This window comes from Cupressus sempervirens, chromosome 7 (assembly GCF_028749045.1).
Source record: "Cupressus sempervirens isolate cs-2001-9-10 chromosome 7, ASM2874904v1, whole genome shotgun sequence".
In the NCBI taxonomy this organism is placed as follows: domain Eukaryota; kingdom Viridiplantae; phylum Streptophyta; class Pinopsida; order Cupressales; family Cupressaceae; genus Cupressus; species Cupressus sempervirens.
The window spans coordinates 851222052-851366230 of record NC_143124.1 but is presented as its reverse complement, the minus strand read 5'-3'; the positions used below and the strand labels follow the sequence as shown (position 1 = coordinate 851366230).

The following is a 144179-nucleotide window of genomic DNA, read 5'->3' as shown; positions in this document are numbered from 1 at the left end:
TCGAGATAGAAGAATTGAACAAGTTCATCAAGTAACTAGTCACTCCACTAGCAATTATCTCTAGTGTGTCTGTAACCCAAACTCCTACTACAACTGAAGTGAAAGCCCTCATTTCCTAGCTCTACAAAGATAGGCATTATGGCTAGATCGATAAAGAGTGGATCGAGAAACTCAAGTCGGAAGGAGTCATAATCGTGGAACAGATTGGTAATGTTATCTTAAGATTGGAAACAAAAAAAGATAACATTATATCAAATAGCAATACTCTGGCTGGAGAAAGGATGAAATGCAAAGATTTCATCTCACTCTTGAAGATGATCATCCAAATGAAGGCCAAAGAAGTAGTGGAAGCTAAAATCTTACCAAAGGGAGATGAGCCTCTGTTCAAGTGGCTTCAAAGCATGCAGTTTAAAACTGAGATGATCCAGTCTATAGAAAAATGGCTCAGAGAAAAAGAGGAAAAGGTGAAGAAGACACAAGACAAAGGATTTGAACTTATGAGGGGATTACATACAGACTCTCAAACTAGTGGCCAAGGAAAATCACTAATTGGAGTCAATGTCATGAAGGAGAACTTTTCCAGATTCTTGGATAGTTTGTCAGATATAAACTTCCATAGTCAAGCCAGGATCATTGAACTATAGGCACTTAGTGGATGTATACATATAGCCAAAGAGGAACTACCAAACCAGTCCAACACTATGAAGGAATTGGCTAGATAGCATTCTAAATGGCTCTTAAGGTATACCAATATCCATGTACCTAGGCATAAAGAGCTAATACCAATAATAGTTGTTGCTAAGGCCTATAGGGTGAAAATCGAAAAGGGGAAGAAGTCTAAATGATTCATATTATGCCCCCTTTTAATTTTCTTTTGTAATTTTGTAATATGACAAACTAGCAATTTCCATTTGTCATTTTCAGAAGATGAATCGATTAAGCTTCCATTGTGACGGTCATCTCAAAAATCTATATGTATGAAATTGAAAGATTAATGAAAGGTCAAAAAATTTGTAGTGTGAAGTACTTTTTGTTGCAGAGACAACTGAATGGTATTTTATGTCAATGATTTTATGTTCCAGTTGGGTTTAGTTTAGGTCTTATGTTTTTCTCTTTTGTTTGAATCAAAACAAGGAAAGAACAGAGTTTCACTTCCCCTATTTTGAAACAATGGATGAATGTGATAGGCATTGTTATTGTTCATTCAAAGAGGAAATCCTTCCACCATTTCTAGTTTATTAGTCACCGTTCAACTTAGTTCAGTATTAGTTATTATTTGGATAAACTTTATGAATTCATAAGATGTGTGAATGCATAAACCTGTTTTGGTACTCAAAAATGTCTATTGGCTTGAGTTAGATTCTATTTAGGTCTAGCTTGTTTATACCTCTTTTGTTCTCAGGTTAAGAACATACCCCTGAATTAGTTTAGGAAGAAAACATAATTCACTGAAGATCTTGCATAGGGAGTTGTACCTATCAATTCAGAGAAAAACTTGTTTATCCATAAGTGGCTTTTCATTTATTTGTAACCAGATATTATTCCAAACTTTGGTATTAAAGGGTCATAATCAAAAGAAAAAAAAATTTTACCAACAAAAAGTTAATGAGAAAATATCCAGTGAAATAGCACTTTCACAGGTTGAATTGGCAAAAAAAATTGAAAAAGTAAAGAAAGTACTTGAGAATGTATTCTCATTGTACAAAAAGTTGTGTGATTTATCATATTTCACATAGGAGACAAGCCAAAGAATAATGAGCTTGAAGAGAAATCTAAATATTTCCAGCACTCAACCGCCAAAAGATCCAGCTCAGAGTGAGAAGCATTTTGCCCAAACACTTCACACATAGAAGAAACTAGCTGTGTTGACAGTAGAGGAGGCCAACATTAAGGCCAAGTTGATGCAAATTCAGTCTTCCATAACCCCACATCTGGAAGTACTCCATAAAGAACAAACCTATGTAGAGAATGTTCTCAAGAAAGATCCTAATCTTTCTACTTTGGAAGGACTTGTTCATCTTGTAGTAGAGATAGCTATATAGCATAAATCATTAGAAATTGTTTTGGATAATTGGGATGCATCTCTCAAGATGATTATGGAGGTCAATAAAACATTTTTGGCAAAATATGGTTTTAATCCTTAGAACCATTTGACATAAGTATCAAAAAGAGAGAGATACAGATAAGGGGGAGAAATAATTAAGAGGGAGACATAATGTTTTGGGGGAGTTGTAAATAAGAATGGAAGGTAACACAGATACAGAGTATAGGGTACACAGATACATCAGCTCAGGGGGAGTTACAAAACTTTTGAGGTATACACACGCACACACTCACTCACTCACTCACTCATGTCAAAGGGAGAGATTGTTGAATCTAAGACTAGGTTTTGACTATTTCATGTCAACACACTTAAGATGTGTACTAAGTTCATGTCGAGCTAGTAACACATGCCGAGTAAAATATGTATAGATGTTGAGTAAACATTTGATGCCAAGTAAGTTCAAGTGCCAAGCCAGACAAAACTACAAGAGGTTTCAAGTGAACTTTAGGTGCCAAGTGAAGATCAAGTGCCGAGAAAAGTATAGGTGTCGAGTCACTATAGAAGCCGATAGGTGTTGAGTGAGCTAGATTTTCTATATGAGGCGAGCAACAGAGGTAACAAGTGTCAAGTAACACAGATTGGACATAGTTTCTTGTAATTACACAAACACTTATGTAAACCATTTTTTGAGCCGACATAAAAGAATCTCGAAGGGTATTAAAGATAAGAACGAATCTTTTATATTACCTATGCAATCTACATGCATCCAATAATAAAAATGGAGAAGGCATGCAACCAATAAGAAAAGTGCAAGGAATGAGTAGGAAATAAAGATTTAATATGGATCATAGATTCATACCTAACCCCAAGTCTTTGAAATCTTTAAAAGGAGGATGAAACCTCATTTTATGCGTGAATGAGAGTAGTGGATGGGTGAACTATATCAAAATTCAGAGGGAAGTGCTAAAATATTTAGAAGAATAGAGTAGCATTGCAACATCCATTTGAAGAAGAACAGAGTATCAGAACTTTGAAGAGTGACATATCAGATCAAGCAAGGATCGGGTCAATCAAAGAAAAACAAGGATCTAGAATCAGCAATTGAAGATTGCAAAGCTATCAAGTCAAAGACTTTCTAATACTCTCTAGCAATTGTATTAGATAATGGAAATCCTATGGACTTAGGTTGGCCTAGCAACCATTTGTAAATCCTTTAATGGGGTGGCATTCCAAGTGAATGTACTGAAGTCCTTTGACAAGGCCTACTTTTAGCAGGGTGGTGAAATCCTTTAACCAAGTCACTTTTGAAAAAGTTTAAAGTCTTTAACAGGACAAGCCTTTCACAACGCAGACCATTGGAAGTGGTCAAACATTGTAACCTTGAATAGTTACACATTGTTGCAGTGATATTTTGTGGGTGTCATCCCCACCCCAGTTTTACTTTCTCATTTTGGAGGGTTTCTGGGTCACCAAATTTATGTGTTGTCTATTTTCATGCATGTCTTTACTTTCAAGTTCAATAGATAGATTGAATGCATGTGAATGGTTTTATTTAAAAGAATTTAAAAGGGTTAAAGTTACTTTTGATTCACCCCCCCCCCCCCCCCCCCCCCAGAAGTAAATCTTCCCACTTGTTAATTCCAACAAAAAGAAGGCTTGCATGAGTGGTTGGTCATGCCTTTGGGGCTAACCAATCCACCAAGAACACTCATGTAGCTCATGAACAAGGTACTAAAGGAATTCCTAGGAAAAATTTTATTGTTTATTTAGATGATATTTTGATTTATAGTAAGAGACAAAATGAGAACTTAATGCATATTTGTAGAGTCTTTGAAAAGCTAAGAAAGGAGAAACTTATGATAAACTTGAAGAAATATAATTTTGTTAAAAAGGAATTAACATACTTGGCATTTTAAAATAATGTGAAGGTCACTCTAGAACATTCTAGAATGGCATACCCCAAATAGTACCACTATGGTGAAGTATTTCCATTGTCTAGCCAAATTTTAAAGGAAATTCTTTAGAAATGTTAAAAGTATTTATACACCACTGACAAAGACAATGAGAGGAGATAGAAAGGATTTCAAATGGATTGTAGGAGTAGCAAAAAAAATTGATACGATGAAGAAAAAGGTGATAGAGAAACTTGTTTTATTCCTCTCTAATTTCAACAAGTTATTTCAAGTGGACTCTAATATCAATGATCATGTCATTAGATTTTTTTTGAGCAAAGAAGGAAATCACATTGCATATGTTAGTGAGAAGTTGAATAATGTGAAGAAAAGATAATTTTTATAAGATCAAGATTTTTATGCAATAGTTTAGGCATTAAAGAAATGGACACATTTTTTTTTTACCAAAACAATTTGATTTGTATACTCATCATCAAGCCTTATAGTACTTGAGTAGTAAATATAAATTAAATCAGAGGCATTTGAAATGGGTAGAATATTTACAAACATGTACTTATTTTTGAAGCATAGAAGTGGTAGGTATAATTTAGTTGTTGATGCTTTAAGTAGGAGATACATTTTTCTAACAGAAATACAAAAAAGTTGGTTGGGTTTAACAAACTCAAGACCTTGTGTCCTAATTTTGTAGAGGCTTGGAAGGCTTTCAAGGACCATGTTATTCTAGATGGAAAAAGGTGGTTAGATTTCATGATCTAGCATGGTATGTTGTTTAAGGGATTCCAAATATGTATTCAAAGGAGTTCCGTGAGAGATAATTTGATCAAAGAGAAGCACAATGGAGGAATGGTTGGATGCTTTTTTCAAGATAAGACCATTTCCATTATCAATGAGCATTATTATTGGTCATGATAGTTATCACAGTATGTGAAGTAATTTGTGCAAATTTTTTAAGTATGTCAGATGGCTAAAGGATTTAGTCAAAATATAGGACTTTATCAACCATTACTTGTACCATCACGGTTCTAGGAAGACAAAAGTATGGATTTCATTCTTGGTTTGAAATGATTTACTATTATGATGGTTGACATATTTTCAAATATGGCACATCTTATTCATTTCTATAAGACCCGTGATGTAGTTCACATTACTAATTTATTCTTTAGAGAGGTGGTATGGCTACATGGTCTAAATATGAGTATAATTTCAAACCATAACACCAAGTTTGTTTGGTGTTTTTGGAGAGCCTTGTGGAAAAAATTGAAGACATGTTTAAATTTTAATTATGCACACCATCCATACACTAATGGGCAATCTAAAGTAGTGAATAGGAGTTTGGGTAACCTGCTAAGGTTCTTAGTAGGAGATAAACCCAAGGTATGGGACTTGATCCTACCATAGATACACTTTGTTTACAAAAACTATGTCAATAAAAGTACTAGTAGGTCACAATTCCAAATCATATGTGAAGGTAGTCCAAGGAAAGCACTAAAGTTATGGAAGATAAACCAAAGAAGTAGGATTAGTGTTGAAGTGAAAGACTTCATCGAGCACATTAACAATCTACATGAGGAAATGTGAGAACACCTTAACAAGATGAATGTGTAGTATAAGGCTGAGGTAGATCAAAAGATGAGGCATAATGAGTTTCTAATGGGAACTCGCAACAAGCTAAAGATGAGAAAGTTAGGACCATACACAATTCTAAAGAAGCATGATTCAAGTAATGCGTATGAGGTAGAGTTGTCAGATGGAATCAATGTTTCCCTTGTTTTTAATATTAAAGATTTGACATAGGATCTAGAAATGTGGAATAGAGTAGGAACCCATGTTGGAAAAATGTATAAGCAAAAGATTGAAGTAACCTTGGATAGTCGCATAGGAAGGATACTAGAAACAAGCAACATGAGGAATATCTTGTAAAGTGGAAAGGTAGGCCTATGGAAGAATCTTCAAGGATCCCAAATAAGAAGTTGACTATTTTGGTTTTCCTCGACTATTTGAGATGTAAAAGGATTGCTTCTCAAATTACCTTAGGTGTTTGATGTAAGAGCAGATGCAGAAGTGTCAAGGCAATCTTACATAAAATATATTTTTGTTAGTGTCTTTTCAAATTGTTTACATTTATGGATACTTAATCTAGAAAATTAAAGATTCATACTCTCAGACTTCTCTTTTTGCATTTTTGGGTCAAACTATTATTTTTAGTAAGTTTTGGTTTTAAGGTGAATGAAGCCAAAAAAAATAGGGAATCTTGGAAATAGAAAATTAAGCACGTTGGTGAAAGAATCAAGTCAAAATCATTCACCCTTTAAAAGTTTTTAAATTTTCAATTATTTGAAAAATCTTAGGAGTTAGGCTTGCAACACTAAACAACATCACATGGCCTCTAAAATGTGAGAAATAGTAAATTCATCCATAGGATTGTAGACCTCTCAGAGAGCTTTCCAATAGTGTAAATGGTTCATTAATCAGAGTACCAGATCAAAACATGTGCTTCCTATAAGCCATTTTTCACAAACTATCTAGTGTTTGAACTTAGTTCAAATTTGAATTTAAAATTCTTTCTTTTGGGGCCTAACCACCAAATTTCAACATTCAAATTTTGAATTTTGACTCTAAATTGGAATATAGGTTATTTTTGGACTCAACTTCAAAGTTGAGAGGGAGTTTTTGGAAGAGAAGTTTGGATAGTGGAAAAAAAAGGGTTTTTAAAAATTCATATAATTTGTATAATTATGTGGTCTGTGAGGCATGTAGATGAGTCAAACTTTGTAATGTCCATGTAATAGAATCTCTTTAATCAAATACTAGAAGCCTTTTTTTGGTTGTGTTCCTCTGTGTCTCGGTTTGGCCCTCATCAAAAATGTTTTCTTCTCTTTTTTGTTCATGTTATACCTTTCTTGTTTACCTCCTATTCTTTAGTACATTCTTCAATTGTTTTTCAACTTGCTTGACCTTAGTTTTCCTTTGACCACCAATATGAATAATATCCTCCAATGTGACTTTTTCCTTTCTGTGACAATGCTTCATTAACTTTGGGCATTTGTGTTTTTTGTTCATAAATTATCAAACTAAGGACATCATAAAATAATTCCCAACTCATCCATATTTAAAGCATAAAATTTTGAATACAAAAATTTTTAATCTATGGAAAAGCCTTGAATCTTAAAATAGATGAACATTTTTATACTCTATTTCATTCTTTGTAATTTATTTTTCTATACCTATAATTTTCTTTTAAAATAATAATACCTAACATTGTGATTTATAAAAACAATAACCTTGTTTTGTGTTCATCTATAAAATTGAAATATTTAAATATTCATTTTTTAAGCTAAAATATATGCAAGCTTGTCTTATATCTTATTTTCATTAACCTCTTATAATTATCTTTCATTTAATCATTTATTCTATTGTCCATTTATCTTATAATACTTTTTTCATGACTTCATTTCATCATCCTCTTCTCCTTATCTCTCTGCTTTATTCATATATTTTGGTGTCCATCCAAGAATATTGTTTCCACTTCAATCAAAAAAACCGTGTCACAATATGGTGGTGCAAATCATTCACTGGCTTCACCTTTTAAATTTATAGAAAAAGTGTTTTTCTTATTATATTTTTTTATCATAAGCTCATTAATTTTGGCATCACCATTCTAATACATTTCTACTTCCATTTAATATTAAGACACTTCATTAAAACTTAAGCTTTGAAAAAAGAAGAAACAATATAAATGTGTTTGATTGTCTCTATTCATGTGCCCGCCCATTTACAAGATATGAAAACCACACATCAAAAAATTTGAGAAATATAGCTTGCAAGGCCACCTTCATATCATCATGTATCAATGATATTACTCCAATTCTTTAATTCAACCATTTTCCAAAAGGCTCCTAGAGTCATCTTTAAGCCGATAGGCTTCACTCCTTGAGAAACTGTGGTCGGTTTGTTCGGACTTTCTGACTTGTCTTATGCCGTAAAATGTTTTGCGTGCTCAGAAAGGAGAAAATGGATGGAAGTGAATTGTTCGCCATGTTTTGTTGCATGTTATCTAGCTGTCATAGGAGAAATAGATGCGGTCTCGATGATAATCAACATTGACTCATCTACCGCTGCAATGATTTCCATTCTGTTCAAATTGAATGCAGTAATTCCACCGATAAACCAGATATAGGAAAAATAAATACGGTAGATTTTGAAGGTTCTGTGCTGCTAAAAATGGCTTGGAGAATATGTAGCGTAGCCATGTTTTGGCACAATGCTTACTTAAGAACACAAACACAAGATTTATATTACATACTATGAGAGCTTCAGCACACCATTCAACTCAATGTATATAATTCGGCACACTGTAAGACATCTCGAGAGACAATATAAAATTATATTTTATTTTACACAAATCTGTGTCTCCAGATGCTAGGTGGCTAGGCTAGAGGAGATCCAAACAAATTGGTGGTTGTTAGTTCATCTCTTATTAATTTCACAAAAACAAAAAGATGACTTTCTTAAATGGTTCACAAAGAGCTCACCAGGGATCAAGTCTTGGTGAGTGCAAGGTCCAAAGACATCAAAAAGGGATGAGGCCGGGATCGTGCCACGGGCCAATTTGGCAGCGTGGATGCTCTTCAGTCCTTGGCTCTTAGCCGAAGAGGTTTCAGGCATGTATGGGCCCGTATTGGATAACTAAAACGTCTTTGTGGATGACCTCCATCAAAAAAAAAAAAAAAGTTGACAGTACAAGTTGGCATTACAATCTCAACAAGGGTGAGGTTTAAGCCATCCATGTGCTGATTTCAATTCTCTAGAACTCAAAATATTTTCGGGCTCTGTAAAATGTCAATTTGACATTTTTTATGCTAAAGCATTACCTCTGTAGACTTTGTGTAACTGATAGTAGAGAATAATAATGACTGTTTGTCAATACCGATTATTTGGGACGTAGATACAAACTTGGCTTTGGCATGCCCAAAATAGCATTATTTTTGCTGCAAAATTTGTTGTGATGAGAGTGATGTTTATATAATTTAAACAAACGGAGAGAATAGTCTAATACAAATTGTTGAGTAGAAGAATGTAGGGCTTCTTTTATGCGTCGAAGAGGGTTATAAAAGTAGTTGCTGGATTGATATGATTGACCTGAACGAGTGAACACATGGATGTTGTACAGCATGACAATTGCATGCATGAGCAGTAGATTAAAATCTGGGAGTGGTGCCTTGGATGTAGCTTCCCAGCTAGGTAATATAATATTATATACTAAGTTGGTGATACAACTTGAGGATATTTAGGACTGTGTGATGGCATATGGTTTATTAGGGGCGCTGTAAGACTCTACTTTTTAATTAACAATAATAGGAGGTTGGTTTATTATTCACCTGATTGTGCAACATATGGTCTAATTAATAATAATATGAGGAGCCTGGTTTATTATTCACCTATGTCAGATTGCGCAATGTATGGTCTATGTGGATCTTATGGAGTCTATTCCAAGTAAGAAAACATGTAGTCATGCAGTTGTATGGATAGTTTCAAGCCAAGAAATGGAGAATCTTGTTCGTTTTCTTGACAATAACTCAGTGGAAATAGAGAAGCTATTCATTTAAGAATTCATTGATTGTCCAACTTCATTTTTTGACTCTATTTTCTTGGCCTTTGTAGTTCATGTTTAAATAATTACTAAGAATGCTATTTGAACTGGTCTTGAATCGTTTGATTTTCTGAGGATCAACTAAGGTGGTATAAGGATAAATTGTTATTGTATTTTCTGTAGGCAATATACTGTTGTAATCAGTTTTGCTTATATTAATTTTTTCAATTTCAACTAATTAGATATAAGAATTTTTATTTTTAATTTTAAGTTTTGATTTTTTAAGATTTATAATTTCTAAAATCATTTAAATCATTTTATTCTAACTAATTTCAACAATAGGGGCAGGGGCCCTAGCTCGTTTGGCTAAATCTTTTCTGTTGTAGGGGGTTGGTCACGGGTTCTAGTCTCCCCCGTCCTTGTGGTACCAGTGGGCATGTCGCGTTAAAAAGTTTACAAGGCGCACTACAGTTTATAGGGGGGCCATGTTGCACCGATTCCTGCAGTCTAAAAAAAAAGAAACTAATTTCAACAACGACATCCAAGATATAAAATTATAATAAGTTTAAATTTTTAAGAAATAAAAAAATTATTTCTTTCCTTTTACCAAAAATATATTTTCTAACTAGATTAGAGAAAAAATATATGTATATAATCACATAAGATGATAAAGATGATAAAATTTATAGTAAGTTAAAAAATTTAACTAAGAAATTAAAATTTATTAAAATAATAATCAATAAAACCTAATCTTAGGAATATGTTGCATTAATATTAAAATATCATAGCATTAACATAAAAATATCAATAAAATAAACCTAAAATCAAACTAAAAATTGCAAACTAAATAAATATTAACTTCATAACTATAAAATAGTATATTAAAAAAATTGTAATTATAGAACATGTAATCTCCTCAATTGAATATTATAAATTACACAAGTTGTCCACAACAATGTCTAATGTAATTTCTATATTACAAGAAGCACTACTCCATATCTATATATAAGAATATGAAATATGAAAGATGTGATTAATGAAATAAGAAGATATCCAATGAATAAAAATAAAAATAGCTACACATGAATTTGAAAGTGATTTAATATTTTAAGAAAATATAATATTAACATTACATTTATATATCAAAAAAAATACATTTATATATTAAATTAGAAACTATTTTTAATTATAAATATTTTTCTACTAATCATATATGAATAAAATTATGTTAAATATTATCATGATAACTAATTCAATAAGTATTAAATTTTAATCTTCGTCATTATATCTCTATAAATTATCATAACTTAAGGAAAATACAAGCCACTCTATGGCACTTGTTCAATTTAGAATCTATTTGATTAGATGAAATTGATTAGTAGAGTTAAATTTCAACTTTTTATGATATTCGAAAAAAATCAATTAATTAGAGCCTTTGATAAATCTTAAAGTCAATTATTTAATTCTTAAGAATATATGTATAGTGATGGATAGATTATAAACATTTTAATTATTTTACTTAATTATATTAATATTTTTTTTTTTTTATGGTTCAACTAATACATCATAACAAATTAAAATATAAATAATGTCTTATATTTCTTTAACTAACATTTTATATCTTAAGAATTTGTGTTTAGGTTGCTTTTATTAGCAATAGTAATTGGTCGTTAGATTTTATATTTTCATTTAATACATTTAATTTTCCAATTAGATATTTTAAGTTTAATAATTATATTTATAAAAAGTCAAGCTAATCATTTTAGGTTGAAAATGATAGTGATAATGATAAAGGAATAGAAAAAATATAGGATGAGATGGGGGAGCAGTAAAATGAATGTTAGAAATAGATATAGAGGTGCAAGGAAAAATAGAGATAGGGATACACATAGGCAATTAAAAAAAGTAGGATAGTGGAAAGATAAAGATATAGAATGACAAAGATAGATGAGGTGATAAGAAGATAACTAGATAGAGTAGATCAAGGAGAAATAAAGATTTTTAAAATAAAGTTTAAAAAATTTGTTTAAATTGATTAATGATTAATTATTTTTATTGTTGGCCACATATATTAGATTTTTATATTTAAATATATCTATACATTTCATAATTATTCTTGTCAAAATAAATTAATTTAAATTTTACAATTCACATTACTAAGATTATTTAGGAAACAATTAAATATGTGGAAAAAATTAAAGTTTCAAATGATTTAGAAGATTAATAACAATTAGTTGAGTGGAAAATAAATGCACTCATGAAAGTAGGAAATATCTTAGTTTCTTTATATATTATGAAATTTATACTATCAATTATTCTAATTATGAAAAGAAAACAAATGGTGGATATAAGCATGTTGGAATCAAAGAAAATCTACACATATGCAATCAATTTGTTATTTGGTAATATTTTGAAAAATAATGTTTAGGAAAAGCATGATCATATTGAAATTTATGATAAGAAATATATGATAAGATGGAGTAAATCTAATTAATGTTGATAGTGATAGTTAGAGAGATATAAATATATATATATATATATATATATATATATATATATATATATATATATATATATATATATATATATATATATATATATATATATATATATATATATGAAGATATAGGGGAGGAGTACGAGGGTAGTAGGAAGATGAAGATATAGGATGATAAGGTAATAAGGTGATAAATAGAGCTAAAAATAGAAGAAAACAAAAAAGGGTAAGGTCAAATGAAGATATAGAATGATAAGATAAATGAGGTTTTTGAAAAATAGATAAAATGAGAAGATCAAAGAGAAATAGAGAGTACAATAAAGTCAATTGAGATGAACTTTACACATTAATCATGCTTAAAATATTGTTTGTTAAAATAAAAAATGAACATAATTTTCCCACATAGAGATTAATAAACATATAGAATATAATAAAGACGAAATTTTCTAACCAAATATTTTACTGTATACCAAAAAAATATGACGAAGTGACAAAATTTAACATCTACAAAACTATCAACTTAACCCTTGCACCCTTCAAAGATGCAAGTACTAGTTTTAATAAATCTAAAAGCATCTTGTTTATCTTATCACCTAAAAAAAAAAAAAAAATCTACACACACACACACACACATATATATAATCCTTCATCATGCAAATTTTACATCAAACAATGCAAATGCTCTAAATAGTATATATACATATATGTGTGTGTGTATCTATACATATGTATAGAATAGTATATATACATATATATGTATATATATGTATACATATACATGTGTATATATATCTATAAATATGTATATATACATACATATGTGTATATATATACATATATATGTGTATATTTACATATATATGTATGTATACATACATATGTATATATATACATATATACATATATATGTGTCTATATACATACATATGTGTGTGTGTGTGTGTGTGTCTATATATATACATGTGTGTATTTTCTTTCACCTTGCAAATTTTACATAAAACAATGCAAATACTTCGAATAATATAAGATAGATCTTACAAATTAATTATCAAATAGTTCTAATGTATCTAGCATATAGATGAAATTCTTGAGGTAGGACAAAACTTTATAATACTCCTTCCAACTCAATTAAAGATTATGCCTTATAACATCGTTTTGATCCATGGATAACACCATGTTGGTTACCACCAACACTTAAAGAAAATTTCCATAACATGAGATTCTAACCGAGCTAGTTTGTATTCTTATAATAATAGAATAAGAGTGTCCATCTAATATTTTCCATCTTGCTAAAACTATTTCTCTTACTTTTTGTTCAAAAATAACATTAGAGTTTGACTTCCTTTTTAATGCATCAATACTATTTGGTTTTAAAAAGTCTAAAATTTCAGATATTAATTTGTTTATATTCTTAATTTTTTAAAAGTGGAGAAGACAGTCCATTAGGAAATCATTGAAAATAAATGAATTTTTTTTAATAAATGGAATTAGGTGGCTTCAAATTAAGCGTATTGATTATAAATATTAATATAATATATTATACAACTATATGCAAAAAGAGGGGTAAAAATTTATTAAGACAGAAAGGAATACAACAAGGAGAGCTCAACAAGGAGCTCAATCCTGAGCAACAAGATCATCAAATTCTTGCACCATCTCAAAGGACAGTTGCCTCCTATCCCTAATATTCCAACCCGGATCATGACTAGATGCCCATTTGGCTAAACAATCAGCAGTTCTATTCCATTCACGAGGAATATACGTGAACCTAATGAACTGAAAAGAGGAAGAGAAGAAAAGAATCTGCTTAACAACAATAGCCAGTTGCCAACTAACATCCTCAAGCTCTTGTGAAGAAAGCATGTTCACCACTACCTAGGAATCAGACTCACAGATAATCTCACTCCATCCCCACAAGCAACACTGTTCCACAGCATATAAAATAGCCTGAGCTTCCATGAGATTGTTAGTATAATCACCCTTATGAATTGAGAAGAAAAATTTAACATCCCCAGAACTACAACGAGCCACTCCGCCAATACCAGCCGGACCAGGATTCCCACGGGAAGAACCATCAGTGTTAATTTTCAGAACTCCACAGGGAGGAGGAGTCCAGTGCCCATCCCGGTTAACCTGACCCTTCCTCTGATGATGAAGCTGCCTGGACATAGAAGGAAACCTATGAGCTGCAACCCCATCCTGCAGATGAAAATTGAGGCGAATACAGATAGCAAGATCAACTGGATCCATACCCCCATCAAGCTCACACTTCACAAGAATAGTTTCCTGAAGAGAATGTGATATTTTCCACCAAAGATGCAAAACACCAAGCCGAACATCTTGGAATATGCGACGATTCCTCTCCAACCAGATATGCCAAAGCATGAAAGATGGGCTAGCAATCCAAGCAGCATGGAGAAAAGAAGACTTGGAGGGAGCAGTAGCCAAGCGGGCCCAGAACTCAGGCAAAGAGGAAGCATGCCGACAAGAGCAACCCCAAGCGCGCCACCAAAGGTGCCATATCTGAGTAGAATAGGAGCAATGGAAGAACAGATGGGAGACAGACTCCTCTCCATTACCACACAAAACACAATAAGAGGGGCCCTGAAATCCACGTTTACAAAGATTATCCCAAGTAAGACAACAGTTGTGAGCCACTAGCCACATGAAAAAATTGCACTTGGATCAAGAAACTTTATTCCAAACTTGCTTCCACCAAGGGACCTCAGCATCCCCAAATAATTGTCTAGTTATCTCCTGATACCCAGCAGAGACATGATATTTACCAAAGAAGGTACCACCCCAAGCCAAAACATCTGGACCAAGCAAAGAAGAACACTCTCTAGAGGCCAAAATTTTAGAAAGCTCCTGACGATCCATGTTTGTACCTCCAGGAGGCCAATCAGAAGAATGCTTCCATCTGTAACCAACAACAGGTCCCAATTGATAAGGAGTCTTGTAATGAGCCACTTTATCCCATCCAGCGGCAAGAAAAGAGTCACAAAGAGGCTAAAGATGAGGGTATATGGATAAAATGGAAGGGAATCCATCCCAAGCATCAGACCAAAACAAAGCCTGAGAACCTCCTTTACATATCCAAAACAGACCCCTCTTTACCAACATCGCACCTGTCTTCAAAGTATGCCAAACCATTGAGCCACGACCTTCAAGAGGAAGTGTAGAAACAGAGCAAGGATCAGCACCATGAAAATATTTACAAGTGATAATACGAGCCCAAAGTTGATGTTGTCCAGAGCACCATCACCAATTAAGTTTAGCAGCCAAAGCTTGACTACTCAATAGAGTAGATCGAAGACCAAGACCACCCTCCTTTTTAGGCCTACAAACAGTTGCCCAATTAACCAAGCTCCATTTAGTACTACGCAAATTACCACTCCAAAGGAATTGTCGAGAAAGAGCATCAAACTCCTTGAGAAAGTAAATAGGTGCAACGTGAACCATGCTTCGATAAGTAGGAAGACCTTGGATAACAGCTTGAAGAAGAGTAACCTGAGCAGCAGTAGAAAGCCATCTATGAGTCCAATGATTTACCTTATCCTAAAGCTTGGTAATCAAATTTTGCCAGAAGAGACATGGCTGCCTGGAAACAGCAATAGGGATGCCAAGATAAGTCAAAGGAAGTGATCCTATCTGAAACCGTAGGATACCAACAATCCTATGCTGAATAGAATCAAGAGTGTTAAAAAAGTAAATGGAAGATTTGTGCTCATTAACTTTCTGGCTTGAAGCTACCAAATAAACGTCCAAAGCATGTCGAAAGGCTTCAGCTTCCTTGATCCTAGCAAGACCAACAAGAGAAGAATCATCAACAAATTGAAGATGGGAAAGAGAAGGTAAGCCATTACCCCACCGCCAGCCTTGAATAGAATTCTGGGACACCTGACGCTTAATGAATCTGCCCAAGCCTTCAGCCATGATGATGAATAGATATGGGGAGAGAGGGTCACCCTGGCGGAGGCCTCTAGAAGCACCAAATAGTTGAGAAGGTTGACCATTAATAAGAACAGAAAAAGAGGCAGAAGTAACACAACTCATAATCCAACTCACCCAGTCAGAGCTAAATCCAAACGAAAGAAGAATACTCCTTAAGAAGCTCCATTTAACTCTATCATAGGCCTTAGCCATATCCAGCTTAACAAACATGGCTCTCTCCCTTGAAGTAGCCATAGAGTGAATAGCCTTCGTAGCAATAACCACCCCATCCAAAATTTGTGTGCCAGCAACAAAACCACCTTGTTCTTCTGAGATAATAATGGGAAGCCACCTTTTCAATCTCTCAGCAATCAACTTAGTAATAACTTTGTAAACCACATTACATAAGGCAATTGGTCTAAAAAACTCCAATTGATTAGCACCCTCTCTCTTAGGAATAAGAGTCAAGAATGTAGAGTTCAAAGCTCGAAGCATCTGCTTGCTAGCATAGGATTCTTTAACCACCTCCAACAAATCATGATTAATGATGTCCCAAAATTCTTGAAAGAATTCAACTGGAAAGCCATCAGGACCAGGAGCCTTCCCTTTAGGCATGCCAAAGACCACCTCCTCCAACTCTTCCAAAGAAATAGGATGCATGAGATAATCATTCATTTCCTGAGTGATAAGGGAAGGAATACAGGACAAAATAAGATCTTCTTCATTATCAGCAAGAGGAGAGTCCTCAGAGAAGAGGGTAGAGAAGTACCAAATAGCCTCCTGGAACAAAGCTGGCAAGGAATTCAGTTGGATACCTTGAGAATTAACCAAAGAAGAGATAGTGCTCTGATTTCGGCGAGATTGCATTGTTTTATGGAAAAAGGCAGTGTTACGATCACCTTCCAAAAAATTTCCTCTCGAAGTTCCCATTCTTCTAGAGCTCTAGAAGCAAGGGATTTTAGAATTAAAACCTGAATGCCAAGGTTTGACAAATAACCCCACATGGTTCTAGAAATAAGGGCCTCCTTCAAAAACACGATCCCGATCAGACATGCAAGAGAATACAACAAAAAAATAACTATTCCCCGCCAACATGATCTCCATATCGCCTTCCACCTGCCATGAGTGGCGCATCCATGCCTCAAGAGCGGATAGGGAAATCCGGATTCCAAGAAATTTGCATATCAAAGCATGCTTGGTCCAATAATCAATGTCCTCCATTACAGCCATTGGAGGAATAACCAGAACAGGGCGATCATGGCTACGCGGAAAATAACCATTAACTTTTTTCAGCTTGGAGCTCTCCCCTGAATAAAACGATTCAGATCGCATTGCATGCATAGTTGGAGAAGAACCATCTGTTCTCACCAACGGAGAAGAAATCCCAGGCCCTGCCATGCAAACAATAAAACCCCAATCCAAAATTGACTACAAAAGATTTCCAAAAACACCGACACAAATTATGTCCAGTAGCCAGCAATCCAAACAGAACAAAAAAATAGTAAAGATCAAACACCAAGAACAGGCTAGGGGAAAAACCCTAGCCCAGCCGGCAGCGAACGCTTCTCCACATTCTCCCAACCCATGAATATGTAATATAAATATATATTATATGTAAATATTTAGTTTGGTATAAATATTAATATAATATATTATACAATTGTATGGAAATGTAATATAAATATATTATATGTAAATATTTAGTTTGGTATATAATAAGGAGATATATTTTGTTATTATTGTCATCAATGTTTCAATTTTAATTTTTATTATAAGATCTATAAATTTAAATTTTAACATCTAGATAAATAATTCATGTTTTATTTTGATCTCATTTTATATTTACAAATTTAATCTACCTAAATTTAATTTTGACTTTTTTTTTAGTATTCTATTGGCTCTATGTTTGTGGCCTAGAAATTTGCACTTGTAATGTCCCCATTTTTGCCAATATTGGAGTTTTATGGATTAGCCTATTATTGTGATCTTCATAGGCTAATTATTGTGGATAGAGGGCCTTTTGTGGTAGTGGCTTGGATTGGGAGGGTCTTATCTTCTCCACATTTCAGTAAGCTATAGGTAGGTCTTCGTTTGGCTCATATCAAACTTCATTTGGGCTTAGTTTTGTGTACTTACTATTTGTGGTAAATTGGTGTTGATTGAGATGGACCCTTTCTATTTTTGGAAAGTGCATTTGGTCACATGGAGAAATAATAGGTATGACTCCTATTTCAAACAGCATATGTAAATGATGAGTACTTTGGGAGTTATTATATTTTTAGTGGCCAAATTATTACTAATTTTAGATGGTTTGTTATAAAGTTATAATTTAACTTTATAATTTCACTTAAGTTGAGAGTTGAGTTATCATTGGAAAGTGTCATTTATTAATTAGTTAAGCCAAGTCAAATGAGAGAATCTAAAGGAAGCTTCTAATTAATGTTGCTTGGTGAAGCTTCTTGAGTGAAGTTACATTTTGGCAACAAAAGGGAATTTTGAGGTTATAAATACAATCCCATTTGTTGATAAAAGCACGCTTGAAGATATATTTTCTTTTATTGTCTTTGTGTCTTTTTCCTGAGTTATGAATTGTGAGCCCTTGTTGAAGTATAAGGGTTTCTGAGTTTCTAAAAATTCGTTTGAAGTAACTGCTGATGTATAGTGCTTTCATGGGCTAGATCTCTTATCTGTGATTATCTGTGTCTAGAATGGAATTATATTTCTGAGAATTTTGATTTGGTGTGTGCAAATTATGCTAAGGTAAATAATTTACCCTTTCCTCTTCTACTATGATACCTATGTTTACGAAGAGCTACAATATGGAGTTAGCATTTTCAACTTGGAGGAAAAATTGATTGTGAATCTTTTTCATCAATTCTGATCTATTTCTAGGAGCTGTGTTTCACAATAAGGAGTTACTGAGATTGTATTGGAGTTCACGTTGAGCAACTGTAAGGAATTTGGTGTTCTGGTTTGAATTTGTAGAGGTTGGATGACACCTTGCAAGCATTCGTGTGAGGGTGATCGATGAATTTGACCCTTTCCTTGGTCCTACGGTTTCATTGGCAGTCTTACATTAATTCCTTGCAGACCTGCAATTTTTTTATGTGCCCAGCGATTCATGTTAAATCCATTGTCTCATGGTGTGAAGTGTGGTCATTCAATTTCAAGAGGGTTGATGCAAATACAAAGGCATTGTGTTTAGAATATGGGTGGTCTACTGTAAGTGTATTTACAACCATACCAAGGCTTTCATATGAAGTGTATTTACTTGAGCATTTGGATGGTCAACAAATAGTTACAAAGTTAAAATTTATTTGTAACTATATGGTGAAAATAGTGTATTGCCAATGCAAAAATCAAATTCTAAACTTGTTACATTATGATTGTGAAATTGAAATAAAGAAATCAATTTCCATTCAATCTTACTTGGTAAAGTCTGTGGTTTAGCATTTAGTTCCAGAATTTAGATTTGAATGTATTTAGTTTGCAAAATCGTACATATTAAAAAAGAGAACAAAAGTTCTAATAGAATTTGCTAGCCAAGTGTCTAACAAAATGTCAAACTTCTTATTTGTAAGGAAATTGATGTGTTAAGGCTTAATTGTTGAACTATGAGTGGCTAGGGGTTCTTAAATAATGAAGGTACGGCTCTGATACCACTAATGAAGGTACACTCTGATACCACTTGATAAAGGGCCACACCACCCTTACCAAATCACAACCAAGAATGCAACAATATGGAGACCAAAAAAAAATGCTTCACAAGCAATTTTATTATACTTGAAAATCCTTACAACACCCACAAGATGATATCATAGATATGACTTCTTCAAAAAGAAGTTTACAAATTCTTCAACATAAGAGAAATCCAAAAAAAGAGTCTTCACACCAAGAGCTTCACCAAGAATTTCTACTTTAAGAGCTACACCTTTACAGTTTTCACACCTTGAAGCCTTCCAAGCTTTCCAAGCTTCACCTTCCACAACTTCTACTTCCCAAGCTACTCCTTCTCGAGCTTCTCCTTCTCAAGCTTCTCCTTGAGCTTCTACTCTTCGAGCTTGATTAGAAATGCTCATATACCTTGGTTAAATAGGCATTTACCACCCAATGCATGACTTATCCACAAGCTTCTAGAATTCCTCCACAACCTTCTACAACTTCCATAACCTTCTACAATATCCACAACTTTCTACAATATTCATAACTTTCTAAAATTCTACCCACACACCTCGATAAATGGAATGACAACCATTTATTTATTTTTTATTTTTTTTCTATTATGCCACCTATGCACCTCGAAAATAGAAATCCTCTTTTTCTTTCTTTTCTCCTTTTTCCCCTTTTCTATTTTTTTATTATTTCTCCTCTAATTTTCATCACTTTCTCTCTCCTCCACAAATTTTCTTTTCTTTTTTTTCTTTTTTTAATTTTTTTTTTTTTGTTTTCCCAATAATTTTCCCATGCAAGATGCTCCTGCATCATTAAAGCACTATTAATCTTTTGAAATTCATTTGCCTTTTCTATTTTAAAATACTAAATATTGAGAGTGTAACTAGAATTTATTTTGATACAAGAAGAAGACAAGGAACTTCTTACCATTTTCCTAGTAAAGTCTTTTCATTAACTCAATAGCTATAACAATATATAGGCATGTGCAACATGTAGAAATGCAAATAATTTTATTTATGTGTTACCACAAATGTTGCTCCAATTCTAAGTGAAAGGCAAGGTAATCAAATAAGATCAATAATAGGTACAATTTTAACACAGTTTGAAATTTATTTTTTCAAAGCATCCTATAGAGACTTTTTTCACATGGCTTGCAATAAAACCCTAAAGTTATATGACTATGTGTCCCCTAATAAGCTATATATTTTAATTTATTGTTTAAACATCTTTCCAGGCTTCTAATCAAGATTAATATTTTAAGATAATACAAATTCAATAAATAACATTTATTTGCATTCATTTACATATTTTGTGGTGGCATGCTTCTTTGCAATTAAAATTAAGCACTATTTTAGGCTTTCTTTTTAGAATTGATTGTTAGCCATTTGACAGGGTCATCTTAGCAATTTGTGGATGCACTTCTTTGTTGAAGATTCCTCCTTTTGGGAATTCTCATTAGCTAATTTGTATACATTTTTGTTAAATAAGATGTCATGAGAGATGTGTAGGGTACAATGAAATTTGGAAAAAGTTGGGAGTCATTGTGCACTTTTCTTTTCTAGAAAACAAGCATTTCACTAGTGTATCATTTGCAAGAGTTGTTTTCATTCAATTTATATATCTCATTTTTTATTACTTTTCATTTTACATAATAAAAAAGGTAATAGACTTCACAAAATTTTTAAAAAATTGGAGAACTCTGAATATTGACAATTATATCATATTATAAAATTAATTTTTTTAAATATACAAATTAGTAAATATGTTTTAAAAATAATTATCTATACTAAACACGTTAATCATTTGTAAACATAATTTTCATTCACTTTATAATTTTTATTAATTTTTTATTTAAATAAAAAAATTAATAAAGACTATAAGATTAAAACAAAATTTAAATTTAAAAATATAAAAAAGGTAACAAAGAAATTGATGCTTTAGCTAATTTAGGGATAGATGGCTTTAACATCTATGAAGTCTAAATCGCTCTTTATTCTATTTTATGTCTTCAAACCACTTACTATTGTAACCTTTTAGTCTTAAGTTCTTTTCTTATAGATCAATTTGTTTTCTTAGTTTTTCTTTTTACTCCTTTTAATAAATTAGCCTTAGAAAAGAGAACTTGACATTCAAGGACTCTTAATTTTAAATAAACATATAATATAATAAGAATAATTATCAAATTGTTAAATAACAAAGGATCATTAATTACTCTAGATATACCCTTTTTAGGAAGAAATCCTCTTAAGAAATTATTTTACTATTTAGATTTTATCCCTCTACCCTATAATCAATACTCAATAACTTAAAAAGATAATATTTTAAAATTAGAAGTGGGTATAAATTTATCCTAATATCACTAATTAAAGCTAGTAATATTTTTATTTTAAAAATTTTAACACCTTAGCCATATTTTAAAGGAATCACTTAAAATCCTCTCTAAGAAAAATTTAAAAATGTTTAATTCAATGGCATGAGACTAATAGGATTTCTTATTTAGTAACTCAAACTCAATTATCAAAAAACTTTTTTTAAAGTCTATATGTCGTGTCTCCATTCTCACTAATTTAGTAGTATAGTTATACATGTTAGGGTACCATAATTAAATGAGCCCTCAAATCTTACGACATCCCATAAAAGTAATTTATTACAATTAAAAATCAAAGATCACTAACTATAAAAATCATCATGGGATATATTGGTATTCAGAGCACTTAATTTAATAACCTTAAAAGTACAAATGTCGTCATAAGGAAATTGTTTAGACATTGTGTCTGAAATTATGCATTACCTGAATTTTACAAACTTTAATTACTTGTCTCTAGCTTGGTTATTAAGTTTCATGTAGAGTCTTTGGTAAAAAGTTGTTTTTGAATTAAAAAGAAGCCAAAACAAGGGTGTCGGCTCTTACAATAGACAAACTAGCCTACAACCAGCAGATTACCACCAAACAAAATTACCCCCTACTATTGCTAATCCAAGAAAAAACAACACTTGAAGGATCATTAAAAAAAATTTTACCAAGCAACTTACTATTATTGCCTAAAACAATACTACTTAAATTGTAAAAGTTTATGAACAAAGGCAGAACCGTCTTAAACCACACTAAGTTCAGGAACCAACAAACCATAAAATACAAAAAACCAAGGGGAGCAGGCCCTAATTGGGCTCCTTCTTGTCCTTCCCTTTAAGGAGGATGTTGGCCTTGTCCTTTGCTAGGAAATCAAACAGCATTCTGGAGTCTTCATGAGTGAAGTTTCCCTCTTGATTATCCTTCAGCAGGTACAGAGTAGTGGTCACCGCGTGAGTCACCTTAATGGTGAACTTTACCAAAAGTTTTACTCTTTCCTCTAGGTCATGCACTCTCTCCCTCAGCTCTTTGTCAACCAGCTTGAAAATCTCCTTAAGGAACTCCTTCTTTCCACTCGGATTACCATCCACCATGTCCTTGTCAATTTCTTACAAAATCGGGGGGTTAGAGATAATCTTATCTTTAGGTATAACCCTAGTAGGTGAAGACATTGTCGTAGGGGAGTGGGCTCTTTCCAATGTATTAGGGAATTGGTCTTGTGTGAGGTCCACAAACCGCATAGTAATTAAAGCTGAGACATGGGTCATTTCTTTTCTTCCCTTAGTGACACCACTCGAGACAGACCTTGAAGAATTTGAGACTTCCACCTCCTTTTCCTCCTCATTCTTGAAACCATAGTTCAAAGTCTTTTGGTTTATTCTTTGTTTAGGGTGGGCCATTTTCTCATAATCTAAATCCTCCTCCTGCAAGGTTGTGGACCTCAACTTCCTTTTAGTATTAGTTTTCACAATTCTTCCAAATCTTCACCTTCCACCTCTCACCTCATCCTCTGAGTCCTCCATCTCCTTCTTCAAGTCTCTTGGATTCAAGGATTGTTCTTGGAATCTTTAGCCTTAGTATTATTATCCCCAGTCATGGATTTGGGTATTGTATTATTCCACACTCAAGAAAACACAACCATGGTGTTTATAGGAAGTATTAAACCAGAAAGGTGGAAAAACATCTTACTAAGCCAAGATGATATGGTTTGGTGTGCCATAAGTAGAGCATTAGGCTAAAAAAAATTTGACTACAACTACTCTTGGAGAACTAATTGTGACATTATAGGTTGTTTTATTGCAGTTACTCTAAAAGTGGGTATCACTCAATTGAAATCAATGAATCTATGTGAAACCAGTTTCAATCCTATCTAGCTGAAAGGCACGTATAGAGCAATTTTTATCATTAAACATAAAATGGAAAATTCCATTCCTAGAATTATATATGGATTGGACCATAGGTGGTCTTAAGTGGGCTAAGGTTCCAAAACGTCTAGTTTTAACAATCAAAGACCAAATTTTATTTGATAAAATTTGGCTAGAGATGGAATCCAACATTTACTTTCTCATTCGTTGGTGTAACATTATAAAGGAGAAACAATTTCTAGTTGCTTCCTCTCTTTAAGAAAGCAAATTTAGACCCACTGCCAGTATCATTGGAGGAGGATCATAATGCCTTTAACTTCCACTTGCCAAAGCTAAGGAAATCCAGTTGCCCCAAAGAGAACAGTAAGGAAATTTTGGAGGTTCCATGATTGGATTGATTAATGAAGATACGGATGAGGAACTGGTAGTGATATGCCGCCCTTTCTATTAAGGGCTTCTTTTTAGGTCTTCTTTAGACTTTCCTTTTTTTTTTTTTTTGTTCACTAGCTTCTAGTATTTCTTGCATTCAAAAAATGGAATTCCCTTTTCAAGATGGGGATTTAAACTACATAACATTTAATTTTCTTAAGACTTCATGTTTAGGCATACTTGATTAAACTAAATAATTTTGGGAAATTTTAAATCAATTTATCTGCAAATCTTATTTTGATAATGTGTTCTTTAGAAAAATCAGTTGTCATCTTAATAGATTATGAGGTTTCAATCATATAGTAGAATATTCATCTGTATTTTATTTCAAATGATTGCATTTGGTCTTAATTTCTATGATGTTCATTCATCTAAATTGTTGGTCATGATAAAAATTTTAGAGAAACTTTGACTTGTTATCTCTAATAACTAGTAATTAGTTATTATCTTGACCTCTTAACTCTTAAACCATTTCCCAAAAGTCTTTGTAAAGATTATCTCTTTTAAATCTAGCTTATTTGTCATTATAGGTTCTAGGTCTCTTGAGGTTTCTTTTTTTTCTTCTTTCTTTTCTATCTTTCTTTTTCTAGTCATTTGATTGAGTTTTGTTTAGCCTCTTTTTGTCCATGGTTTTATTAGGTCTTGATAGTTGTTTTCTTTCTCTTCCATTTTCCTTTTATCTTGCCAAGACCATTTCCCTAGCTTTGTTTCGGATTTTTAGTCTCTATCTAAATTTTTTTCCTAGATTGTGACTTATTTTTAGGTCTTTCCTTTTCCCTCGGTTAGATTGGGATGTCAGTCTGGCCTGATTATTCTCTAACAGGATTTTCCTTGTTGGACCTATTTCCTTTCCTTTTTTAGTTTTTCTTTTCATCCTTCAATTTATGGCTTACCGCGTTCAAAGAAAGCTTCTCTTCTTGAGGTATATTTTCTTTCTCCTTCTTCCCTTTGTGTCGATTTCAATATTGAATTGGCTCTCAGTCTCTCTCTTTATCCTTCTAGAGTAATTCATATCAGGGGACATAGCATGTTCAAAATTATACGAACATAATAATATCGCCAAATATAGTTTCCTCTTTTTTCCTTCGCGTTGTGTTTCCTTGCTTGTATTACATCTTCAACTCATTATTCCTTTCTATTGGCTTCTCTCGTTGGTAGGTTTGTCTCCTTTGTCTCTTTTATCTTTTATTTCTAGTATCTTCGCATTTTGTATTATAGGTAGCCCTTATGGACATTTTGTTTCTTATTCTCTCATGTCATTAGCTCACACCCCACAATATTGTTTTTGCCAAGTTTGGGGCCCATCCCTTTAGGTTGGCTGCTATTTTTACCTGATTTGGTTTCTTCATCATCTTCGTAGTTTTGTTGACTCTATGAGTGACCAATCTAGATACTCTTACTTGGCTTATTATTCCTCTGTCATTGTGGTTGATTTTGATCTAACCCCCCAAGCCCATTGATGTTAGTGTAGGCTTTTTCTTTGTTGAGCTTGATTAAGATTAATATTGACCACCTCCCTCCCTTCCAGTTCTCTCTCAATGCTCTCACCCACCTCTTCCCCTCATAGAAGTTGAACTAGCATGTCAGACTCAACATTTATAGACTGTATATCACCACGACTTGGTGTAACCCTGTAGGCAGGTTACACCTGAAGATGGCCTTTTACGCCAAGCACTTTCTGGTTATCAAAGATGGTATTATTGTGCCCCCTATATACTTATCTCAGTGTTGGTGTCATGCCTTACATATCTCTCTTGGCTCCTTCAGGATTGGCTCCCACCAGCTTTAGATTCAGAAAAATCACCACGTGGACAGAGAGGAATTGACTTGTCACTTGTGTACCTTGGGCACAACCAATACAGAGATCCATTTCATTTTTTCACTATCCTGCCTACTACAAGATTCATAGGAGATTCTATTACTTTTTTAGGGAGTGCAGCTCCCTCACAGCCTTTTTTAGTTACACGGACCAGAGATGTATTGCATTATAGCTCAGAGAGACTATGCAGCTCTGCAACTACACCTTACAACTCTTATTCCCACAGAGAGTGACCCTGGTTCATCTTATCACCACTTTTTTCTCTCCCTCATCTCTTGTACGAGGGACAAAATGACCTTCTAACCACCATACCAACCACTCTAGATTTGTGAGACCTTGTAGTTGTTATACTTGTTAGCATCAATGACACCCTCCCAGCTCTTCTCAGCGGCGGTTTAGGGCACCTACTTTCCCTAGTTCATACCCTTTGATGATTGGCTTCTTTTTACTAAGGAAGGACCCTTAGTCCTTGCCTCTTCTTGTGCTCCTTGCTTCTTCTTCTATCTCTTTTTTTCATGTTTGCTTTCTTTCCTTGGCACCGTTTGGTGCTCTTGTTGTTGGTGGTCTTGTATCTTGTATGCTTTGCAGTCCCATAGACCCTTGTGGTCTCTTGTTGGACATTAATAAATTTATCTTATCTTACCTCATCTTATCTACTTCCTAACTTCTATTTATAGGTAGCTTTTTGCTGGTTTCCGCAAGCCCATTTAGCCAAATCATGGATACCATCATCAAATTACAAGGACCACCAAATCAAACAGCCTTTGATGGATCAGTAACTAGATCAATTATCAAGGATATATTTTTATCCACACTTGTCTTAGTTACCAGAGTTGTATATTGAATCTTAGGTACAAATTTTATCTTCAATATTGATAGATACAAGGTACCATCTGATATTTCCTCTATATTTATAGCTATGATACATTTTGTAGAGGTTGAAGAATTTGGTATAGATCTCCTATGTAGAAGACGCTTTAAGAGTATATATCTAGGAGATCTTGAAAAAGTCTTGAGCAACATCAACAAAGATTGGATGATTCCTAGACCGTGTAATTATGATACAAATATTTTAGACAGAAATAACGTCCCACTATTTCCTATAGTATTCACAAATGATCAAAGGGGATTTGAATAAATGGAAATCAGTCATCAAAAGGAACATGGACTTTTTCATGTATTTTCTTCATAATAGATGTCCTACTGGCTTCAACTAGATAGACAAATTCATGTAGGAGGATCACATAGGCCTATGGAAAGTTATTGAGAACATCAACTTAGAAAATATCAAACCAACTCATCCCTTTGATGAGCTTTTATATTGATAATCTTAATTCCATTAATCTTTTTACTATTGTTCCTTTGGCCTATGTAAAACTTGTTGCGTTATGTTTCTAGATTTTTTGAAAACTATAATAAGAGATGAAAGATGGATAAATTAGAAAAATATGTTTTATTACATAATCTTTTCCAAATTTAAGATTTTAACAATATTTGAGATTGCTATGATAAAGTCATCGTTAAGCTAACAACTTGATCTTAGTCACAATCAATTGCAAGATCTATAAATGAAGTCTTAAAGGAATGAAGAACTAAGTTCGGAGTATCAAGATTATTTCAAGTTAGCACCTAATAAATTTAAACATCCTATTACTCATTTACAATAGGGCATCAAGGCCTCTTATCTATCAATATATATATATATATATATATATATATATATATATATATATATATATATATATATATATATATATATATATATATATATATATATATATATATATATATATATATATATATAGATATAGATATATACACACACATTTCTAATACGAACAAATTGTTAGTGAATTGCAATAACTTAGGTTTCTTTTTCTTTTTCTATTTCTAACATTGAAATTACTAATAGATATGAAATATTTCCTTACATCTCAATTATTAGATTAACCAGTTGTATTATTTTTTAATTTCATTCCTCAATTTCTTTTTTCTATTTTTAATAATCATGCACCAATACTACTTTCTTGTGGATAATTTTACAATTCTATCAATTGCCATGTTTAGTTTTATTATTTCATCAACTTGTAATTGGTTATCAATTGAATATTTTTTCATCAATTAAGATCCTTAGAGATATGTAGGGTATACCTACTCAATGAAAGTCCATCCTATGTTTTCGAGGCAAAGGAAAATATTTATATAGAGACTAGTCTCAAATTTGTATATTTCTTATAAGTGGATTTAGGTTGAGATTTTATTAAAGGGATTTTAAGAAAGAAAAAAGTAAGTTGTTTGAATTGTTTTAAGAATTAGCAAAACGTGAATTGTTCACTTATAACGTTAATATATATTGGTTTCTACATTATTCATTTCAGGCTTTTCCCAGAGTAACGCATGGACATTGTTTTCACTAATTTGAAAAAAGGTAATGAATAATTCACTATGGACTTCCTTATCAATAGATGATTTTTTTATTTTTTTTCGTAATTCTATCATGAGAAAACTATTGTCAAAGATAACTAAGTTATAATAAGATTACAAAATGAATGATACCTATTATTATTCATTTATATTAAGTTCTAAAATTATAAATAGTATTATTTTAATAATTTAAGCAATCAAACCGAAAGAATATGTTCTATTTATTTAGTTTTTAATAAGATTATTTAACACTTGCAACAAGTTAAACTTGTGGTGCCGTGTGAAAATATCCCGAAAAAAATGAATAAATAAATAAAGTTAAAGTACCTATCATTTCTATTCAAAAACTAATTCAATATTGTACCACAAAAAAAAGAAAAAAAAAATAGATCCATATTGTATTCTTTACAACAAATCAAATTTCTAATTTTCCAAGTATGAAATATGGTTTTGACATGCAGAGCTATATTATTAGAATAAACACATCATTATGTTTTGTGGAATGGTCTATATTCTTATATTATTACAATAATCATCTAATTACGTTGTCACGAATGGTCTTATTCTAATTATTCTAATATTATTTTAATATTAGATTTATGACTTTGTTTCACAACCTCCAATAAACTAATCTCCGTATAAACCTCATTTCTCAATTGAATAAATAAACCTTAATTTTGACCTCTACAAAGTAAATCACGAAATGAGTTGTAATCTTATAGCCCTTTACAGGTTTTGATAGAATATATTATAAAGCTAAGTCACCATTGCTATACCAACCGTACCTTATTATGTTGGATTTATTTTGGGATTGCCAAAGATTCATTTAAATTTAGGAGAAAAATGTATATGAATGAATTATTTTGACTTGAAGTTGTACAAAGGAATTTAGCAAAGATTGGTGTACATAACTAAATCTAAGCATAAAAGTAATTAAATTTCTATTTGATGACATAAGTCTTTCAAACTTTATGAAGTGTGGATACCAAGTTTTAGATCAAAAAATTTGTATTTATTTGTCTATTCAATGGTATGAAGCACTAATAACTTTGATTTCTCCTTCACAAAATGATATTTATTTGGACTAAGCAATAACAACAATTGGAAGACTTCGGAAACTCAAATATTTCATGCCAAGTATTGGCATTGCTTAGTTTATGTAATGACTCGAGGTTGTTTGGATAGAGAGTTAAGTTTAGTTTGGATGTGAAATTTGATATTGAGATCAATGTGTGGAATTGGTTTTGCAATTCCACTAAAGATCAAATTCAAATGATAAATTTAATCTTGCTCTTCTAGCCACATTGTTACCCACAAATTGTCATTTGTTGCACTTATGATGTAAAATTAGAAGGAAAACCCATGACAAGGTTACAAAACATGTAACTGAAGATGCAACAAGTAGTTTTCCTTCCAATAGGTTGTTGGTTACTAGATAAATGAATGATTTCAACGAATAACATCAAGGATAGGGGGAAAACGAGATTATGAGAAGGGGAGTTTGTTTATCTATGAATGAGATGGATGTGGTAAATCAAATGGTAAATCAAGTGGTAAACTATATGGGTTTTTAGCATCTAACTCAGCATTGTAAATATATGGATCATTTTGGAAGAGGAGAAACAAAGACAAAACCTATATTGGTATCAAATATCCACTTGCTTAATTAGTAAGCTCAATTTTGCATCTTGATCACAACTATAACTATTTACAATTGAAACATTTAAATTTATATTAATAAATTAACTATTTCATATATGATCTATCTTCACATTTTTTCTAATTAGAAAAATGTTGAACTTTAACATTATTAGATTTTTCTTAACCGTGATATCTTACATTGGACTGTTTAAAAAGGTGGAATAGGAAAGTAGGCAAAGTGTTCATGAATAACTATCTAAGAACATCATCAAAAGTATGGAAGACTCTTGATTTAACCTTTGCACTTTTCAAATGTGCAAGTGCTAGTTTATACTATAATTTAGATTTATAATATAATGGAGGGGAGCACTATAAACACTCCCAACCATAAATTGTTCATACATAACCACGTTAGATTGAATAACTAGTAAAAGGAAACCCAACATATGCACCCGAATTCATCATTTATTACTACCTGACACGATAATATTATATCCCTACACTACATGCATTTATAGTTACTCCACTTTCTACTAGGTTTCCATTTATCTTCCACTGTATTTGTGTGCTCTAAAAACAATGCTCAGCAGTCGTCATCAAAGGCACTGTCTAAACAGCCACGATATTGCACCCGCCTCTCCACTGTCGTTTCAACGTTGTTCCGTCCACTGCCCGTCACTTCATCCGACGTGACCCCGCGCTCCAGAACCGCATTACAGACGCGTTCAGCAAGGACAGATGCGTTCAGAATATTGGGATTTGGACGCCATCAATTGCCCACCAACTTCGTGAACAGAAAGAAGCGGGAAGAATGGTGTTTTTATGATTTTTTTCGTTCTTTCTACTCATTTTCGGCACTGTCTAAACAGCCACGATATTGCACCCGCCTCTCCACTGCCGTTTCAACGCCGTTCCGTCCACTGCCCGTCACTTCATCCGACGTGACCCCGCGCCCCAGAACCGCATTACAGACGCGTTCAGCAAGGACAAACGCGTTCAGAATATTGGGATTTGGACGCCATCAATTGCCCACCAACTTCGTGAACAGAAAGAAGCAGGAAGAATGGTGTTTTTATGATTTTTTTCGTTCTTTCTACTCATTTTCTGATTGTTGGGCCGCGTTTTTCATCGACACCCAGGGACTGCATTTTCATCGGGAGCCAAAGACAGCATTTTCATCTGCACTGAGGATTCAAGAGATCTTGGGGGAACAACAGAGAATCAGAGCGCAATTTCATCACCCTTAGTCAGGTATTCTTTCCATCTCCGTTTACATTTTAATTGTTTTGGCGGGAAATTTGTTGCACATTTTGTGAAGGTGATAATTTGGGGTGAGGTTCATTTGTTCATTTGTTCATTTGCTCTATTTCTTAGATTTGTTCAATTTTCATTTATGCGTGTAACATAGAAGTTTCTTTGAGTTGCCTGTTTGAAAATTTGATTTATACACCGATCCTATGTTTTCCATACTGTAGATGATGTGTAGTTTCATTTCCTCTTTTCTGATGCCAGAGGAAGGTATATAGTTTTGTAAATATATTTCACATTCTTAAGGTTTTTGCCTTTTTTTTACTTCATTTTAGGGTACTGTACTTAATGAATTTATAAATGGGTAGCGAAAAATTTTAAGATATTTAATACTATGTTAGTATATATAATATTTAAAATATTTTAAAAATTTTATAATAAAAATATTAAACTTAAATGAATCTTAATATGTATTTTTTAATTAAAAATGATTATTAAAATCGATTTTACAATTCAAATATTTCATTACTTTTATAGTAACATATATTTTTTCATTAGTTAACAACTTAAAATCGGATAGATGTGTAATTTGTTTAATGATTTCTAAATAAAAAGAATATGTATAACAATAAGTCAAATTTATAATTTATAATTATAAAATTATCTCTAAAAAAAAATACAATATAAAAAATATAAATCAAATACAAAAAATAATCAAATTATATATAACAATCATCATTTTAAATAAAAAGAATAAATGTAAGAGTCAACCAAAATAACTTATAAAAAGTTAGATAAATAAATAAACTTTATATAAAGATATATAAAAATAAAAATATTTAAATATTTGTTAATTTATGTGCAATTATTTATTTATTTATTTATTTAGTCATTGTGTTATAAGCTCTTTAAATGTTAAATTATTATTGTTGAGATTAAAATCTTATTATTATGTAGATTAAAAAAAATACATAAACATCACATTTAAAAAACCTAAACATCACATAGTATTACTCTATTCACATAATCATAGGATAGAAAGGGCTCCATACCTAACCGATCTTTGTCCCTATTCACACCTCCACAATGCAAATAGCCTTAAGATTAGCATTATATAGATAGATCCTATATTTTTAGAGATATCAATCTTCCTTATGTCAGAATATGTCATTATGTCTATGTGAATGTTTTTCTCACATAATTTATAAAATAGATAGAGCAATAGTGTGAAATCATTTCTATTTGCACATTAGAATTGATACATTAAAATAAATTTAGATTTACATAAATATTATAAATTTAATTTAATATATCATGTTTCCTTCTTATATATTAACAATTCTAACACAACAATTATATATAATACTCATCCAAACTAAATATAAAATAAAAATTCTAAATTTTAAATTCTTTACTAAATAAAAAGTATCAAATAACAAATTTATATTTACATAAAATCATATATATATATATATATATATATATATATATATATATATATATATATATATATATATATATTGTAACACTTATTCTTTATATATTGAAATCTATTTTAAATTATAAATTTGACTTATTGTTATACATATTCTTTTTATTTGGAAATCAATAAACAAATTACACGTCAATCAAATTTTAAGTTGTTAAAAACAATATATGTTAGTATAAAAATAACCAAATATTTAGATTGTAAAATAAAATTTATCATTATTTTTTATTAAAAAATATATACTAAGACTCATTTAAGTTTAATATTTTTAGATAAGATTAAGTTCTTTCATTTTAAAATATATTTCATTTAATTAAATTATTTCAAATTTAAAAAGTAGTTTATATATATATAATTTCAAATATCTTCAAATTTAATTTACAATTTTTTATAATTATAAATTATACTGTACTAATATCAATATTTTATCATTTTAAATTGGACTTTTGTATGTTTTTTAAAGGTTATCACTATTTGAAAATATAGCAAAAATGAATCCCCCACTAACATTATTAGCCCCTACAGAAGTCACATTGGCGGTCATAATGAGATCAACGTAAATTAAAATATATATAAAAAATTTCTTTCCATATGGGACTGTCAGCAATACTTGGGTCTTGTTTCAAATAGACAACTAATGGATGGAGGTAATGGCACTGGCTAACGACTAGTACAAATATTCGGCTATTTAGCCAGTGCCCACAACTTGGCCTATAAGATTATATAAACACTTAGACCAAATCAAGCCACAAGCTAGAAAAGAAAAATAACTCAAGTTAAAACCCTTGATGAGGAAGTCACTAAGAAAAATAAGATAAGTTTTGAGGCCACTCGGTAAAAGGATCATAAAATAGAGATTGAGCTCATTGGTGAAGAGAACTCCAAACTCCACTGAGAACTCCAAAGAAAGCATCAAGCATGTCATGAAGAATCAAGATCACTCCACCAAAGTAGCTACCAATAATGTTAGTGAACAAAAATTGAACACAATGTCAAGCACAACAAACAAACTACTAAGAACCCAAGATGCTCCTATGTATTAGATTCTTGAGGTAAATAGAAAAGTGTGTCCCACTTTTTAATCCAAAAATAAACAGTTACATTGATCTTCATCTTTGCCAAAGGCTTCAAATCCATCAAAGACAATAGAATAGATTTGTAAATCCAACATCTTTTTTTCATTATTTGAAACACTAGAATCTTCCATATCACAACTAACCAATCAACATATTCACTCATAGGAATAAAATGAATTATATAGTAATCTACCAATAATTTATGCAACTTATCATCACAATATTTATATATGAGAACCATATCAGTAGTATCATGTAAATGTAAATAAGAAGAATCATGTAGATCATCAATTATATCAACAACAATTGAATCTAACTCCACATCAGTAGAAACATACATTATTTGACGATATATATATTTTATATTTGACTACGTGCCCCTATTTCATAATTTATTTCAAGCTTGAATCAATATTTACATCACCATTTCCTTTCATGAAATTAAGTTATTTGAATTATTTAATTAATCATTATTATTTTACATCAATTTCCTTGATTAAATTGAAGTTAATGTATTTAATTAATTTTAAATAAATGGTTGGATCATCTTGATTTTTGTATTATTTAATTAAAAGAATTTGCTCCCTTTTGATTACATAAAACCCCTCCTCACTTAATGTTATGTGCAATAATTATTATTTTTTTAAAAAAAATTAAATAAATGTCACACACTTTATTTTATAAGAAAAGAGATTATTTTACATTTAAATTTTTTTAAAAACACCCCTCATCTTATAATTTTTATGGAGTTTTACACTCCACATCTCTTAATTAAATGTTAATTGCACATTCTCTTATGTGGGTCACACCTTTTCATTTAATTTTTATTCTCCTCTAATATAGGAATATCTCTTGGCTTTGGTATATATATTGCATATCTTGTGTTTTCTTATTTTGCTTGTTGCTTTGTTTGTTGCGAGCGAGTGTTCAAGCATAAACAAAAGGTACAATAGAGAAAAATGTGTTGCAAGGATTACTAGGTATTTTGCTAGATCTCTATAACAATTGGATTTGGAACTAAAATGAACATTTTATTTGTTTGGCTTGAGTGCTTTTACATGCTTTCATAGATTCACACTTCATTTAGTGCTCTAAAATTGGATTTAGATTTGCTTTCACGCATATATATTTCACATAGTAATTAGGCCCTATGAACACTATTTGGGAGATCTTGAGAGATTGAGCTTCATTCGCTTGCTTTACATGCGAAGCTCCTCTTGACGATGGATCCCCTTGTAGGTAGGGAAGGATATTTGTCATTGTCTCATTATTCTGCTTGGGTTTGTCCTCAACATCCACTAGTACTTTCTCTTTTGAGACTGGTGGTGTTTGTTGTTGGATTTTCCAAAAAGTTGGTGAGATGATTTCAAATTAGTGTGTCAAAGAATCTTGTTTGCTATGTTTAGGTAAGGTGAAAAGGCTAGAGGAGTATGCTCTGTTCCCTTTTGGGAACATCAGAAACTTGGAACCCTTAAATCCAAACCAAGTCCTCATGTGGTACAATTTTGTGAGTCTTCCTTGATTAGAGAGGGTTAAACCGTAGTGGACATTCCCTTTATTGGGTCAACCACGTGGATGGTACCTCAAGCGGTAATAGCCATTTTTGACGTGGTAGTAGCAACCGCTATATAAATGTCCTTGTGGGAGAAATCCTCACAGGTGTAGTCTTTTGTTGGGTTTTCGGATCTCCTCAGTATCTCCGATTGATTAAATTCTTGGAATATGTAAAAACCCTGGTACGCCAGGATTGGATTTCGCCCACTCTAGATTGCAAAAGCTGCAGAGTTGACCATAACTAAGAACCTTAGTGCTGCCAAATTTTCTTTTCTAGGACTATGTGCGTGATTGAAAAATATTTTGAGAACATACACAGTAGTGGTTCTAGGGATTATATTTATACTACGACACTATTTTTGTTCATGTGCAAGGTTGCTTTGTCCCTTGCCCATTGCTTGTAGACGTTTGCTTGAAATCCCTGATTGTTGTTCTATGTGCCTGATTATTATTTATAAAAGAAGGAAATGATTTTTCAAGTGGAGAAAGTTTTCTTTGGGATTGTTTGATTTCATCCTTGGATTGTGGGTAGTTAGATGGCTTGTTATCTTGGGTTCCCTAGTGCGGCGTTACACTTTTGATGCAAGATTTTTAACTTCTTAAAAAAGTCCAATTCAAAATCTTGTAGTATAACCTTGAATTTAAGTCTTGAAATCATAACTCTCTATTTAGTGATAAATTATGTTCTCCATTATCTTCCCTATCTTTCTATAATCCCTTCTACTACAAGGAAACATGACCTTTTAACTTAGTTTGTGCTAACTTAAACCTTTATAGATCCTTAATGACTTTAAGCTCAACATAAACTTCTAGCTCATTTATCTGATCTATCAAATCCTTAGGATGTAATGAACTAGAAAAGTTAGAAACATCAAGTCTATGACTCTAACCATCTATGCCTTAGAATTCAATACTATTTCTTATTCTACAAGAATCCTACCATCTCTTTATTCTTGATCATCAATAACCTCTTTAAATTTATCTCCAATTTCAATATTTGTCCCAACCGAGCATTTTGGATTTTAGCTCTCAACTTGTATTTAATTACTCCATCATGTGTTATAATCTTCTAGGGTCATCCTCCTATGTAATGTGTTCATAAAGATTCCAATATTTAATTCCCTTAAGTTTGGTAGTATGATTACAACTATCGATTTCTCTAGTCTAATCCAATAATATACCAACACAAATAATCTTCCTAAAGTAACAAGGATTGTTTAATACCTAAAAAATTATCATTTTTGCCAATCAACCAATACTCCAATAATTATAGGTTAGATCCAATCTTCTGCCACCCATAACCAAGTTCATAAGTGTGATATTAAATTCTTCAAAGAAACCAAACCTCCTCTTTCCATCTTGTACTAACCTCTTTTTGATGTAGATCAAATCCTAAACTCATGCTAGGAGGACACACAATAGGGTTGGCAATACATATAAATACATATAGAGAAATGTGTCATTAAGAATCACATGTGAATCTTTATTGTAAATCACAACTTGCCACCCTAACCATTAGAACAAGGTAAGTTAGAATAGGATTAGACCAAACATTAGATAATTTTATCAAGGAACATTAAAGCAAGTTGCAAAGATAGACATAGTGTCTCTATGACGCCTAGATCACACCATAAGGATTGCATTAGATAGCAAGCCAGCTTGATCGATCGCCTACCAAGACAAAAAGAAAAGTATCAAAATGAAAATGAAATAAAAACATAAAGGAAAATATTTTTGGATGATGCAAGATTTCCAATGAGTCAAGGATGCTCTTTCTTCAAACACCCTAAGTAGTTAAAAATATTCCATAATTGAAACATTTGAACATTTAACCAAGTTCAAGACATGAATTTCATGCTTCTTCTTCACCCACTTCTCTTCTTAATCCAAACCACTAAACTGGTTATTGTTTTGTCTCTGCTATTGGTTCTATTATTTTAGTTTTGTTACTTCATTCCACAATAATCCTTACCATTAACCATCAATAGATGCCTAAATTTTTTAACTCCGCCATTGAAATACATATTTAAACAAAAAAAATGATGAAGGATTCAATAATTTAGTTTTTTTTTAGTATACTATACAAAGGTGTTAGTTTTAAAAATTCAAAATTAAATGAACATATACATTTATCGGGTCCATACTAGCAGTCACTCCTACTTAAATAATTATTATAGGTTTTTTTTTGTGTTTATCATGTTAGATTACATCCTCCCTACTTGCAGACAAATGGTGACTTTTTCCTTTTCAGCCATAGGTTTTTAATCATGTCTCTATCATGTGTTCATTTAGACTACTATTTAAATCTTTGATCCCTATCATACAGTATACACAACCTTTACCCTAGATGTGTATCATAAATCACCCATGTGTCATATGTTATAAACTTATACCATCATAACATCTTCATAAACACCTATTGTAAATTAATTCTTTATTAACTCAACTCAAGGTAGGTTTTATATTCTAGGTTTGATCATCATCCTAACATCTTCATGAACATCTATTTTAAATTAAATCTTCATTAGCTCAACTCAAGGTAGGTTTCATATCTAGGTTTGATCATCATCCTAACATCTTCATGAACATCTATTTTAAATTAAAGCTTCATTAACTCAACTCAAAGTAGGTTTTATATTCTAGGTTTGATCATCATCCTAACATCTTCATGAACATCTATTTTAAATTAAATCTTCATTAACTCAACTCAAGGTAGGTTTTATATTCTAGGTTTGATCATCATCCTAACATCTTCATGAGCATCTATTTTAAATTAAATCTTCATTAACTCAACTCAATGTAGGTTCTATCACTATACATTTTGTTGTCATCCTTTGGTTTTGACATTTTTTCATAAGCATTGATTTCTTCAGAAAACCTTTATAGTATTTTTCATTGTATTTTATAGATCATATTAGCTTCATAACTTTATAAATTACATAAAGAATATGACATTTAGTTAGTTTTTTGAAGTATCTTTAATAGATGTATTAACTTCACCTAGTGGGTCCATGCTTAGAATATTTTGTAGGATATTAATATATAGATATAATGACATCACTATAAAAAAAATCTACATGTTTAAACAATATACCTAGGGTCTCTAACAAATTTGATATTATTCAGGATGGGCAGAAAGAATAAATGGGAATCACTTATCAAGCTAGATGTGCAAGACATCCCAAATGAAGAAAATCATTTTTCAAGTTATGAACTTGAATGGACACCTATTGGAGTTGGTAATAACCAACAAATAGACTTGTGCGCCGCTATCCCTCTTCATAGACTCCCTCACTTTGTGAAAGGTGAAGGTTTATTAGATGGTACAGAAACAACTTTTATACGAAAAAGGCACAATGAATATATTTTGATAGAGCCTTCTAACCACGCCACAAAGATATATTCAAGGTTTGTCTCTAGATTTAACAAATTAGTTATGTCACCCTTTTTTAATAATGTGAATTAATAATTTTTTGTTGTACATGTATAAACAATTATCATTGTGCTTTTGGGCCTCAAGATGATAGAAATTCAGATGAAAATAAAAATGTAGAAAAGTATCATTGTGCTTTTGGGCCTCAAGATGATAGAAATCCAGATGAAAATAAGAATGTAGAAAAGTATCATTGTGCTTTTAGGCCTCAAGATGATAGAAATCCAGATGAAAATAAGAATGTAGAAAAGAAAAAGAAGCGAAGGTTTGTTCAAAAAAGGGGTTGTCAAGCCCACTTTCATGTTAAAGTCATGTATGGTAGACAAGATGTTGCTATTATTATATATAACGAGTATATCCATCAATATGCTAGTGGTGAATTTTGTCATGGAAAGGATGACCCTTCTGGTGATCCAAGGAGTAGTTTTGCACCAAGGTTATCAAGTGAGTGCAAATCATATATAGAATCCCTATTACTTATGGGTGTGGGGATTGACATAATATGTGAACAACACTACTTAGATTGTGGTCTCAAGAAGTTGATGAATAAGAGAGACACTTGCTTGTTGAGAAAAGATGTGTTGAATGCATGGAAAAGAGTGCGTTCCCTACGTTCGCAAAAAAATGAAGATGATGCAAAAGTGTATGTTTGTGGCATGTGGAGGAGAAGGATAACTTTTTCTATTATAAAACACCAAATAATGTGGAAAACATTCCATTTATCATAGGCATTCAGACACCATGGATGAGGGAAATGATGGTGAAACATTCACATGAATCTATCATTGCAATGGACTCCACATTTTCAACAAATAAATACAATGTAAGTAAAAGAATGTTAATTTTTATTTGTGGATTTTAATTTAATTGTGTCTAATTTATATATATATATATATATATATATATATATATATATATATATATATGATTTATTTATTTATGTGCAGTATGAATTATATACATTGCTTGTATTTGATGAGCAAGAAGCCGGTGTACCTGTTGCATGGGCAATATCCTCAAGAAATAAAATTGAGGATATAAATGAATGGCTAAGAGAGGTTTACAAAAGAGGGAAAGCACAAAAAGAAGATTGGCATGTGAATGCATTCATGACAGATGATGCCAGCGCTGAGATTGAAGCAATCAGGTTTTATCAACCTTACTTTAGATTTGTAAGAGTGTAATTATTTGCTATTTCATTTGTAAAAATATAGATTTTCTAACAAGAATGATTTTTTCATTTTAAAATTCAGTTTTTTTATAATGTCATTATTATTACTAACTTGTATATTGTAACTTGTAGATCAACCTTTGATTTCCGAGTACTTTTATGCATTTGGCATGTGCGTAGAGCATGGTTAAAGAATGTGTATAGGTAAGTCAAATTTCATTTCAAGCATACAAAAAATTATATGCTTAAACATCATATCCTGACATGATTTTTATAATCTAGGTTTGCGAGTAATAGAGATGTTGGAGCAAAAATGTTTGAAAGATTGGGTGAAATCATGTATGCAATGAGTGACAATGTAGACATGATCAGTCATTTGATTAAAGAATTCATAGAGGAGTTTAAAGAAGAGAAGAAATTTATTGAGTACTTTCAGAAAACTTGGTGTCAAAATGAGAGACGCATTGGTAAGTCAATCAAAATGTAATTATTTAAGATGCATTTATATCTTCTAATTTTTATGTAGTGTAAGCTTAGACATCATGTGTTTTTGTGTAGAGATGTGGGCAAAAAAATTTCGAAGTTTCTGTCATGCAAACCAAGAAACTAATGCAGCTATAGAGTCATACCATTTTCATATTAAGAGTCACTATTTAAGTGATCTTTCTAAGAAATGCACAAGGAGAATGGATTGGCTTATTCATACACTTCTCCATAGAGTAGAGCCATACTATAAAAATAAAAGATATCTACAGTTCTCTGGATTCTTGACTAACTTCAAAAAGGAAAGATATTATCTAACTGCTTTAGAGAGGTCAAAAGCAATAGCTGATACAGATTTCTATCCTCGTGATCTTCTTCCTAATACATATAAGGTAAGAAGTCAAACTGATCCAACAAAATGGTACTTCATTAGGAAATTTGGATCAGATTTACATGTATGTGATTGTCAGTGGGCAAAAAGAGGAAATATGTGCAAACATGTGCTGAAAATTTTAGATTGTCTAAAGAGAAGCAAAATAAACCAACAAGATCAAGTTGGTGGTAAGTTTCATTTGTGATTTAAGCTTAATAGTTATTTCTAATTATTATTATGTAATTTTCAAAACTAACTAAATTAATCATATCAAATTACAGATTATGTTACTACATTGGTTGAAGAAAATGATGGAGTTAGAGGGAGCTCTTGTCATGAAATTAGTACCATTGGTAATGTTAATATTCTTATAATTAAATATTGAATAATTTTAGATTTCTAAAAATTGACTTAGTCATTTTTATTTCTATTATCGATTGTTGAAAATCATCTAATACTTCCAACAATGACTTTCTAGATTCAGTTGACTAAACTATTTTTATTAAATTATAGATGATGTTACTACGGTGGTTGATGATAGTGATGAAGTTAGATGGAGTTCATGTCATGAAAAGGGTGTCATGAAAAGGGTGTCATTGGTAATGTTAATTTATCCTTATAGTAAAGTATTAAACAAATTCATGTTTCTAAAACTAACTAACTATTATCCAATTATAGATGGTTCTATGCATCCAGAAGATCAAGATGTGCTTGGAGTTGTCATTGCCGAAGCTCAAAGTACTGGTAATCTTCAAAACCATCATTTTATAATGAAACATTACCAATTCTAAATTTATTTTTTAACTTAGTCATTGTTATTTCTATAACAGATGGTTGGAAATTCTCTAATACTTCCAATGACGACTTTCTAGATTCAGTTGACTACATAACTTCATTGCTTCAAACTTTACCGACTAGAGAAGATGAGAAAATCATGTTTAGCCAATGTGTTGGGAGATTTTAAAAAGATATGCATGCAACTTTTTCTTCATCTTCCAAACTGAAATCAATCCCTGGCTCAGAGAAATTATCTATGAGACGATTAACACCATGGTTTAGTCCAAGTAAAATGCGTAAACGCCATTTTACTCATGAAAAGCTTAGTGCCAAAACTCAAAACTCAAATGAAAGAGCTAAGGAACATGAAACTTTTAAATTCCCCTCTGTAGGATCTAGAAAGAAAAAGAAAAAGAAGGTCATCAATCGATCAAGCCTAACAATACAAAAAGAAAGAGATGTTATCAAGCAGAAAGGTAAGTATATCTATTCAAAAACATTTTAGTAATTTATATAAGAATGTGTGTGTGTGTGTGTGTGTGTGTGTGTGTGTGATAAACATATGTCATTTTGTAGGCCTAAATGATCAAGAAAGTAGTCGACGACGTCGATTGCCTTTCTCCATTGATTTGAACCAAATGGTTACAGGTGAAATACAAGTTGTTTATGGTAATGATTTTTAGTAATTATTATATTTCCTTGAAGCAAACTAAGAGAATTTTATTATATTATAGATGATGTTGCTCCATTGGTTGATGAAGATGAAATTAGAGTGAGTTTTTGTCATGCAAATGCAATCCAAACTAGAAATGGTAATGAAATTACAAAATAACAATAAATAAATTTTGATTCTTTTGTTTGTATATTTATTTTATATGATTTAATGTATTAAGCATGCAATGTTGTTGCAATGATAGATGGTGGACAAGAAACTCAAGAAGATATCTCACCCAAGACAACAACAATGGACACAATGCAAGTTACAAAAGGTAATAAAATAATGAAATTCATTTTCATAGATTTTGTTGCCTTTAATGCACACGTTAAGTTTTAGTCTTTGAATGTGGATGTTATTGCAGTTTTAAATGATAACAACCCCCAAGAACATGTGTCACCTTTTTCTCTTGATCTCAACCAAACAATAACAATGAGAGACACAATGATAAGTGGAGATGGTAAGGAAATTTTGTATTTAAATATAATCAATTCCATGACTTTGATTTAGAAATTAATTTTATAACTAACACAATTTATCTACAGGTGGTGTTGATGATATTTATATGGAGGATCATGACCAACATATATTTGGATAATCACATGTTGATGATATTTATATAGAAGATCACAATCAACACATTTTTGGACAATATTATAATATATTATATTTTAGATATTGATTATTGAGTACTAAACTATCTTTGCTAGAAGATGTGGAATTCATTTGTTATGGAAATTTTTTTCATCATGTTGTAACTCTTTATTTTTAAAAAGAAATTATGAGTTTAATTGTTCTTTCTTTTCTTGTTTTTTCATGAGTGAATTCTACTTGACATAAATCAAGTGATCAACTATTGAATTTTCTACCATGAAAATCTTACTTGTATCATATAAATAGCATTTGAACCTAAAAAAGTTGCAATGTTAGTGTCGATAGTAATATATAGCTTAACTAAAAATAATCATAGCTTCTAATTAGATGAAATTTGTTTTGCATTGCAAAATTTAATAATTTAGAATTAAAAAATCTATTTCTTTAAATTGATATGAAATGCATATAGAAAAAAGTTTGAAGTAATGCAATTGTCCTTATAATTGAAGGGTGTAGACACCTGCTTGCACAATTAAAAGGCTAGACTATTTATTTTCTTTGTTTTTCACTAAGTCTAGAGTTAATTTTATTTTTACAACTATAATCGATAAATAGACATTAATATAAAAGGTTGGGATAGATAATATTTAATTTTTAAGTTTAAATATTAAATGTACTTTTATATAATCTTTAATTCTCGTCAAAACAGAAACTTTGTGACATAATAGACATCCATGAAAACATTTGTAACTTATTACAATAATTTAAAATTAGATAAGAGCTCTGCATTAAATCATTAATTTTAAGAATTAATTTATTATTACATTTACTCCATTTAATTTTAAAATTAGTAAAAAAAAAAATTTAATATGATGGCAAAGGTTGTTCATTAGACCTTTACACCTACCAATTACATTTGTGTTTTACAATCTCATAAGATCATTTTGCATTTTTTCATTCATCATTCATATGCAAGGAGAATGCTAGTAGAATTTTGTTTTAGAACCTACTTGGCATATCACATTTTCTATGCAATTTATTGGAATTATGGTTGAGCCTATAGTGAGAATTATGGTTGAAAATAACTTTTTCGCCTTTCTCTTTGTCTAGGATTTCTTATTGAAGTGATCTCATGGGGGATTTTTTTTCTTGGAATTTGATCAACTATTTTCTTTTCTCTATAAGACAAAAGGTAGTTGGACCTTGGCCTTCTTATGTTTGATGAAATCAATCATGCATTTTGGGATTGGATAGCCACAACTTTTGGTGATAATACAATTCTTTTGGTCCAATTGGTAGGATTTCATTGATTTAGGAAAATGACTATGCTATGTATTTCTTGGTTTAACATAACAAAAAAATTTGGAACTTTTGGATAAGTGAACAAACAATCTCATAAGGGACAAATAAACCTTGTCAGAATAACACAATTTTGGATATGATCTCTCTTGGCAAAACACTTGTGACTATTTTGAATGTTTGTTCAAAAGATGTTTTCACTTAGCCAATAACAACAATTATAGGTCACCCACACTTTAGCTTAAGGCCAATTTTTTTTCAATATATTGTTCATAGGCTCATAGGGAGGAACCTAGAATCTTGATGTATTTAACCCTGAAGCATTGTGTCCCTCTCAATCTAAGATGTAAGTCAATGTGGAGATGAACAACAACAAAATGCACTTAATAAGGCCTTTAAGGTAGGGATAAATAGGGGATCCCTTGCAAGGGCATGCCCAACTTTTGGTGATGAAAACTAAAAGCATTATATCTCCAAACCAAGGATAGACATATAATGAGTAGTGTCAGAGGATGAAGCAATCCTATTGCACTATAAATAACATACCATGGCTTAAAGGGTGATTAAAACTTAGGCTTTTTAGTAAGTTGTCCAATATGTTTATGTGTGTGACTCACGCAAGAGCCTGGTTGACCATGTTGGATACTTAGAGAAAATTCACCCTCTAGACAAACCTCTCTAAAAGAAATGAACTAATTCAACCTTTCTTGTAAGTCAAGTTCCATGAAGGAAAGGGAGAGGATACAAATAAGGAGTGTTCCCTTGGGTCACTTAGATTAATGGCATTTCTATTGGAAGTGTCTCAAGACCTCTAACAAGGCCACTCCTAATAGGGTGATTAAATCTTCTAATAGGGTCACACCTAATAGTGTGTTTTTTAACCTTCAGTAGGGTTGGCTCCTAATAGAGCCTACTTTTAGAAGAGTGAAAATCAATAACTAGTTGCAAGTGTTTCCACCAAAGGGATGCATGTCCTTTCAACTTTCTAGCTACTATCCTCTCCTTCTTATCCTTGGAAATACTTTCATAGTCAAAATATTTCTCAATCTCAGAGATCCAATCCAAAAAAGCATTAGTATCAAGTCTTCCAATGTAAGTAGAAAGTTCAAAAGACGATATTGAATTCACTCTATTCAATGCTCTTAAAAGTCTCTCTTCATCTATTTCATGTCAAGTGTAGGATTAGGTGTCGATGCTTCTTCTTCATCGCTAACATCTTCAAGATGTACTCCTTTTGTTTGGGTTGTTTCAAAAGCTTCAAGTATACTTGTAATCTATCTCAATATGCCCATAATAACATTTTTTGCATTTCCTCTACCCCAAACCATTTTGACAATAGTTCCTAAAATAATCGTAACCTTTTGCAACTTATAGGTTAAGAAGTAAGTATGCCACCCTACAACCAATCTTCAACAAGATTCTACATGATCCCAAACTTCACAAGAAAGAAACCTTCAGTCTTATACCGCTTGATGCAAGCTAGGAGAGGATATAATTTACCTTCTAGCTACCCTCTCTAAGAGTTACATACAGAAGCCGACAAATTGGTCTGAGATAGGGAGACCCAATTTCTCCCTCTCCATTTTGATGGAAGATGCATTTAGTAGATCAATTACGTGAGCTAAATTGGAAGGAGTCATCAAAGGAATCCCTATAACAAGCAACGAGGAACCATCTACACATCAACACTTTGTAGATGATACAATGTTGTTTGGGGAAAGTTTAGTTAGAGAGGCTTCAACCTTGAAAGTCATCATGTCCAATTATTCTAAGGCGTCAGGTCAAGTGAAACAAAGATATTTTGATACCCTTACTGGTATAAAAGGATGAGGGGAAGATGGATTTGTTTGAAAATTCCTCCCTTTTGGGGGAAGGGGATAGTCCATGTAAACTAAAAAGATTGGAATGTGTGTGGCTAGCTCCAAAGAATGGTCAAGTTAAGCTCAATTTTGACAAGGCACCAAGGGGAAACCACGACCCTGCAAGCATAAGTTGTCGCATTCACAATGATTAGGGGAAAGAAGTGGTAACTTGTCCAAATATATAGGTAAAGCCACAAATAATTGGGCAGAGATATTGACTCTAGTAGAAGGCCTCCAATTATGTAAATCTGTGAATTTAAAAAAAAAGGAAGTAGAGTGTGACTATGTTATTATAATAAATGCAATGAGAAAAGGAACCCTCCCTAATTGGAGAATAGATGCAAAAGTATCAATGGCCATAAAACTTAGAAAATGTTTTAACAGTATCATTTTCAACCACATTTACCAAGAGGGAAATAAACATGCAAACAAGTTAGCCAACTTGGGGATTAACTCCTCTGTCATGCCTAATGTTTAGTCATTGGCTCAAATATTTCTCTATTGATATGAATGTAGTAGCCAAGGAGGTTTAGCAATAATTACCGTGATATTTTTATATAACTGCTCTTGATTTTTTAAGACACTGAGTCTGCTCTTCTCTTTTTATAATTTTAATATGCATTTCAATTTATGATTGATGGCATCCTTGGGAATATGGATTTTTATTTAACTGACCGATTATCTTCTCGGGGTATCTAAAGTTCTTTTAACATCTTCATAGTATTAGGAAGTTGAATGTTTGGTTTGTTTTTCTTGTTTTGTTTCAGGATCCTAGAGACAACAAGGAGTGTCTTATCACTGGGGGAGACCCTCATGCCATGGGTTAAGGAGTTGATAATTATTTTTATGATACAAAATAAGGCTAGATTGAAGAATTATTATCGAACTCTGTCCTCTCAGTACCTCATGAGTTGGGTTGTACACATTTTATTCTTGATATATGGCTTCGACCTCTTGCTTATAATTTTTGAAAAAAAAAATGAAAAAATAAATAAATCTATACTACTAAATATAAAATAGTCAACAAATGTTTAAAAGAATAGAAATTTATAAATAGTAACTAAGTTATACAACTGTAGTAAGTAACTTAGAATATCTAAAAACTAACTCGAATAAGTTTTTTTTTAAAATTGTTTGTTCTTAAATTGATATCCCATGATTAAATTTCTATTTTTAAGTCATATAACTTGAAATATATAAAATTCTTAATAACTTTACCAAGTAATTTTAAAATAATTTATTTATTAATTAATTTTTTATATATAAACTATTTCTCTCTGTCAATTATATAATTTTAAACTTCTGAATTTTTTTCATACAAAATTAATCTTTAACTTTGGAGAACACATACTATTAGATTTATGTACAAACTAGACTTCAAATGGTTCCTATTTGAATATTACTTCCATGAGTATGATTGATGATAAGCACCACCACTACAACAAAGGGCACCTAGCAATCCTTAAAGTACTAGAAGAGTTATTGCCGACAAAACTAATATTGAAAACTTGTTATATGACTAGTCATATGCCTATTGTGACTAAACATGGCACAAATGATTACAATTATGTTCTAGCCACAAATCAATCTTCTTTGTCAACCAAAAGATAGATGTTGCGACTCTTTCAAGCTCTCTTGTTAAAACTCTACCATACTCCTATTAAAATTATGTCTAACCAATGAAAAAAATAATGTACACAAATATATTTTGAAATATTTCAAACTTTTGATTATAAGAGTAGCTTATGAAAGCATTAGTCCACATATAAAAAGACTAAAAAATTTAATCGACCTTTATTTCAACGTTATTGCCCATTCTCTTTAATAAAAATATATAACAAGTGTGAATGCCTATTCCCAAAAGGAGCTCAAATTCCCATGCGTGTAAGCTGCAGATTCACTCCATAAATGTCGGAACGCATTCCAGATATCTTGGAGCGCACGTACACACAGGAAACAATTATTTTTCGAACTTCCCTGGGTGTCGATGAAAAATGCGGCCCAACAATCAGAAAATGAGTAGAAAGAACGAAAAAAATCATAAAAACACCATTCTTCCCGCTTCTTTCTGTTCACGAATTTGGCGAAGTTGGTGGGCAATTGATGGCGTCCAAATCCCAATATTCTGAATGCGTCTGTCCTTGCTGAATGCGTCTGTAATGCGGTTCTGGGGCGCGGGGTCACGTCGGATGAAGTGACGGGCAGCGGACGGAACGGCGTTGAAACGGCAGTGGAGAGGCGGGTGCATGACAGAGATTCTAACAAACAACTCATGAGACTTGTCTTAAGCGTCAATTCAATCCATAATTGCATAATTTGAACATAAATATAATACATATGGGTAGCCAAGTGTTTTTGAAGCTAAAATGACTATAAACGACTACTAAGAAACACAAGGAAGCTAAAAAAATTGCATCATGGAACACCCCCAATGATGTAATTATCATCTAGAACAAAACCACCATTTCTATCAAACCACAGGCTATGAAATTGCCAGAGTTCGTTCACAGTCATCAGCTATGTATACACGTAAACTTGTCACAAAGCCAAACTAACACGCCTTTCTAACTATTTTCCCATTAACCAAGCCCAAACATTGATGACCAATTCCACCCTACACATGCTCATAAAAAATGTCTTGTCTGTAATCATCCCAATGACTAAAAATTCCACTCATTTCAGATAAGTCCGACAATCAGGCATCTTCATTGGTTATTTTATTCATATCACTTTATAGCAAAACAAGGGGAATTGTATAAGATGACAGGAGAATATTCAATGCCAGTTCATTTGGAAAAATACATATAGAATAATTAGATTAATCTATTGCTTGCTTATATATCAAAAAATAGAATTCGTCAGTGGTATAATCAAATTCCTTTAGATGGGTATATGTTTATGGTATCTAATCCTTATAACAAAGGTGATACTATTTAGTTTTTGACGGAGCATCTTTGGATATACAATTTCAAGATTCATTACGGGTTAAAGGATATCTTCCATTTACATTTTTAAATTTTCACAAGAACGTAGCCTTGTAGAATCTACGTTAGCCAAACATCTTTGCACCTAAACCAGGGCCACTAAGACAATTTTAGTGAGTTCAGTTTACATACTTCGCCAGCAGGGGGAATCATGCCGTGCTTGCTGAAATCTCAATGTCCTGTGGTTCAGTATATTGTGCTTCATTGGAAAAAAATGTGTAGTGATACATGAAAAATAATAGGAGATTATTTCAGACTCATTTTGGAGGGCGTGTTATGCTGTGACCTTAAAAAGAAATTTAATATTTACAATTTCTTTAGCTCTTCTGCAAGGGCTCTAAAAGCTGCTTTCCAATTTGGGCTACAAGCTTCGCCACTTAAAACTTTATGTAATGTCCATAGCTCATTAGGTCTTGCTCGTTTGAACAGTTGTTCAAGTACAACATAGACGTTTTCACTTGACGACAGGCTTACAAGTTTGGGCTCGTCTCGTGCTTGTTCGGTCTGAGTTAATTTATCCTTTGTTTCAATTTCAGAAGGTAAGTCCGTATTTGGAGAAATATTTGAATCCTTAAGAGCTCCAAAATTTGTTTCTTTATGATCTTTCACAGGAGTTCCATCTTTGCCAACACACTCCGCATGACTTGTGTTGGACCTTGCTGCCCAGTACTCAGTACATTGATGACCATGGTCAAGTGTCTCTATTGCCTGTAAGAAATCTGATCAGTTCTGGAAAGACTCGGAATGTAACAGATTGTTAAAAACTAATGCCTAGCTTTATTCAACCACCATTAAACTTACATGAACAACTGAAGGTGATGTAAAGCCAAACATTTCAAGTCCATTAAGCCTCTCGAGAGGTGGCAAGTGAAGAGTGCCCTTTTTTCTAATGCTTTGTTGCCGAGTGATTTCTTTGTTCAATCTATCCACTACTAGTTCCCAGCACTTCTGGATGGATATATGCATGAACACTTCTGTTGGGTGTCCTGCAATTGTGACCTGCAAAATTTCCATAATTATAGATTCCTGAATTCCGATAACCAATGATGACACTTGTGCTACTCATTCAAGTCCATTCAATAGGATCAACTACTCAACAAAGATCTTCCACCTATTTCTTCATCCAATAAAGATTAACATAGTAGTTTAACATTCATTCGGCATCATTTCAGTTTTCATGCTAACATTGTCCAAGGAATATAGCAACATTATGACCACCAAAATATAAGTAAACAAAATGATCTAGCAAGCAAAGCTTGCACTAATATGAAAAAAAAAAAATTGAAAGGTGATTGAAGCCAGCTTGAAAACAACCCCAAATCTGTCTTATCTTGAATCTCATTTGACCTCCCAGCTAGCCATAGGTTTACATCGGCCGGTTTCAAATGCATATACATTATCATTTCAATGTTCATGTTAACAGTTTCCAAAAATATAGCAGTAATCATGAAAATCAGAGTAAATAAAATAATTAACTCTCTAAATTTCTAACAGATAAAGCCTACAGTTATTTGAAAGCAGCATTTTTAGAGATGACAGACGCCAAGTTGAACACAATCCCAAATCAGTCTATCTCGATCTCCTAACTAGCCAGAGGTTTACATCAGTTACTTTCAAATATATATATATTCATGTGTGTGCATGCACAAACAAACATGAATGCAAAAAGAGATTGCAGGAGAATGCAATACTCCTATCTTCTGGCAAGTCAAAGAAAATTATTTAACAATGTAAATATTTAAAATATCATAACTAAACTTCCTCTGTTATTTGTTGAGTGAAATATAATTTTTCCCATAAAGCATTTCTTCTTTTTTCCAATTTGTCAAATGGACAAGCTATACAAAATTATAGTTGGTAATGGCCAACAATAACCCCAAAACATATTCTTTTAAAGGAAAATAATTGATGTTAAAATAAAAATTTGTATGAATATTTTTATAATAAAATCCACTGATATGTGCTTAGAGCATTGAAAGTGAGGGCATTGTTAGAATATTAAACTTACCTTCTGAAATAGTGACCCTAGTGACGTGTTAAAATGCTTATTATTAACTCCATGTAAGGAGATGAACCCCTCTTATAATAAACACAAATATATCATAATATTATATTGTGTTTTTGGTTATTAACTTCTACTGTGTTTGCAGCTCTCTTCTTAATATGGAATCAGAGCAACATTCTAATTGAGGATTTTGAACTTTTAGCCCAATCATGTCACAAATACAATTTGAAAGGTCCAACATAAGAACAGTGAAGAAAAAAACAAATCTAGTCACCAGATGCAGACATCTGAGCAAGGTCACGAATTTTTAGTTGCCAATTGCCATGGGAGTTGCCAAATTTCAGGAATTGCATACATAGCCAATCACGAATTTTGCACAAATTATGCAAGCAGGGGAAAAATTATGAAAGTTTGCAGAAACCAACACACAGCTATGGCATGTGAGTAATAACAGAAAATTTCAAGTCGAAGTCTGCATTTGAATTTAGTTTTTTGGAAATTTCTTAAAAATTTAAAACAAGTCAAATTAAAAGTTTATTTATTGAGGAGAATGCAAGTACATCTTTAGTGTCAGAAGAGGCTTATTTTCTATTTATCTTTTTTAAATAAAATGGTATCCCATTAGAAAGATACTCTAGTCTCAATTTCCACACTCGCAATGTAAAAATCCTCATGTAGTCAATGTAAAGAAACTCGTGGGGAATAGTAAATAAGAATGAGGAATCATCTACAAATTCAAATAAATTACTATGGAATGGTAAATTACTAAAAGCCAAAGTCATTATTGGTCTTACTCTCTTACATTTTGAGTTATATCATGTAGATATGGAAAACTCATTCAGGGAATTATGGGAAAATCTGAATTAACTGTTTGGATCAAAAGTGATTAATGCAAAGTTTGCTGTAAAGATTCAATTATTCAAATTCAAGATGGTTGACTGAGTTACGTCTACCCACATAAGTAATATGAGATCTCTTATGAGACACCGGCAGAAGCAAATGCTCTGATATTGGGTGCCAAATTATCTGAAGTAATCTGCCTTCTAAAACTTTCGATATTATTTATACTCCCAATCAAATGCCTTCTTAAACCGTGGAAGATGTGATTTCAGCTCTCTTCACTGAAGAAAAGAAAAATATTACAAGAAACAAAGAAGATGATCTTCAGCCTCAGACAATTCAAGAGACAATCATAGACAATTAGATAAAGATGAAGGGGGGATTGATTGTTATTATAACAAGAAAATAGGCCACACAACCTAGAACTGTAGAATTTGGGCCAATGTTCTGTAGAGAAAGCTTAAAGATAAACCAAATGTACCTTATGCAGTCACTCTTGAAAGTCCACTAGATGGTAATAGAGGTGGAGATTTTATATACAAAGAAATGCACACTTAGGAGAATGCAAGGTATCTATGCCTAAGTAGTTCTTAAGAACTATAGAAGAGTTGTGAGACAACTTAATGGAGCACTGTGGATGTAGCTCAACATAAAATGGTTGTCCAATAATTTGGTATGTTCATAATTCATTAGTTTGAGGAGGTGGAATGCCATGCCCCGGCCAAAGATTGTGGCATTTATATCAGTTAAAAATTGAAGAGATCAGAAATTAAATGCAGCCACTAAATCGGGGGGCAACCAAGGTTTAGATGTAATCAAAGGCCGACCTGTTCATTTTTTTAAAAAAATCATTTAATTCAAAAGGCTAACCCCTTTCAATTAGTCACACAATTTGGGGATGGTATAAAAGGGTGATAGGAAGAGGAAGGTTGAAAGTGGAACACAATGGAATATGCTAGGAAGTAATAGCAGATAGAAGGAGAAATAAACTTCATGGACAGTGATTTTGTAAATAAAACAGCAATTCCTTTTTAGAAAGAATGCAATGATTAAACAGCGATTAGAATGGGAGGCATCAATCATGATAATGAAAGAGGAAGTGATTCGTTAGAAAGTGCAGCAGTGATCTTACATAGAGATTAATTAATTGCAAATTTGGCAATCCTCTTAAACAGCAGGTCAACAAGAGAGGGTGTGATACATTGAGTCAAAAAGACACGACCTTTCATAAGGGCAATTATGCCAAGAGTTGCACATCCTCAGATATGACGATGACATATAAGTAAAGAAGGATATGATGGGAGAATCACAGCAGAAACAATCAATCAGCCGCAGAATAGAACATATGTTCAGCAGAGATAATCAAACAAGACAGCAGTGAACAGTAAAATAAGCAGCAAGAGACAACCATATACAGCAGAAGGATTTACTAGACAGATATGCATCTACGAATGCATACATACATAAACACGCACACATAATACATATGCATTTATACCTGATTATATGCAATTAATTAAAACTTGAATTTAATATCTATGTATTTATCACTATGTAATTTTGCAATAATGGTTCATGTTTGGGGAAGGAAGTACTAAGAGGGGAAACAGTGAAAGATTCCTCAGTAAGTATGGTGCCTCATAGAGATGGTTGAGGACCTCGAGGCGGCCTCGTGATGATGTTTGAGGACCACATGAAGCCAAATAGGATAAGGTCCTGACCTTGGGCCTAGTGTTTAGGGTTAAGTGTGCCCTATTGCAGCCCCCCCACAATGTGCACATTGATCAATTGTTGAAGTGAATCGATCATAAGAGGTGAGAGGTTGACATGATGGAGGGGAGCAGCACAAAGCTCTCGCTAGGTATATCATCTAATGATAATGGTTATGGACCATAGGTTAAGGTCCAAGGACCACATGAGAACATGGTGGATAAGGTCCTACTGTTGCGCCTAGGGTGGAGGATATTTTAGGCACCTCATCATCTCTCGAACACAACCCTTGTTATGGTTGAGCTCCAATGTAATTACTGAGATTATTTGTGTGTCTATACACACAGATATTCTAACCCCTGGGAATGGATGTATTTTATGAGTTATAACTACATTATTATCTAATCCAGTTGCAGGTTTCCAAAACAGGTTTATCACATCTTATTTTTGAGATAAGGATTACATCTCTAACTATATACCAATATTTACTTCATTTGGATTTATGGCAAAGTATAAGGTGGTCCAAGAAAGGGACATTACAAATGGGATCACAGCATTGATCCTACCATCTTATAAGGTAAAAATGAGTCAATCAATGCTTTCTAGACAAAAGGGTCTAACAATGTTTGCACTCACATGTATGCTTTGTGTCTTCATGTATGTAATTTGTGTATGTTGTGTCTTCATGCATTCATGTGTATATTGTGTTTTCATTGTGTGTGCTCCATGCTTGGTTTTATTTTGGTTGACCTAGAATATGAGAATAACTAGAGTGAAGAAAAAAAGATATTGCATTTAAGGTCATACATGAATGTCATGTTTCTCATCCTCATCTTAATATGTGGAAAGACTCGCTTGTGCTGCAACTCACCGAAACATTCAAAGAGAAAGCATATGGCCAACCTAATCAATCTTGCAACCACAATTGCCACGATTACAAGATGGCATTCATCCATCTATCTTGGAGATGAGAGAAAACTTAAACAGTGCCAAGCTTCAAGTACTGATTATGACACATTCAAAATAAAGGAGGAAACATATGTCTTAGACATCTACAACTTTTGATAATATCAGAGCCACACAGAAGACGATGGATTACAAATTAGACTCAATGATTGTTCAATATTTCCTTGGGGCTAAGTTGCCAGTTTGGATTCTAGTTCATATGCGGGTTCAACATTCGGGTTTGAAATTCGCTCAAAAAGTTTTTTGGGCTAGGTTTATGTTCGTTTTCATCTGTACCAATTTATATATATATGTATGTATGCTGCAGCAAATAAATTCATACACCACTATGCTAATATTAAAGCAATTTAGCAAAATACACCACCACATATACTAACAATATAGTTTGAATGGCATGATAAAATGTCAACATTACTAATCACTCATATGTGATCAAATATCATAAAAAACTCTCAAAGAATTCACCATCATTAGACAATTGCTGATTAGAAGCAGAATTATCTACAATATATATTTAAATATATATCAATGACTAATGCACAGGCATATCACATGTTTAAATAATATTGAAAAAAAAAATTATATATATATATATTTCAATATATTTCAATGCCTAATGCACAGGCATATCACATCTTTAAATAATATTGATATATATAGTAACGGTATTATATTATTATTTATTCAACCTCTCATATGCTCTCATTCCTAACGCAAAAGCATTATATTATTTAACCTCTCATATACGCACAGGCATAATATAGTATATTAATAACAAATATATGTAAACATTATATATATATACTAAGGCATTATATTGACATTTAATTTTTAAAACATGTGATTAATATTCAATGTGCATTATATTGCGATTAATTTTTTAAACATGCAATTAATATTCAATGCTTGTGGTTGGCAGAAGCATTTGGTGTAGAGCTTGATTCTTTCATCTTGAGTGTGAAAGATGGATCTCAATATCTGCTTCAGACCTTATTGTTCTAGTTTGCAAGCATGATCACGAAAATATGCCTAGGTTATGGATTTTTTGATTCAGAATCACTAAGAAGTATTTGTGTTGTAGCTGCAAGGACTCAAAATCAATTGACTTCTTACCATGCATCATGTGGTATGGTGTGGAACACATTCATGATGATCTTTCTTGATGTAATTCAGCTTTGTCAGAGTTTTACAGGTGGTGCTTATTCTAGTTTGTTAGCTCTTTTTATGGATGTTGCAGTGAAAAATATAAGTATTTTAGTATAATATAAGTCTTTGAATCCCCTCCATTCTTACATATGTTGTTAATATTTTGGTATGATAGTTTTTTTTAGACTCTTAATGGAAACGAATCTTAACTGCGATTGCATTCCTTGCTGATTGTTAGTTCTTAATCATGATAGCTATAAGGTCAACCAGATAACTCTTTCACTCTGGGAGTGAACATCATGTTGAGAGAGTCCACGATGTCATCACGTTGAGAGATTCTGTGATGGGAGTTGTGTTGATGCAAGTTTTGTATCACTTACATAACATATTAGTAATTGAATATCTAATACGGAGTATCAAACATACAATTCCTCTATTGAAAAGTTATTGCTCATGGGATATGAGAATAACTCCAATGTTCCTTACACTTGTGGATACTCACTCAGTTTTATCGATGTGATTCACTGGTAATCACGTAGGCAGCCTTACGCAAATTGTTGAGGATGACTTGGACTTTGGAGGGATGATGGAGATGGTGGTTTGGTTTATGAAATATGTGGGTGGCAGATAATGTTGATGGTGGTGATGATGGAGGATGTGTCTTCCAATGATGATGTTGACAGGAAAGCGATGGTGGTGGAGGGTGAATGGGTGTGTTCTGATACTTGACTTACTTCTCTAACTTTCTTCTCTAAACTTCGACTACCCAACTACTCACTATTCTACTCCTACTCCTATGAATGGAAGATTGGCAAATGGACGGGGATCGAATCTAATGAAGGCTAACCAATGGCCCCACCTCCACAGATGCAATGATTCAAAGGAAAATGAACTAGTTTACCACACAAGGCTTCCCAACCAGCCGCTAGGATGCTAGTGGTCTAGCATTGATCCCTATCAAAGATCTACTAGTGCTACCATACAGCTATCCATCTACTTTACTCTTGCTTAAACAACTTGAAATGCAACCAATTTTAACAACTTGAAAAGAAATTTAACTCTAACTATTTGGAAGTGGAAAACATGCAATGACGCCAAAGGCTCTTAATCACCATACAAGTCACAACAATGAGAAAGAAATAGCGAATTTTGGCATTATCTTAGCAACAATTTCTCCAACACTTTACAAATGAGAGCAAATGGCCTTATATAGGGGCCAAAAATACAACGGACAGTGGAGATCAAAACAAGATCAATGATTTAGATTGGATCCTAAATACCCTAATTAGGGTTGCCACCCCATCGGCCAATGAGAAGCCGCCACCTCGTCAATGGACCAATAAAAAAAGTTTAAAAGTGGCAACCAATGAGAAGGCACCAAAATGGTGGCCAATCAGAAATAGAAACTTGTCCTATTCTAGAGGAAAGAGAAATTGCCACTTGGGCTTACATCAAATGATCTTCTAATATAAATCTTCCCTTTTCTTTCATTTTCTTAGCTAAGGCAATGAACTTAGCTAGCCTTTCGCTCACTTCTTCCATAGGACGACAAGGTGTGTGCTTCGATCTGAGTTCCACTGACTTCACCACGCCACTTGCTACTTGTAGTATCTTTTCATGATCCTTCTCGTATTCTTTCGCAAATCCAATAAAAGCATTGAGAGAGGAAAGGGTGCCCAAATGCTTTTTCTTGATAGCAACCTTTCCTAACTCATCCAATCTCAATCCAGATCTTATCTCATTGATATCCTCCTCTCTGATATCCTCAAAATCTAGTGCCATCCCAGTGTCGCTCATCATGGTTGAAATATAAGTGTCGACACTTGGGCCATGATGTGCAACCACCTTCTGTATCTTCTTTGCCACGGGGAATTGTCCTTCTTTCAGTCTGTCCTTCACCCGTATCATGTCTATTATACCGATATTGGCGTCGATTATTCGCTTCATTTTTTAGAAGAAAGTTGTTTTGGGCATCATATCCTCTTTGTCTTTCTTAGTGTTTGTCCAGTTGGGATTCTTACTTGCACTAACATCTTCCAACTCGTCGTCGCCCTATTACAGGATGGTAGAGTGGTGGACCAAAAGGCTAGCAGAACCAAAGGAAGCAATCCTTAGACTAGAATGAAAGAAAGATGTCAGCTTAAGGACCCCTTTCAACTCTAAATGATTAAAATTCACCTTAACCAATAGCCGGACAGTGACTTTTTGGATTTAGGATCAGACCTTGAGAATTTCAAATCCACTTGCAAATCAGAAATTTATCATGTAATTCACCTTCAAATAAAATTGCCAAACCTAAGGCAAAAATCACAGCTCCTTGCAAAAAATCAGAATTTGCAAAAATTGCTAGCACCATAAAAAAAATCTGCCTTCCCACCAAAAATCACCAAAGACAAGGGCCAAATCTGCCCTTAAGAAAAATCGCCAATGGAAGGGAAATCTGCCCTCAAGAAGGAAAATCGCCAATAATGGAGAAAAAACTGCCTTGCAAGGAAAATTACCCAACACCAAAGAGCTGCTCCAAGAAGAAAATTTGCCCAACAATGGAGAAATCTGAACTACCCTTGCAAAGTGGCCCAATAAGGAGAAAATCTGCCTTGAAACAAATTCGCCAAACTCCAAATCTTCTCTTCACAAGAAAACTCGCCCAAGCATGAAAAAGAATGAATGAGGAATGAGGGAGAAAGGGGGAAGGATCTCCTCTTATACCCCACTCCACATGTCTTCCCAACTAGCCGACTTGGACCTGGAGGGGATAAAAAAACAAAAATTAATTCAAAATTATGGCCCACAATTAAATACTTAGATAAGACTTAACTTTGCCAAATGAAAATAGCCCTTTAAAATTGCCAATTTGTTCTAAATTGCAAAAAGAAATTCAATGGTGCCTTGGGGTGTTAAAATATTTTCATTTAATGAGGATTTAGTAATTAATACGTCATTAAAATTAGATTTTGGCTAACCAAAAGCCATTTTTCAATATTAAATTACCAATTTCATTAAAGGAAAAAAGTTTTCAATGCAATTTTAATCTATTAAAACAATTTTTTGCAATTTCTATGCAAATCGATTTTGCTATGCCATTTAGATTTTTATGACAAAAATAAAATCGATTTTGCAATTTGGCCTCATTTTTTTTGGGTGGATATTTTGCAACCAATAGTTTTGGGTAAAAATCCAATCGCAAAATAGGATGACCAAACACAGTGTGTGAGACAGAGTCTCTCCTACCTTAAAGGGAAGGCTCCCCCTTCTCACCGTTCCTTGAATCAACTCAAGGTAAGCAAGAAGTCGAGAGATTTTGTAAAAAGAGTGTTACCAATATCCTTTCTTCTTAACTTTCAAGAAAGAATCCACTTACTCGTGAAGCGAGTAATGGGCAGGGTGAATCTCTAACTACACTTCTATCAAGAGCTGGAACTAGCTGAAAATGTACCGGTTTGGCTCTAAGTCCAGTCGTACTTCTATATGGAAAATTTTTACAATTAGGGCACAAAATCTCCTAAAAGTAAGAATTACTTAACTATTTTGCGAATTAAGACGAAAATACAAGCTACAAACAAAGCTTCTAGCTATGGATTTTCACAATTGTTCCTGGTCAAAGCTCGGGCTTCAATTGTTTCTTAACTCTTTTCTATGCTCTTTTATTGAACACACAATAATAACATGAATCAAGAAAATAGGCACAAATTACAGTCAAAGCTTCTAATTTGCTCTATCACAATTGCTTCCAGTCAAAGCTTTGAATCCAATTGCTTATTTTATTCACTTTTCTCCCAAATTCGTACTACACGATCAAAGTTATGCTTGCACAAATGTGGCAAAGCTTTCTCGCATACAACAAAAGATGATTTTTACAATCAGGGGGCACTCCTTTATATAGGCAAAGAAGTTGAGAAAAAGGTGGAGGAAAAAGTGGGAGCAACTCAACCAACTTTGACCTAGTCTAACTACAGGAGAAAAAATAAGGTTATATGCAACTTGCATTACATCTTTTACATACACATGTAACTCGCATTACATGTAATTACACATCTTCATACAATGCATCCTCTCCAACTACAAACATAAAAGAAGAAAGAAAACAGAAGAGAAGGAAACAATCCTAAAAGGCCTTGTACTTAACGATGCAATCCCGGATGATCACAAGATCAAAAGTTCCTGTACTTTGTACTGCTGCATTCACTTTGATAACCATGATGTCGCGTCTTTTGATAGTTTAATGTGATTAAACTTTTCTTGTTCAAGTTGTTGTGAATTCGCCTTTGTAGATCAGCACAAACTGAAGTCTTTGACACTTTGAAAACCTTCTTGACAATGTTGGAATGTACACTCAGAATAACTTTCCATTAGCATCTTTAACCTTCTTCTTTTTTGTTATAAAGTGCTTGACGCATGGGAATGCGTGCAAATGGAGATTGCTGATTTCCAAAATGTGACTTGGGCTTTCAAGATGTCATTGCACGGAAAATGAATTACATGTAAATGCAACATGTAACAAGGATAAAGGATGAGATGGCAAGCATGGAAAGATGTGGAAACATGGAAAAGCATGTATTTTCTCATGGAAGCGCAAATGCATATAGAGAGACAAAAATAAACTTTATAGATGCCTTTGAAGAAAAGTAAGGTCAAAGTACATGGGAAAACATGCACATGACATCTTTTTGACTTCTCAAAAAGTGACTTTTAATCAAAATTGGACCTTTTAGATGCAATTACACGTAAGACATTTCATATAATCATGTCATGCGATGTAATGTCCCTTTTTTAGCATTTATAGCATGATGTTGTTGTTAGCCTATTTCCCCACGATCTCGTAGGCTAACTAAGACATTAAAGGGACTTAGAGGCCATTTGGCCTAGATAGTTTCAGCTGCAAGTCTTTCTATGGGGTTTTGAGGCAACTTTGGGCATACTTACTATTTATAGTAAGTCATCTTGGATATGGTCGGACATCCAGTGGCAACAGTATGTCGATGGTAATTGTTTAAAATCGACAAGAAGACTTGTTTCTCATTGATAAGATTTGTTATGCATTGATAAAGCTATTTTATAAAGTTAAATTTAAATATTTAACTTTATTAATGCATAGACTATAGTTTGTGAGAAATATTTAAATTAAAAGAGTCCCATTTATTTTATAACACATTGGAGACATAAGTTACATAAAGGGAGTGATGTTTTATCCCATATGGAGAAAACGAAGGATTGAGCTCTTGTGAGAACACTATAAAAGAAAAGGAAGAGCTTCTTTTTAGTATGCTTGGAAATATCAAAGAAATTGAAAAATTTTCTGGAGATTGTCTCAATAGTTTGAAGGACAAAATCCCTTCAAGCTGGAAATCTTGACGCCATTGAAAGATATGGTCTGGAGATTTAACAGGGTAGCAGTCCGAAAAAGCAGATACGAAAAAGCAGTCCGAAAAAGTAGGCTAAAAAAGCAGTCCGTAAAAGCAATCTGAAAAAGCGGAACCGAAAAAGCAAGCTGAAAAAGCAGTCCGTAAAAGCAGTTCAAAAAGCACATCCGAAAAAGTAGTTCAAAAAAGCAAATCGGAAAAGCAAAGCAGAAGGGGCAGCATTGAAGGAAATTATTATAGCCATCTACAACTAGGTTCCCTTGTTAGTATTGTTTTTAGGGCATTATAAGTTTCAGCTGTAAGTGTGCATTATACCAACATTATCATTTTGTAATCCATGTAAATGCCAAAAGTTTTGGCCATATTTCATGAGCATTGTATTAGAAAATTTCATTGCAATTAAGAAGATAATAGTTGCTGGTGTCATTTAAGCAATTCAATATCATTATTTATCAGCTAGTTAGTTTGCATACCAACTGTTTGTAAAAATGCCAATTGGCTGTAGGTATTCATTTCTCATGTTTAGATCATATATATGCACTGAATATTGTCAAAATTAGTAGCACACTCATGTTAGGTCATTGTGTAGTCCATTTGGAGTCTTCTAGCACAAGATTCTCATTGATGCAAATTGAAGAGTCATTTAAAGCCAGCTAAAATACTATATCAATTATACGTCCCTTGCATGTGAATTGTTTGATGAAATTCCTTGAGCTTTCATCAGCATTTTTGAGAGCAAATTTGAGGAGGTTCATTACATGCGAATAGAAGCGAAAGGTGAGATGGCTGAAAATGGAAGCAGAAAATGCGATTACATGCATATGCAGATGACGAATGGGATGGAAAACATGTAATCGCATTTCATTGAGTGAGAAATGAAGTGTTGTGACGTGGAAATGGAAAGTGGAGTGAAGTGAAACGTGCTCAAGTTATTGGGAAAGAACTTGCAATTTCTTCCAAATGGGAAAAAAACCGAAATGCAAACAAGCAAAACACAAAAACAAGCACAAAAATAAACACATGCCTTTGGCAAAAGATTCAAACATGTCAACAAGGAAGCCACTTCAACATGCAAATTCGAATTTGGAGTTTGAGGAAATTCCAAAAGTGTGAAAATGAGAGTTTTCATTCTTTTTAAAGGCAAAATGCACTTTTCATGGCATATATATATGGACAAATGGTCAATTTCAAGCTAAAATATGCATGAAAATAGCAAGATAAGCACAAATTAAATAGCAAGAAAGAAAGAGTCCACTTGCATAAAGATTAAGTGCCCAAAAATGAAGGAGAAAGAGCCAAAATAGCAAGTTTTATAGACTTAAGACCAATTCTCCCTTAAATCCGGATTTTCAAACAACCTTTTGACTTTTTCCGCACTTGCATGTAATGGACATTCAATGGTCGAATTTCACATGAGAAAGCCAAAATGTGGTCTCTAAAAACAATATCATGCATTTAAAACTCAAAAACAATCCCTCTTGATCAAAGGTATGGGCTGGAAATGCATTTTTTCGAATTCTTTGAACAAAAATATGACTCTTTTATGCAAAAATCTGAGCCGTTTTTGCAAAAACGTGGCAAAAAAATGCATGTTTTTGAGTCATTTTTGACTTGTGAATGCAAAAACAACTTTCCCAAATGTATATACATGGATCAAAATGCAAAAAAGTGGCTTCAAAATGCATAAAAGTGGATTAAAATCCCAATTTTTCGGGCATTTTAAGCAAAAACGTGATTCATCATAAGAGTTTCAAAAACATTTTTGAAGCAAATGAATCCATTTTAGAAGCAAGGAAACTCATTACCATGCAAAAACATTTCAAATGGAACAAATCCCATACAAATCCATTGAGTAAAACTCAAGTTATGAGCGAAAATGAAAAAATTTGGAGTTTTTCTTCAAAAATGTGCCCTAGATTTGGAGATTTGAACACGTTTTTGGGCTCAATAAACTGATTTTTTATGAAGGCAAAATGATCACCACTCCAAAACGTTTTGAATGCAAGTGATTTCATGCAAATCTATAGAGAAAATCTCTAGTTATGATCAAAATCGGAGGTTTTTGGAGCAAAAACATGTTTGCTTCACAAAATAGGACATTTTTATGTTCATTACATATTTTAAAACATGTTGGGAGGCAAAATCAGACGTTTTAGAGTCCATTGCATGTTTTAAAATATGTCTTTAGACATAATCTCACTTTTTGAAACTCATTGCATATATTAAAATGTGTTAGACTCCAAAATCGGACCTTTTAGAGTCACATGTTTTAAAAACATGTCTCACCTTTTTGATACATAAGCACAAAAATTCAACTTTTCATGTCATAGCATAAAAAAATGTTCTCAAAGTGAGTTTTTATATGCAATAGCATGAAAAGTTTCCACTTTTCATAGTTTTTACATTCATATGCACATAAAAAATCCACTTTAAAGCTTTTAAGTTATGCATTTCACTTATTTGTATAAAAATGTCATCAATATGGGTCAAAAATAATATTTGTGTATCATATTATTCAATACAACACATAAACATTAAGTTAAAGTGACATTTATATAAGTATTTGATTTAAAAATAAAAAATTTAAAAAGTAACTATATAGTTCTATAGTCACTTTAAGTGAAAAATTAAAAAGTAACTCAACTTAAAATTATAACTTAAAGTGCACTATAGTCACTTTAAGTTATAAATTTAAATGAAAAGTAACTTCAAAACATAACAAAAAGTGAGTAAATGTTATATTTTTGAAAAAGTGAATGTCAAAATGAAAATATAACATCATTTTTTTAATTCGTGTTGTTGCACCTAAAATGTCCACTTTTGAGGCACTAAAATGACCATATCTCGTGACTGACAACTCCGATCGACCTCTATATTAGACCGAATCGAAGGGGAAAACAAAAGGCATGACATGAGCAAATCCAAAGGACCAAAAATAAGCAAACGCAAACGCAAACACAAGCAAAAAAAGGACTGTGAAAGCTTCAAAAATCAAGCAAAGGCTTGACAGAAAGAAAAACAAAAACGACTTGACGAAGGCCTTCAATAAAACAATTTGATATTCAAATTAAAATGAATTGATTGATCAACGCTAAACAATTGAATATCAAATTCAAGCTTAGAGAAATGCAAAACTAGCTTGAAAAAGTTTCATGCTGTTACCAACATTTTGTGGTGGCAAAATGCAAGACAACAATTTCTACAAAATTAATCTTTCTTCACCAAAAATTGAAGATTTTCCAAAAGACCAGATTTAACAAAAATTTTATTTTTGAAAATTATTCCAAATTTACACAATTATATCCGAATTTTCAAAAGAAAACGTCTTACTACAAATCTACAATTTTATCCTGCCAAGCGTTGCAATTTTGAAATTTGGTCCGGCCTAAGGATGAAATTGGTTGCTCTGGAAAATCAAGCAAAACCGAGTGAAAATAAGCCAAGTCTCTCCCACTAGCCTGAAGGTGTCCAAGGCTCAAAAATCTCGAAAAATCGAAAAATTGTTGGACAATCCAAAAATTTGCCAAGGCGATCAAAAAAAAGGGGGGTCCCAAAAATTTTGGGGCGATGGTGTGAGAACCTCGCAACAAGTTGCAAGTCATGTTGAGAGAGTCCATGATTGTATCATGTTGAGAGAGTTTGTGTTAAAATAATGGTTGTAAACCTTACTAATGTTAAGAGTCCATCACGTTGAGCGAGTTCGTGATGAAAGCTAATTGTGTTTCTTGCAAGATGGTCATGTTGAGAGATTCCATGACTACATCACGTTGAGTGAGTCTGTGACGAAAAATAAATGTGATTTTTGCAGATTTTCATGTTGACTGATTCCATGATTATTAGTAGTTATTACAAAATTTTCATGTTGAGTGATTCCATGAAGTTTTATAGGATCCATGTGATTAGATTTTATCATTTGACATATTGATTTCAGCCTTGTGTGATTGATCAGCTAAAGATCTCTCTCTGGCTAAGAGGGAGTTTTGAAGATTGTAGCTGCGATAGAGATCTTTTATCTCTGGAAATATGGACGTTATTACTGTTATAGTCGCCTTCAACTGAAAAGGACACTTTGTTTAAATTGTAATATGAAATAAGACGTGTCGTTCAACATGCGTTGTAGCATGGAAATCCAAAGAGTTGTATCTGAAAATAAAGAATTATGTTTTTGGAAATTAAAGAGACATACAGTTAGAATGTGAAGAATCTCACCTTGTGTTGTATATATTGCTTCAAGCAAAAGACATTGTACACTTGAATTCATATTATCAATAAAGTGATCTTTTATTGTGTGGTTGGGTTTTCCCTCAATTTCTAAGGGCTTTCCTGGGTATCTAGTGTCGTTGATTATACCTATTATATAGTTTTCTTTATTGCTATTTATCATCAAATTCCTGGGCTCTATCTTTAACACCTCAGTCATCCCAAAATTGAGGCCCTTTGTTAAGAAGCACACTAAAAATCAAATCATCATTTGTTAAAGAAAAAATCTATTTTTTCCACACCTGAAGAACAATCTATGGCCTCTTCACATAAGAGATCAAAAGGATGATTAGAAATGGCATTTCAAAATGAGTCTAAAGAGATTATCAATCAAAACATAGGGAGATGTGTCTATGTGAATGGATGGACACTCACTATTGTTTTCTCACCATATTGACAACAATTGGTGAAATTGACTCCAAAAGGGTACAAGAGCTTTGTTATGATGTTATCACACATCATCCCATTGCAAATGGGGACCCTAGATTTTTGGTTTTTAAGGTTTTGTTCAAGCGTTTTTATTTCAATATTCGGTCTCTTGCCAATGCAAAATTTAGTAGTTCATTCCAAGCTTTAAAGTGACATCGAAAAGTAAAAAAGAGAAAACATGACCAAAAGAGTCTTTTGATGCTAGTATGGTGTTCAAAAGGGCCAAGGGATGAGGATCAACAATGCTTGAGGTCTATTTTGACCCAAAAAAAGGAGGATAAAAATTGCTTTTTTGCTTCTTCAGAAGTTTCTATATTTGGCATTTTCGGACTGATCTAGGAACTTGCGTTTTCTTTTCTTTTTTTAAATGTAGAAAGTTTGTCTTTGTTTTTTCTATTACAAGAAATTTCTATTTTGTGAAGGCCAAAAGTTGCGAAATCGCCCAAGTGTAAAATTCTTTTTTTTCCAACTTCAAGTTCATCTAGAATTTCATAAAAAAGCATGAAAAGTAGTGAAAATTTCCAGATTTCAAAATGAGGAAAAGCATTCAAAGTTGTGAAATTTCTAGGAAAATCCTTGTTCCAGTATCAAATTTATCTTGGAGAAGTCAAGAAAAGCTATGGAAAAGAACATTGGTGGAAACATGTTGATTACTGAAATTTGGCAAAGTCTTGAGAGTTTTAGATCTTCCAAAACCTAGAATCTCCATTATAACTCTTAGAGATCTGAAACTACTCTCAAACACCCTAACAGTATTTGTTAAAATATATCTTAACGTATGAGAAAGTAGCATACCTGAATGTTATATTTTTTATACAAATTTTGCACAAAGAGATAAATTTCTCAAAGTCCAATCACACATGAAAGCTCTAGAAGAAAGCACAAATGGATCAGTTTAAGGAAGCTTCTAGAAGAAAACATAAAGGATTGACTTGAAGAAAATTCTAGACAAAATCAAGATAAGGGCCACCACAGAAGAGCTTCTAGAAGAAAGCCAGTGAAAAAGGAAATTTTGTAAAAAACAAGTTTTTTTAAAATAAAGCTTCTCTAAGAAAAATCGATCAAGTCCAATAAAGGAAAGAAATCCAAAAACAAAAAACAAAAACAAAGCAAGTCGAACCCTTCTTGATATCACTGTTTCCTATAAATATAAGAGTTTAGCATTGTATTCATTCACAAAAAAGAAATTGCGGCTCTGGATTTGTCAGTGCTCTTCAGATTTCAAAGAAAGGTAGATATGTTGGGCAGTTTTCAGATTGAATTCCATGATTTTTTATAAACATTTTTTAATATTTCCATGTTTGTTGATGAATTTACATTCAAATTTTTTGTTCCTTTCAGGATTGAAGGCAATTTTCAGATCATTTCTTGGAATTTTTATGTTTGCCGAGGATTTTTCATCTAAATTTCTAAATTTTCTCAAGATTAGATAATTTTCAGAATTTCTTGAGAATTTTCGAAGGGTTTCCTATTCTGATTGACAAATTCTAACAAGTTTATGCAGATTTGAAGGGTATTTTCATTCAAATTCAAGATTTCAATCTGAGAATTCTCACAATTGGGGCAGATTCAATGTTTTCATCCTTACTTTTTCATACTTTCGGTCCTAATTGTTGACTAAAAATGCAAAATTTTAAAATAGAAGATGAATTTTGGACATAGGAACGCAAAGTGAAATTAGAATACGATTTAAATAAAATCCCATACTTTGCATTTGTAAATTTCATACCCTCTCCTATCTTAGATTTTTTTATCTTTTCAGGAGGTAGATGTCAATACAGTGAGGAAAATACAGTCGAGAAATTTCTCAAAACAAGATAAAGTCTGCCTTGTTCAGATGAAAAATTTGTCTAATGCATGGGAAAATCCTCATCAAAAATGAACTTCAACCAAGAATTCTTGTGTCAAAATGAAGTCTGCTCATGGAAAGTTATTGTTTCCAAGTCAAGTCCACCCAACCTAAAGGATGATTGCAAATTTGGCTAAGCATCAAGGAAATTCCTCAATCCAAGAAACATCTGATCATGAAGAATGTGAAAAACCCTCAAAGCATAATGAAGTCTGCCCATGGAGCGTGTTGGAACTTCCTCAAGTGTCATCAGAAGTTTTCCATGGAGAGAGAACTTTCAAGAAAGAAAATTTAATTAAGTCAAGTAAATTCCTCAACCAATAGTAAGCTCCACTTAAGCAGAAGAAAAAAATTCCTGATTTAAATCCATGGAAACTCCCTGATTTTATCCATGGAAAGTTGTGAAAAAATCCAGAAAGTTGTGAAAATTCCTGATCTCAAACAAGGAAAGTTGTTGGAAATCCACATACACAAGCAAAGTCTCCCCTCTCATGATGAAAAATTGGCAAATATTGACAACCTAGGGGAAGGATACAATCCAAGTGATGAAATTCACTCTCTAGAACCAAAGAAAAGTTCAAAATGTGTTGAGTCCAAAGCCATTTGAGGTTGAAATCACCGAGTACCCAAAGATAATTCCAAGTTCAAAAGAGGAAAATACCAAGTCGAAAAGGGAAAATGTTAAGTTTATGCATAGATAAGAAGAGGTATAATTAGAGAAGGTATGAATTTTGAAGAGACAAAGGAAGCAACAATGAAATTGCCTAGGTGGGGGAAAATTTCTGAAAAATAGACCTAAAAGTGCATTTCCAAGGATGGGATTTCATCATTTCCAAAGTTCATAAGACCATTTCTAGATTGAAGGTAAGGTTGGTGAAGTCATTTTAATGAGTTCTTGACAATATGCTCAATGTTGTTTTGCAGGTCTGATGAAAAGTGAACAATCAAGAGTAAACAAAGATGAAGGAGATGCTACAACAACCTAGGATTTCCAAAGACCAAGATCAAAGGAAGAAATTTGAATGGTATAGGGAAAGGTGACATTCATAGATGGGGAGAACAAACACAACCAAGGACTTCACCTACGAAGAATTTAAAGAAAATGAGGGTGGATGGACAAAAGAAGATTTCAAAGACATCTTCCAAATTACAAGCTCACACGAGTCCAAAATCTTGTATAAAAGAAGAATATTCAAAAAGGAGAAAATTCCAAGTTCAAGAGGTTTAAAGATGATATACTTTGGGAATATTTTCCCAAAATCTAAAATTCCCAAAATTGAAAAAGAATTGTTCAAAGTCAAAGAGACAAGCATGCTAAGGTGGAAACACCTACCTCCACCAACCAACTAATTTCATGACAAGACGTCCAAGTTCAATGAACCTGATCTTTTCTTCCATCAGTATAAGGGACCCATTCTTCTAGAAGAAAGCAATTGATGAGTAGTTTATTTTTCATTGGTTCTCATTAGATAAGCATTGTAAACCCTAATTAGAATCTACTGATTTAAAACTTGGTTGACAGATTTAGAGGTTGTTGCATAAAAGCTACTTAAGTAAATTCATTGTTCAGTTGCTAGTGAATTAAAAATCTTTTGCAAGTAGCATGGTTTATGTCTCTCTTTAGAGTAGGTTTCATTTTCCAAAGTGCTCTATTAAATGAAGGATTTAACAGGAAAGTTCCATGTGGAACAAATATGTTCATACATTTTATAGTTGGATAATTTTCAATTATTTTGCAAGGTGACAATGAACCCTTCAAATATACTTAACTTCTATTGTTAAAATATTTTGAAATACCTCAGAAGATAGCACTGTCCTTGTGGAGTTGTTGAATTTGGAAAAGCAAGGATAGTTCGAATTCCACCTCTACAATCTTGTCTCTCGAGTTCATAGGATTACTATAAGATTAGTTCCGAGTTAGAATTGTCTTCTCACACCATCCTCTTTTGCATTTTATTTTAGAAATCTTCATTAGTGTTGAGCCCAAAAAATCCAAAAAAAATAGAAAAAGGAAATTCAAAAGTTGAATGATAAAATCTTGAGTAACCAAGTCTGTCCCCTTGGAGGTTATCAACAATTCATCATACCGCGGGATTCTATCCTGAATAGCAAAAGCCACACACATTTGGAACCTTGGAGTCATCTTTGTGATCACACAATTCGTTTGTTTATCACATAGAAGATTTTGTTCAAGACAAGATAGAATGCCATTGTAATTTTACTTTGTGTTGTCTATGTCACAAAACACACACCAACATGCCCAAGGTTTGGAAAATCGTGTAGCACCTTATTAGAAAAAGAGGTGAAATTCGTAGAAGAATATTTAAAGCCCATAAGGGTCTCGGGGGTTGAAACAAGGTTGTCCATCATTTATGATGGATGGAAAGATGCAAAAATTAATCTAATGACCATGCTATTACAGTGTCTACTAAAGGGGCAATCTTTATTAGAGCAATGGATTGGGAAGGGGATGCGAAGGATGGTGCATTTATTGCTGACATTCTTTGTTTTGCTTGTTCCTCCCTCAACATAATGCTACAAAAAATTGGCGAAAGAGATCCAAATGTTCGTCACCACGCACACTTTGAACATTTTTGAAATTGGACCTGTTGAAGGTAAGTTAAATAATAAATATGCTTCACTTTACTAAACTTTTAAGTTTCGATTTAATTTTAATTAGTTGAGACAAGTTGTGAAAGTTTGTGAGGTTACTTTCTAACATGGTGATTAGCCCAAATTGAGCTATATGGAGGGAAATCTGCACAAGAAGGGTAGCAAAAATAAAGCATGTGATACTAAATGGCAATTTGTGGGATTTGAAGGGAAATGAGAGCACCCCAAAAAGTCATCTGAGATCAATATGCACAATATCCAATATTCATCTGAATAGCTTCTAATAAGCAAATAAAAGTACATACTACCATGCCATAAAAGCGGAAACAAAGATAGTTGATTTTTGACAATTAAAACTTTAAAGGAAAATGATTGCAATTTACCGATCTAAATAAATTTCACCCACATTACAACATACGGATTTATTATTATACAATCATGAAACTAGAAGAATGAGACAGAATAGAGAGCACATATATGCGTGGGGAAACTTTTCTAGGCAAAAACCCCACCCTCCAAACCATCAAGCTAATGTATTATTCAGCAACAAGTTATGATACATTTTCAGCATTCACATGGAGATTTACATCTTCCTCCATTCTAGAGAAAATTCGGCAACATAACCCTATGCAAAGAACTTCTCATCTCTCTCTTCATCTCTTCATCAACTCATATTTATAGAGTTTCTATACAAAAGGAAACAGCTTCTAAAGCATCTACATTCAATGTATTTACAACTTATTTAGAAACTTCGTTTATGCACAACTCTTGCATAAAAAAAAATGCAAAGATAATAAAGCCCAAAAAATAGACTTTCTATTTTTTTGCTCCAAGTCTATCCTTGTGGAAGATTTGGTCTCATTTAGCATCTTTCAAAAATGCATAAATAAAAGACCAATAAAGCATGATAAGGTTGAGTCAACACATTCCAACAAGACACCACTATACAAACTCTTCTCGAATCGTGACATAAAGGATGCAATGAGGGTTGAGTTCATGGATCTTGTATGCTCCAACATTCTTGATGCTCCTCGAGACAAGTATATGATTGATGCACATAGTCGATGGTGTTAAGATTAGTCTCTTTCAAATTGAAGGTTCGGAATATTACCTTAATATTAATATATTTATATGTACTTGTGAAATAATATAAATATATATATACATACATATATATACATATATAAATATATATTGATCTCTACAAAATATATATATATATACACATATGAATCGAATTAATATTGGTAAACATGATGGTTATCGAATGTGTCTAATGAAAGTTGCCCTTCGGTGATTATTAGTTATATAGAGTCAAGCCCACGGAGGGCCATGACGCTCCATGGCATATGCCATGAGAGAGTCATGTCCCTCCATGGACATTGACATCCATCATTTATATTTTGTATAACTTCGGTGATTATTGGATAATGAAATCAATTACAAGGCATTTCGATTACCAACAGTCAGTCAATTCAAATCAAATTATATACAGTTCAGTCATTGCATAAGTTCAATCAAATTCAGTCATTGCATATATTCTCAGTCTGAAACAAAGTAACAAGAATCGGAATCGGATCGGAATCGGCAAGGCCGAATCGAATCGTGAATCAGCCATGAAGTAGAATCAAATCAGCCACGAATCGGCAAATTAAAAAAACCCTTGAAATTTAGTAACTTATTTCATAAATCCTTTATTGCTGATTCGATTCACCGATTCACAAAGAATCGTTTGGCTTGAATCAAATTGTTGAATCGCATGAATCGTCGCGATTCTTGGAACTATGGTCTGAAATAATATAGTTATATTTATATATGACAGTCATCCAAAATTGTTATACAAGAATTCTGATTTCCTCTATAAAGATTTGAATATATATTTAGCATGGTATTAGAGCCTCATTAGAGGAAAATCATTGGAAACAAATTGAAATAAGGTATTCTCTCATTCTATGAGTCAAAGTAAATTAAGACAAATGATGAATGGGATCAAAGTAGAAGATAGATTGAAAGGGGCTGGAAACTTCTCTTCATGGAAAATACGGATTATAGCCTTACTTTAAGAACTTGAGCTAGAATCCTTCATAGAAAATGGTCTAAAGATGTATGAAGAAGAACTTGAAAAGACAAATTGGAACAGACGAAACAGAAAAGCCAAGAAGATTATAATCGATGTCGTTAGAGATCATATTCTTCTTTCAATAGCAAGATTGAAAACAGTTTACTTACATTTGAAATAAACAATGCAAGCAGAATACTTACATTAAAACAAAAACTCGTAAACGTGAAAATAAACAAAGGAGAGGCAATAACAACTTACTTCTTAAGAATTTCTGAAATAAAGGATCAACTTGCCACCATTAGAAACAATGTAGACGACTCAAAACTTTCTCTGATTGCTCTAAGAGGACTACCTATATCATGGGAATCATTCATCCAATGTGTAAGTCATCCTTCACTTCCAAAATTTGATCAACTAAAGAATGAATGCACTTGATTGGAAACAATGTAGAGGACTCAAAACTTTCTCTAATTGCTCTAAGAGGACTACCTATATCATGGGAATCATTCATCCAATGTGTAAGTCGCCCTTCACTTCCAAAATTTGATCAACTAAAGAATGAATGCACTCAAGAGGAGTCATGGCTAATATCAAGAGGAATTTGCACAAATAAGGAAGGAGAGATCCAAGCACTACATACAAACTCGATAAACAAAGGAAAGAAGAGAAAGTTCAAACCAAAGAGAGGAAATAGTTCTCAAAATCACAAGGAAAGAGATCTATCCAAAGTACAGTGCTATCGATGTGATAAGTTTGGTCACATTTGAAGATTTTGTCTAGAAAGGAAGGAAAATCAAGCTACCCTAGCTGAATCTCATCAAGTGAAAAATCCTCTATTCTATTTAGCCTTGTCAAGTGAATTCAATACAAGTAATAATACGTGGATAATAGATAGCGTAGCTTCAATGTAAAGAATCTGCAAATTCTGATGGCAATGTTCAACAAAATCTGCAACAAACTCTATCCTAAGATATTTCCTTCTTGAAGATTTAATTCTATTCTAGATTGCTGAGAATGATCTATATATTTATCTGCAATAAATCGATAGGATTATATTGCTTGAAGAAGCGGACTTATTTGTAATTGTGTGCTCTTCAATCTGCATTACTAACCTTCCTATATACCCGACTAAAGGTCATAACATTCCAAAGGACATGTCTTTTACCTAGGTCAATACATATGCCTCTTCCTTAAATCGGCAACTTACAAGTTATGGTTATAATTAAATGCTAACACACACATAGTGATTAGTTTAGTTTTAATGTCTCATAACTGTCTAGGAAGTCACCGAAACTGGTATTTCTATATCACAACAAGATCTTGAGTTTAAGATCTACTAGAATACAAGATAAACCCGGAGAATACTAAAATTCTTCCTTTATCTAAGTTGTGACCCATGAACATAGCAATGCCAACATCACAGTATGATCTTAAACTCATCTAGATCTTACAGTAGAACTCTCCTATTTAGCACATTATCTAAGAGATCGTCACCTCTTATAATATTTTATACAAGTGTTCATTATTTTCAAAGATCGTCACCTCTTAAAAATAATGAAAACAAATGAATACAAATGGTGGAGCCCATAAGAATCGATAGCCTGACAAAATAAAATTATTTTATTAATAATCAAGAGAGCATAAATGGATTACAACTCAACCATACCAAGTCTCCTCCTGAAATGTTCTATCTTCACTCTAGATAGAGGTTTGGTGAGTATTTCTATTGTTTGATCTGCAGTGCAAATGTATTCCAGTTTTACAGAATTCTTGTCTACCATATCTCTATTGTCTGATCTGAAGTGCAAATGTATTCCAATTTTACAAAATTCCTGTCTACCATATCTCTTACATAATGGTAAGGAATTTCGATGTGCTTGGACCTGTCATGGAAAACTGGATTCACTAAGAGCTTGATGGAACTCTGATTATCACAATGAATAATCGTCAGATTCATAGCTTGCCCAAATAATCCCTCAAGTAACTTCCTCAGCCATACTGCTTCTCGGGAGGCCATCATTGCTGCAATGTATTCGGCTTCTGTGGAACTCTATGCTACTGAAGACTATTTTCTACATATCCAAGATATCATTGCTGATCCCAAACTAAAACAACATCCTGAAGTACTTTTCCTGTCTTTAACACTTCCACCCCAATCTGAATCAGTGAATCCATGTAAGTCTAAAGCAACTTTCTCATATTTGAGTCCGAGATTAAGAGTGCCTTGTAAGTATCTCATAATGTGTTTCACTACGACTAGGTGAATCTCCTTCGGTTCCCACATAAACTAACTCAAGGCATTAACTACATAACAAATATCTGGTCTTGTATTTACTAAGTAAATAAGAGACCCAATCATCTGTCTGTAGCATAGTAATGAGAATCGCTCGAAAATCACGTGAATCGGCGATTCAGTGATAAGATTCAACGTGAGCAATTTTTTTGGAGTCCGGAATTGCCACACCCGATTTTTTTGGATGAATTGCATGAATCGCCGGTATCGGCGATTCATCAAAAAAATCGCATGAATCAGATGAAAAAATCGGCAAGAAATCACCTACGGCCAGAAAAGTATAGAGTTGTAAATTTTAAAAAAATAACTTGCTTTTTTTACTTTCTTTTTGACCTATTCTCTTTGTTATAACCCTAAAGGGCCTTCTATTTGTTAAGCATGAGTAGAAGAGAGGAAAAGTGAGAGAGAAGAAGAGGCTTGAGCTAGAGCCTTGTTTTTATATTTTGTTTACACTGTATAGATATTGATAGTGATACTGAATCACTGATAGACATGTTTCAAACTTTCATGGATCTTCATCTTAAATTTATAAATACATTTATGATTTGATGTCTTACAGATCTTCATGATTTCATCTTACATACATTCCATGATTTGAATCATTATGATCATTTGATTTTTATTTACTTCAGCTAGCCTACAATTTACATTTTAGTACATAATGATAACATAGTTGCGTATGTGATGGATTTTATGTTTCATGTTTCTGTTAATTTTTAACTTCTATTTGATGATGTTATAGTGTGTTTAAGTTATATTCAATCAAGGGTGCATGAAATAAGTCTTAAATTGTTAAAATCTCTACATTTAAAAGGTTTTTTCAAATTTGCCGATTCATCGCCGATTCACCAGCGATTCACCCCCGATTCACAATTCGATTCGGCCGTGCCAATTCCGATACGATTCTAATTCTCGTTACTTTGGTCTGTAGAGAGTAGAATCTATGGATGGTGATTCTGCAATTGCTTCCTTAAGTTTATGTAAATTAGTCTCCATAGGAGAAGACATAGGTTTGCAATTTCACATTCCAAATTTCTTTAAAATATCTTATGTATATTTCCCTTGATTTAGTATGATACTATCAGAATTCTGCCATACTTCCAGTCCTAGGAAGTAATGAAGGAGTCCCAATTCTTTTATCTCAAATTCTCTAGTTAGATCTTTCTTGCACTAATCTATGAGATGGTCATCACCTGTTATTAATAGATCATCAACATACAGTATCAGAATTACCATATCATCTTTATCTCTTTTATAATATAAATTTGGATCAACTTCATTCTTGGAGAATCCTAAGCTAGTGAGATACTTATCAACTTTTTCATACCAGGCCCTGGGAGCCTATTTAAGCTCATAGAGAGCTTTCTTGACCATGCAAAAAAAAGCGTTAGGATCATGAGTTTCAAATCCTTCAAGTTGCTCTAGATATACTTCTAAAAATTTTCCATTCAGGAATGTTGTTTTCACATCCACCTAATGTACCTTCCATCCCTTTGATGCGGCAATTGCTAAGGCTACTCTTACAAAGGTATATCTGGCAACAAGAACAAAAGTTTCTTCATAATCAATCCCTTCTTTCTGAGAAAATCCTCTAGCTACAAATCTAGCTTTATACTTCTCAATACTATCATCAATAGCATGCTTTATTTTAAATATCCACTTGGAAGAAACAACAGATTTTCCTTTAGGTCTTGGAACAAATTCCCAAATATCATTTTTCATGATAGATTAGTATTTTTCTGTCATAGCTTCTTTCCAAGCTATATGTTTAATAGCATCAAAGGGATTCGTTGGCTCTGTTTTGGGTAAATCACTTATGTTAGTTGTATAACCAGAGAATCATTTAGGTCTTTTGCTTTCTCTGACTATTTCGGAAGGTGCGGAAAAATCTTGAGCTGCTTCAACTGTTTTAATGGCCCAAAGTGGTCTTTTCTTTGAATTTTCCTCAAGGTTCATATTTTGAATTTCATCTTCAATTTCTTCTAATTTCTCCCTCTAGGACCTAGATTCATTATTTCTTTTAGAACTAGATAAAGGAGAAGGTTCATCAGAACTTATGGCTCTTTCAAATGCAAGATCTTCCTCAAAGATTACATCTCTGCTAAGTTCAATAGTTTTCTGTCCAAGTATGAAAATCCTATATGCTTTAGAAGTTTCACTATACCCTACAAAAATACCTTTCCTCCCAGAGGGTTCTAACTTGGTTCTCTTTTCTTTTGGAACATAGATATATACAGGACATCCAAAAATTCTAAAATGATTTATATTGGGTTTTACTCTAGTAAATACTTCTTCAGGGGTTTTATCTTTAAGATAAGAGTGAGGGCTTTTTTTTTGTATATATACAGCAGTACAAGACGCTTTTGCCCAAAGATAATATTCTAGGTTTTGGTCAAAAATCATAGCCCTAGCAGCTTCTATGATTGTCCTATTTTTTCTTTCTGCTACCCCGTTTTGCTCTAGGTTATAAGGAACAGTGTACTCCCTCTTAATCCTTGATTCTTTACAAAACCTTTTAAACAAGTCTAAGGTATATTCTCCTCTATTATCAGTTCTAAGGTTTTAATTTTATGTCTTGAAAGATTTTCAGTTAATGCTTTGAATTCTTTAAATCTTTGTAGGATTTCTTCTGATTCCTTGCATTTTAAAACGTAAATTCATGTTTTCCTCAAGAAGTCATCTATGAACAAAATATAATACCAAAATCCTCCAAGAGAAGGAACAGACATAGGTCCACATAAATCTAAATGAATTAATTTTAGTACATTATTTGTTTTCCTGAAACTATCATGAAAGGGACTTCTGGTGCTTTTACCTAGAGCATACCCTTTGCAAATGCTAAGGTGATCTTTATTTAATTTGGCTAATCCAGTAACCATCTTTTCCATAAATGATAAAGTTTTAAAATTTAGATGCCCTAATCTTCTATGCCATATTTCATTTGAATCTTCAGCTTCATGAACTAGGGCTTCAATGGATTGACTAGATTCTATATTCAATTCATACAAATATCCCTTTCTTTGACCAATTAATTTTGTTTTATTGATGGAAGAGTTCTTAGCCCAAGTTAATACTTTGTCATCCACAAATGCAACATTGTGTCCATCATCTTCAAGCGTTGTAATTGAGATTAGGTTTCTTTAATCCCTAGTACATAGAGTACACTTTAAGAAGAAGAGTATTTCCTGATTTTAGTTACAAAGTAAAATTTCCAATTCCTTTAACGAAGTGTGCTAAGTTATCACCAATGCTAAGTTATTAACCTTCTCTAATAAAGAATCTAGAGTTTCTTTGTATCTCGTTATATATCTAGAAGATCCACTATCAATTACCTATGCTTTACTTGAAATTTCATTTGATAGTGATGAGTACAATACTCGATTCTCAGGATCATAGGTATCTTCTTCTCTAGTAACATTAGTACAGTTTGCTTGTTGTTTAGAATTCTCAGGACAATTAGATTTGTAGTGTCCAAACTTTTCACATTTGAAACACTTTATCTTAGATAAATCTTTCTTGGGCTTTCCATTCTTTTGATTTTCCTTTTTTTTCTTGAAATGCTTCTTCTTGCCCTTATAGGAGTTTGTATTAAGAACATGAAATTCTTCATCTTCTACTTTTTGTTTCCCTCCTTTCTTTAGTTTTCTGGATTTCTCTTGAAAACAATCATTCTTGAGTCAGTTAAAGTCCGAAAGCTGATCTCTGGCACTTATTCCTAATAAATGTCTCCCATGAATCTGGCAATCCATGTATAGCCATAAGTGTTAATTCTGTGTCACTAATGATGGTTCCTATGCTTGATAGTTCATCTCCAATACTGGCAAATCTTAGGAAATAAGAATTTATCGATTCTCCTTTCTTTCTCTAAATGTGATTTAGTTGCCTTTTTAATGCAAGAACCCTGGTTGCATTGTTTACTTCATATGCATTTCGTAATGCATTCATCATATCAAAGGCAGTTTGATGTTTTGTAAGCATAGGTACAATATCGTTTTTAACTCCATCCAAGATGATTTGAATAGCTTTTCTATTTCTTTTGCTCCATATAGATTTGTGAGGTTCAACTGGGGGTTGTTTGGATGCTTTATCAACGAATTGTTTAACATTGTTCTCTTCAAGAATCATCAAGATTCTGAATTTCCAAGCTTCAGAGTGTTTTTTCCAATTAAACCTGTCCTTGTGTATGATTGTGTATGCCATTGAAGATAGGAGAAAGCTACCAAATATATATGAAGTCTGATAACTGAATTTTGCAGAGCCCTGGATCTAATATCTTGGCTCTGATACCATGTAAAGTTTCTGCAAATTCCAATGGCAATGTTCAGTAAAATCTGCAACAAACTATGTCCTAAGATATTTCCTTCTTGAAGATTTAATTCTATTCTAGATTGCTGAGAATGATCTTCTTGTTGATTTGAATATAGAAGAAGTTGCGGCCTTTATTTCTGATCTGAATATTATATGTATTTATCTGCAATAAATCGATAGGATTATATTGCTTGAAGAAGCAGACTTATTTGTAATTGTGTGTTCTTCAATCTGCAATACTAACCTTCCTATATACCTGACTAAAGGTCATAACATTCCAAAGGACATGTCTTTTACCTAGGTCAATACTTATGCCTCTTCCTTAAATTGGTGACTTACAAGTTATGGTTATAATTAAATGCTAATTAACACATAGTGATTAGTTTAGTTTTAATGTCTCATAACTATCTAGGAAGTCGCTGTTTCATGCTAGGAATAATATTTATAAGGCCATACATAATATATAGGATAAGAAGAATAAGTGTGGACTGCACTTCCAGACCTGTAGGATATCAAGTTATATACTTAACATTCAAGACATATAACTAGATTCAAAAACCAGTTTGAAACATTCAAAGAGTATTGTACAGAAGAAGTCACAATTGGAGATAATCCTACTTATCCAGTGAAAGGAATTGGGACTTGCTCCTTACAAATAAAAATAGGAGAAACTCTTCAATTAAAAGATGTGCTATTTGTATTTCAGGTCTAGCCGATCAAGGATATCGTCTCACTTTCAATGAGAATAAAGTGTTACTATGGCCTAAAAACTCCAACATAAATAACGCCATTAGTGTAGGATCAAGAGATGGAAGCCTATACAAATTATGTATTAAAGCAAAACAAGCTCTAAATCATGAAATCCATAAATCTATTAGACTTTGGCATAGAAGATTAGGGCACCTTTGCTTTAGTTTCCTTCCTACCATAGGGAAAATCACTACAGGTATACCTAATCTCAAATATGATCACACTAGTATTTGTAAAAGGTGTGCCCTAGGAAAAAATAAAAAGGGATATTTTCTTTTAAGTAAACACAAGTCTAAAATTGTACTAGAACTTGTACACGCTGATTTGTGTGGACCCATGTCAACACCTCACTAGGGGGATTGTTGTACTATGTGACCTTCATTGATGATTACTCTAGAAAAACGTGGATATACTTTCTTTAACTTAAAGAATTTAATGAAGTCTTACAAAAGTTCAAAGAATTTAAAGCCCTCATGAAAAATCATACTAGAAAAAAAATAAAAACATTAAGATCAAATAATAGAGAAGAATACAAATCTGACATCTTCAAAGAATTTTGTATTTCTGTTGGGATTAAGAGGGAGACTATAGTACCTTATAATCCTCAAAAAAATGGGGTTGCAAAAAGGAAAAATAGAACTATTATAGAAGCAGCAAAAGCCATGATTCATGACCAAAATCTCCTTATGTCTTTTTGGGCAAAAGCAGCAAGTACAGCAGTATACACTCAAAATAGAAGTCCTCATGCAACATTAGAAAATGTAAATCCCGAAGAAGCCTTCACAAAGAACAAACCAAATCTTAGTCATCTAAGAATTTTCGGTTGTCCAATCTATATTCACATTCCCAAAGAAAAAAGCTCTAAATTAGAAGCTTTCGGAAAGAAAGGCATATTAGTTGGCTACAGTGAAACAACTAAGGGATACAGAGTATATATTCCAAGACAAAAGTCTGTTGAAATTAGTAGGGATGTTCAGTTTGATGAAGATATTGCTTTTAAAACATCCTTGAACAAAGAAGGCGAGGAAATTGAGAATCAGAAGGAGTTCATCATAGAAGATGATTATAATACTGAGAATCAGAGGGAGAACACTATAGAAGATAATTCAACTGGAAATCTGAGGGAAAGTTTTTCAGAAGATTGAGACACACCTGCATCTAATGTTGAGAAAAATGAAGTTTTAAATCACAAGAAAAGACCACTATGGACCAAGAAAATGATTGAAGAGAACAATGTAGAACCAGATGAGATTTTTAGAGAAATTAAGAAAATAAGAAATCAAAAATGTTATGTTGCCTTAATAACAAAACTCACAAAAATAGAACCAACTAATGTTGAGGAGTCTTCAAAATGTTAAGCATAGAAAGATGCAATGGTAGAGGAATATCAATCCATTCTAAAAAATGATGTCTGGGATATTGCGCCTAGACCTAAAGACAAATTAGTTGCATCCTCAAAGTGGTTGTTTAAAATCAAGTATGCACCTGACGGAAGCATTGAAAAACACAAAGCCAAATTTGTTGCAAGAGGTTTTTCTCAATAGGTTGGAATTGACTATGAAAAAACATTTGCTCCAGTTGCATGCTACACCTCAATAAGAACGATAATTACCATTGTTGCATCCAAAGGATGGAAAATACATCAAACGGATGTAAAGACAGCTTTCTTAAATGGCATCATTGAAGAAGCATATATAGAACAACCTAAAGGGTTCACCACACATGACATGAAGCTTTATGTATGCAAACTAAAGATGGCCTTAAGCAAGCTCCCAGGGCTTGGTATGAGAGGATAGACAGCTATCTCTCCAAGTTAGGATACTCTAAAAATGAAGTTAATCCTAACATATACTTCAAAATATCTAATGACAACATATTAATTCTTGTTCTTTATGTTGATGACTTATTGATAACAGGTGCAGACCACCTTATAGCCAAATGCAAACAGGACCTCATAGTTGAATTTGACATGAAGGATCTTGGACTTCTACATTATTTTTTTAGGTCTAGAAGTGTGGCAAAAAGAAAAATATATTTTCCTAAACCAAGGAAAATACACTATTGATATATTGATCAGATTCGGGATGATGGATTGTAAGCCTCTTTCAACTCCAATGGATACCAACCTTCGTAAGCTTAAAAGTGAAGCAGCAAATTCAGAACTTGTAGACCCTATTCACTACCGTCAAATTGTTGGATCTCTTATGTACCTGGTAAATACGCAACTAGATATTTGCTATGCTACAAATGTGTTAAGTCATTTCATGTGTGAACCCAAGAAGATCCATCGAATGGCTGCCAAGAATATTTTAAGATATCTATGAGGAACGATTGGACTCGGACTGAAGTATACAAATACAGAGTTACAACTTCAAAGGTATTCTGATTCAGACTGGGCAGGCAGTTCTATTGATCGTAAGAGTACTACAGGATGTTGTTTTAGTCTTAGATCAGCTATGGTATCCTAGTTTAGTAGGACAGAGTCAACAATTTCTCAAACCTCCACTGAAGCTGAATATATGGCTACCTCTATGGGATCACGTGAAGTAGTATGGCTAAGGAAACTTTTATTTGGACTATTTGGAAAACCACTAAAGCCCACCATAATCTACTGTGACAATCAAAGCTGCATTAAACTATCAGTTAACCCAGTTTTCCATAACAGGTCCAAGCACATAGAAATTCCTTACCATCATATAAGGGATATGGTGGACAGAGATGTTATCAAGTTGATTTACATTAGCACTAAAGAACAAAATGCAGACATGTTACATCCCAATTTTTCACCCAATTTAAAATGTTCATATTGCCATTGAGGTTCACATGAAGTCAATTGACAATTAAACTTGTTATAATCCTACGAAAAGGTAAGATGGTTAGTCATTATTATTTCATATGAAGATAACATGCTAGTTGACTATTTATCATGAATTCATATAATTGAAAAGGCGGTTAACCGTTATGACTAATAACTTGTTATGGTAATATGATTTAACTACGGAGAATTTCCTTGTAGGGAGCACGTCAAAGAGGTGGAAGCATTGTCAAAAAAGAATTGGGCACAGGAGCATCACCATCACTAGGCAAATGGTTATGAATCGTGAATCACCATGGTTGAGGACCTAGTGACTGCATAACAGGGTACACACATTAGACATGCATGAGTTATTAGATAAACATTAAAAACATTAATAATCTTAACTTAATTAAAGTATATATCTTTATTGGATTATGGTTGACATTTTCATCACTTTATTATAAAATATATTTATGTACGTGCACATAGATATTAAAAAAAAAGTGACACCATGGTATTATTTTATACACGAATTTATCTATTTAATACATACATCTAAATACATGTACAAGAAGATAAAATAATCTTCTAGATGAAACGTGTATTTAGATATACATATTTAAAAAGTACAACCTTGGATAAACATTTAACATGATGTCATCTTAATAAATATATTTACGTGCAAGTAAATATATATGCTTATAAATTATCCTTTTGATTTATAACCTTCACGTTCTTTTCCATATTTATTTATTTTCTTTTAGAGGACGAAATGTACAGTTGGCAAATGATATCGGTGATTCAAAAAGACAAATCTTTTAACTCTTTATGACTCCTGGCTTCTTGGAAGCCTCTGATATATCGAATGCCTCTTTATTTATGGAAGTCGGGAAAAGCCGGGACATGATTATCATTTTTCCTTTCACACAATTTACCTCTGCTCCTTTTCTACATTATGTCCATGATCAACCTTTGCTGAAAGTCGCAATTCATCTCTGCTCTAAGAATTGCATTTGGATTGCTCACGTTAAGGAACCAGCTGGTTAGCGTCAAGCAAAAGCTCACATTCTTTTAATTCGAACCAGGTTATGTAGTTTGCCTTTCAATTAGATTGTTATTTGTTTTTCCTTTCTAAATCTGCTTTTGAAATTACAGCAAGTGGGAATGTGTCCATGAAATACCATAATGTATCTTGGTATTGCAATATCAAATCGATACTCAACGAGTCTAACCTTTCCATGCTAAGCCAAGACCGATTGCACATGATAAGTTCTTACATCTCCATTTACTGAAGAATTTCCAGAATCAAACTATTTTATTTTCTTTCCTTAAAAGCCATTAAGATCATTTTTCGAGTCATAGAAACTATGATATGATATACTGGGATATGTGATATTCTTACACCAACTAAGATTCAGCAGAAAGAATTGGATTACTCTAACCCCTGGGACTCACCCGGCTATATGGCCAAGAAAGAGGGTGAAGAGATGAAAGAGATAAATCTGTAATAATATGAAACAAAATCAATTGAGACATAACAATTATTTATTATTTTAAAAAGATTCATTTACTAGCTCATGCATGTCCAATTCTTTCTCTGTTGTCAAGTCGAGTGGTGTGGTTAAGTACCAAGATGCTCAGTGGCTGACAAGGTGTTCCATGTCGGAGGGTCTTTCTAATTAGAGAAAGTGTGGGGATAATGTAATGTCCCCACTTTAGCAGTTGTCCGGTTGTGTGACCGTTAGCCTTTATTTTATTTTATTTATCCCACATTGCTTGTGTAAAGTGGTCGACCCTATGAAGTAGGAATAAAAAGAGAGCTTGTAGCTATTGTTAGGCACGGTGGAATATGAGAAGATCATGGATGTGTGAGTTACAAATCTGTTCTTGGCATTAGAGAACGTCTATCCTCTCTTGTGACATTTTAGACATCATTCCCTTGGAGTTTGGCCTTCGGAATTCATTGCTATCAACTTCATTAACAAGCAACTTGGGCGCATTTCCAGCTACAAGCAGATTGGGTGTAATTAGTGAGTTGATGAGTTTGTTATGTATTTGATTTTATAATGCTGGAGTAGTTAGTGAGTTGGAAAGTTTGCTATGTATTTGATTTTGATAGCTTGAAAACTAATATTATTTCAATAGTAGTTCAATCTTCAGTTTTGCATAAATTCCTTCTTGTTCATGTCATGTGGTTTCAAATCTATGCAAAGACATTAAAATCACTAATGGCAGTTGATTTAGTTTTTGGGCATTTCTAGGGTGCCCATTACAGTGGTATCAGAGCTATAAGTCCTTCCATCCTGCGGAGGTCTTATAGGGAATTTGGAACAACCGGATAGAGGGAAAAGTGTGTGACTAAAAGTAGAAATTAAAAAGGCTAAGCGTTTATGTTTGAGCATGCGACAGGGGCTTTATAATTTCTGCAATACCAGAGCAAGACAAAGGAGGAGTTCAGACTTGCAAAGCGAATAGTCTAGTTCATCCGTGCAGAGGGACATACAATCCAGACATACAGACACAGAGGAGATATTCTTTAAACAAGACAGCAATATGGGTGACCGAGATGACGAGAATACCGGTCCAGAGCAGGAGGTAATGTTCAGACGGTTACTGGGTACATTAGAGGAGGGGTGGCGTATGCAACACGAGCAAAATAGGTGAATGGATATGATGTTGCAGCTTATGGCTAGACAAATGGGCCTCAATATTAATCCAACTGATGCCAACAATGGAAACAATAACAATGGGGGAAATGATAACAATAGGGGCAATGATAATAATGGAAGCCGAGGTGATGCAGAAGCTTTTAGTAGTTTTTTAAAGCTTTTAATGTTTATCTTAGTTTTTAGAAAGTTGGTTTTTATTAATAACCTTGAAATATTACTTCCATTTCGAATGTTAGTTGGCAGTTCATCTTATCTCAGTTTTAGGAAGCTTCACAAAAAAAATCAGCTTTTTTCAAATTGTTTAAAAATTACGAAAAATGACAAAATAGTTTTATTAAAAAACTACCAAAAATGGTAATTTCGGATTTGTATTAAAAATTGTAATTTCTCTCATTGTAAGAGGATTTGGAAGAATAATAAAGAAGAATTCGGAGTTCTAATTTATTTATTTTTGTGTTGTTTCTCTCTTATGTTTCTATTAATTTTTTGAGAAATTTTGGCTACATCATCTGGTATCAGAGCACAAAAGGTCTAAGAAAAGGAGATCCTTGTGGTTGTGCGGTTTTGAGTTTATCTTTGTGCAGGTTGAGAAGAGGAACTAGTTTCCTGAAGACTAGACAGAGAAGATAAAATACCTAAGTTGAGGCAAAGGCAAAGTAGAAGCAAGGTTAATGGACTCATTTGAAGAACTAGATTTGTTGATGAAGTATTTGCATAAGAGAAGAGAAGAAAATAAAATAAAAGAGAAAGAGAGGAAGAGTAAGGAGGAAGAGATGAGGTGATTAGAGAATTACAAGAAAGTTGGCAACAATTAAGAAAGCTAATAGAATTAGAAATGCAAAAATTGTACCTACCAGTCAAGAAGAAGATCACATGGCCTATTAAAAAGATTTTTCAGAAGAGGAAAATACAGGAAAGGAAAAATAAAATATTGCAGGAGGAAGAGATAAAAAATGAAATAGAAAGTATACCTATGATTGTTTCGACATCAAGTACTGAAGAAGACATGGTAAACATAGTCATAGAAGAGTCTTCTTATCATTCTCAAGTATTTGAATCTTATGTTCAGAATGAAAAAGTGGAAGTGCATGTTTATAAGAAGGTTTCTAATGATGATGTTTCAGATTTGTTTTATAATATGGAATATATATATATATATATATATATATATATATATATATATATATATATTTTACAAGGATATAAAAATTTTGGTAATGGAGAATATGTCGATATATTATGTGTTGAAGACATAAATGATTATGGTGCAAAGGTTTATACAAAAGAAATGGAATTTTGGATTTTAAAGGTTGAGAAGATATTGAGTAGAGTATGGATTAAGAAAAATAAGAGGATGAGGGATATAGTGATAGATGCAAAGATAAATGAAAAAATGTCAAAAAATTGGAAGACCAGGAAGAAAGAATAAACTTGCATTCCTCTAAGTCAATAAAATCAATGTTTGATACAATGGACAGAAAAGTTCTAGAAAAGAAGCTATACATGTTCAAAAACAACTTGCAGGAGCTACGTTCTTTCAACCAAAGGAGAATGATGCAGGAGCTTTTAGTAGCTTTCTAAGTAGGAGCTTTTAGTAGTTTTTTAAAGCTTTTAATGTTTTTCTTAGTTTTTCGAAAGTTGGTTTTTACTAATAACCTTGAAATATTACTTCCAATTTCGAATGTTAGTTGGCAGTTCATCTTATCTCAGTTTTAGGAAGCTTTATGAAAAAAATCAGCTTTTTTTGAGTTGTTTTAAAAATTACCAAAAAAGGCAAAAAAAGTTTTATTAAAAAACTGCCAAAAATGGTAATTTCGGATTTGTATTTAAAATTATAATTTCTCTTATTGTAGGAGAAGGATTTGGAAGAATAATAAAGAAGAATTTGGAGTTCTAATTTATTTATTTTTGTGTTCTTTCTCACTTATGTTTCTATTAATTTTTTGACGAATTTTAGCTACATCACAAGGCAACAACAATGGTCCTGAGAATAACATTAATGGTAATAATGGACATGGCAACAATGGGAATGAGGCTGATAACTTTAGACATGTTGCACGCCCAGCTCAAATAGCGAGCTCGAGACCTCTTCTACCCACCTTCCCACCCAAAGATCCCGTTCAAACAGTTAATCAACCGCAGATTACCAAGTTACAGGATCAGTTCAGGAGGGACTAGAAGGCTAGTGGAGCGGTGTTTCAAGTGGATATTTCCCTCAGAGATTACATGGACTTGAGGATGAGACACATGCCCAGATCAGGAGGGAGAAATCAAAACTTTGAGTTGAGAAATAAAATTGAGAAACTTTCTTTACCTTATTATGATGCTTCAGGGAAGATGACTACACGAGTTTGGGTGCAGAAGGTAGATACATACTTCCAGTTGAATCCTATGCCTGAGGAGGCTATCAAGTATGCCGCTATTCATTTGGATGGTCTAGCGCATGAGTGGTGCACAATGGCATGGTAACCCTGGGACATAATCAGATCACATCTTACGAGTTCACTGAGAGACTCATAGAGAGATTTGATACCAAAGATCCCAAGTTACAGTTTAAGGAGTTGGTACAACTCAAGCAGTGGGGATCAGTTGAGACGTATATCAGTGAATTTCAAAGGTTAGTTGTGTTGGTCACAGATATTTCAGAAAGGAGGTTAGTAGTGTTGTTTATGGATGGACTTGCAAATCCCTTGAAGGATTGGGTCAAGGGGCATGACCCAGCTACATTACAGAAGGCTACTAAGAAGGCTGGTGACTTAGCACCTTCTTCTTTTAGGAGCAAATTTCAGCATAGGGATTCATATATGAAAAAGGACAAGGACAAAAAATCTTTTCACAAGGATGCTCAGCCAAAAAGGGATAATAAGTTGGATAATGACACCCTGAATGAGTTGAGGAAGAAGAAACTATGTTTTCATTGCAGAGAGCCTTGGGACTTATAAGTGTTCTCTCAAAGCTAAGGCAAATCTAATGGAGTATTTCTCAGTAGAGGAGTCACAGTCAAAGAGGGAGAATCAGCACTTTGACTCAGACGAGGATAGCATTACAGAGGAGAGCAACATTCCTGAGGATGACAAGTCATTGGCACGATAAACGGGGGCTCAGAAGGCAATCACATTTAAGGTTAAGGGTACTATCCAGGGGCAGAAAGTGATCTCACTCATTGAAATTAGGGCTATACATAATTTCATAGATGCACAATTGGTAGCCAAGAGAGGTTTATTGACTGAGGAGCACGCCGGGTTTAGAGTCATGGTAGCTAATGGTGACAAATTATTATGCACTCGAAAGATATCTAATCTTCACATCAGATTTGGAGATGGCTATGAGTTGGAGGATGAGTTCTATGTAATAGACATGGGAGACTATGATGTCATCCTCAGCATGACATGAATGGCCTCGCTAGTCAAGCTCACACTCAACCTAGCAAAATTGGAGATGAGGTTTCAACATGAGGGCAGAACTATTGTACTTAGAGGACTTCCAGATGGGAGCTACAGAGTAATCTCCTTGAGGAGAATGCAGAGACTGTTTCGGCATGATAATGTAGAGTAGGCGACAAAATGTTTTACTATGCCAACCTCACAGGAACCACAGGTGAAGAATCATCCAGTAGATATCTAGGAGATACTTGATAGGCATGCTAAAGTTTTTGGTGAGATTTTGCATGGGATTAATTAACTCGAGGAGATAGCCAAACCAATTATGATTACTCTCTATCGTCATCCTAAGAAACACAAGGATGAGATAGAAAAGGCAATTAAGGATTTGTTGAAGATGGGGCATATCAGGCCTAGTAAGAGCCCCTTTGCTTCAGCAGTAGTATTGGTAAAGAATAAGGATGAACAGATAAGAACAAATATCCCATCTCATGGATAGATGAGTTGATTGATGAGCTACATGGTGCATGCTTTTTACGAAGATTGATTTACGGTCAGGGTATCATCAGATGAGGATGAGGGTGGAGGACATTGAGAAGACAGTTTTTGGTGTCACTATGGCCACTTCAAGTTTTTGGTTATGCCATTTGGGCTAACCAATGCCCTTGCTACATTCCAGAGTTGCATGAATTAGGCATTCAGGGGGCAGCTTAGGAGATTTGTGCTGATTTTCTTTAATGACATTTTGGTCTTCACTAAGACTTCGGAGGAGCATTTACAACATCTTGAGATGGTGTTGTCCATTTTGGAGAAAGAGTCACTATATGCCAAAGAATCTAAGTGCGAGTTTGGGTTGACTAAGTTACTATACCTGGGGCATATCATTAGCGCAAATGGAGTTCGGGTAGATCTCAAAAAGATTAGAGCTATTGTTGATTGGCCTACTCCTACAAACCTTACACAACTTAAGGGGTTCTTTGGTCTCTGTGGGTTTTATAGGAGATTTATTAAGGGATTTTCACAGACCGTTGCACCCTTAATAGACCTTACCAAGAAAAGGGCCTTTGCATGGACAAGGGCAGCTTAGAGATGCTTTGATCATTTCAAGGTGATGTCATCATGTCCAGTATTAGCTCTACCGGACTTCACGAAGCCATTTGAGCTTCATTGTAATCTGTCAGGTGATGGGATTGGGGCAGTCTTGATGCAGGAGAAGCATCCCATTGCTTTTGAGAGTAGGAAACTCTGTGGAGTGGAGAGGAGCTATTCCATTTATAATCGGGAGATGTTGGCTATTATGCATGCATTGGCCAAGTTTCGATCCTACCTAGTTGGGGGAAGTTTTTTATCAAGACTGATCACAACAGCATCAAATACTTCATGAGTTAGCATGATTTGAATGATAGACAACAGAAGTGGATTACAAAGTTGTAGGCTTATGACTTTGACATTGAGTTTGTCAAAGGTAAAAAGAATGTGGTGGCAAATGCTTTATCCAAGAGACCTCATATCTGTGCTCTAGTTGAGATTACAGAGAATTGGAGAAATAAGATTACGACAGAGTGTGCAAGGGACACTTGGGCTTCTGGAGTGATTGCAGGCACCATATAGGATGATTGTTATGTGGTGATGGACAAATTGATCAAGTTCCAAAGTAGGATATATTTGATTTCTTCATCACAATTTAGGGAGGTAATAATTAAGGCATTTCATGATGCACCTACAGCTGGACATCCAGGGGTCTTTAAGACCTACACGCAGATCCGTGAGCGGTTCACATGGAAAGGGCTCAAGGATGATGTTCAGAAGCATGTCAAGGAGTATGCAATTTGTTAACAAAATAAGGGAAAGCACACATATCTTGCAGGGTTGTTACAGCCTTTGCCCGTTCCGGATAGGAAATGAAAAGTATTTCTATGGACTTCATCACCATGTGGTAGTTGTTCGGCTGATAAAGTTTGCTCACTTCTTTGTTATTCCATTCACTTACACAGCAGCACAGGTGGTCAATCTTTTCTTCAGAGAGATATTCAAGTTATATGGGCTACCTAGTTTCATTGTTAGTGATCGGGAAAGTAAATTTATGAGTGTTTTTTGACAGGAATTGTTTGGGTTGTGTGGTACAGATCTTACACCTAGAACTAGTTATCATCCGCAAACAGACGGTCAGACAGAGATTGTAAACAAATAGATGTAAGGATATCTAAGGAACAATGTGACTGCACAACAGAACGCTTGGATCAAATGGCTACCTCTGGGAGAATAATGTTATAACATCACTTATCATATGTCCATCAAGATGACTCCATTCATGGCACTATACGGTTATGAAGCACTTAGTTTCATGGATCTGGTTTTGGGGGATAGTAGAGTGCCCAAAGCAAAAACTTCTTGCAAGATAGTCAGGATATTTTGAGGGTGCTCAAGGAGAATATACAGCAAGCCCAAAATCAGCGAAAATTGTATGCTGACCAACACCAGATAGAGTGCAACTTTGAGGTTGGGGATATGGTTTATTTGAGGCTACAACCATACAGACAGTCATCACTCAAGAAGAGCGGAGCAGAGAAGTTAAAGCCTAGGTTTTATGAGCCCTACAGAGTGATTCGCAAGGTGGGCAAGGTTGCCTACGAAATTGAGCTTCCAAAGGGCAGTCAGGTGCATAATGTGTTTCATGTGCGAGGCTTAAGAAAGCCATCGGTCAGAGGATTTTCCACCATTAGATGAGGAGGGGAAGCTCGTATTGATTCCTGAGGCTATTCTGGATACCAAGGAGAGGACTCTGTGAAACAAGATGATTAAAGAATATTTAGTCAGATGGAGAGACCTGCCAGACGAAGATGCTACTTGGGAGAGTGAGCAAGTATTATAGCAAATAGGACTGAGATTGCTTGTGGACAAGCAATTTCAAGGGGGGAGCATTGTAATGTCCCCACTTTAGCAGTTGTTCGATTGTGTGACCGTTAGCCTTTTATCTTATTTTATTTTATTTTATTTATCTCACATTGCTTGTGAAAAGTGGTTGACCCTATGAAGTAGGAATAAAAAAGAGCGATTGTAGCTATTGTTAGGCAAGTTGAATATTAGAATAAATTGGATGCGTGAGTTACGAATCTGTTCTTGGCATTAGAGGACGTCTATCCTCTCTTGTGACATTCTAGACATCATTCCCTTGGGGTTTGACCTTTGGAATTCATTGCTATTAGCTTCACTAACAAGCAGCTTCGGTGCATTTCCAAATACAGGCGGATTGGGTGTTTGCTCATACCATTCTCATTCCTTGTCCAATACGTATGCCATTGTGGAGGAATGTTTTTATGAGGGTCTTGGACTGATTGAAGGCATTTTTTACTATACCAACACTGTAGCGCGGCACTATTCATATTACTACTGTAATGGGCACCTTGGAAATGCCCAAGAACTGAACCAACTGCCGATAAAGATTTTAATGTTTTTTGCATAGATTTTGAAACCACATAACATGAACAAGAAGAAAATTTATGCAAACTGAAGATTGAACTACTGCTGAAATAATATTAGTTTTCAAACTAATAAAATTAAATACAAAGCAAACTCACTAATTACTTCAGAATCATAAAATCAAATACATAACAAACTCTTCAACTCACTAATTACAGCCAATCTGCTTGTAGCTGAAAATGCGCCCAAGCTGCCTGTTAATGAAGTTGATAGCAATGAATTCCAAAGGCCAAACCCCAAGGGAATGACATCTAGAATGTCACAAGAGAGGATAGACATCCTCTAATGCCAAGAACAAATTTGTAACTCACACATCCATGTTCTTCTCATATTCCACCATGCCTAACAATAGCTATAACTCCTTTTATTCCTACTTCATAAGGTCGACCACTTTGCACAAGCAATGTGAAATAAATAAAATAAAATAAAAGGCTAACGGTCACACAACCGGACAACTGCTAAAGTGGGGACATTACAGTCCGCCCCCCTTGAAATTGCTTGTCCTCAAGCAATCCAACAACAAAATGACTCCAACCTCCACCAAGATCCCAAATGAAGTAGTATGTGACATCTCTGTGGATATTAAACTAACTGCAAACCAGCATCATCAGGACCAACCACATATCTTACAGCCTAGCACCCAAAACTTGTGATGATGATGTAGAAGTCAGAATGTCACTAGAAAGCAACTCTGTAGAAGATCTATGAAACCTCTTCTTCCCCGTATCCACCCACATAATATATATTGGACTGGAATCCTAATCATCACCAACATGCATTGAAAAAGATGTAGCTATAGGTGAATCATATGCACTCATGCCAACTGTATCAACAATAGGTGTAGCCACATCAAAATATATGGGCATAGGAACAACACTAACTGCCACAACAAAAAACCGAACTGAATCTGTAGTTGATGAAAACTCATAATCATCAACATGTGCACCATCATTAGAACACACATCAACAACTGCATGCATACTGCTAAACTCCTTGTTAGATGGTTCAATTGACACAGAAGTGGCTGCTGATATGGCAGTATCCTTGCATTCTCCTAATCCCACTATTGCTACTTCGCCATCCCCTGACAAAGCCTCATATGTGAACTCCTAACTTTGCACACATGAGTCAACGCCAGATTGTGAATCAATAATACTAGAGCATAAACCCACATCTACTAACTCTGCTAAAACACCCACATCACCAACATCATAACTGGGTAGCTCTATACGTGTCTCGATCCCACCTAAGGAAGCAACTGCCTCCTACACTATAGTAGCACCATAAGATCTCACATACAAATCTCCAATAATAATCTTGTCCTCGAAAGAGCCAAAAGTATTAGTGGTAACAACTGCATCAATTATCTCTGCACTAATTGTAGCAAGAGCTCTGGAAGCCTTAACCTATTGAAGCTTGGTGCCATTATCCTCTATTGCCACTAACACAACCGCATGTCCCTGTGAAATAAGTCCATCATCAACACTGCAGATAGGACTAGCACGTGTCGTACTAAATATAGGTACATTTGCATCAGGGACTCCTGTCGGGAAAACTCAAGCTCCCCTCCCTGCAACCTCAATATCGACCTTCTAAAAGCAGAAACCATATACCTTGCTGCTTTTTCAATTGTCTCTAGATCCGATAAGCTCTCTGTCAATCTTTGTTGATGAAGCCTAAGTTTCTCCATACTTTCCCACAAAGCATTCATCTTCGCACTGACTGACTCCTAGAACTGTCAGTCCTCCTATGTCTGTCCATGGCTAAAAAATGTTAGTGTTGGTCACTCCAAATGTAATAGCAAATCTGACAATAATATAAATTTCCTATCCCACAAGATGGCAGGAAACCACTCTGATACCACTATAATGGGCACCCTAGAAATGCCCAAGAACTAAACCAACTGCTGATAAAAGATTTTAATGTTTTTTGCATAGATTTTGAAACCACATAACATGAACAAGAAGGAATTTATGCAAACTGAAGATTGAACTACTGCTGAAATAATATTAGTTTTCAAACTACTAAAATTAAATACAAAGCAAACTCACTTATTACTCCAGCATCATTAAATCAAGTACATAACAAACTCTTCAACTCACTAATTACACCCAATCTGCTTGTAGCTGGAAATGCATCCAAGCTACCTGTTAATGAAGCTAATAACAATGAATTCCAAAGGCCAAACCCCAAGGGAATGACGTCTAGAATGTCAAAAGAGAGAATAGACGTCCTCTAATGCCAAGAACAGATCCGTAACTCACGCATCCAATTTCTTCTCATATTCATCCTACCTAACAATAGCCACAAGCTCTCCTTTTATTCCTACTTCATAGGGTCAACCACTTTTCACAAGCAATGTGAGATAAATAAAATAAAATAAAAGGCTAATAGTCACACAACCAGACAACTGCTAAAGTGGGGACATTAAAGATAAGTATTAGGTCCGTGGTTGGGAGGTTAATCCCCTGACAATGTTTCCCCTCTTCACAAGACGTCAGGATGTGCATCAGACAAAGACAAGTTAAGCATTCAAACATTTATTAGTAACGGTTAATTTACTTTTACGATGTTTATTCAAGTAAGAAGATATGATGGATTAATTTATATCGTTGAATTCAGTTGTTTCTTTTCATGAAAGCAATCTTTCTCATCAATGTAATTGGTAAATAGTTAGATCGGTCGATCTTCCAACTGAGCATGGAATATATTTATTTGCAAGAGATAAGTTTCTCTGATGAATTGTTGTTTCAGTCTTTCATTTATAAGAATATTAATTATAGCATATCTTCTAATCTTATGTTATTGCCACAGCTAGCAATAGAAAAAAAAGGAAAGATACAGTGGTACCTGATGCACTAAATGATGCAATGGTAATTAATGCCCTAAATGATACAGTGGTATCCGATGCCCTAAATGATGCAGTGGTAATTGATGCCCTGAATGATACAGTGGTATTTGATGCCCTAAATGATAAAGTGGTATCTGATGCCCTAAATGATACAGTGGTATCTAAAGCCCTAAATGATACAGTAGTATCTGATGCCCTAAATGATACAGTGGTATTGACGCCCTAAAAGATACAGTGGTATTTGATGCCCTAGATGATATATTGGTATTTGTCATTACGATAAAGTAGTATAATCATTTGTTCCTTAAGAGGTATTTTATAGGCTAACCTGGGTTTTGCAGAAGCATCCCTAGAGGGGTTTCAGTTTGAATACTACAGTATGTAGATTTTAAATTTTTGGGTAAATTCATTGATGGTATCTTCAATTGGTAGTTATGAGTTTTCCGTTTAAGTAATTGTAACTGTTAATCTCATTCACATGAATATAACTGATATAACTGTCTTCCTATGAACATAAAGTAATAACTGTATATCTTTGATATGTTAGTTGTTAGTTAAGACCCAGGAAAAATGGTTGTTACAACACATTTTCACCAAGCCTCTTGCAAAGTTGAAAATTGAGTACTTCAGGAACAAACTTGGTATGACTAAATTGTAACTCGAGATTAAAATCTTTTATTATGCAACTTAGTCATGAATATTTAATAAAATCAATATTCCAATATTGTGGATGTGTTGTGGCATAAAAGATGACGATTTTTTATGCAGATATGGTCGCTATTATAAGGTGACGATCTTATCAACAGCTTGACCTATTATCATGTGTCAATAAATTGATTGAAACACTTGATGACAGATGTATCAAGGTTGACTACATTAAGATGAAGTCTTGGTGTATCTTGATACAAGTGTTATCGGTCGATCTAGTTCTGAACTAATCAAAGATTGTGATAGATGTATTATATTTGAGATGGATTGAAGACTTTGTTATCCTCAATTGGTTCTAGTGCATTCCCAAGTTTGCACTTTCAATCCTCTGTTCGTCTAAGAGGGGCTGTCAAGATTATAGTCTCTTTCGGATTGAAGGTTCAGAATATTACCTTAATATTAATATATTTATATGTACTTGTGAAATAATATAAATATACAGATATAGAGAGATCTCCACAAAATATATATATATATATATTGGTAAACATGATGGTTATTGAATGTGTCTATTGAAAGTCACCCTTCTGTGATTATTAGTTATATAGAGTCAAGCCCACGGAGGGCCATGACTCTGCATGGCATATGCCACGGAAGAGTCATGTCCCTCCCTGGACATTAACTTCCATCATATATATTCTGTATAACTTCGGTGATTGCTGGATAATGAAATCAATTACAAGGCATTTCGATTACCAGCAGTCATTTAATTCAAATCAAATTATATACAGTTCAGTCATTGCATAAGTTCAATCAAATTCAGTCATTGCATAAGTTCAATCAAATTCAGTCATTGCATATATTCTCAGTTTGAAATAATATAGTTATATTTATATATGACAGTCATCCAAAACTGATATACAAGAATTCTGATTTCCTCTATAAAGATCTGAATATATATTTAACAAATGGTACTTCCATAGCCAGTCATTCACAAAACTACAACCTCTTGCAATCAAAATTTTATCCCAATTTTTATAATAAAAACTTTTATTTTTATTTATATGTTTAATATATTTATTTTATATTTTGTTTCTTTTCAACTCTCTAATATTGTCTTAGACTCTTAATAGATTGTTGGTTCATTTACATATGAGAGGAATTAGAGTACATATTTAACAAATGGTACTTCCATAGCCAATCATTCACAAAACTACAACCTCTTGCAATCAAAATTTTATCCCAATTTTTATAATAAAAACTTTTATTTTTATTTATATGTTTAATATATTTATTTTATATTTTGTTTCTTTTCAATCTCTAATATTGTCTTAGACTCTTAATAGATTGTTGGTTCATTTACATATGAGAGGAATTAGAGTACATAATCCATCCACTCGGTAAACCACAAACAACTACGTACAAGAAAGTTACAGGCATTGGTGTATGTGCATTCAAACTTGCAGCTCCTTACACATAAAAAAGGTAGCTACAAAGACACCACACACAAGTTGGATATTAAGCCACAACATATTGGCTTAGATTCTTCCACCACCCACTTTGCAGCACTATCTATGAGCCAACTAGGAAGCATGAGAGTGTTAGTGACAATGTGGCACTATTTGCAATTCTTCTAATTTACCACTATCTCCATCGTGTATACAGATGGTGATGATATTTTTAACAACCCATATGATATTTGATCACTGATGGATGATCATTGACACAACGTTATTATTTTAACTTCAGTATATATCATGACATTTGAATTTGACTATAAAGATATTGTACATTGCTATGTTATTTGACTATTAATATGGTGGCGTATTTTCAACTTAATTACTGCTGCAAACATGTATATATTTCTGATTTTTAAATGTTTTTTATGAACAAGCCCAAAACTTATCCAACCCCAAAAAGATATCCGATTGAACCCATGAACTAATTGAACCCATATGATACTTGACCGATGATGACTGATTGTTAACAGTAGATATTGCCCAATGTTTCCAACTAGGACTGGACTTGTTTTACCCTAAATTTCAACTACGATTTGGATTTTACTTGCAAATGGCAATTTACATAGCCTTTATAATGGTTGCTACTAGAAGGCTGCCAATTTGCAATGTTAACATATATTACTAGCAAGTAAATCAAATTAATTTAAGAAAACAACAAATAATTCATAATATATTTACCAGTCAACATACTTAGCATCTATTTTTCACTCCTCTCCACACTCAACCCTAAGGAGGACAGGGCGAACTTGTCATAGGCCACAAGAAAACCAATCTACAAGTGGATTCCCTCAAGGTTTCCAAAATACATATATATAGCTATGTTGGGCCTATGCCCTCAGAGTTTCAGAAATACATGCCTTAGCCTATCTCAGGATTCACCTACCTTGTGAGGAATCACTCCAACCAGTCCACACAACCTATCCATCCTCAAAAGGGACTATAGCAAGAGATTAAGGAATAGGCTATGAATATACTAACTTCAATGTATTATGACTGTAATCAACTATATAAACTAGAATTACTATATATGTTTAAATAAAATAGAACATACTGAAATGTGTGTGTGTATTTTTGATTTCATTACTATAACTGATATTATATATATATATATATATATATATATTGACCCCGTATTTCTAATAGTATTCTGATATTATTATCTGTAGATCATTATTGATTTATAAATAAGTTACATCATATCAGTAAGCTGTCAGACGATGCTTGCCAGCCTAGGTTGCTGATTCTGATGCAGATATGGATGCAGATAATGCAGATTTTTTTCTTGGATTTTGGATGTGTTTGGATGCATCTCATATATATACACATACTATCATTTATGTATGCAAAGAAATGCAAGAAATATCAAATATACAGAAAAAACTATTCCATAGCATGATACTTCACCATTGATAGTTCAACTTCAAACTTCACAAACACAAAGTGACAAATATACAAATTGAAACACATGCTAAACTTGTCACTTAAGTGACATTTGGCATCTAAAAGGCCTTTGGGCTGCAGGTTTTCTCCCGATGCGCCCGGATGCTCCCAGGAAGCGCATCCAGGGCCTGTGGTTTCTTGTTGGATACACTGCGGTGCATCCACCAAGAACCCACAGGCCCAGAATGCACTTCCTGGGAGAACACATGCAACATCCTAATGCATCTGGAAGCATCAGAACCAGCATCTGCGATTTTTGCAGAGAATCATTATCTTAGCTGAGTGCCACCAATAGAATATGATTTATTTTTCTTTTCAAATCTCATCCTACTGATGAGTATCAAACTTAGTTTCTAATCTCCAATCATTCAATGCTTGCTAGCAGTATTATATACTTTACTTGCTATGACGAACAGAAGTGATATACATATGTATATATATATATATATATAGATGTGTGTGTATACACACACACACGTGTGTGTGAATATGAAGTGCATCCAGGGCCTGTGGTTTCTTGTTGGATACACTGTGGTGCATCCACCAAGAACCCACAGGCCCAGGATGCACTTCCTGGGAGAACACATGCAACATCCTAATGTATCCGGAAGCATCAGAACCAGCATCTGCGATTTTTGCAGAGAATCATTATCTTAGCTGAGTGCCAACAATAGAATATGATTTATTTTTCTTTTCAAATCTCATCCTACTGATGACTATCAAACTTAGTTTCTAATCTCCAACCATTCAATGCTTGCTAGCAGTATTATATGCTTTACTTGCTATGACGAACAGAAGTGATATACATATGTATGTGTATATATATATATATATATATGAAAATATATATATATATATATAGATGTGTGTGAATATGAAGTGCATCCAGGGCCTGTGGTTTCTTGTTGGATACACTGCAGTGCATCCACCAAGAACCCACAGGCCCAGGATGCACTTCCTGGGAGAACACATGCAACATCCTAATGCATCCGGAAGAATCAGAACCAGCATCTGCAATTTTTGCAGAGAATCATTATCTTAGCTGAGTGCCACCAATAGAATATGATTTATTTTTCTTTTCAAATCTCATCCTACTGATGACTATCAAATTTAGTTTCTAATCTCCAACCATTCAATGCTTGCTAGCAGTATTATATGCTTTAATTGCTATGATGAACAGAAGTGATATATATATATATATATAGATATGTGTGTGTGTGTGTACACACATATATCTATCTATATATACATGTGTGTGTGTGTGTGTGTGTGTGTGTGTGTGAATATATATATACATATATCTACATATACGTGTGTGAATATATCTATATCTATATATACCCTCACTCATCGAAAAGGTTGCATCCTTTCATATATATATATATATATATACACACACACACACACCCTTGCTCATTGAAAAGCTTGCATCCTTTCATTATTGATAGGACACATCATTTTCCAACATTCCTCTTCATAACAGATAGTGATTAGTTCATAACTGTTCTTAATTAGTAATTGATTTATTGGTTTAGTCGGCATCTTAATAGCTAATCAATTTATTGGTCTGATCAATATTCTATTGACTAGTCAATCTATTTAATTTAAATTAATCACACCATAAGTCAACCTTTCTAATCAATTGTGAAGTCAGTAGTATGTTTTGATTGGCTCTTGCATATGGTTTTCACAATATCTCCTCAGGTCGGGTTATCTCTCAATTCAGTTTTGACCATTTTGCTGTTATTAGATTTTGATAACAGATCAGTACCGCCGATTGATTGGAATAGCAACGATATGTAGTGACAGATGACTCTTGTTAGAATGGGGTTGCCGTTGCACCAAAAGATCGATCTATCAATGCCCAATACAACCACTCAACTTATAGTAATCAGGAGGCAGTTAAGCCCTTGTAAAAAATGCTGAGGAGAGCACTGAACAAATTTCCACAATCTCCCGCTCAGTGTCACCCGAGGGTCTAAGGATTCGAACCTGTGACCAAGCTCTGATACCACTTGTTAGAATGGGGTTGTCATTGCACCAAAAGACAGATTTGTCAATGCCTAATACAACCACTCAACTTATAGTACATAGGAGGCAGTTAAGCCTTTGTCACAAATCTCGAGGGGAGCGCTGAACAAATTTCCAGCAAATATGTCATAATAGATCTTACTCTTTACTTGCCCATTGTTATCCTTCAAATCATTCTTTCTGTTGGTACCTTAGTATTTGTAATTGATATATAAATCTTTGTTGGTATAATTATCATGCAAGCAAATCTCTATTCTTAGTTTTATATTAAAGGAGTCACTTCTTTTATCGTAAACATTTATTCCTCCTCAATGTTAGCTATTGACCATGATGATACTGTCAAATTAATGATTATGAATTACCTATGACTTATTCTCTCCAACTCATTGCATGAACACAAAGTTGATTGCATTCCTTGCTTTCATTTAGTGGTTGTTTAGGAATCGATGAAAGCACTGAAAGAAACCCTATCTGAGCATTAGGGAAGTCATATTATAGTGCTTAGCTTATTCCCTTAGTTACCGGATTCGCCTGGAAATGGCCGGATCCGGACTCGGGTCCGATTCGGATCCGGATCCACGTATGGATCCGTGAGGATCCGGGCAGGATTCGTAATCCTGCCTGTGGATCCATAAGGATCCGCGGGCAATCCGGATCCACGTATGGATCCGTGAGGATCCGGGCAGGATTCGTAATCCTGCCTGTGGATCCATAAGGATCCGCGGCCCGCGGATCCTTACGGATCCACAGGCAGGATTGCGAATCCTACGCGGATCCGCGGCAATGACAAGAGGAACTTGCAAAAACGTGGGCCCATTATCATTTTTTAATGTTTTTTTTTTGCCCTAAAGGCCCTAAACCCTAAAAACGACCCTCTAAATCACAATGCAAGTTCATTTGCTCTCTATTTTGCTCTCTCATACTTGCTAGTTTGAAGTGAAGTGCTTGGATTCGAAGGAGATCGGTTGTGGAGCTTCAAATACCTTGCAAGAAGTGTTAAAGGTATGCATTTCAACCATATTCTTGAATTCTTTCATAGATTATTGATTTATTTTTAGTTTTCCAAATTTTCAAGTTTTTGTGCAAGTGTGAAGCATGGTTTTCTTTCACTTTTTTTTTCTAGATTGCAAGAATAGAACAATGAGTAGTCAAGGCTCAGTGGGTGGGGGTGGGGCTGCATCACCAAGCTTCAAAATTGATAAGGGGTCTCCTTTATGGAGACACACAACAAGAGTTGCACAATGTCCTGGGGGTGGGGCATACATATGGAAATGTAATTTTTGCAACATACAACATAGAAGCTCCTATTCCCGAGTGAAACTACATTTTTTGGGCCCTGCGGGTGAAGGAATTCACATGTGTCAAGGTAGTGATAAGAAGGGATTACTAGCTGCACAAATAGCAGCATTAGCAAAAGAGCAAGATGACGCTGATAGAGCAGTTGCAAAAGCAAAACGTGGTGCTTCCAAAAAAACAAATATACCAACACCATCATCTGATCAAACAAACACAAGAACACATCCTTTTTTGCCTATGCCAACTACAAATGATGAAGATGAAGACCCATCTCCACTCACCTGCAAGAGAGGCCCACTAGATAGGGCATTCCAAATTGAAAAGAGAGACATTGCTGATCACAAAATTGGACGTTGTTTAATTGCAAATGGTGTTTCATTTAATTTTGCTAGATCACCTTATTTTAGGGAGATGGTGGAAGCAATAAATGATGCACCCCATGGTTACAAACCGCCTGGTTATGAGAAGTTGCGCACTACCATATTACATGATGAGAGGAAAAATGTAGAGGCTCAACTTCAACCAATAAGAGATTTTTGGCTTCAATCGGGTGTGTCTACTATTTTGGATGGTTGGAAAGATTGTAGAAATCGTCCATTGATCAATGTTATTGCTGTATGCCCTAAGGGGGCAATGTTCTTGAAGGCAGTTGATTGTGAAGGGCAAGTGAAAGATGCAGAATTTATTTCACGCATTCTCATTGATGCCATAGAGTCGGTGGGTCCTGATAATGTTGTCCAAGTGGTCACGGACAATGCAAAAGTTTGCAGGGCTGCAGGGATAATTGTAGAGTCTAGATATGATCATATCTTTTGGACACCATGCACCGTCCACTCTCTCAATTTAGTGATGAAAGCAATTGGCACCGAAATAGATTGGGTGAAAAGGATATATGAGGAAGCTGAAGAGATTCAAATGTTTGTGACAAATCACCACATGTCACAAGCAATTTTTAGGAGTTTCTTGGACTTGGAGTTATTGAAGGTAAATTTTTATATTTAATATATAATTGAATATTATTGGATTCCACAATTATTAATTTTTGTTGTTGTTTACATTAACATGTTTTAATTTTTAAATGTTTTACTAACTTGAGTTTAACATGTTCTTAGGTTGCTGAAACCCGCTTTGCCTCTCACACAATCGTCTTGAGACGACTTGTGAAGGTAAAAGAAGCATTGAAGCGTATGGTCATTAGCCCCCAATGGGGCATTTGGAAGAATTCCAATACAGCAAGGGCTTTAAATGTGAGAAGAATGATACTAGATGAGGATTGGTGGGGTCTTGTGAGTTATGTGTTGAAAATCACCAATCCAATAATGGCAATGCTTCGCTTCGCAGATAGTGATGAGCCATGCCTTGGGGATATTTATGATTCCATGGATAGTATGCTGGAAAAAATTAAAATGGTAAGTTTTACGCTCTTTTACAACAATTTTTTATTTGAGAGATATCTAGATTCTAAAGTTTAAATTGACATATTCACTAATTATAATTATTATTCATATTTCATATCTTAGGTCATACAGAGGAGGGAGAATGATCATGAGGACACCCTTTACAAGAAGGTGGAAAAAATTGTTCATCATCGATGGAACAAGATGACCACACCTTTGCACCTCCTTGCATATGCTCTATCCCCGAGGTACTGTAGTTCTTATCAAATGTTTGTGCTTATTTTATCCAATGTTTGTGCTATTGATATTTGATAGTGTTCAATTGTCTTTTGTTATCCCCAGGTACTATAGTGCAGATGTACTTCGCCTTCCAGGTAGAGTGCCACCATTTAGAGATGCAGAGGTTGCAGATGGGTATAAGAGGGCACTAGCTAGGATATTCCAAGATCCAGAGATTGGGGGGCAATTGTGAGGAGTGAATTTGCTGCTTTCAACTCAGGTGAGGATTTCGACCCTATTGCCATAGCAGACCAAAGCAGGATGGGTGCCATCAAATGGTGGTACCTTCATGGGCAAGCCTTCACGTACCTCCAACCTCTTGCCATAAAGGTCCTATCCCAAGTAAGTTTGTAAAATTAAGCTTAAGGTTAACATTCTCAATTCCTTGAATTTATTATTTAATTTATTTATCTTGATTGTTGTATTGATAATTTTTAATTTCTCTTTAGGTTGCCAGCTCTTCTGCCACTGAGCAGAATTGGAGTACTTACTCCTATATCCACTCAATCAAACGCAATTGGTTGGCTCCAAAAAAATCAGAAGACCTTGTGTTCATTCACAACAATTTGCACTTGTTGTCACAGAAGGATCCTAAGTACAAGAAGGGGCCCGAAAAGCTTTGGGATGTAGCACCCGAGACTCCTGATTTAGATATGACCATCCGAGATCTTGCTAGATCCACTTTGATTGATGTGGATGATGAGGAGGAGGATTATGAGTTAACAATCCCCTCTACTACTAGTGGTTTGGGTTCCTCTACTGATACAGATGCAGCACTTGCAGCTCACCAGTACCCCTCTGATGCGGATTTTCTTGAAAATCCATTTGATGATTAAATAAAAAACTTTAGTGTTGACTCTTGACTCTTTTATGAGTAAATCATGTTATAAACTTTAAGTTTAATGATCTATATTTTGAATGTTACAAACTTTCACTTTCAGTAATTCAATGTGAATGTGTTGATTTTCTTTATAATCGTGAAAATAGATTAATTATCAATGTCATTGATCAAGTATACTAGATTCATACTATGAAATGATTTAGTTTTAGAATTATGTATATTTCTCTTATTTTTTAGTATATATATTGCATATATATATATATATATATATATATATATATATATATATATATATATATATATATATATATATATATATATATATATATATATATATATATATATATATATATGCACGAATCCTCCACGAATCATAATTGGGAAAAAAAAAAATCCCGAATCCACGAATCTGATTCACGTGCCCGAATCGGATTCGTGTCACGAATCGGCAACTAAGGTTATTTTAACTTTAATACTTATCATGATGTTCGATTTTGACTAATATTCGAGTTGACGATTAAGATGATGATGGAGTTTGCTATGTTATTTGACTACTATTAATATGGTGAGGTATTTTTAACTTAATCACAGCTGTAAATATGCATATATTTCTAACTTTTATATGTTTTTGTCTAAATGAACCCAGCCTATAAAAGAGATTTTATTGAACCCGTGGACTGAACCCTTGAACCTGAACCAGTACTAGAACTGATAACTCAGATGCAATCTTGATTAATTTGTAAAATTAATATTAATATTAACTTTTTTTATAATTAATTATTAAACTATATATTTATTTTTATTATTGCATAGGATTTATAAATATATCTATACATTAAAGATATTAGGAAGTATCAAATATGTATATTGCCCCTAATATTTCAGATTTTTAGCTACAAATATGTGTGTGCCTGTCTGTAGACAAACCCAAATCCAAATTTTTTTTTACCAAATCTGCAAACTATACCAGTAATAGAATTAGCATATTAGCTTTTACACCCAAATAAATACTGAAAGGCTTGAGACGGATGTTTTCCTCAGTAACAAGAGGCCTTTTTATAGCAGGCTGTGAAAAAACCTGCATTTTGAGTAAATGGTACTGGCTATGTTAGTGCTGTGCAGGCAAGATACCAAGAAAAGCATTATATCATTTGGGTTCTCATGTTGGAGTGTCGAATTCCTCAGCTTCTCCTTACAAAGTAGAATTACTTCATAATTGTAGACAAGAAAATTTACCTTGTTGACATCTTACTCAGTTACAGGTGAACTAGCATTAGATAAATTACAAGATACAAGATACAAAGGAACAAACAAGTCTGATTACCAGCTGCCAGAGTATCCATGGTCTAGACCATTTTTACAATGAGTACATTAAATATTTATTACCTTAAATACTGGTCCCTTTAGTCCAGCATCCAGAACTTCTGAAATATAAGTGCACATCTCTGCCGGATCTAAAACACTGTAGAATGTTACACAGCTTTTATATCCTATCAAACGCAGCAATCAAAACAAATACATAGTGTGATGACATGATTGCAAAACTCAATATAAGCCTTTCAAACATATACACCTAGAACTGCCAAAACAACAAGAAAATTTGAAATTCACAGTACCTCTGGGAAATATAGTCTCACTGTTGTACCAAGGCTTGCAGGGCTCAATAATCCCAACATCAAGAACATGAACATCATAACTAGCAGACGCATGAAGCACACCAGCAGAAGAATGATCTTTATGCATATCTAATGGATCTATATTGCCTGAAATTATCTTGTTATCATTCTCCACATGATTTGTTCTGGGAACTGCCTTGATATGTTCCATTGTTTTAATGCATTCTGAAGCTATAGTACATGGGGGATTTGGACAGTAAAAATGTCTTCCACCCAGAGCTGCCCTGTCCGACAAGTTACTGTTAAAGGAATCCCTTGACCGAAATTTAGTTTCAGATGGTAATTGTGTTTGCAACTCCACATCTTGCATAAATGGAGGTTCAATATGGGGTTGGGATTTTTTTGGTATGGAGTCTGTATCCACACAGCTACTAGAATTTGGTAAAATATGGGAAACTTTCCCTTGGTGGAGCTCAGTCTGCTTAAGATGGTCTTGATCTGTTGTCAACTCTGCAGGTTCTGCAGAATCCATGTTTAACGAATGTTCTCTGTCACTAAATGAGGTATTCACCATATATTGTTTCTTGTCTTCAATTATCTCTTTCTTAAAAGGCTTCTCAGCAGATGACATATCCACTGCCGTTCTCTCATTGCAGTCATCTATCTTATCAAAATCTCTCATGCTGTCAAGTTCATGTCTGTTTTCTTCAATTTTTCCCTCTCTACAATTAATATCTGCAGCATCTTCGTCATCACTAAGTACTATAGTTTCAACGTAAGTTGCTGATTGTGAATCCTTTGCTCTTGGTAGATCTTTGCCTACTGATCTATCTTGAGAATTTGGAGATTCATGGACCCATGGCGGGCCCCTAAGAGAACTTTCCCTAAGCGGAGGCATAGAATTGGAAGAAGAAAGAGGAGACGTGGAAGAAGAAAGAGGAGAAGTAAGTTCTTGCAAAAGTTGTTCTTGAGTTTTGAACAAGTTAACATAAGAAGCTGATGTTAAGCCTAAATCTTGATTGGCCCATCTATTGATTGAACTTCGTTTTCCTCCTAGAGCTTCAATGAGAATATATAACTCACTCACACCATATCTATAGAGGAAAAACTTAGTACTCCAATCACATGAACAAAGTTGATTTTTGTGTTCTAGGCAAGCAAAAGTTTCTGGACAGCAAACACAACCTACCGCTGAAAGATGCAAATCATAATAGCAGGCAAAGCATTCTCTGTCTTTCTTGTCAAAGTGCCTGTCCATTTTTCTTGCAATCGGGAAATTTGGAAAACATGCTCTTCTTGCAGACTCCCTTTCTACACGAGCCTAACAACGAAAGAAAGCAAAAGAAACAAAATGTTAATTAGTAATGCAAGAGAGGCAATGTTTATAGTACACTATCTCAATACTCTCCTAAAAATGCTATTTTTTGGGCAATTTCTACCTTAAGAGCCTTTGTAAGCAAACCATCTTGCCCACAGAACCCATGCCATCCTGCACAAGCAGAGGTATATTTTCCAAACATCGAAAATTCCCAGAGTATTTTTACTGCTTCCCTTGAGGCACCCAAAAGTAACTTGTCATGTGATACAGAAGTTTTACGGAAGAGCTCTTGGTAGAGCTCTGTCGCAATTTGCCCATGTGGTAACCAATCAACTGGTGCCACATTTACAGCTTCAGCACAGTTAAAACCACAGTTAAAACCTGCATGATATGCTCGAGGAAAAGTAAGTACGAACTCCCCCGCTTGCTGAACACACCTGTAAACTGGAACACCTTCACATTTCAAAATAGAAGGAGAAAGTTGAGTAACCTGTTCCAAGACAAAAGTTAAAATATCAAAACTCATGTCTCTAGAAAAGGACTTAAAAATCCAGACTTTCTCAACGATATCCATAAACATTCCAGCAATCAGTTGCATGGTACCAGTAACCAAGCATAGTGGCATATCATAACAATTTAATAATTTATCCATCCCTGTTATCAAAATTTAAAACCACAGATATGACAATGGAATATAGAGAGTATTTTAATATAATAAACTCTAACCATCATTGTTGTCAGTTTAAACAGTAGCAATGAGGGGTGGACTACATGATCTCTATTCTAGAAGGATTTTTTCTTAGAATATCATTCTCGAATATCACATTTTGAATATGTACATGGCTAAAGAATTCTCTTGTGCAGAAGGCTCTTTTGCATTGCGCAAGATTCATGTTCCTGTGAATCCTCATGGTGACTTAAACATCAAAAAGGTTAGATCCACCTCAAGCAAGTAAGATGACTTCTTACATTAATAGGAAGTTCATGTATCTCTGGTAGTGGGTAGCAGATGATTATGTTCATATGAATGTCTTGATAATTTTGTATCTTTGCACATACAGATATTTGTTAAAATTATAAGAACCTTGAATGAATCTTATCTCTTGAGTGTCATTGTACCTCTATGGCTAGTCAAATTGAGTTTAAAAGAACAGAAATGCTATTAGATCTGGTGATAAAATGTGTCCATAATTTTGTATCCTTGCATGTACAGATGTTTGCTAGATTGATAATGACCTTGTAGGAGTCATGTGTTGAGTGTCACCATGCATCCATGGCTAATAATGAGTATAACAGAATAGAAACACCATCAAGGACTGCCAACTGCAACTGTAGGAAGAGTTAAACAAAACTAACAAATTATCAAAGTTGTTGGCTTCTCAGCCTTCATTTACATCTTTGAATGTGTGCGTTTGCATTGATTAGATGAGAAAATGGCCCAAATAAACAAAGACAGATGCATCATACATTACTAGCAAAATGAAAACAAGGTAAGTATGTACCATTCTTAGAAAGGGCTGTGAGATTCTTAATTGACACCAATGTAAAGTAAATACAATTAGTTATCTCAAAGTAAAATGAGAATGAATCAGTACAACCATGTGACTTAAGTTTCCAACATAGTTTTTTATTTTGTTCTTAATGAGATACATATGTACATTTTATAGCCTTAAGTTGTTCATTTTTCAATATTTTGTATGTTTTATTTTCAAATGAGGTAAACTCATGTTCACCATTTCCCCTGTTCTAACATAACTTTATTGAGAAGTCATAAAGCTTTTGGATATAGCTTAAACTCATTGACACATGTTAGCATCATATGGTAATTGAGCTAGTATTATTTTGAAATAAACTGTGTAAATTTTTTTGGGGGGGGAATAGGCTTACACAATTTATTTCAAAAGCTAGTACCATTTTTAAATAAATTGTGTAAGTTTGTTTTTGGGAATAAAATTACACAATTTATTTTAAAAGCATTCATCTTCATGGACTATATAAGAAATCGTGTCTCCGTCTGGCAATTTTCAGTGATGAACATGATAAAAATTATAAAATATACCACTTATCATTGTGAATCAACAGTTTGTTGAATTTTGTCATTGATGACCAAGGTCGTATAAATTTCGGAGGATTGTACAAAGTAATAAAGCATTGGAATGGGCTATCTCATTGTCCAGCCACTTGATCTGCCTGGTTGTCTATTTGAGCTGCTTGGTTGCATGGTTGATCTACTTAGTGATCTGGATGAGCTACTTGATTACTTGGTTGAGCTACTTGATTTCTAATTGAGTTGCTTGATTGTCTAGTTGAGTTACTTAGCTGTCTGCTTAGGCTGGCTACTTGGCTACTTTACCTTTCCTTGTACCATGTCAGATTGACACGTCAAAGGTTGAGTTAAAAAATATATTAATCTTTTATGGAAAAAAAATCCTTTTAGTGCATATGTTTGACAGGTCAAAGGTTGAATTTTAAAATATATTAAACATTTACGGAATTTGAATCAATTACCACTCATTTATATGGGTGATTAATTTGGTGTGATAATCGTTGACATATGGCCTACTATAATAACTCAGCTTTCATTATATAGATTTAATGTTTGCTGGACGGTTTAGAAATTCAAGCTTGGCGTTTTTGGTTGAAATAATATTCATTAATTCATGCACCTAGTTTAAGTGCAGTGGTTTCAGTTTCTTCCTTTCTAATGTTTGTCATTGCACCTCAGTTAGGAGCTTCTTAACAAGATTCCTGGCTCGATACTATTTGCAGAAAAAGAAAAACATTATTACTGAGAGACTTGGATGATATTGTCTTATGAGGATTATTTCAGATATATTGAGTGCATTTTTCTGATGACTGTGCATGTGTTCAGCAAACTGGGTTGATGTGGACTTGATTTTATGCAGGTTATTTTGGGATGTGTGTTGAATATTCATTCACTGTATGGATGGTTAAAAAGTTCAAAAGGAGAAAAATGTGATCTGAGTAGCCATGATAATTGTATTTCAGTTTTTAATAAAAGGTTTGAATGAAATCGTATGGAATTTGTGACTAAGGGGAGAGGAGGTTGGCGTATACTCAGAAAGTGATTCCTTGAGTAACATGAGATTGAAGAAACCATGTATAAAGCAATAGACATTTGAGCTGAATTTTGTTGAATGATATAGCTGAATTTTGTTCAAGAATATATGCTTTTAGAGACGTGCAGAGGATGTTTTTGGATGTATCAAAAAGTTGAGAAGTTTGAAGATGTGAAGTTGCTGTTATAAAGTCAAGCATGTTCGTCGTGCATGCATAGAGAGGAGAGTGTATGATGATAATGGTGTAAATGCGCTTTAGCTATTATCTGTGAGTAATTTTCCAGAACCATGTACTGGACTCTGGAGCATCTAAATTAAAGGCAGAGCTTCATGTGAATTGTCATTTTACATGGCTGCTGAAGCCTATCTTTGGGATTGAATTTTTTCTGCTATTAAAGAATGATTTGCTGCTGCTATGCCAGATTAATGGGGGCTGTACAATTACTGCATAGTGTTTTGAACGCAGCAATTTGTTTTAAGATTTAAAAAAGGGGATGCGATGTTCACTCTAATAAGTGTTATTGAGTTTTACATTTGAGTTGGGGCCTCAGCTGATCAGAGTTGGTGTTTCAAGGACTTATGTAATCTAGGTTGGTACCCATTGGGTTGGTTTTCATTTTGTTAATAAAAGCTATTGTATGTCGTAGTTTTCTACCAAAAGGGTTTTCCAGAAGAAATTTGGTGTTTGTGTCTTAATGGTTGCTCTCTTTATGTTTTGTGTGGTTCCATGCTTTTAAAAGTTAAAAATTTAGAAATAGTGATTCAGCTCCCCTACTCTCGGTATTTCTAGTGTGCTCTTCACAGTTCTCTCTTTCTAAACACTTAAGGTTGATTCAACTAGAACAATCATGGTAATGACTAAAATCCCAACAAATAGGAATTATAAGTAATAAAGATAAACAAGTGGTAGTTACCAGCTTTTGCAACAAGTCAGGTTGTTCTTCAAATAGATGGGGTAAATGCTTTCTCATTGCATTTTCGAACTTCACAGCTGCACATCCTGGCACACCATACCAAACTTTTGGAGCACCCCAATGCAAATAATTCAGTGAGTAGAAGTGATGATCCTCTACATGCTGCAACCAGAGATATTGGTGTCAGTACACAATTCTATCCACATTTTTTTTCACCATTCAGTATGCAACTCTCTGAAGTTTTCGATTGTTTTTCTATAATATTTAGTTCTCCTTGAACTGCTTTTAATGAGCAGAGTGGACCCCAACTTCTACTCACAATGAAATCCTATGTGATGTTTTGGTAAAATGAAGATATACAAAAAGCATGAATTGCATTTGAAAAATCATGCACTGCAAAATAATGTTACAAATTGAATCTCCTGCCTGTACACAATCAGCATGCAATGCAACCTTAATGAGCACTAGAGGCATTTAGTATGGTGACCATCGAATCTCCCATCAGCTAGTATTCAATTGATCAGCATCTCTTAACATTCACTACCATGCCCACCCCCACTTGGAGTCAGATAATTTATAGATCCATAGACACGTCAAAGCATTCTAATACAAATATGGAGGGTTATAGTCCATTTGAATTATAATATTACTTTCAACTACAGTGTATCAAAATATTTACAAATATGGAAGCACCCGTGATCAAAATAGTATGAGGCTGAAACTAATGGAAATAAATAATGAAATAAGTATGGAAATACACAATACAATTATTATGATAGCTATGAGACTGCATTAGATCAAAGTAAATAAAAAAGGGGAGCATGGGCAACACACAAACATCAGTAAGGCCATTTCAAGTGCTCATGAAACACGAAGAATCTTTAACATTGTGCATTGGTGCAGAAACTATCAGAAAGAAGCATAGAAGATAGCGTATTCAGAGCCATTGGTTAAAATTTTTTAAAATCCTCAAATGCAGATTGGTTCTCTTAGATTCTAACATAAGGTAATTGGCGTCAATTAATTCTGATCTTCTAGGGACATTATGTCCTTCAGAAAGGAAGATGCAATCCACTATTTAGAAAAGTTAAGGCCACACTCATCTACAAGATTTACTTGTTCAATAGGTCAGCATAATTCCTCCAAGAAATAATGGAATATGTGTCAAAGACTCAAAAGTGATATTTCTGATAGAAGTTAAAATGACTACTAACTAATAGTATTAAATTATTAATGATTGCTTAATGCATTTTTTACTGCAGCCAATGTTTACTAGGTCATGCCAAGCTGAAGGTCCCAAGCTGAGTTATTCTTGATTAGTCCTGCATCTCCCAGAATTACTTTTAATTATAAATTTTACACAGTTGAGAATTTCTAACTTCTTCCCAGCTAAGTTAGTATCTTGACAATAAGCTTTCCCAGGAGCAGCTAGGTGATGACATCAAATGAGATGCTTGAGAATGAGTTACATGTGTGGAAGTTGATATCTAATGCAAAATCTTGGCATCAAAGGAGGGGAATTATTTCAAGATTTCAGTTTTGAGTTTTGAGTTTTTCGTGCTCAAGTTTTATTGCTAATCTTGAACCCTGTGTCTATCATTAGCATATTTAAACAAGTTTCAATTACCATAACCGAGGCCATTGTAGAATAAGATTTTACAAAATAAGAAAATTTCAATTAACATAATTTTCAATGAGTTGCATGATCCATAAACTTGAGCCAAATAAAAAAACAATGTTGAAATTAGATATTCAAGAGAAATTGCAATCCTTAAATAAAACAGTGAATTCACATGACATCAATGTCCACAATCTCTCTGCATTGGCTAAAATTTTAAAAACTTCAAAATTTAGTTTTACACTGTTATGACTTATTATGCAATATTACGAACTAAAATTGTTCTTGCATATACTTTGTAATATTAATAGTGGTACTAAAAATTCTTTACAATTTTTAGTTGTTATTAAGAGTTTGTATTTCGATAAAGTTTAGTTGTGATTTAAAGTTTGTATTACACTTCAAATGATGGCCAAATTTCTAATTCTTTCAATCTTAAATATTCATTTTATGAGCCTCCTTGAATCTGTCAAGACTTCAATTTCACTACAACAACATCAAGAGTATTTCAAATGCCAATTATGTGAAAATGAAAACAAATTCAGATTCTATAGAATAAGTAGTATTAAAGTAAAGCAGACATCTAACCTGGAACAAAAAATGCAATAGCTGCATTTTATGCAGAGACTAAAATACAGAAATATACAGAAAGATCTTAAATTTGTTTGCCAGGCGGCAAAATTTCAAATTCAAAAAGAATAGTCTGCTGGCATCAGCCATTCTTACCCAGCAAAATGATGAAAAGCACATTCCTATGTACACCCACGGTACTACCACACCAGAAATATCTCCTTCTTCAAAACAAAGCATTGAACCTGGGAGTCGTGCAATATTGTTTAGATTCCAACCTGATGTCAGGTAAGGATCTGCAAGTTCTTTTGGTGCCCCCACTTGCTCTTTTGGAAATCCACTTCCAAAGCTCCTAGTCTCCACATCTGCTCCATACAACACCTGAGAAACAGTAATGTCTCAATCAATTGTATCACAACCAAATTGCACTTCTATAGGGAAATATTAATCCACTCATTACTATTAAGATATGCAATTACAACATGGAAGGCTGAAAACATTCAATTTTTAAGTGATCACCAATTTGTTTTAGACACAGCTATAAGCAAACCTCTATTTGTTCAGTTGGTTTCTCAACCATGCGCCAATATTCCCCTTCAATATTTTCTACAGAAGGTGCAAACCTTCCTTTTGACCCTTCAAGTACAATACAATCTGAATTGGACTCAACTTCTTGAGACCTAAAATACTGATTTTTGAATTCAGTTGCATACTTCTGAAATGCCTCTAATGTAAATTCTGGTCCAGGATCAAATCCAAAGTCATCTTCCTTAGATGCCAAACATTCTTCTCCAAAATTTGTGACATACAACTCTTCCTGCCTGAAATCTCTTGTCATTCGTGAAAGCCTTCTTCTCTTATGCCTTCCACTATCAGCTTTAGTGAGCATTCCTTTTCTCATTTGAAGCTTGTGAATTTGTTGAACACGTGTATGGAATCGTGTCTTGTGCCACTTAACCTTATCTCGAAGAGGGCAAGGTGGCTTCCAGGAAGGAGGAGGGACAATCCGACAAATGCCATAAGGCTCAGCTATAGGACGTATACTTGCAATGTACTTTAGGGTATCCGTGAACTCCTGAAATCCAAAATATCAAAATTGAATAGTCACCACAAAACCAGATGCGCTGATTAGCCACCAACACTATCTCAAACTTCAATTATAACATGAGTTGCAAACCTCTTCATTGGGATAAAAAGTGGGGGTTGTTTCAAGCGTGGGCCTGTGCCCTCCATCTGGAAGCCATCTTGCCAAGACCTGCATATCAAGGAAGGATCCACCAATTGTTTTTCAAGTAACTGTCTGAATAGGCTGGATATATATTCAAATTATCATTAACAATTACCTTTTGGCATCCATCACACCTAGGGCAACCACGAACAACTCCCTTTGGCAAGGGCAGATTTGTAGTGTACATCTGCAAAGCAAATATTAAAATGAAAACTTCAACCAAATACAAATGAGTTGTTTACCACAGGTGAAATCAAACTCAAAGGTTTTGTAGTAGTTGCTAAATGTTGGCAATAAGTAGCGGTTTCCAGTGACACCACCATGTGTAGCTATTTCTTATACAAATTTCTCAATGCAATCAGATGAATAGAGCCCCCTTAAAAAAAATCCAATCATAGACAGAAGACACCAAATTTTCTGTGAGATACAAACGGGGTGACCATTTATAGACAAAAATGTTCATAGAGATGATTGCCGGCAATTTAAACACGAATTTTGGACCTCAGAAACTATAAATACTGCCTTTCCAATAACACTTTGTAGTGTAAGAATTGGTTGTAACAAACAACTCAAGCTTACCGAACTTGATGTTTCATCCTTAGTCATGCAGGCCTCGGCATGGCCTGACCCCATCAATATGAATCTGCCGCTATGACCATTTACACTTGAGTCATGCCTCTGCAAAGCATTACATTATAAGAAACACTTGCATTTTAACAATTGCAAAATAATTTGCTGCCAATTATGCTCAAACCAATAAAAAAAATATTTACTTTGGAGAATATATAAAGCAAATTTTAGTGAAGTGTAGCTACAAGTAAATTTTAACTCTTGCAAATGAGAACCACCATTGTACATTGTTTCCCCTTGAGATAACTAGCAAACAGCCAGTACAAATAAGAATAAAAAACCCAAAAAAGAGTATGACATATTAAAGCAATTTATTCATCAAGCTACAAAAAGTTTGAAAAAGATGATTGACAACCATTTGATGATGCATGTGCTAGAAATTTTGGAACAAATATAATCAACATATCCCATGTTTATGTTTTCATAATATGTTCTAATTTACGGGATTTCAGAATTGTCTATGTTAAACTATGAGAATTACATGAATGGATTATATAACTGTATCATTATTTCAAACCTAAGGAAGTCCAAAAAATAAAGGAAAGGGTGATGGGGGCGCTGTGCAACACAGAGTAGGCAAAGATAGGCCTTCATTGATGATCGCGCAGGGTTCTAGCCTGTGAGTACCCTCCTTTTCTTTACTAGTTCAAGCCCTCTTTAGTAGGGTGGGGGATTATGGTATTAGCTTGTTTTCTTTCTGTGACGTTTCTTTCATATTATTTGCCCACTCTGAGCTTTGCATAGTCTCCCTTGTTGGGTTGAATTTACAGTTTTTCTATATGTATGAGCCTGGTCATACCCTCACATTAATGGGTGGGAATAACAAGGCATCTAAAGAGCCTCCGATTTCTGTAATAACCCTCCTCAAATCTGCCCTCAAAAATGCTGATGAAAGCTCAAGGAATTTCATCAAACAATTCACATGCAAGGGACGTATGACTGATATAGTATTTCAGCTAGCTTCAAATGACCCTTTTACAATTTGCATCAATGAAAATCTTGTGCTAGAAGACTACAATGGACTACACAAATGACCTAACATGAGTGTGCTACTAATTTTGACAATATTCAGTGCATATATATGATCTAAGCATGAGAAATGAACACCTACAGCCAACTGGCATTTTTACAAACAGTTGGTATGCAAACTAACTAGCTGATAAATAATGATATTAAATTGCTTAAATGACACCAGCAACTATTATCTTCTTAATTGCAATGAAAATTACAATGCTCATGAAATATGGCCAAGACTTTGGCATTTACATGGATTACAAAATGATAATGCTGGTATAATGCACACTTACAGCTGAAAGCTTATAACACCCTAGAAACAATACTAACAAAACACCTGGTTGTAGATGGCTGAAATAATTTTCTTCTATGCTACCCCTTCTACTTTGCTTTTTTCGAACTGCTTTTTCGGCCTGCTTTTTCGTACCCGCTTTTTCAGCCTGCTTTTTCGGTTCCGCTTTTTGAACTGCTTTACGGATTGCTTTTTCCTCCTACTTTTTTGGTTCCGCTTTTTTCGGGCTGCTTTTTCGTATCTGCTTTTTTCAGACTGCTACCATGTTGAATCTCAAGACCATATCTTTCAATGGCGTCAAGATTTCCAGCTTGAAGGGATTTCGTCTTTCAAACTATTGAGATATAATCTCCAGAAAATTCTCCAATTTCTTTGATATTTCCAAGCCTGAATAAATGAAAGCTATCCTCTTCCTTTTAATCCCTTCCTCACTTGCTCCACGCTTTCGTCTTGCCAATGTGGGATAATACATGACTTTTAATATTACTTCTTTTTTTCTTTTTACAAAGTCCATGTATGTACTCAAAAGGGGGACTCTTGATTTTTATAAAGTGACTTTATGAAACATTATAATATTTAATTTAAACAGTCACTTTACCGTTGTAACTTCAAACATTAAAATAATATACCAAATAAACTCGAAATCCCACATATAATAGTTCATTAGAAAGAGCCCAACAAAACGCATCTCATCTTGTCACTGAAAATTGAAGGCACTACATCCCCCTATTGGCTTACTAAAAATAGTAAGTCTTCCTGACAACCCAACAAACGAACTCCGTTTGGCCTGTAATTAAATTTGACGAGGCCAAATAACCTCAGGATCCCTTTTGAAGTCCTGGTTAGCCCTCAAGACCATACAAGAATGGGCTAACGACAACATACCTCCAAACTGGCTAAGTGGGGGACATTAAATCCGCCCCTCTTGAAATTGCTTGTCCCCAAGCAATCTCAACTCAGGATGCTGAATAATCTCCTCTGCCTCCCATGTCGCATCCTCAACTGGTAGGTTCCTCCACTTTACTAGGTACTCCATGATAGTCCGCCTGCAAAGCACCCTCTCCCTGGAGTCAAGTATAGCCTCAAGAATCAAGATAAGTTTTCCCTCATCATCGAGAGGTGGCAATACTACTGAAGGCACCACATTATGCCCCAATGCCTTCTTAAGGCATGACACATGGAACACATTATGTACTTTACTGTCTGCAGACAGCTCCAACTCATAAGCTACCTCACCCACTCTCCTGATTACTTTGAATGGTCCATAGTAGCGTGGTTTCAATTTCTCTGCTCTACTCTTCTTGAGAGAGGACTGTCTATATGGTTGTAACATGAGGTACACCATGTCTCCTACCTCGAAAGATCTCTCAACCCTGTGCTGATCAGCATATTGCTTCTGCTGATTTTGTGCCCTTTGCAAATTTTCCTTCAAGGATCGCATAATGTCCTAACACTCCTGCAATATATCCTTGGCCTTAGGCACCCTACTGTCCCCAAATAACAAATCCAGAAAATTAGGAGCATCATACCCGTACAGTGCCATGAAAGGGGACATTTGAATAGACATATTGAAAGAGGTATTACAGCAGTACTCCCCTAGATGCAGCCACTTCACCCAAGCCTTCTGCTCTCCTGCAATGTAGTTTCGAAGGTACCCCTCAACCCATTTATTCACTATCGCTGTCTGCCCATCAGTTTGGGGGTGGTAACTGGTACTCGGAGTTAGCTCTGTTCCACACAACCTGAACAACTCCTGCCAAAAGTGGCTCATCAACCTACTATCCCTGTCGCTGACTATGTTCCGTGGCATCCCATGTAATCTAAATACCTCTCGAAAGAATAGCTCTGTTGTCTGTACTGTTGAATATGTGGACGAAATCGCAAAGAAATGTGCAAATTTCGTCAATCTGTCTACCACAACAAAAATACAATCCTGACCCTGTACCTTGGGGAGGCCTATAATGAAATCCATGGAAATGCTATCCCACTTCTTCTCTGGTATGGGTAGGGGCTGTAGTAAATCACTTGGAAAGCAATGTTCCTGTTTGTTCTGCTGACATACTGGGCACTCCCTAACAAACTGAAGCACCTCTGTTTTGAGTCCTTTTCAAGTGAAGCGCTCTTTCACCTGCCGATATGTCTTAAAGAATCCGGGATGTCCTGCCAATGGTGAATCATGAAATGCCCTCATAATCTTCTGCTTCATAGCAGACCCGGGTACTAAATAAATCCTTTCTTTGTAGATGATCAAATCATTTACAACAGCGTATCGACTATCCTGAATAGTTCCTTCAATAACACTAGATGCCCAACTATCCTTGGCATACTCTGCCAAGATCAACTCTCTCCAATCGTCCATGACTATCCCAACAGCAAGCAAATGAGGCCTTCTGGATAAAGCATCTACGACGATATTTTTCTTCCCTTTGACATAAACTATGTCAAAATCATAAGCCTGTAACTTACTCACCCATTTCTGTTGCCTGTCATTGAGATCCCTCTGTCCAAGGAAATGTTTCTAGCTGTTATGATCTGTTTTTACTGTGAATCGGCTCCCTGCTAAGTATTGCCTGAACTTAGCTAGCACGTGCATGATTGCTAGCATTTCTTTGTCATAGATGTTGTAAGTTCTCTCAACACCTCGTAATTTCCTGCTCTCATATGCGATGGGATGTTTGTCCTGCATGAGGACAGCTCCTACGCCCTCTCCTGAGGCATCACACTGCAACTCAAAAGGCCTGGTGAAATCTGGAATGGCTAAAACAGGGCATGTACTCATCAGCTCCTTGAACCTGTCAAAACAATCCTGAGCCTTCTCTAACCACTTGAAACTGTCTCTCCGTGTCAAATCTGTAAGTGGTGCTGTTATCTATGAAAATCCCTTCACAAATCTGCAGTAGAACCCGCAAAGCCCAAGAAATCCCTTGAGTTGCGAAATGTTCCTCGGCGGTGGCCAATCCAGAATGGCCCTGATCTTGTCTAGGTCAACCCGAACACTTCCTGCACTAATAATATGCCCTAGATAGAGCAACTCTGTCATCCCGAACTCGCATTTACTCATCTTGGCATATAATGACTCCCTCTCTAGAATGTTGAGCACTGCATCAATATGCTTCAAATGTTCCTCCCAAGTACGGCTGTATATCAGTATATTATCAAAAAAAATCAACACAAACTTCCTCAACTGATCTCTGAATACTCTATTCATAGAGGACTGGAAAGTGGCGAGGGCATTAGTCAACCCAAAGGGCATGACTAAGAACTCAAAATTTCCATAGTGGCATCTAAAAGCTATCTTCTCCACATCCACCTCTCTAACCCGTATTTGGTGGTAGCCGGATCTCAAATCAATTTTAGAGAAGTAGCAGGGACCGTGTAATTCATCAATAAGCTCATCAATGCGCGGAATAGGGTATCGGTTCTTGATTGTCTTCTTGTTTACTTCCCTATAATCAATGCACATCCTCATTGTAACATCCTTCTTCTTCACCAATACTATTGAAGAAGCGAAAGGACTCTTGCTTGGTCGTATGTGCCCCATGTCAATCAACTCCTTGATTGCTTTTTCTATTTCATCTTTATATCTCTTTGGATGGCGGTAGGGTGTGATGATGACTGGCTTAGCCCCTTCCTCTAACTCAATAACATGCTCAATTCCCCTATCCGGGGGTCTCCCTGGAGGTATCTCACCAAACACCTTAGTATGTTTGGTTATTATTTTTTGTACATCAGGGGGATACTCCTGTTTATGTTGCTCTGTCACCTCAGGCATTACTCTGAACTCTACTGTCCACTACACCTGGTCGTGTCTGAAGAAACTCTGCATCCGCTTGAGTGATACCACTCGTAGTCTCCCATCTGACAAACCTCTGAGTACTATCTTCTTACCATTTGCCTCAAACCTCATTTCCATTTTCTGGAGGTTAAATGTAAACTCTTCCAGAGATTTCATCCAATTCATCCCAAGAACAATATCCTGATCACCAATGTTGACAACAAAGAAATCTCCCACCATGTCATAATCTCCCAAACGAAGTTGCAAGTTGGAGATTTTCTTGGTACAGTCGATTTTGAAGCCGTCGGCAATCATCACCTTAAATCCCCTATGCTCTTCTGTATGTAGCCCTCTACGTGTCACAAACTTTTCATCAATGAAGTTATGTGTTGCCCCTGTATCAATGAGTGCCACAAATCTTTGTCCATCCAAAGTTCCCCTAACTCTGAAAGTGACGGCCTCCTGTATACTGGACAACTGAGCTATCGTGCTATCGCTGTGTGCTTCCTCATGTGAAGAATTATCATCTCCATCTGATTCTGATGACTGCTTTGAATCTCCATCCACTGACTCTTCGGCTGAAAAGTACTCCATCTGCTTGGCTTTTGCTTTCAATGGACACTTATGTGACAAATCCCAAGGCTCCCTGCAATGAAAACAAAGCTTCTTCTTCCTGAGATCATTAAGTGTCTCATTGTCCAACCTCTTACTTTCCTCCTTAGGTGGCTGACCCTCTCTACGAAAAGGTTTACTGTCCTTATCTTTCCTCAAAGGGAAACTCTTTGCCTGGAATTTATTTTAAGAAGCTGAAGAGGAATCCATGTCACGAGCTTTCTTAATGGCTTCTTGCAAAATGGGAGGGTTGAGAGCTTTAATCCACCCTCTCAACGGATCAGCTAACCCATCCATAAATAGAACCAGTATCCTCCGTTCAGATACATCTGTTACTAACACTGCAAGTTTCTGAAATTCTGAAATGTATGTTTCCAATGATCCCCATTGTTTAAGCTGAGCTAACTCCTTGAAATGTAGTTCTGGATCTTTCCTATCAAAACGTTCAATCAGTCTCTCCGTAAACTCCACATATGAGGTAATGTGTGCATGACCCATAGTGACCATACCATGATGCCACCACTCGTGTGCTAACCCACCCAGATGAATTGCTGCATACTTAATAGCTTCTTCCTCAGGCATAGGGTTCAATTGAAAGTATGTATCAAGCTTTTGAACCCAAGCTCTTGTTGTAGACTTCCCCGAGCCATCATAATATGGTAACTGAAGTTTCCCTACTTTCTTCCGTAGCTCATAGCTCTGGTTGCTGTCATGTCCACGTGGCATATGTTTCATCCGCACATCCATATACTCCCTAAAGGTAATTGCAGCAGTAAAATCTGGACCTCCGGCTTCCCAATCTCTTCTCAACTGGTCCTGTATATCAGTGATCTGGGGCTCTGGTACGGGCTGCTCTGGAGCTCTAGGAGGAAATGTGGGAATCATGGGCCTTGAACTCACAGTCCTAGCTTGCTGGGGTGCATGACCGAAATTGTTCCCAACTTGTTCACCTCCATTATGTGTCCCATCCTGATTGTTCTCATTCTGATTGTTACCATTTTGATTATTACCATTCTGATTATTTCCTCCACCCATGTTAGCATTCAACCCCATTTGACGAGCCATCATCTGCATCATAAGCTCCATTCTCTGATTTGTTCCTGTGCCCTCTATTCTGCTAATCGCTGTCCCTGTGCCAAGGTCTCTAATAACTGTAAGAATCTTTCCTCTCTAGGATCCCGAGCATTCTTGTCTCTCATATTGCCGCCTTGATCAAAGAATATCTCCTCTATGTCTGTATGACTGGATTCTATGTCTACCTGCACGGATGAACTAGACTGTTTGCTCTACAGGTCTGAAATCCTATTTTGTTTTGCTCTGGTATTGCGGAAATTATAAGGCCCCTGTCGCATGCTCAAACATAAATGCTCTGATTTTAGTGTTTTGACATAACGTCAAACACCTTCCCCTCTATCTGGCTGTTCCAAATTCCCTATAAGACCTCCACAGGATGGCAGGACTTATAGCTCTGATACCATTGTAATAAGCCTCCTCAAATCTGCCCTCAAAAATGCTGATGAAAGCTCAAGGAATTTCATCAAACAATTCACATGCAAGGGACGTATGACTAATATAGTATTTCAGCTAGCTTCAAATGACCTTTTTACAATTTGCATCAATGAAAATCTTGTGCTAGAAGACTAATATGGACTACACAAATGACCTAACATGAGTGTGCTACTAATTTTGACAATATTCAGTGCATATATATGATCTAAGCATGAGAAATGAACACCTACAGCCAACTGGCATTTTTACAAACAGTTGGTATGCAAACTAACTAGCTGATAAATAATGATATTAAATTGCTTAAATGACACCAACAACTATTATCTTCTTAATTGCAATGAAAATTACAATGCTCGTGAAATATGACCAAGACTTTGGCATTTACATGGATTACAAAATGATAATGCTAGTATAATGCACACTTACAGCTGAAAGCTTATAACACCCTAGAAACAATACTAACAAAAAACCTGGTTGTAGATGGCTGAAATAATTTCCTTCTATGCTGCCCCTTCTGCTTTGCTTTTTTCGAACTGCTTTTTCGGCCTGCTTTTTCGCACCCGCTTTTTCAACCTGCTTTTTCGGTTCCACTTTTTGAACTGCTTTACGGATTGGTTTTTCCGCCTGCTTTTTCGGTTCCGCTTTTTTCGGGCTGCTTTTTCATATCTGTTTTTTTCAGACTGCTAACATGTTGAATCTCAAGACCATATCTTTCAATGGCGTCAAGATTTCCAGCCTGAAGGGATTTCGTCCTTCAAACTATTGAGATATAATCTCCAAAAAATTCTCCAATTTCTTTGATATTTCCAAGCTTGAATAAATGAGAGCTATCCTCTTCCTTGTAATCCCTTCCTCACTTGCTCCACGCTTCCGTCTTGCCAATGTGGGATAATACATGACTTTTAATATTACTTCTTTTTTTCTTTTTACAAAATCCATGTATGTACTCAAAAGGGGGACTCTTGATTTTTATAAAGTGACTTTATGAAACATTATAATATTTAATTTAAATAGTCACTTTACCGTTGTAACTTCAAACATTAAAATAATATACCAAATAAACTTGAAATCCCACATATAATAGCTCATTAGAAAGAGCCCAACAAAACGCATCTCATCTTGTCACTGAAAATTGAAGGCACTGCATCCCCCTATTGGCTTATTAAAACTAGTAAGTCTTCCTGACAACCCAACAAACGAACTCCGTTTGGCCTGTAATTAAATTTGACTAGGCCAAATAACCTCAAGATCCCTTTTGAAGTCCTGGTTAGCCCTCGGGACCATACAAGAATGGGCTAACGACAACATACCTCCAAACTGGCTAAGTGGGGGACATTACAATTTCCCAGCCAGGATAGGTGGTGTTAATGAGAAATATAAAGGATGGACAGCAACAAGCCAACAGAAAAGAGAGTGAGTACCCCTCTGTCTGCCAAGAAAAAATAATTATTGTTTAACTCTAATATGATGGATGCAACAGATGAGGAAAACAAATTGAAAAAGTTACTATTTTTCTCATTGATTGAGGAAAACTGCATGCCAGGACATACATGGATGAAAGGCTTAACAAGATGTGAAGAAAAGCTATGGTATCAATCTCATTTTTGTCAAATGATTCAGAAAGGTCCATTCTTAGTTTTCTACAAAAAACCAATCCATTCAGGAGAAGATTGTCTCAAAACAATCCTGATGAAAAAGGAATTGATATCCATAATAAAAGAATAAAATGAAGCATTGCGATTTCGGGAGATTAGATGCTTGTTTCTTATGCAAAAAGGAAGGGCAAATGAGAAGTAAATATTATCATAAGGAATTTAGGGGACCCAAACTTAGGGCTAAAAATAGTCAATCCAAACCTAAAAGAAATTATGAAGGATCGGGGTAATATAAGCAATTCTAATACAGATTTTATTAAATCTTCAAATATCAATTTTAATACAGATTTGATGAATATAATACCTAAAGATGACTTAATGTTTGTAATGAAAAGGAAGATAAGAATGTTAACAAGGTAAGAATGCTACAAGGGCATAAATAATATCCATAACTGCATATCAAAAGATGTGAATTTTAATGCTTTAATTAAGTCCAATGAGAATCAGACCACTATAGCAGAAAGCACAAATATAAGAGTCTTAAATGGCCTCACCAAAAGCAGTAGTATATCTCGAAAGGATAATAAGTCCGTGTCTAGAGCAAACTAGACTTCCTTAACAAACCTTAACATTGGGCACCAAATAACAACCGAGTTTAGTCCTAAATGAAATCAAACAGAGGACTGCTAAAGCCAAGAATGAGAAAAAAAAGAAAGGAACTAGAAATGAGGGAAAAACAAAGTTTTTTGAATCCTTTTCCAACGTGGAATGTAAAACAAATAACCCTATTAGAGTGGATGAAAAATTGAAGCTCATGATAGTAGAATAAATAGTAAATACTGATATATATGAAAACAAAAGCAATACATATGAGAATAAACCCAAGGAAACCAAATACATTGATTCATCAATAACAGAAGTTCAGACTAATGTTAGCATTTCCCAAATAGAACATAATGATGTGACTAGAAAATCTATGCTATTATTGCCTATTGGACAAGGTGACTTTACTCAGGGCTTAATTTTAGACGAGGAGAACAGGGGTGCTGAACATGTTAACAAGAACAAAAGCAATAAAGATGGAATAGCAGTTCAGAATAGTGTTGTCAACCACACCAAGATATACCTGCCTAACTCTAGCCTTGGTTATTAGAAGAAAAGTTGGTTGTTAGAATCCCTTGTTTTCATTCCTGATTCTAACCCTGGAGAAACTAACTATGCTCAAGATTTGGTCTTTGAGAGTATAAACAGAGAAGTGCTAAAGATATAAACAAAAACAAATACAATAGAGAAGCAAAAACAACAGATCAGATTGATGCTTTTAACTACACTAGGACATACTTGGCTGAATCTAACCTTGATCAGACAACTAAAGATAAAATGTTGGAATTTGACAAGGATTTGAAGAAGTTTGATGCTGAAACAGAGTAAAATTATTGGAGATTAGCCCTTTCTTGCTAGTTGTAACTAATAATAGCTGTGGACATATTGATTATGACCAGTTGTTGGTATTAAACATGAGTAAGCAGAGAAGCACCAATGGGATTACGACAGGCAAGCAAAAACATTTCTAAAGGTTCTACAAAGACCTATTCAAATCTTAAGGAAACAACTTACAAGGGCACAATGCCAAAGAGTTCTGAAAAAAGTTAATGCCAAAAAACTATCTGTAGAAGATGCAGAAATGTTGGATAAGAGAGTGAATGGTGTTGAAGCATTTGGCTTCCCAAAAGGCTTTTGTCAGATGGTCAACATATTATTGAATGATGCTGTTGCCCAAGAGGATGTTACTGGTTCCTTATCTGAATGATGTTGAAGCATTTGGCTTCCCAAAAGGCTTTTGTCAGATGGTCAACATATTATTGAATGATGTTGTTGCCCAAAAGGATGTTACCGGTTCCTTATCTGATCAATTTATCTTGCAAAAATCAGTAAGGCAAGGATGTCGTCTTGCTTCTACCTTATTTTTAATTGCCTAAGATCCTACTGACTACCTCGTAAGGTATTCAACCAGGAATCCTAAGATTAAAGGTCAATCCTACCTCAATGATGAAGACCTCTTAAATATTCAGTTTGCAGATGATACTGCTCTTTTTGTCGATCACAAAGACATCTAATGCAAAAGCTAAAACTCTTTCGTGTGGCTTCTAGTGCAAAAATATATCTGGTGAAATACATTAAGTTAGGAAAACAGTCTCTCAAAATTATTTTGCCAAATATGACTTCCAATGTGGAGGCCCTAACAAATAAGTTAGAGATCTAGGTATCCCTTAGTTGCTAACCCCTATTTTGCAGAAATGTGGGAAATTGGGAATGCATTAAAGGGAAAATAAACAAAAAGCTAAGTATGTGGAATAAATAATAGCAATCTTTGGTGAGGAGATTTTAACTATTGCAAAATATATCCCCCTCTTACAGCTTATACTACTACTCTGTGTTGGTGTTCTACAGCTGGGGTCTGAGGGTAAGGGTAACAAAAAGAAGCATGTGCTTAGATAAACCTAGAGGAGGTCTACGTTTAAAAGATCTAATAAAAATGGCATTTCTTTGGTAATAAATTGTATACAAAGAAGTAAAAGGTAATGAATCCTAGAAAATCCATGTGAGGAATAATATTAAGTTAGCTGTTCCAAACAAGATAAAACTCAGAAGCATTTACCATTCTATAATTTAGATCCAACATCTTTAAAAGTATATGGAAAGTTTGGGAGCAAGGAAGATTACTGATTATAGATTGTAAGTTTTTTCATCATAACAGAGTTATAATATGCACTTCAAGATCACTATTGTGGAAATCAACTACTAAGGGCAAGCCCCTTGCCTTATTGCAAGGATGCTCTACTAAATCATGGTCAAGAAAAGAAATTAAACCCTTTAATGATATATATAATATTATGCAACAGTCAACTGAAATCACAGGCCTCCCTAAGTACTGCCTTTAACCTTCCTCCTTCCCATGCAAGGACATTCTCAGTACTGAGGGATACATGTAAAGTTAAGAAATTCCCTGTACAGTTTCAACGCAACACTGAGTTTCTTGATAAGCTCAAAATGTGTGATGGTTCTAAATTGAATAAACAATTTATTATTCTTAGATTAAAACCCTGGGTATTACAAAGTGTTATTGCGATTAAATTTCTTATCAGACTGCTATAGGTATAACAATTTGCAGATTTGAATGTATTAATTTCTCTTTTCTTGCAGGTTATGATAAGACTTTACTCTTGAAGAAATTGGTTTAGTGGAATATATGAAATACTAGTGAAACTACGAGAATACAATTTATCTTCAGGTCTGCAAGTGCTGAACTTACCAATTAGAGAGTATTTATTGATTTCGATACCTCTCTTGGTTGTTCAGTTGGGTATAAGTATTGTTTCAAAAAACACAAAGTCAAAAGCAATGTCGTGAGAAGACATGTCTCATCTCCGCTCATGACATGACTGTTGATATAAACAATTATTAACCTTATACTAATCAGTTTAGTTAATGCTTAACCAAACATGATTTATATTAAGTCGCTGATTTGTATAAACATAAATGGATCATCTGCTCGATCCTATTATGACTTAATGTGAATGCATCCGATCATTACCTAATCAATATTATGTAAGAGATCTTTACTTGATCACCAAGAGATTATATAATCTGTAAGTACAAATTTCTGCATACTTAATTTGGTATGAATAGTTTCAATTGAATGAAAGGATAATTGCTTGTGTGAATTCAAGACATATGAATGATAATTCTAATTTAGCACAAGTACTATGCAAGTGTGTATGTATGCATGTATATCAGTTCACAGTGAACTGACATACATACATACATACATGCACACATGCATACAGTCACCATAATCAGTTATCCTTGTATCTGACGCAAGCTATTATATATCAACACAAAGCACCTAAATAGTTCTTAGGTCTGAGAAGCACTGGTCATTACAATTTAAAGTTTCTTTGTATAATGTGTTGCTTACCAAAAATTGCTTGCTTTCAATGGTTAATTATCCTGCAGACATTACTTTTGTTCTATCTTCTTCCAATCTCAATCTGTGTGCTGTCTATAGGAAGCCTAAAATATTGATCACATTTTTATACTGTTTTCATGCCAGAGACATTTGGAATGTTGGGAATTAGCGTTCACATAGGTTTCAAAATTATAGTTGATGTTGATAAGTGACATAGTATTCAGTTGTTGAGAAACAACTTAATATTATTATGTCACATGTTTTGTTAAATAATAAATAGGTTATTAGATTAGAGGTACATGTTGACTTGTTAAAAATTACTCAATATTGATAGGAAACTTATTTGGGTTGTTTCCTATAAAATAGGATTAATGGATCCTATAAACATGTATGAGATTTTATTGAGAAAGATATAGAAGCAATATTACTTTTGTGTATAAAGTTTTTATGTGTGGCTTCTATACCTTTTCCCATATTTTCCTATATCCTATCAGAGCGGGTTTACTGAAATTGTAAGAACCCTGCTGGTTCTAACTCTAACAAACATCAAATTGCTTCATTACTTTGCATGAAACTTCTATATTGTTGTCCTTTATTTTCAGATTGTGTTTGCCTGCTTGAAATGGTTTAAGATGATGTCCAAATGCTTGCAAATTAACTCAACAATGACTAAGCAAAGAATAAGAGGCAATGGCAACTATTCTTGATCACTTCCAATGCATATATCAGAATTTTCACATGTAAATCTACACCTACAGCCAAGAAACATTTTAACAAACATGTGGCATAAAATAACACTCAATTTAATTCTGAACATTTAATGAATCTGGAATGTTTGATGTACCAATTGGTTGCAGCAGAATGGAAGAATTTCCACGCCCAAAACAAATAGATTTGAGTCCTTGCATAGGTCACAGCCAGTTATCAATGTTGGCGTTTAATGTGTGGCAGCTGTTCCCTAGAAACTCGACACCAACTTAATATGTAGCAGCCAAGGGAGTTGACGTTGCTGGCAGATGCAATGCTGGCCTAGGAAACCCTCAAAGACTGCTCCTTAAATACTCACGGAACCTTCAGAATTAGCAGCCCAAGGAGGTATATAAATGCAGATTGCAAATGCCATATTGAAGCTAACAATCACCTTCAAAGTAACAATAAATTTGGACCAAAATGAATGCAAAACAATGGCATCTAAACCCTGATCAAACAGCAGCAAATTAATGGACAATTTGGTATACAACAACACCAAATTTCCAATCCAAATAAGCAGAGATAATTCTCAGAATATCAGACACAATTCACCATGTATTTCAATGGCTCAAAGTGCAACAGCAATTAGAGGAATCAGTCCTCACAGCAGTCTCATGAATAAACCCTCAGCAAATTCATAAAATGAATAGAAGCAAATGTCATAATGAATTGCTTTCTCACAAAGCATTGCTTTTATAAAAATAAAAGATGACTTCTTCAAGACAGCAAGGCAAGTAGCTTCTCTCACACATTTTTCACTAAGAGCCTTCATTAATACACTTTCAATTATAAGCTTTCGTTTAATAATTTTGAATAAATAACTCCCAAGCTAAAGGCTTCATGAAGACACTTTTCACTTAAAAGGCTTCTTTAACACACCTTCAAATTACAACAACATAATAATAAAGTTATTCATTAAGACAGCCTTAATAAATAACTTATAATATGAAGCTCCATTAAACGACCCAATCAATCAGTGAAGATGCCAATCACTAGGTGCCTCAACTGCACTACTAAAAGTAGTAACCACCCAGAACTGACTTCCTACAAATAGCAAGTCACTCAACAAATACCCTCAAAACACACTGTCAGTTCACAAGGATCACAATGATGAACTGACTTCACCAAGCTACAAAAACCTGCTAAAATGGGGACTTTACCGAAATGGGTTGATGAGATCATTCTCCCATGCTTCTACCATGTTTCATGAACATTGCTTTTCGGAGCAACTGGGTGGTCTAAGAAATGCTTATGTGCTTCATTAATGTGCCTACTTTCATCGATAAGGATGCTATTGATATAACTTCCTTCCATTGTCACCAATGGGACTTTTTCATTGGGGAAGCTTGAGTCATCAGCAGCAGACTCAAAGCATGGTTCGACAATGTAAGTTGCTCCAATAGGATTTGCATCAGCAAAAGTTTTGTCGATATCCAAAGAGCAAGGCAGTTCATCAGGGTAACCTTGGTTATCAGTAGGGATAACATTACTTGATCTGATGGGTGATGTTACACCAAGGAATCCTATCAAGGGAACATGTTTGCAGTCTTACAGAAATCAGTTTGAATGTTGACAAGTGTAGGGATGTCATCAACAGGACTTTCTTGTGGCTTCCCCAACATTCAATAGCTTTCAGCCACAGTTCGATTGGATACTTATCGTGGAAACTTTCCCCGATGATTAAAGCAGTCATTTTGGGTGCCAAGGAGCAAAAAGGCTCATCTAGGAGCTCCTACCCATGAAGAACAAATAGCAGATTGAAGCATTAACGCTTTCAACTGGATCCAATGACATGTCTACTCTTGTCAACTCTTTCAAACAACGCCATACTACAGCATGATCTCTGTAAGTTTCACCCAATCGTCCCATGACTATTTCTAGTCGCAAATGGCTCTTGAGATCAACCCCACATGCCAACAGACTACAAATCATGAAGACAGTTGTGTGTTGGCTATCATTCCTAGTTGCATGATATTAACTTTTGACCTCTTTGCTCAATTCAGTGTTCTCAACTTGCAGGGATCAATTTTTTTCTGATTTGTTCTTTTTGTAACTCAACGCTTAGGGATTTGAACTCCAATGTTGTAATCAAAGTTATGCCATCTATTTAAGAACATCTTGTAGATACTTTTTGAGTTTCTCTGGTTCATTTGTAGTGGCTATGCCCTGTATTTGTAATTTTGTAAGGATGGGCAATCCACATAGGACTAAATTTCCAAAATTTACTCTAGACTTTGTAGTCAAAAAGTAATAAATGATAGATAACAGATAATTTATTTAAGTTTTTCTCAAAATAGAGACAATCCATCATTAATATACATGGCTTTTTACCAACATCTCAAAAAATCAAAAGATAGTTACAAAATTCAAATTACAACAGATGACCAATATGTCAAATACAAGATGAATTGATATTGTAATCATTCTACCTCCTTTAACCATGGACTACTCTCCATCTGCTGAGCTTGAGAACAAGAATGGGGTCTAGGTACTTTTTCTACCTTGCCACATAGTGTTTATCTCCCTTGGTGATCAACATAAAAGGTTAAGTGCTTGACCATGTACGAGGAACCTCGAAATTGGAGCTGGCAGGTTGGATGGAATATGGTACAACATTTTGACCAATCTACATTTCACCTATGCCAATGTCGCATCTACACAATGATGTGGAGGAGAGAAAGTACAAAAAGCATATTAAATGTAAAAATATGCAACTGTGCTTTGGCCACTACCAAAATGTTAATCACCTCTACAAATTTCATTTTGTAATATGTGTATGGTTGTGTCTTTTAAGAATTATTTTATAGGAAAATTTGTAGTATTTTCATTTCTAATTTTTACGAAAAAATTAAAATAAATAATATTATATATATATATATATATATATATATAGGTGATGCAGGAGCATCCTGGGTTTCTTTGTAATCCTGCGCATTAGTTCATTTTGCCTAGTTCCAATTGGGCCGACTTTGCTCACATTTAATTTTGGTATAGTTATTTATATTTGATGAGGGCCGACTTGTGGTTTCTCTATGTTCTAGAATTATCCGTAAGCCATTTTGGCAAGTATAAGTAGGGTGTTTAGGTTTAGGGTTAGGGCAGATTTTTGAGGGGAGTTCAAAAGAAAAGAGATATGTGGATTTAAAGAGCTGATTTGGAGATCTGGAAGTTGTACATTTGTAACTAGCCGTAACCCAGAAGGCCTTACAACTAGGCATGTATGCTGAATATTTGATGAATCAATAAATATATCCTTGTTCTCTCTTTCCTTGGTGTTGTTCCTCGTGTTTGCTTCCGTTGTGTTAACTCTTGCAAGGTGGTTTGGATAGCTAGGTGTGCCTTTGGCCCTAGTTATTCATCCCTTGCCTGCATCAGTTGGTATCAGAGCCCGAAGTTCATCCTTGTGGAGATTGGATCGCGTAGAACCCTGATTTGGATCTGGTTGTAGAGTGGCAGATCTGTGGATTTGACCTATAACTTGCAAAGGGTTACAATCTTGCAGGAACTTGATTTGTAAAGATGGTTCGTGGTAGAGGAAATAATGTTGATAACGCTATATTGGATCAGTTAAGACAAATTGCAGCCAGATTAGATGCTGTGGAGATAGCCCAGAGGAGAGGAGCACATCTTGAAGATGTAAGTGATGATGAAGCAGCAGCACCAAACCATAATCCAGAACTTGAAAAAGATCAAGATGAGGAAAGATTGTTGCGATTATTGTCTAGGGCAAATTCAAAGCCTGTTGTAGAAGTTGTCCCTTATGATGGGAAATTGGATACAAATACTGTGCTGGATTGGATCTCTGATATGGAGAAGTTCTTTGAGTATGAAAACACTCCTGATAACAGAAAGGTGAGGATTGCAATCACTAGGCTGAAAGGTCATGCATCATTATGGTGGGAGCATTTGCAAACTGATAGACAAAGAAGAGGAAAGGAGAAGATAAGAACTTGGCCAAAGATGGTGAACAAGGTAAAGAACAAATTCCTTCCTATTGATTACCAAGTTAGCTTATTGAGAAAGATGCAAAATTTGAAACAAAGGGATATGACTGTGAAAGAATATACCGAGGAATTCTATAGATTGAACATCAGATCTGGACGTGTGGATGATGATGTTGAAAAAATTGCAAGGTACATTAATGGATTGAGATCTGGAATTTAAGATGAGATAAGTTTTGTGAAGTTGGAAAGTGTGGAAGAAGCATATCAGTATGCCTTGAAGGCTGAGGAGATCTTGACAAAGAAGCATGAACAAAGACAAAGGGGTAGAGGTGGTAGATTCCAAAGAGGTAGAGGTAGATCTTATGGAGAAAGTAGTAGATCTGACAATTCTATGCAAGATAAAGGCATATCTGAATGGAAGAGTGATGATAAAGGCAAGACCGAACGGAAAGGTGGTAATTCTTACCAAGGAGGCACTAGTCCTTACTGGGGAAGAGGTAATTCCTATTCTAGAAGTGGATTTCATGGTAATTGTTTTAGATGTGGCATTAGATGTGGCAAAGAAGGGCATAGATCTTTTGAATGTAGATCCTCTGAAAGTGGACAGAATAATAGAAATGTTGTGATTCAAGAAGATATTGAAATTTCACCAAGTGGACCTAAGGTTGGAGAAAATCTGATGGTGAGAAGAACCTTATGTAATAAAAGAAGTGATGAGGAACCTATTTTAAGGAGAAGTCTTTTCAAGACAAGATGTAAGATGGCTGGAAAATGTTGCAAAGTGATCATTGACTGTGGGAGTTCAACAAATCTGGCATCAGAAGAGCTGGTTACCAAGTTGCAGTTAGAGAGGCTGAAACATCCCAAACCTTATCATGTTTCATGGATCAAAGATGAGCATAAGATATTGGTAAGTGAGCAATGCCTTGTGAAATTTAAAATTAGACATTATGTTGATGAAGTTTTGTGTGATATTATGCCCATGGATTGTTGTCATATTTTGTTGGGTAGACCTTGGCAATATGATAGACATGTTGTACATGATGGAAGATTGAATCAATATACTCTTTGGGTGAATGGGAAGAAACAAACATTGTTGCCTTTGATTGAAGTTCCAGATGAGGTCAATTGTACTACTGTAAAGATTTGTATGGTTAATAGGAAACAATTTGAAAAGGAAGTGAAGAAGAATCAGGTTTGTTTCGCCATAATTTCAAGAAAACCAAGTTTTGTCAATGAAGGCCAAGTGCAAGAGAATAATGCTAACCGAGTGCCAGATAGTGGTGACCGAGTGACAGATGGTAGTATTGACCAAGTGCCAGAAGAAATTGTAGAATTGCTCAATGAATATAAAGACATTATTGCTGATGATCTTCCTGATGGATTACCTCCAGTAAGAAGTATAAGTCATTGTATGGATTTGATTCCTGGAGCAAGTTTGCCAAACAAAGCACCATATAGATTGACACCTACAGAGAATGAAGAACTTAACAGACAAGTGCATGAGTTGTTGCAAAAAGGTTTGATCAGAGAAAGCTTGAGTCCATGCGTTGTACCTGCTGTATTAGCACCTAAAAAGAATGGAGAATGGAGAATGTGTACTGATTCCAGAGCCATTAACAAGATAACAATGAAATATAGGTTTCCTATGCCAAAGATGGATGACATAATGGATTGTTTAAGTGGAGCAAAGTATTTTACCAAGATTGATTTGAAGAGTGGCTATCATCAGATCTGAATCAGAGAAGATGATAAATGGAAGACTGCTTTCAAGACAAAAGATGGTTTGTATGAATGGTGGTTTATGCCTTTTGGTTTGACTAATGCACCTAGTACTTTCATGGGGTTAATGAATGAAGTTCTGAAAAGATTTTTGGGTAAGTTTGTGATTGTTTATTTGAATGATATTTTGATATTCAGTAAGACTAAGGAAGAACATCTTGAGCATATTAGACAAGTATTGCAAAAGTTGAAACAGGAAAAGTTGCTGATTAATCTGAAAAAGTGTTCTTTTATGCAAGAGGAGATTGTGTATCTGGGATTTGTGATTTCAGCTGATGGTTTGAAGATGGATCTTGAGAAGGTTAAAGCAATTTTGGAATGGCCTACACCTGAGAATGTGAGTGAAGTAAGATCATTTCATGGTTTAGCTAGTTTTTATAGAAAGTTTATAAAGAATTTCAGTATTGTTTGCAATGTTATGACTGAGGCAATGAGGGGAGATAAAAGGAATTCAAGTGGACACATGGAGCTGATAAGAGTTTTGAGACTGTGAAACAAAAAGTTGCAGAATTACTGGTATTGGCTTTGCCTAATTTCAACAAAGTATTTCAAGTTGAATGTGATGCAAGTGGTAATGCAATAGGAGTTGTATTAAGTCAAGAAGGTAAGCATGTTGCTTTCTTTAGTGAAAAGTTGAATGATGCTAGAAGGAAATATTTTGTGTATGATCAAGAGTTTTATGCTATTGTTCAAGCATTGAAGAAGTGGAGACATTATTTGATGCCTAAGGAGTTTGTGTTGTATATTGATCATAAAGCTTTACAATACTTGGGAAGTCAACATAAATTGAATCAAAGACATATGAAGTGGGTTGAATATTTGCAAAGTTTTACATTTGTGATTAAGCATAAGAGTGGAGTTACTAACAAAGTTGCTGATGCATTGAGTAGAAGACGTTCTTTGTTGACTGAAATGAAGGTTGAAGTTCTTGATTTTGATGAGATGAAAGAGTTATACGATGCTGATCCTAATTTTTCTGAGGCATGGAGAGAGTGCAGAGCACCAAATCTGACAGATCACATAAGTAAGTATGATGAGTATTTCATTCAAGAAGGTATGTTGTTCAAAGGCATTCAGTTGTGTATTCCTAGAAGTTCTATGAGGTTGAATCTAATTAAGGAAAAGCATAGTGGTGGATTAGCTGGACATTTTGGAATTGATAAGACATTGGGTTTGCTGAAAGAAAAATATTATTGGCCACAAATGTATAAGGATGTTCAAAAATTTGTAAATTGTTGTGGAGTTTGTCAAGTTGCAAAAAGAGTGAGTCAAAATACTGGTTTGTATACACCTATTACTGTTCCTGAGAAACCTTGGACTGACATTAGTATGGATTTTGTTCTTGGATTGCCTAAGACAATGAAAGAGTATGATTCCATATTTGTGGTAATGGACAAATTTTCTAAGATGGCTCATTTTATACCATGTAAGAAGACATCAGATGTTGAGCATGTTGCTGAACTTTTTTTTAAAGAGATTGTGAGATTGCATGGATTACCAAGAAGTATTATTTCTGACAGAGACAGTAAGTTTGTTGGATATTTTTGGAAGACTTTGTGGAAGAAGATGGGTACTGAGTTGAAGTTTAGTTCTACATTTCATCCACAAACAGAGGGACAGACAGAGGTTGTGAATAGAAGCTTGGGTAATTTGCTAAGATGTTTGGTTGGGAATAAGCCAAGTAATTGGGAGATGGTATTGGCACAAGCTGAATTTGCATATAACAATTCTATGAATAGGAGTACAGGGAAGACACCTTTTGAGATTGTTACTGGAATGCATCCTAGAGGCATATCAAATTTGAGAGATGTTGTTGGTGAAGAAAAGAGAAGCGCTGCAGGAGAAGAATTTGCTGATTTTATGGAGTCTTTGCATAAAGAAGTGAAGTTGAGATTGGACCAAAGTAATCATAAGTATAAAGAGAATGCTGATCAGTCTAGAAGACACCATGATTTTCAAGTTGGTGATGAGGTGATGGTTCATCTGAAGAAAGGAAGATTCTCAGCTAGAACATACAGTAAGCTAAAGATGAAGAAATTTGGACCTTGTAAAATCTTGAAGAAGTTTGATAGTGGTAATGCTTATGAAGTTGAGTTACCTGATGACATGGATATATCTCCTATATTCAATATTGCTGATTTGTATAAGTATCATGAGTCAAAGGATGAAATTGTTGTACCTGATGATTATCCTAAGAAGCAAATCGAAGAGGTTGAACAGATATTGGATCAAAGAGTTGGTAAGAGCACAGGAGGAAAAGATTACTATGAATATTTGGTGAAGTGGAAAATAGACCAGTTGAAGATGCTACATGGATTTCTCAGTCTGAGTTGGATTCAGCTCAGGGTGTGACACTTGCATGATTCAGGGGAATCATTTTTTTTTCCCAACCCTGGTTGTCTAATGCAGGAGCATCCTGGGTTTCTTTGTAATCCTGTACATTAGTTCATTTTGCCTAGTTCCAATTGGCCCGACTTTGCTCACATTTAATTTTGGTATAGTTCATTATATTTGATGAGGGCCGACTTGTGGTTTCTCTATGTTCTAGAATTATCCGTAAGCCATTTTGGCAAGTATAAGTAGGGTGTTTAGGTTTAGGGTTAGGGCAGATTTTTGGGGGGAGTTCAAAAGAAAAGAGATATGTGGATTTAAAAAGCTGATTTGGAGATCTGGAAGTTGTACATTTGTAATTGGCCGTAACCCAAAAGGCCTTACAGCTGGGCATGTATGCTGAATATTTGATGAATCAATAAATATATCCTTGTTCTCTCTTTCTTTGGCGTTGTTCCTCGTGTTTGCTTCTGTTGTGTTAACTCTTGTAGGGTGGTTTGGATAGCTGGGTGTGCCTTTGGCCCTAGTTATTCATCCCTTGCCTGCATCAATAGATTGCGAAATTAATACATTAAATAAATTAATGTGAATTAAGCAATGCTTACAATTTTTCTTATGCCTTGTAATAAAATTCTCAATTTTATCTCTTCTTACCATTCTATTGCAATGCGCATTTCCCATGCGATATGGTGAATGTTTCTTTTATGTCTTTACAATTTGTATATTGTGTTTAACCTGCTCATGTGTTGTGAATAAATTTCCTTGTATCATTTCATTAGTTTTAGCCTGCATATGAGTCCTTGGAGGGTAGCTTAGAGTTAAGATAAGTGTAGTTTGGGAGGCCTTATTAATGTTATGTGCAGCTATAGGCAAAGAAATTCAAGTTTCAATCTGGTGCATCATTCCCTTTCCTTTTCATGCATTGTAAAAGAAGTCAACTTCTTTGGAGATACAATTTCGCATGTCCAGTCCTGCGCTTGAAAATTGTTTCCACGTTTCACAAGGTTGTTTAGGCTACTAACCATCATCTAAACAAGGGTGCAAACTTTTGTGACAACAATTTTTGGCATTGTCCATTGAAGATCCCTTGGTGGACCATTCTAAACTTCATTCACTAAGAATTTGGGTATTATTCTCAAAGCTAACAGCCTTTGGAGGCAATTCATTCAAAAGCCATGGCAACTCCAAGTGTAAATCTATTTGTTTCAAGCAGTAACAGTGATGGTATGTAGCAAGATCGCATCTAATCTTTTATGCTTTTTCAGGCTTTCCATGAAATTATGTCTAAATGTTTTAACACGGATTCCTTTGATAGAGTTTTCTCTCATTTTCCCCCCATATCATGAGATTTCTACCACTTCACCCTCATTTTTCCCATCTCAATCAGCGATGCAGCCCACTATTGCCCCATGTTTCCTTAATCTTTCAAACAGCCTCAAGCCTTGTATCCAGCCCAAGAGTTAAGAAATCTCTTTGACTATATAGACAATCTTGGCTTTGACTTTGCAGGCGTGGGCTTAACTTTTGGTTATGTTCATAGTTCATATCCGTGCACAGATAATGGGGTGTATGCTTTTATTTCATTCCTTATGGTCAGTTGGTTCAAGGAGTTGTGTGAGATCAAGGAGCAGTGGACATGTGATACACAAGTATGTGAGATGATACATGAGGTGGTGCATATATGTACAGAGGCTCGAAAAGGGTACCAAGAGGATATGGCTCACCACGCCTATCTCGAAGAGCATCGGAAGAAGGAAATAAAACAATAGTAGTTTGATGAGGATATTGCATGAAGATTAGTCACAGAGGTAGATAATTAACAGTCACAAACACCTCAGAAATGTCTTCAAGCCCTAGTTGTCTTTGCCAAAACACCCAGAAAGTGAGAACTAGGTTTATTCTACTTGTTTCCACGTGTCTTTGTCATTGCTGTCTTGAATGAAATTCAATACTGTGAAGACACCTTGCAGTAATTAACCCAAATCTGAACTTGATACTTAAATTTCAACTTTGGCAAACCGCCTCCAAACCTGATAACTGATTGTAACTCTAAAATTGATGTGCTAGGGCATCACACCCCAAATCCCTTCCACCAAAACAAACCCTTTTAAATAGGGGAAAACCCATATGTGTCTAGAAACTAGAGATAGTCAAGGGTTCTGGGCATTAAGCCAAGAGGCTACCGCTCACCATTCCTATCTTGGAGAGCATCCGGAGAAGGAAATAAAACAAAAGTAGTTTGATGAGGATATTACATGAAGATTAGTCGTAGAGGTAGATAATTAACAGTCACGAACACCTCAGAAATGTCTTCAAACCCTAGTTGTCTTTGCCAAAACACCCAGAAAGTGAGAACCGGGTCTATTCTACTTGTTTCCACTTGTCTTTGTCATTGCTATCTTCAATGAAGTTCAATAATGTGAAGACACCTTGCAGTAACTGACCCAAATCTGAAATTGATACTCAAATTTCAACTTTGGAAAATGGCCTCCAAACCTGATAACTAATTGTAACTCTAAAATTGATGTGCTAGGGCATCACACCCCAAATCCCTTCCACTAAAGCACACCCTTCTATATAGGGGAAAACTCACGTGTCTAGAAACTAGAGATACTCAAGGGTTCTAGATATTAAGCCAAAGATAGCAGCGACAATAGATAAAAGACTGGTGATATAATTAACTTTAAAAAACCTTAAAATTTTAAATAATGAATTCCAAAAGGATGATTTAATCTCAGCCATTCATCCATTACCAACTCGGTCCAATGCTCCAAATAAAATCCCTAAAACTGATTCAATGTGCTCCTTCATTTCACACCCTCTTGACCTTTTAGACACATTTTGATTGAATCAGTTAAATTACATGTGAGTTAAGGCATTACAGTTGAAAAGGAAGACAACAAGGATTTAGGCTAGGAGTCACTTAAGTCACATAAAAAGGTAATCCAGAGAAGGGCAGCCAATGCATAGTTAAAAGTCATGGCTTATGTTGAGAACATTACAACCCCGTATCTCAAAGTGTCCAAAACCAAAGGGCTAAATCTTTGTGGGAAGCTCGGAGCAGAATTCATAGGCCACATATGGCTGGATTTAATTTCTTAATATGATTACGTAAAGCAAATAGTATAAGGGTTAAAATAAGGTATCTATGCCCCTAGCCTCTCTCTCTCTCTATGCTTGAACTATCAATCAAGAACCTAAATCCTTATATCAGCGGAGTGCCTAACAAGCTCATCGCAAAAAGGTAAACAACAGAAAAAATGGCTTAGAAAGGATTATCCATCACCGAAACAACTCTACTTATCAGAATCATCAGACAGATAATGACCAGGTACAAATTCAAACCTGGATATTTTTCACATTCTTGCCATTTATAATTATAGAAAGCAAAATAAGCGGAGAATTGACATGCAATTGAACAAGATGAAAGCTCAAAAACCCACCTCAATCCACAAATAGCACAACGGGATTCGAATAGCTTAACCTGAGAAGGTTCAAACGAGATGTACCCTAATTGCCATTAAAATCACAATATAAGAAATTAAAAGCAAGAGACCATCGTGAATCTGATATATTCTAGGGTTTGTTTAGCAAGGATTGATTCTCGGAGATCGATTCAGGTAAACTGGATTAATAATCCATTTACATAATTTGATAATTCAATATGAATATAAAACATAAAAGAGACTGCTCAGGATGCAGGTTAAAGCATAAGCTAAGTGACAATTAGCAGCTAGATAAACAGGGATGACTGTTTAAAAGTTCGGTGGAGGTTTGTGAGTTCCAGGTACCTGTTAGTTATTTTGTTTGTTTTCTGATCGCCTAGGTAACACATTTGAAGGAGTTAAAATTCCTGCACTCCTTTCGGGCGCCACGATTCAAAGTCACGTTGATTAGACGTAAACAACGCCCTTTCCCGACACGTTTCTGTAATTAGTTATTATATATCAAGTTTTGAGGAGTGTTAAGATGTTGCAATTTTATTGTAAATGAATGAATTTATACTAGCGCTTGCATCAAACATCCATTTAAGGTGAAGCCGATAGAAAACTTTATATATGTTAAAAAGTTTCATAAATAGAGAGTAAAAGTTTAACAATTATAAGATTTTTTTATTTAAACTTTTTTTATTTTATTTTTCAAATGCTTTTAATTCTAATTAAAACAATACAGTATATCTGCAATAATTGAGATTTTATATATATATATAAGTCGAGAGATATCCTTTGCAGGTATTTATTTTCATAATCTCATAATTTTCATCATCGCATATTTATGTGAGCCTAAGAGGCGTGAGGAAATCTTGATCTGCCTCATTTTTACTTTCATTTCCTCTCTGATTCACGATTTTAATTATAATTATAGTCTATTTCTATTTTATTTTTCTAACATGTACATGAACGTCAATTTTTTTTCAAAATGAAAAATGTTTACATTGAAGATTGCTGCCATAGAAAGCCTCTCGGCTTTAAAATAGTTTATTTAATATTAGTAGAATTATTTGAAGATGCTTTGTATTTTTAACAAATGATTTCAAAAGTAACAAAATTGGACCATAATTTGTTTATTTGTATTGTTGTGCTCTATTTCTTTTTATCATTTCTTCCATTTTAATTTTTTTTGCCTAGTTGCCACTTGTCATTCTCTTCTCCATTCTCTCTCTTCTTCCACTTCTCACTCTTTTTTGCTACAAAAATACTTTATCTTTCAATCATAGAACATTATTTGCTCTTAATTTTTAGAATAATAACATCTGTAAATGAGCTTTATCACAACAATATTCAAATACCTAGTTTCTTCTTATTGAATACCAAATAAATTAATACTGATAAAAAAATTAAAATACATATAAGATAAAATTATCTAATGTTTGAATTAGATTTATTTTTAATGATTTCTAATGCATATATATCTATTTCATTTATATACAATACTACTAGATCTTTTACATATAAAATAAATTAAAATATATACATTAACACTTAGTAGCAAAAGCTCTTATCAATACGTAACAATTGAGTGAATAATGATTTATAACAAATGATGTTAAAGCAAATGAAATAAATGGGTAATGATGACCACAATTTGAATTTTAACACTTGGTCTTAAGAATAGTTTGGAAGGAATAACTGACACTTTATGAAAGCATAAGATTAATCATTTTGAATGGGCCCTTGGTCTACTGGTGAAGTTGAATGGCTCACAAAGAGCTCCCTATGGATCAAGTCTTGTTGAACAGTGTGGATGCACTACCATTGACAAAACTTATAGTACTTAAAGATACAAAGATTAATTGTGCTAATATTTAGGCAAAGTGATGAAATAAATGTATGATCTTAAAACAATTTTTATAATAAAGTAATAAATAGTCTAGACTATCAAAACAAATTTATTACTATAGTTTACTTATCTATTAAAAATATCTCCCAAACAAATCTTATTTACAAACAAATTTAGCAAATAATTTAATTTATCTTAATTTATAATTAAAATATTTTCACTTTGAAATTTGAAATATTGAGAGGAAATATAAACAAAAAGCAAAACTATTAGTTAATTCTTATTTTATTAGAGATTACTATACAAAATAATGTTAGACTTGAATAACTATCAAATAACTATCACAAACTCTCACAATAATGTTTTATTGTCATTTTAAAAAAGAAAAATAGAGAGAAATCACAATGTTATTTTAACAATGTGGAGAACAACTCAAAACACTATAGTTGAAAGGGAGCCCTAGTGGATGCAATCGAAATGCACAGACTATGGCAGCCATATTTTGCTATTTTTTTAGTGGACAAATAAATAATAGATTGTCTAAAATTCTATCATTCGATTTGATTGTGTGAAAGTGAAGAGGGTTAGTTTTTTAATGGCACTAATGACTGCCAAAAACTTCTCGACAAAAAAAAATATTAATTCTGAAAGCATGAGACTTTTATGGCGGGTTGTTGGCCCAATGTAAAAGCCTATCGACTAGTTAATGCGGTTCACAAATCTCACACCAAAGGTTTGTTTGGTTCATGGATTTGGCTAGGAATTGGTATTTGTAATTCCTAAAAATTTCTAATATGATGTTTGGGTGTGCAATATTGACATTGGAGTTAGAAAAAAAAAAAAAAAAAAATTGGTATCCCCTTTTACCCTCAAATGCAAAATTTGGTCTTCCATCTAAATAGGTGGAATTGTTCCAATTCCCATTTTAATTCCAATTTGCCAAAAATTTGAATTACATATGAATTGAAATGATTTTTTTTTAGATTTATTTACATGTACAAAATACTTTATTGAGACTGCTTTCCAACATTTCTTAGAAGGAGATTGTTACAGGCATTGGTCATATAGCTGCATTGTGTGGATCATTGGACCACAAGATCATTATGATAATGATCAAACACCATAATAAGTTATTCAATAGATTAAATCTTGTACATTTGGTTTTGTTAATGTTTTCTTTTTCAAATTTTTTGATTTATCATCTGCATCAATGACAAAATAATCTTTAGAGATTTTAGAAAAATATATAAATACAAACTTACATAGACCTCAAAAGAATCCAAAGGAAGTCATAACTAAAACTCAACATAATTGCATCAAATTGCATCAAATAATTGAGATGTTTCTACATTGGAGACTTCCAAATCATAAATAAACTTTTTTTCCTTAATTGATTCCTATAAAAAAGATGTCATGGCAATGTTCTATCAAATTTTGGTGAGTTATTTAGGTTTTGAAGTGATGAAAAGGGAATTAAAAGAATCAGTGACAAATGCAGAGAAAATTGTCAACTAGTATTTATATTCCTTTGTAAAAACTAACATTTACAGGAGTAGATATTAAAATCAAATTCTGTTATAATTGGAGTGAAATGCCAATTCCTATCTTTTCTGAAAAGAGGAAGAATATTTTTATTTTGAAACAGTCACCCTAGATTAGGTGTCTGACCCTGAGATTTTGAAATCCTTATTAGATTGTTATAAGGAAAGAAAAGATTTTTCAAATTCTTATTTGGTGCTAGGGTTTGTAGCATGTAAAAGTAAGTGCTTTTTCTACAAAATTCAAACAATTTTAAGGCATCTTGATATAAAAATAGTGTTGGCAACTACAAGAAATCAAGCTTGCTCTGGGAAATTAGGTGGTATCAAAATATTCATGAGGAATTCGGGTGTAATA

The 144179-nt window shown here is 34.2% G+C and overlaps 3 protein-coding genes across 7 annotated transcripts; 2 read left to right on the top strand and 1 right to left on the bottom strand.

Moving 5' to 3' along the window:
* The first annotated feature begins 39734 nt into the window (after positions 1 to 39734).
* On the top strand, positions 39735 to 47078 carry LOC149550098 (uncharacterized). The gene is made up of 6 exons (XM_089794423.1): positions 39735 to 39800; positions 39925 to 40124; positions 40281 to 40352; positions 40431 to 40615; positions 40707 to 41023; positions 47019 to 47078. The coding sequence occupies exons 1-6, from the start codon at positions 39735 to 39737 to the stop codon at positions 47076 to 47078; spliced, it is 900 nt and encodes a 299-aa protein (XP_089650549.1).
* A 2126-nt stretch (positions 47079 to 49204) lies between these two features.
* LOC149550096 (lysine-specific demethylase JMJ18-like) lies at positions 49205 to 140976 on the bottom strand. 5 transcript variants are annotated; one of them, XM_089793241.1, is made up of 13 exons: positions 140447 to 140747; positions 129041 to 129267; positions 115379 to 115477; positions 114915 to 114986; positions 114749 to 114826; positions 114122 to 114646; positions 113728 to 113952; positions 111384 to 111545; positions 107511 to 107879; positions 106072 to 107392; positions 105842 to 105945; positions 50037 to 50234; positions 49205 to 49943 (listed from the first exon to the last, which is right to left on the bottom strand). In XM_089793241.1, exons 3-13 carry the CDS (start codon positions 115430 to 115432, stop codon positions 49542 to 49544), a joined length of 3510 nt encoding a protein of 1169 aa, XP_089649367.1. In that variant the 5' UTR covers positions 115433 to 115477; positions 129041 to 129267; positions 140447 to 140747; the 3' UTR covers positions 49205 to 49541. The 5 variants fall into 5 exon arrangements, with proteins under 5 accessions (XP_089649367.1, XP_089649370.1, XP_089649371.1 ...); XM_089793244.1 differs by having other exon boundaries at positions 129041 to 129243; XM_089793245.1 differs by lacking the exons at positions 129041 to 129267; positions 140447 to 140747 and adding an exon at positions 140795 to 140976.
* On the top strand, positions 101441 to 104088 carry LOC149550097 (uncharacterized). The gene is made up of 3 exons (XM_089793246.1): positions 101441 to 103583; positions 103678 to 103956; positions 104064 to 104088. The coding sequence occupies exon 1, from the start codon at positions 101738 to 101740 to the stop codon at positions 102938 to 102940; it is 1203 nt and encodes a 400-aa protein (XP_089649372.1). The 5' UTR covers positions 101441 to 101737; the 3' UTR covers positions 102941 to 103583; positions 103678 to 103956; positions 104064 to 104088.
* Positions 140977 to 144179: the final 3203 nt, after the last annotated feature.

What these genes read in the sequence shown, in the direction of transcription:
- LOC149550098 (XM_089794423.1), top strand. Translation starts at nt 39,735, where the DNA reads ATGGTGAAACATTCACATGAATCTATCATTGCAATGGACTCCACATTT. An exon ending in GCTGAGATTGAAGCAATCAG is followed by an intron (nt 40,125 to 40,280) that starts GTTTTATCAACC and finishes TGTAACTTGTAG; the next exon opens with ATCAACCTTTGATTTCCGAG. An exon ending in TTCTTCCTAATACATATAAG is followed by an intron (nt 41,024 to 47,018) that starts GTAAGAAGTCAA and finishes GTTTTGTTTCAG; the next exon opens with GATCCTAGAGACAACAAGGA.
- LOC149550097 (XM_089793246.1), top strand. Translation starts at nt 101,738, where the DNA reads ATGGTTTTCTTTCACTTTTTTTTTCTAGATTGCAAGAATAGAACAATG.
- LOC149550096 (XM_089793245.1), bottom strand. Translation starts at nt 115,432, where the DNA reads ATGGGGTCAGGCCATGCCGAGGCCTGCATGACTAAGGATGAAACATCA. An exon ending in CTTTTTATCCCAATGAAGAG is followed by an intron (nt 114,647 to 114,748) that starts GTTTGCAACTCA and finishes TTTGGATTTCAG; the next exon opens with GAGTTCACGGATACCCTAAA. An exon ending in TGCTTACAAAGGCTCTTAAG is followed by an intron (nt 107,393 to 107,510) that starts GTAGAAATTGCC and finishes TTTCGTTGTTAG; the next exon opens with GCTCGTGTAGAAAGGGAGTC.